General features: G+C 42.2%; 2 protein-coding genes and 1 long non-coding RNA gene across 4 annotated transcripts; 1 reads left to right on the forward strand and 2 right to left on the reverse strand.

Moving 5' to 3' along the window:
• The first annotated feature begins 5267 nt into the window (after positions 1–5267).
• HPCAL1 (hippocalcin like 1) lies at positions 5268–79984 on the forward strand. 2 transcript variants are annotated; one of them, XM_035109859.3, is made up of 5 exons: positions 5268–5467; positions 5803–6025; positions 72611–73013; positions 73537–73642; positions 78858–79984. In XM_035109859.3, the coding sequence occupies exons 3-5, from the start codon at positions 72636–72638 to the stop codon at positions 78953–78955; spliced, it is 582 nt and encodes a 193-aa protein (XP_034965750.1). In that variant the 5' UTR covers positions 5268–5467; positions 5803–6025; positions 72611–72635; the 3' UTR covers positions 78956–79984. The 2 variants fall into 2 exon arrangements, with proteins under 2 accessions (XP_034965750.1, XP_034965749.1); XM_035109858.3 differs by lacking the exon at positions 5268–5467 and having other exon boundaries at positions 5562–6025.
• On the reverse strand, positions 67368–96060 carry LOC118082391 (uncharacterized). The gene is made up of 3 exons (XR_004692258.3): positions 95820–96060; positions 92040–92112; positions 67368–67474 (listed from the first exon to the last, which is right to left on the reverse strand). It is a non-coding gene; the product is annotated as an uncharacterized LOC118082391 (long non-coding RNA).
• A 3116-nt stretch (positions 96061–99176) lies between these two features.
• ODC1 (ornithine decarboxylase 1) lies at positions 99177–109968 on the reverse strand. Its single transcript, XM_035109857.3, has 11 exons — positions 109730–109968; positions 105921–106067; positions 105362–105535; positions 105044–105216; positions 104666–104800; positions 104476–104557; positions 104147–104230; positions 102375–102537; positions 101403–101515; positions 100645–100859; positions 99177–99653 (listed from the first exon to the last, which is right to left on the reverse strand). Exons 2-11 carry the CDS (start codon positions 106020–106022, stop codon positions 99512–99514), a joined length of 1383 nt encoding a protein of 460 aa, XP_034965748.1. The 5' UTR covers positions 106023–106067; positions 109730–109968; the 3' UTR covers positions 99177–99511.
• Between the last annotated feature and the right edge of the window lie 25753 nt (positions 109969–135721).

Here is a 135721-nt window from a genome sequence, read left to right on the forward strand (position 1 = left end):
TTTTCTACACTTTCAAAAAAATAATAATCTGATGGTTACACAATAAGAAGAGAAGAAGAAGAGTTTGGATTTGATATCCTGCTTTATCACTACCCGAAGGAGTCTCAAAGCGGCTAACATTCTCCTTTCCCTTCCTCCCCCACAACAAACTCTCTGTGAGGTGAGAGGGGCTGAGAGACTTCAAAGAAGTGTGACTAGCCCAAGGTCACCCAGCAGCTGCATGTGGAGGAGCGGAGATGCGAACCCGGTTCACCAGATTACAAGGCCACCGCTCTTAACCACTACACCACACTGGCTCTCCTATATATTCATTACAGTATAATCAAACCAGGCTCCATAACCTCCATTTCCCCCCTTCCTCTGCCCTGGCTCTTGATGGTATACGGCCAAACAGTTCTCCTTTTCAAGATTAGTCTTGGCATAATTCCTCTTAGCTATAGCTACTTTTGCCAAATAATCACAATATTAGTACCGAGTGCTCTTGATTATATACAACAGTTTAGATTGCTCTAATTTTAGAAAATGAGGGATAGTGCAGATGTTTGGCTTGTGATTCTTTGATAGTCGCATGTATGCTCCACATGCCAAATTATTTTGCAAGAGGGCATTAATTTGCAAGAAGACACTTTTCAATTAAGGGTTGCATTCAGGCTAATTTTTAAGAATTGCATTAACCTTAGTCGTGCCTATTAACTTCGTTGGGTCTACTCTGAGTGCCACTAGTATAGGATTTGTAGGGGGGGAAATTTGCACAAGAAAATTTTCTGATACTGGGATTATCGAGGTGCATATAAACAACTGAAAGCAAACATCCCCTTCTGAGAAGTGGTCTTAACAAATGTCAGGTTTTAGATAAAATTTGTTTCTGACAGAAGTTTCATTAGATGATTTCATGCCTTATATTTCAAGGTGCACCCGAAGCACCGCAGACCTGTGCAAAGTCCCCTCAAGTTCTCTTTCTGTCCATACAACAGCTATAATAAATTGTAGGTTGTGGTGCTGCCAGAGAGGAGAGCCAGCAATGTGTGCAGGGTGAAGGGGCACGAATCATACCATATTTCTTTCTGAGTGCTGCTTCCTAGATAAGTATAGATAGGACTGCTACTGACCTGCCTTACAAGATGATTGCAATTCCAAAGCACAACTGAGGGCTGTGAGGCAAGGAAGTGTACAGGCCTTCACAACAAGCCTGCGTATATGATGCTGAGTTAGCTTGTAGACAACCTGTTTATTGAACATTCATCATTTGCACAAGTTTATGGGAAGGTTACCTGTTTAGTGAACATTTATTCTGATTTGTTTGTAGGGGAGCTAGCTGTATGACATTGTATCAAGCAATTGTTATCCCACACTTTCCCATCACTTTCCTTAGTGCAAAAAAGTCTGATTTTGGCCGGGGTGGGGGTCGGGGAGAGTGGGTCTGTTATACAGGCGCACCATATCCTTTTTAATTAAGCAATGTGAATTTGCTAGTACCGTAGGTAAAGCTAAAAGGTAAATGACCCTGGACGGTTGAGTCCATTCAAAGGCAACTATGGGCTTGCGGCGCTTATCTACCTATGGGACCGCCTCTCCTGGTATGCCCCGCGGAGGACCTTAAGGTCCACAAATACCAGTAACAATATTTTGGAGATCCCGAGCCATAAGGTGGCTAGATTGGCCTCAACTAGGGCTAGGGCCTTTTCAGTATTGGCCTTGACTTGGTGGAACACTCTCTCACAGGAGACCAGGGCCCTGCGGGATTTGACATCTTTCCGCAGGGCCTGCAAGACGGAGCTGTTCCGCCTGGCCTTTGGGCTGGACTCAGTCTGACCACTATGTTTTTCCTCCCTTATGGTTTTGATTTGGACCATTTTAAAACGAGGCTGCATTTTTTTAAAATAAAAATAAATTGGGATTGTATTTTAATCCGCATTCTAATCGATTGTTTTTCTTTCTTTTACATTTTGTTGTGATCTTGTTGATGTCAGCCGCCCTGAGCCCGGTTCTCGCTGTGGAGGGCGGGGTATAAATAAAAATTTATTATTATTATTATTATTATCTCGCTTTCAGGCCGAGGGAGCCGGCACTTGTCCACAGACAGCCTTCCGGGTTGTGTGGCCAGCATGACTAAACCGCTTCTGGCGCAACAGGACACCGTGACGGAAACCAAAGTGCACAGAGACACCGTGTACCTTCCTGCCAGAGCAGTACCTATTTACCGGTATCTACTTGAACTGACATGCTTTCAAACTGCTAGGTTGGCAGAAGCTGGGACGGAGATATGGGAGCTCACCCTGTTGCGGGGATTCCAACCACGAACCTTCCGATTGGCAACCCCAAGAGCAGGCATCCCCAAACTTCGGCCCTCCAGATGTTTTGGACTACAATTCCCATCTTCCCTGACCACTGGTCCTGCTAGCTAGGGATCATGGGAGTTGTAGGCCAAAACATCTGGAGGGCCGCAGTTTGGGGATGCCTGCCCAAGAGGCCCAGTGGTTTAACCCACAGCGCCACCCGTGTCTGCTAGTATGCGAGCGGGAGACAGAGGAAATGTGTCACTGTTAATTCTCCTTTACCTCTCAGCAGCTTTTGATACTATTGCCCAAGGTGTCCTTCTGGAGCAGCTGTCCAAGTTAGGGGTGGGTGGCGCCGCTTTGTGGAGGTTCCAGTCCTACTTGGATGGACATTTCAAAAGGGTGATGCTTGGGGGGGGGAGGGTGCTTTGCAGCCTAACGGCGCCTTCAATGTGGGGTTCCTCGGGGTGATAAGAGAAACATTTTTGCCTGGTGCCTAAATATATGCTGGCTCCAGTGACTGAACTGGTCAAGCAGATCTATATCTATATCTGTATATCTAAATAGTAATGTGATCCTTCAAGTAAACTAGTTCCGAGCTGTTGAGGGCTTTTATATACGGTACTAACAGTAACACCTTAAATTTGGCCCTGTAACAAAACTGTCAGCTAGTGCAGATGGCTGATTTACGCAGTCAGGCGGTAAGGTGTCTATTCTTTGATTCAGTGTTCTTGGCATTAAATTGCCAGCCTGCTTGTGCCCATAATTTAATCCAGATTTACCCTTTCCAGGAAAAATACAGTTAAGGGTGCTTCCAGGTGACCTGTTTATTCATTCTGATTTGTTTGCAGGGAGCTTAAATGCTGTGGCTATTTAATTCCTTCTGATTCGTTTGCAGGATAATGTGTCAAAGCAGGTATGACCTCACACTTTCTAGTGCAGTTATAACAAGTCTGATCTGTTGGGAAAGCGAGTTCGTTGCACGAGACCTCCCAATTGACTACAATTGCAGAACCTGACTTTGCCAGTGTATTACCAAATCCCACCCCAAAAGAGTGACAGTCTGGAAGCACCCTAAGTTGAGAAAAAGACCTGTTGCCAACCACCCATTTTCAATATCTGACCAACCCTTTTACAATATTAAGCCCCCTTCTGGAAGCCCCATAAGGGTATTTCTTAACAACTAGGGAGATCTGAGTTCTGATCCTCAGCTAAACTTAAGACAGCTTTTGGACAGGAGCTTAATATTTTAAGGGAAGTCTGGATACCACAGGCAAGTGGTTGGCCAAAGGTTTATTTATTTATGAGATTTTCCCCAGGGGAATTGTAAGTCTAGGGATTAAACTGGGTGGGCAGAAATACTGCATCTGACTGTTAATCAGAAGGTTGGTGCTTGGGAGTCCACCCAGAGATGGTTGTGGACAGGATCCCTGTTATCGCAGAGTGTTGGACTGGATGACCCTCAGGGTCCCTTCCAATTCTACAGTTCTACAATTCTAAGACTCTGCAAAAATATATAAAATAAAATGTGCATGCAGGAAGAACCCACACCCCACAATAAGCACCCTGTAAACCCCAGTGTTCCAAGACTACCTGCCATGCTAGTCTTCATTCTGATGTGTTTCCACTTCCGCAGGGTTAGGGTTGGGAACAATAAGTGCTCCACTGAATTGAAATTTCAGCCTTCACGGCATAGGAAAACAGCCAAGTAAACAGCTATTTTTGTGGAGGAGAGTCAAGATATTAATTGACATGCATGAAATTTCATATATAGCTATATAATCCCTAGTGTAGTACGATAAGACCTTTGGAGCAGGCTTTTTTTTAAAAAAAGTTTTTTTTACGAACCACCCTAGTAGGGCAGTAATTGTTCCTTGATCATTTGTCACCCACCTCCAGGATGGCACCTGGGGTGACCCCCATCCCCCCTTCCTATGCTCCTGGTTTTCTTCGGGTAGCAAAACAGGACACAGTGCCCTTGCATAACTTATCATTTCCCTTTTGTTGTTTGGCTGCTTCTTTTTTTTCAAAAAAGGAAGGTGAAACACGTGGAGCAGAGTGGGAAGTAAACATGTAAACCAGGGATGGGGAACAATCCTCATCAACTGTATGTATTATTGCCTGTGGTACCTTCCCCAACCTGGTGCCCTGGCAGCCCTGCAGATGTTGTTGGATTACTACAGCTCCCATCATTCTTGACCTTTGGCCATGGTAGCTGGATCTGATAGAGCATAGCTGCCAAGTTATCCCTTTTTTAAAGGGATTTTCCCTTATGCTGAATAGGCTTCCTCGCGAGAAAAGGGAAAACTTGGCAGCTATGTGATGGAGTGGAGAGTTAAAAACATGGAGGGAGGGGAAAGGAATGACGACAACAGATTTCCCATCCTTATAAACAACTGAGGGTGTGATGTTGCTCGTGAGCTGCAATAGAAAGGCTAACAGCTACTGCACTACAGAACCGTTTCTGTTTTAATTGCCGTGCAGAAATGTTAACTTGAAACCGTCGTCCTTACACAGAACGGGAACAGCTCAATAAAGAAGCATCATTAATCCTTCCCCATTCAAGTAGGAGAGTAACAGGGCATGGGCTGACATAGAATCATAGAACAGTAAAGCTGGAAGGGACCCTAAGGATCATCCAGTCCAACCCCTGCAATGCAGGAGTAAGCGGCTATCCCATAATACGAGATCAAACCTGCAACCTCGGCGCTATCAGCACTGTGCTCTAACAAACTGAGCTATCCAGCTGGCAACCTTAACGAGCGAGGGAGCTACAGCCGTTGCACTGGGACTCCGAGGCAACGCAGCTGCCTCTGCACGGAGTCGAAAACAGCCGGGCTAGTTCCTGGGCGCGAGCCGAGCTCACATTGTCGCCCCCTCCGCCCTTGCCCGGCCGCTTCCTTGCACATTTTTTCGCCACGCGGGCACCGGCGCACAAACTCCCCTCCACTCGAGCGGCGGCAGCGAGTCACTTTTGTTTTTCTCGGGACTTCCTCGCAACTTCCTCCCCGCCGTCGGGCAGGGCAGCGTGGTATCTGCGGGGCGTGGAGGGCGATACCAAGCGCGGCGCAGCAGCGGGAGGCGCCAACTCGCTCCAAGCCCGAGCCCGGCCGCTTGGCAGAGCCGCGCTTCCCGTTCCTGTAGGCGAGCCCACCCGCCGCCCTCCACGGCGGAGGAGACACGGAGGGCAGGTGAGGAAAAGGCGACGGGGAGCGGGCGCGTGGGAGCCGAGAGCCGCCTTGCTAAGCCGGTACCCCTCCCGGGGCGCGCGTGGTCCGCCCCCTAATCCAATATGAGCGCGGCTTCCTTTCTCCGCCGGGCGTAAACCAGCGCGGAGGCTGCGAGCGGCTCCCGGGGGCTCGGCGCGTGGTAGTGCTTGGCTGTGCGCGCTATGGGGAAGTGAGCGCTGCTGGGCGCACGGCCCTTTTTACGCGCCTGGCAACTTCTGCCTCACACACGCACTTTTCTTTCTTTCTATCTTCCTCCGCTTCCTCCTCCCCTCCCTCGGCCGCTCGTTTCCTTTCAGGCTGCATTTGCTGCCGCTGCCTCCTCGCCCTTCCCGCTCTCCCTCGCTCGGCTCCCTTCCTCGCCGACGCCGAGGCGCGGCTGCAGCTGCGAGGGAGCAGAAGCGAGCCAGCGAGAGAAAGGCGGACTCGCCCGTCGCAATCAACTCCCATCTTCCCGGTCGGTCTCGGAGCCCCACCGCGCACCGCGCCCTGCGAAGAGTGAGGAGGAAGAGCGCGAGTCCGGTAAGGGGGCTTTGGAGCGGGCTAGCGGGGTCTTCGTCATCTCTCAGCTCGGTTGTTTTCTGGACCAACCTCTCCCTCGCCAAAGCGACTCTTAGAATCGAGTGGGGAACTTTCCTTGGTTTTGCAGCCATGTCACGGGACTCGAACCGGAGGCATTGCATTTTTGCAGGTATCCTCGTGCAAAAAAGAGAGAGAGAGAGATGCCCAGACACGTAAGACGAGGCGGGGTTGACCGCTATGGAGCGAGGTGTGTGTTTTTTCACACGCCTCTGGGCCAACTTGAATAAATGTGAGTGAGCAGTTCGGGGAGAAAAGAGTTTTACACCCTTCTCAGGCTGCCTTCCAGGATTCCTGGCTGCAGCCCCGGTGTGTGCTTGGTTTCATTTCATTTTGCAACAGCGCTGTGGTGATTTTGTTTTTGGCTGCTGCTTCGAGATTCGTGGTTGTTGAGGCAAACTCTTACATTTCTCTCGTGCCTGAGAAAGAGAGAGACTTGGTTCACTGGGGAGAGAAACGGCTCTTCCAACTCCCTCCTGCACCCGGGGTAGAGGGAAACCTGTGGCCCTCCCGATGTTATTGGGATTACAACTCCCATCACTCCTGACCGTTGACCGTGCTGGCTGGAGCGAGTTGGAGAGGCATATAGGTTCCCCACTCCTTTCCCTTATAGACTCCAGGACTTGCATGCACTTCCTCTTACCTTTCTAAAAGGTGACAGTACTTTGCTTTGGGCTGTAGGAAATAGAAATGTGTGGTGTTTTTGTGACTGCGAGCATGCAAGCTGTCCAGTGCCGCAAAAGAATACTAGCATTAAAGTTATTCAGTACCCACAAGGCTTGTGTTAAGGGTAGTTAATATTTGACTTGCCAATGCACAAATGCATAAATATTAAGCTGCTACTAACTTCAAAACAAAGACTCCTAGCTGCTATTCTCCAAACTGTCCTGTCAAAACCTCTTGTTCCCTCCCTTTCTCTTAAAACACAGAATCTGACTTCTTCCAGATGTGTATATTGATAAGAGAGACAGTTATAAATCTAGGGTTTGAGAGGAAATTTCAATGAACCCTTGTAAACTGTTTCTGGTTGAATTGGCTATATAGTTTATGGAGACAACATACCTGAGCTCCTGAAAAGATCTTTGACATTTGGAGTTTCTTAGGGAATGACGTGTAAAATAATCCCCTTGTCCTTTTCAAACAACTTTCCATACAAACAGATTTAACAACAGAATAAGCAGCAAAATGTAGCCTGTCGGCATCTGAAATAACACTCTCCTCTCCTCTCCTCGTGAGTTCAGATAACAGATAGATGACTTTGCATCTCTCTTGAGGATATATCTCTAGCTTGAACTCATCTGCTTCTTATAAGTAGCACTAATTTCAGTGGAAACTGTTTGAACATATCTGTACTTAGGATCATAGCCATCAAGACTTGTTTGTTTGTTTTAAATGATTTCTATGCAGCTTTTTATTTACACACAAAAAAAAGTGCCACGGTGCTTCACATTATTTAAAAAAGAAAACAATCCATCAGTAGTTGAGTAATTTTACTCAGTAGTAAGTCCTGCTCAGGTCAGTGGAGCCTGCTGGCAAGTCTGTGTTTATAGCATTGTTATCCATAATACGTGTTCAGGAAATATTGGCAGCAGCAACAAAAAAGCTTTCAATGGGCATGTCAGGCAGCGCAAATGCTTCTTGCAATGAAAGGGACTGGGGGGAGCGCACCACTCCAGTCCTTACATTAGCAACACATTCTGCAAGTTAAGGCGCCATCTTGAGCTCGAACCTCCCAGTGTTTGAATTTAAGCTACAGTATAGTGTTGGGAGCACAGGGAATGTTCTTTAAACCATTATTGTGATAAAGCTTGCCTTGCATGGGTTCTTGCCAATGTCCCGTCAGTGCTTCCTGCTGCCACTAAAAAAGAAAAGCCGGTGGCAACAGTTAATCTGCTATGACTTTGAAGTGCCCTGCCTATTGGTCTTTGAGAACAGCTTTCTGGCTTGTATGACTGACTGACCCATGCCTGTGGCATGTGTGTGTGTGTGTGTGTGCTTTTGCAAGCTCCAGACTGTCTGGGTGCAAGCCAATCCAAAAATGGCTTTAACTGACTGAGTAGTCAACATCCTCCTTTTATCAGGGAAAATCCAACCTAGGCTTGTCCCACCTGCCCCTCAGTTGTCTGGATGTCTCTCCCCCCCTCATGGCACCTGTTCCTCATAAATTCTCAGATCTTGGTCTAGTTCTAGTCTTCATGTAGATTGTGAAGCCTTCCGGGGAAGGGTCTCTGTCGCGTGTGAGTTTTGTATAGTATAACTGGCTCTAAACAATTCTTTTGCAGGAGAGACACGAAGAGGACCCTGAGATTCTCAATTTTAGTGTGTTGATAATTCGGTCTGTCAGTTGCCTTTTGCACTTAGTGGTTGTGGTGCTTCTGTGCATCTCGTACAAGCAAATTTAAAAATGACTTGAGTCCTCTTCTATCAAGGGGGACATGATTCAGTGGAAAGGGAATGTTCTAGAAAAGTAGACCTGAGCTATAAGAAAGAAATTAGTTTGCATCACATTTTTTTTTCTGACAGAGGCAGAAATGCTAGTTAAGAAGTATTTGACTCATATTAATGTGATGCTGACAAGCATTTCCAATACTTGGAAAATTGTTTTTAACTGCAGGAAAGTAACCATTTGAGTTTAATGTGACAGAATATCTCAAAGCATTGCTTATGGATTTGTAATTTACTTGCTGAAATAAGATGATTTATCCTAAAGCAAAGTCAGTTAAAGGAGAAAATAGTTTAGTGTCAGTTCTTTCCAGCAAGGGAAACGCTTGCTGATTATAGCCCAACAAACCTGGAAAGTACCTATTTTGGGAGAGAATCAGTAGTTACATTGCCCATCCTCCCAGTAGTTACATTGCCCCCCCATTAAATACTGTTGTAATTTTCTAACTTTGGAATACTTTGAAAAACTCTTTGTAATAGTGCAGTCCTATGCATGTCCACTCAGGAATAAGACCAAATACTGTAAGTTCAATGAGACTTACTCCCAGGTGAATGTGTATTCGCTTTGTAGCCTCAAAGTGTATTTGTAAGCATGTGTGCTCGGCAGCAAGTTGCATTGAATTCAGTTCCGTTTACTCACATGCAAGTAGGGTTAGTGTCTGCTTAATGTGGTTTTTATATCCCTATGATCTTGCTTAATTTTACAAAGGCTATAAATGAAAGCCTTGCATTCTGCTCTGTTCACTTACTCCCACTGAAACAAGTTTGGGTTTCTGGTATATACGGTAACTGATTATAGAATTCCAGCTTGCAGAAAGTATTAATGCCTTAAGAAAGAAGATTTTGAATGTTCTGGGAAGTTGTGGTGTATTATGGGTGTTAATTCATAGTAATTGGAATTGTTTCTCATTACTGGATTGAAAGATAAACTATTTTGTTGTTACCCGGCAAGCTTTTAAGTTTCTGATATTTAATAATACTTTATCTTGAGTCAATATATATATATATATACCTTTAGGGCATATGAGGCAATGAGTTGCTAGGGAGCTTAACCCTCAGTGGAGTTAATTTCTGCTGGCAAGATGTCATTTATCTCTTGCTCAGGTTGACCGTATTAGTAAGGTAATGTTGGCTACCCCTGGTGGCTGAGCTATAAATTCTTTACCAATGCAAAAAGGCTTTTGCTTGCAGAAACCCATCAATTAAACTTCAATGAGTATTGCATGTTTCAAGTTAATTCTGGATTTTTCAGTATTCTGCCTGTTTGCAATCGAACAAATGTGCAAGACAACAAATAATCCGAACTCTAGCAGCTTATTGCTAATTGCAAATCTCTGTTGTCATATTGATTTTACATGTGCTTGCTTGCTTTGATTGATGTAGTCCAAAGTCTTTCTCCAGTTGTCATCTTCCATACTTCAGAGAAAAAGCGAAAGAAAAAATTGTGAAAGAATATTAATGGGGGTGGAATGCTTTCCTCCCCTCTTTCCAAGAGTAAAGAAAAAAGCAAACTCTAAAAAGTAATGGGAGGGAGAACTATTGATTGATTGCTACACATGGGACATGAAACCTTCAGGTGCCTACTAATTTTGGCTGAACGTGCTTCTTTGTGATCTCTGAATTCATTAGTGCTGTGGCATTCATGTCTGAAAACTAAGTAGCTTTTTTCATAGGGGAAGTACATTAATTCCCCCAGAGTGCACTATCTAGGGCAGGTAGTTCCAGCTAAAATATTACGTATTACTCATAATTGGAAAAATGAGGCCTGTCAGTCTTACAGGAAGCCAGACTGCCTACCACAATGTGGGATAGCACAGTCGGTAGAGCAGAAGACTTTTAATCGCAGGGTCTTGTGTCCAAGCCCCACGTTGGGCAAAAGATTCCTGCATCACGGGGGGGTTGGGCTGCTAAATGGCCCTTGTGGTCCCTTCCAACTCTACAATTCTGTGGGCTCTGATTTCTAACAAACAGAATACTTTGTTTTCTAGACAAAAACGGGCCCCTTCCCGGTCAATTCACTCATCCTCTAGAGGCAGGGTAGGAAACCTGTGGTTATTCAGATTTTGCTGGATTAAAACTCCATTCATCATGACCATTGACCGTCCTGGCTGGGGCTAATGGGAGTTGGAGCATTTGAAACTTCCTTACAAATGAATTGTACTGAGGAAAACACATTCTCCCCTACAGTGTGGTGTAGTGGTTAAGAGCGGTAGACTCGTAATCTGGTGAACCGGGTTCGCTTCCCCGCTCCTCCACATGCAGCTGCTGGGTTAACCTTGGGCTAGTCACACTTCTTTGAAGTCTCTCAGCCCCCCCTCACCTCAGAGTGTTTTTTGTGGGGGAGGAAGGGAAAGGAGAATGTTAGCTGCTTTGAGACTCCTTCGGGTAGTGATAAAGCGGGATATCAAATCCAAACCCTTCTTCTTCAAATGACTATGGTGGTGTTGGGAACCATTCTGGTTGACCAACAGACTCTCCAGTCATGGAACCACTGTCATGTGACTTTTAAACACACAAGAGTATGAGTAACCTACTTTACTTGACCACTCAGTTCTAACTGCTTCACTCCAGTTATAATAGTAGAATATACTTTATTTTAATTATAGTAGCTTTAAGAAATAATGCTAGGGTTCTGTGCACATTCCTCGGTTACTCTAGGTGGCTTTCCAAACCACTTGAGCTGTGACCCTTTTTCTCTGTCATATTGGAAATAATACATAAATAGCTCAAAAGGGAAATGTATACAAGCAACAAAAGACTTTGCAGGAATCTGAGTTCTGAATAACTCTGGTCCAAATTTTTTAAAAAAATACTGGGGGGGGGAATATTTATTTCAGAAAACCAGGGCACAAATTAAAGGCATAGTTGAAAGTTTGACACACACACACACTCCTGCAGTTTCACACTGTCCTATTTTAGACATCAAAGGCTGGAAAATAAGGCAGACAAATACACAAGTTTGCAACATTCTTCCTTGGCTCACGATAAAAAGATATGGGGTTTGCCTTTGCTTCTCAAACTTAAGGGGTTTGGAAGTACATTCATCTGATGGGTGTAAAAAAAGCAACAATATTGACCAAAGCAGGAGCTGTGCAAACCTCTGTGCTTAAAATAAGATGAGATTAAAGGGGCTGCTTTAATCTTTGTGGTCTTGCGTCCTAATTGGAGTATATCCATCCACAAGAAATTGTTTGACAAGTCTTCCTAATCACAACAAGTTACATCTTATTTAGACAAATTAGATAGGAGATTAGGTAGAAGAAGGTGCCGCCACTGTAATGGGCAGGAAGGCATACCACTGTATTTCATAAGAGGGAGGAAATCTTCCACTGTGGCTTTAAAGTGATTTCATAATCAAGATAAATATTTTTAGTAGTATAAGTGCATGCCACAATTGTTTGCTGATAAAGAATTCAAATTAAAGCCAAATGCGTTGTGTACCAAGTGCAGCATCCTTAGTTGCCAGAGCAACACCCTGTGGTGTACTTTGTGAGTTGGAAAAAATTAGAACCAATAACCCAAGAAAGTTTGGGGAGAGGCACTTTTAAAATGCCGTATCCTATCTTTGGAACATCTGGTGCTTGGTTAGCCTGGGATTTCAGCCTTCCGTGTAAATATACAGCAAGCAGGCCAGAACATGAATTGGATTTGTCTTCAAGATGGCAGTAGGTTTGCTTAATGCAGTATAATAACAATATGTTTAGATATTCAATGTGTGTGTGAAGACTTCTGGGAGTGACTGATAGGAATTTCAACAGTAAGTTGAAAAGTTGTGTGCAAAGAATAAGCTGAAATTCGCTAGAAAAGTTGAAAAATGGGAGACTTCTGTATCTAATGGTCAAAATGCACAGCAGACTCTTAAGTAATAGTGCACGCCACACATGCAACATTGAACGAACCAAACCATATGGAACACAAAATGCCTCAGACTTTAGTAGCAACCCAAACACCTAGATTTTAAGACTGTCAGTAATATTTTCTAGTACTGTATATTCCGCCGTATAAGACGACTGGGCATATAAGATGACCCCCAACTTTTCCAGTTAAAATATAGAGTTTGGGATATACTCGCCGTATAAGAAATACGACCCGGCATATAAGACGACCCCCGACTTTTGAGAAGGTTTTCCTGGGTTAAAAAGTAGTCTTATACGCAGGAATATACAGTAGTTCTCTATATCAGTGCATACACTGTTGCAAGCACATCCTTTAAAAGGGGGTGGGGGGGAAGGAGCCGTATTATGAGCAGACCTGAATAAGATTCTCTTCACACATTACGCAGAGCTGTGGGGCCATGTGGTTGCTCAGCTCCCTCTTACCCATTACATGTTGAGTAATTTCTGAACTGAGGAGCATTTTCTATTCCTGTAGGCTCGCTGTGTGATTTAGGACCCTGTTTGAGGATTCTAAACATTTCACTGATAGAAAAAGCTTCCTGCTTCAGAAGCTATCCTTCAGCCCTGGAGGGGGATATTGAGAAGGTGTGCAACCTCAGGGGCAGAACTAAATGTCCAGACTTATTGCCCCTTATAATCTGTGTTGCCCGTTCACTCAAATAACACACCAATGTGTAGACAACAGCATGGGAATGAAGAGAAAGGGAAATCTTGCTGGGAGAGAGATTACCTGTATGCTACTGTTGGGTAGAGTGAGGCAGCTGAGAATAGAGGAGAGAGACGTGCATGTTCCACGCATAGCCTGGCCTGCATCTGATGCCATGAGATGTAGTAGATGTCTCTCTCCCATTAGCTGTGCTCTCTGCATCAAGGCAAGGCCTGACCCTGACTGGGGTATTGGGACAAGGTTCCTTACTGGAGGCAAGGTAGGGCTCAGGCTGTGCTCTAGGGAAGCGAGGAACAAACTGAAACTGAACCCTGATACTGAGCGGTAGAAGTAACAGTAGCAGCAGTCACCTGTTTGTTGGCAGCATTTATGCTGTAAGCTGCTGCTCTGTATATGCGGGACCCAGCCTTCTCCTACTGCAGGTCTTCCTGGGTCGTCTTAAGGTCCTCCGTTCGAGTCCTATGATTCAGAGGATGGTGGTGCCGCATCTCCCTACCAGCGGGACACTCGCCCCACAGGTTCATCCAGGGGTCTGGAGCTGCATGCCCTCCCGGTTCCAAGGCATAGCTGCCAACCCTCCCTTTTTTTGCGGGAAACTCCCTTATTCCAAGCCACAGCTGTCAACTTTACCTTTTTTTTTTGCTGGAAATTCCCTTATTCCAGCACAGTTTCCCGCTGCTATCCTGGATTGTTAGATATACCGCGTAGACTGTCCCCGGGACAGGTGAGGCTGCTGATCCCTTATCTTCAAATCCGAAAGTGGACAGCTATGTTCCAGGGTCATGACACCATGACCAGCGTTGAAATAAGATTCACAGTGGTGCCTCGCTAGACAAATTTAATTCGTTCTACGGGTCTATTCTTATAACGAAAAATTCGTCTAGCGAATCCCATAGGAATGCATTGATTTTTTTTTGCCCATAGGAATGCATTCATTGAATTTCAATGCATTCCTATGGGAAACCGTGATTCGCTAGACGAATTTTTCATAAAATGAATTCGTCTAGCGAGGCAACCTCCGTTCGTTAAGTGAGGCACCACTGTATCTGCCAGGCTGGTCAGATTCTGCACATGGAACTGGGTGGTGGGCAGCACCATTTCACCCTTTGCCTCAGCAGGCAAAATTTATTGGGCTGTCCCTGATTAAATTTAGCACACATTACAACAGGCTTCAGTTTTCGTCTCGGCGGTGGTGCTTCCACATTTGTATTGAATATGATGGGACATACGACCAGAGGAGCTTCTTGCAGTTTCAGTACACTGCTTCAGTGTTAAACTTGAGCAATGGGAAGCAATGCCTGTGAACAGGAAGCAGTCCATGGGACGAGGTGTTGCACAACCACCTTCTGTTTGGGGTGTGACACCCATACTGCCCTGGCAGTTTTTCTGGGCTGCTATATAGACGGGGAGGTGGCATGTGTGAGTTGCATCAGATCTGCATGTCAGGTCCTGCTGAACCCTCTGCAAATGAGCTGTAATGTCTGATCTCTTCTAAGAAACAAAAAAAAACAAAAACTTTTTTGCTGCGAGCCATCTTGGCAGCTAGATTTCTATCAAAATAACAGATACTATTTTTCAGAGATCTAGGGAATGGCCAAGGTAAGGAAATGCATTTTGCCGAGGTCATTCATTTTTGGCATGTATATTGCATAAGCTTCATTTGGAGTTTTTGGTTGGGAATATGGGCAGAGGCAGGGAGGAAAGCATCTTCTTGAACCACAAATCAGCTATGTGGGTGGAAAGCAAAGTCAGCCTGGCCTTCCATGATTTTTAAGTTCATTTTGGGCATGAGCATTCATTCTGCTTTACTCCCTTTATTTCAGTTTTACATAAGTGTGTTAAATATAATTCATTTGCTTACTGTTCACATGTGTGAAAGAACCCTGGTTGGTTTCCAGCTGCTATACTGTAATATCTGCAATCAGTCTTAACTTCACTCAGCTGGCTATGTTGTTGTTATTTTGTCCCTTTAAGTAACCTTTCTGTAATAGTGTATTATTAGAATTTGCTTCTGCATCTTGTTGTTGGCATTGCATTTTATATCTCTGCACGGTAAAAAGCAGCTGTTTCCACTTGGTCTCCTTTGGAGTTCCGGTTCACTGTCTTGTGTATGCGTGAGGGATGCCCACCATTTCACCCTCTTGTTCATTGCATCTTCTCTGGCCTTCTTCTATAGCTACATTGTGGCAGCCTATCCCATCCACATAATCCCAGCTTTTCAGTTTAGTCTACCCGAAGCCTTTGTCTGTACAGCTTTCCATGCCTCCCAGGGCTCCTAAGATGTGCGCTAAATTCACCGTAGGTTACAGAATGATTTGGAATGTGAGAGCGTATAGTAGAGCAGTCTTCAACCTTTTTATACCCAGGACTCAGTTCTAATCCAAAACTGGTTTTAACCCAAACATGCGTTTGGGGGCCCCCCCCTTTCTGAATCTTTCCCCATATATCTGCATTGTCACAGTGTTCCTCTTGCAACCCACCTTTAGATCAGGCCATGGCTTAGCAGTGTATCCTGACCTACCAGTTGAAGACCAGTGAATTAATATTTTTTTAAAATTGCAATATATTAAATCTATGAATGCACACCCACTTTCCCCACTGAGGATTCCATAGCATCACAAAACCTTGCCGTGACATGGACATCACAGAATAGGAAGGGAAGTGAAAGACGGGTGGGAAATTGAGAGGAGCAGGCTCCTAGAACTCTGCTTGCACTGCAATCCCATGATATTTACTCATAAGTAAGTCTTGCTGGGTATAGTGGAGCTTACTTACAGATAAACGTGAATAGGATTATAGCCCTGATAGATAAATAGGTAACAAAATGTGACATTCACCATTTTCACCTCTCCTGTTCTAATTTTCTGCAATTGGAGCTTGTGTGTGCTTTTTTTTAAAAAAAAAAAAAGGAGGCAATGGAACACGAGCATATGTTTTCCTAAAAGCCACAAATTACAGTATTTGTAGTGTATACAGTATCTGGGTTTGTATGTAATGAAGATAATTAAGCAATAGCACCCCTTTCTGGCACCCCCTTCTCTGATGGTGATAACACTGTTAAAGAGTATGAATGGAAAGAGCACAAAAATCAACTGCCTTGCAAAACAATCCATGTTGAACTGCTGAAAATGAGTGGATTGAGAACTGTGGACTTGGTATGCTGTGACTTCAACATAATGGCCTCCTCCACATACCCACGATGTTGAACAAAACACTCTTTATAATGATCTGGGTTCTCTTTGCTACTACCTCCTAAATGTGTAGGCATGTAAAATCTTAAATGTCTACACTAGATGATTTAGTTGTTGAGACAGTATTTTCAGAGCACCGGAGCCAAGAGCTAACTGCTTGGCTGTCTTCCACATGATATTCTTGCAGAGAAGCTGGTAAAATTTGGTCTGGGTGTGGTAACTGGTAGGTGTGTTTGTAGCTTCTTCCTTTTTAACATGCAAGATGTACTTGCATGTAATCATGAGGGATGCATCCTTCTAGGCCAGTGATGGCCAAACATGGCCCTCCAGATGTTTTGGGACTACAGTTCCCATCATCCCTGACCACTGGACCTGTTAGCTAGGGATGATGGGAGTTGTAGACCCAAAACAGCTGGAGGGCCAAGTTTGGCCATCACTGTTCTAGGCGGTTCAGGCAGTTGCGACTCACATTTATGTATGTGAGTTCTTTGTCCGCACAGAAGTATTTGCTAGGGGGAAGGGACAAATCTCAGTGTGGTTTGCATGCAAAAGGTATTGCATTCAGTCACTGGCCTCTCTGGGTAGGGTTGGGAAAGACCTTTGTCTGAAATCCCGGAGAGAGCTTCCAGTCACTGTAAGCAATACTAAGCTAGAAAGTCTACTGGTCTGACTTGGCTTAAGGCAGGCACCCCTAAACTGTGGCCCTCCAGATGTTTTGGCCTACCACTCCCATGATCCCTAGCTAACAGGACCAGTGGCTGGGGAAGATGGGAATTGTAGTCCAAAACATCTGGAGGGCCGAAGTTTGAGGATGCTTGGCTTAAGAGAAAGCTTCCTGTGTTCCAAATATTGTTGGGGGGGGAATGTGGCTGATAGGCCCCTGTGTTTCCACAGCATATAATTTTTATTGTCATGTGTAAAATGGTCCCATGGTTCAGTATTAGATTCATTTTCACCCCTTGTGCTATGCAGTGTTCTGCCTAGAATTGCAATATGCTGTTTATTTCAAGCAATTTCTCCTTATTTTGGGGTCTGTTCCTTATTTAAGAGTGGCATCAGACATGTCTGTTCAAATTAAATTTGAAATCATCAATTTCATAGGGCAATCTGAATTTGGGATAGGCGACGCAGGATAGGGTTGTCCAAAGTTCTTACTGGTTAAGCTGAAAACGTAGCAATGGAAGCTGTTGAAATATTTAGTCTTATTTGTTTTAAAGTTAGTTTCGGCCTCAACCTTAAGGGTCATGCTACTTGGCATCCTGGAGCAGAAACTGTCCCAGTGGCCTGGAACATTTTACAGCAGCTGAGTTAAGTGACATGTGTAAATATTTCAGCATGTGAAAAGTTGGAAGGCTACTCCTGACCCAGTTAATGGCTGTTTTAGAAAAGTTCTTGGAATTGGCAGGCTCTTGCCGTCGATCCTATGCCTCTTAGACGCAAGCACCATGTAAAATGGGATTTGCTCCTAATTAATAGTGGTTGCTTGGGATGAAAGCATTTTTAGTGCAGAAGCCAGAAAAGAAAACGTGGCTGGAAAGGCGTATGGGAATATTTTTCCCAAAAGAAAAAAGGCAGAAGAAAGCCAGAATCATTGTTTTGGGTGTCAATATTCATTTACGGTATTAGTATCTGACTTTAAAGACAGTACAAATGCTACTATATTGCCAAGTAATAGTGAATTAAGTCAGACCTCAAGGAGGAAGAGTAACCTTTTTTTCTTGCCATGTAATAGGAAAATTGTGGTACCAGAAGGTAATGAAATGTATTTGTGCTTTAAATTAGGAACTAATTAATTCCTCCTTCCCTGGCCTTGGAGAAAAAATTGTTTTTCCTCAGAGTGATTTTAAAAAATGCCCTGGACAAGTGTGACCTGCTTATTCACCTTATTCCAGTTCAGTACATTGGGTTGCAATAGAACAGGTATGGCTAACCTGTGCCCTCCCAGGTGCTTATGGCCTACTCCTCCCATCATCCCTGACCATCAGCCATGTTGTCTGGGGCTGATGGGAGTTGGAGTTCAAGAGCACCTGTGAGGCCGCAGGTTTCCCCATCCCTTCCATAAAACTCCGTGGAGACTTTCTGGGACGGATGCAGTCCCCGCAACCCCTTTCCCCTCCTTTCTCCCTTGTTTGGGATTTACCGCACAGACAGAGAAGAGAGGACTCCAATTCTGAAGTTTTTGACGTGGGAACCCTAAGCATTGTGCTTCCACCTCTTCTTGTCCCTCTTGCCATGCTTCATAGATTATTCCCCAACTTGGGTAAAAAGTATAATCCAGGGGTCCCCAGACTTACCGGGCTTCGGGCCGGAGGGCAGGGGAGTGCGCGCGCAGCGGGCCGGAGGGCGGGGGAGTGCGCGCCCGTGCACATGCGCACACGCACACGGTCGGGGAAAAAATCGCCGAAAATCGCTTGTGCGCATGCGTATGGGCCTCCCCCGACCCGGAAGTGCACCGAAAATGACCTCTTCTGGGTCGGGAGAGGCCCATACGCATGCGCACAAAGGATTTTCGGCGATTTCCCCCCGATTTTGATGATCGCCGCCGCGCCGCGCGCCGTAAGAGCGGGCGGCGGCAGCGGGCGGCGGGGGTCATCGCGGGCCGGATTGGGAGGCCAATTGGGCCGCATCCGGCCCGGGGGCCGTAGTCTGGGGACCCCTGGTATAATCCATGTACGGAAAGCCTGCATGTTTGCTGCAGTGTAGATTTTGTATGGGAAGTGGCTTTTGCAATGCTAGTACTGACCAGCTATTGCACTCTGATTGAAAACTGTTTTGCTGCATGCCTTGTTAACAGTATATTTGGGTTTGCTTATTTCTCTTCTCTGCCTCATCCCATTTCATCTTCCATTTATCTTTCTCCTTCAACCTCCTTTCCTCACTGATGGACAAGTACCTTCCGCCGTCAAAAATATCAGTTCTGGAATTGGCTTCAGTATTTTAAAATGAAGAGCTATTATTTCAGAGCCTCTAGGGAATTTCATGGTCCTGTTTCTCCTGATTGATAGCAAGGCCTGATTGATGAAAGGACGTGGCCCCATCAACCCAGTGCTTCAGAAGGGCTGCACCGCTCTTTCCTTTCCCTTAAAACTTCCATGGCACTGAGGACAGCAGAGTCTCGCAATAAGGAGGGCTGACCCAGAGCCTCCATTATGTCATAGAATGCTGCTGCTGGTGCTGCAGCAGCATCCCAAATGTTAGGACCTCTGGGAAGTGTAATGAATTATATATTGTTTTAAATTGTGCTGTTTTCTGTAACCCTGCCCTGGGACCATTTGGTGAAGGGAGGATAGTAAGCATAACTTGTATATAAAATAAATAAAGGGCACCCTAGCTTCTTTCCCAAAGGGCAAAGGGATACACACACACACACACACACACACACACACACACACACACACACACACACAAAAGGGACAGCTGTAGATTATACCTTAAAGGCTTATATTGATGAGCTTCTCAAAACAAACAATTCACTGCTTGGATCAGCCCCAATGTGGTTGAATTTAATAGAGCCAAATAAAGCTGTTCAGCCAAATAAACTGGCCTGAAGGGTGTAGCACAAAGGGTTTTGGCTCTTACGCACTCAGGTTTGGCCAGAAGGCTGGTGCAATGTGATATTACAAATGCGGAATGAGAGTGCTACAGAAAGGTCAAGTCTTATACAGTATAGGCAGAAGCTGCGGGAACTTCCTCTCACAGAGGTAGCTGTTTCTACCGGTAGCTCTTTTCTCCTTTCTTTGGGGTTTGTTTGTTTTTTAAAGATGTGCCCATAGCAGCTGCTGAACCTGACACAGCATGCAGGGGCATGCAGCCTGCTCTTCACTGAGCAATCCTGACGATGTCTTAACCCCCCCCCTGGGTGTAATACAGTGGTACCTCGACTTACGAACGTCTCGACAACAGAATTTTTTGACTTACGAATGGGGCTAATGGCCGCGCGCTTACGAATGTCTCGACATCCGAAAGGAAACCATGACGGTTTTAGATAGGGATTTTTCAGCTTACGAATTTTTAGATAGGGTTGCTTCGACTTACGAATTTTTCCGTTTCCAATGCATTCCTGTGGGAAATCATGTTTCCAATGGCATTTTTCAACTTACGAATTTTTCGACCTACGAAGGTGCCTTTGGAACGGATTAAATTCGTAAGTCGAGGCACCACTGTAATGTTATCCATTTCTTGGCTTTTCAGACCTCCCATCATCACCCCTGTCTGCTTTTGGTTTCCACAGCAGTCTTAGAAGTTCAATTGTGAAATGCATGTTCCGACTAATTGTCGGAAGGATTTGAGAGAAATAATTCTACAGTGGAAGATTTGGGGCGCCTTTATGAACTGGTGCCCAAACAATTCCCCGAAACATTTTCTGCTTTGGAGCAGAAAAATACCAGTAGAGGCAGAGCTGCCCATTTGTACCATACACAATGTATGGTAGTGAGAGCTGGACCATAAAGAAGGCTGATCGCCAAAGAATTGATGCTTTTGAATTCTGGTGCTGGAGGAGACTCTTAAGAGTCCCATGGACTGCAAGAAGATCAAACCTATCCATTCTGAAGGAAATCAGCCCTGAGTGTTCACTGGAAGGACAGATCGTGAAGCTGAGGCTCCAATACTTTGGCCACCTCATGAGAAGAGAAGACTCCCTGGAAAAGACCCTGATGTTGGATAAGATTGAGGGCACAAGGAGAAGGGGACGACAGAGGACGAGATGGTTGGACAGTGTTCTCGAAGCTACGAACATGAGTTTGACCAAACTGCGGGAGGCAGTGCAAGACAGGAGTGCCTGGCGTGCTATGGTCCATGGGGTCACGAAGAGTCGGACACGACTAAACGACTAAACAACAACAAACAACAACAACAATCATACACAAACCCTTCCTAGACAGTAGAGCAGTGTTTCCCAAACTTGGGTCTCCAGCTGTTTTTGGACTACAGGTCCCATCATTCCTGACCGCTGGTGCTGCTAACTAGGGATGATGGGAGATGAGACCCAAGTTTGGGAAACACTGCAGTAGAGGGTCCACCTAACTGGAAGACCTGGTTAACAAATTGTCAATTTTATTACAAATACACTTTCCTCCCTAAAAATTTCACTTAACGCCACAAAACCTTTAGTAATACTGTGTCTCCTTAGTACAGCATCAGTGATACAGATATTGTGTGATAGCATTCTGCTGCTGCTTCCTCAGTCTCTTCCTTCCACGAAATGCCCCCACTAATCACACAAACCATGCTGACACCAAATTGCCCTTTTCTGCAGATTCAGCCAGGACCCTCTGACCAGTGTCCTACATGTCTGTAGTTTCCAGATCGCTGGCCTATAGCTGTGAGCCAAGGGAGTGTCCATTAAGTGGCCTATCAGCACTTGACCTTTGGAATTTTCCTGTCTAGAATGTAAGCCGATAGGTTGGACTGTAAACCAGTAAGGCCTGCAATAGCTTCCTTATAACTGTAGCAACTGATCATTAGCAGGCCACATACAAAGTAACAGCCAGGCTTCAGCTACAGGAAATGTTTTTGCCTCTCACTTTTGTCAACAATATCACATTCGTAACATTCATTGTCATGCAGCTGCTGAGATTATTCTCACCCATCTCTGCAGGTTCAGGGTTAAGAGAGTACAAGAGTTCACAGAAATAGTTGATACACTTGAAATACGCTGAACCGCACCTGCATTTCTACAGAGTTGGACGCTACTGTCTTACAGCCATACAAGTTTTGTTTAAGAAGAGAATTCCGTGATAAAATCAAGATTGTAGAGCACAGTGCCATTAATTGCACAATCATTACAGTTAGCACTGTGGAGTACTTTAATATATGTTTATAAATGCATGCGTGCTATTATACTGCAGGTGAATAACATGCCACAAACATTTTCTAAAATCATCTTCTGTTCAGCAGTTCTCATCTGAAATGTTCTCTCTGGTTATTTTTAAATCTGTTGCTTTCCAGATGTTCCAAGCTATGAAATGGCTGTCTTTTTTATGACTTACCTATTCATGTTAACAGAAATTCATTTATACATTTCAATCTAATTTTCAAATGCTATTTAATTGAGATACTACTTGGAAAATTCTCACTGGTCTTTGACTGTATTAAAGATTTATTATTATTACTTGGAAAATTTTATGGTAGCAGATTAATTTCCTCCTTTCCCTCAATTTCTCCCTCCCCACAAAGCTGTTACTACATTTTGTCTGCTGAAGAAATAACTGTGGCAGTTAGGTTCCTGGACAACTGGAAGTGCAGTTGATTGGGAAATGATAAACTTCCTGAGTAATTAATGTGCATAGATATAATTGTGTTAACTTTATTGGAAATGCTTTAACATTAAAAAATGGAAAATCAAATTAATGGGCACAGTTCTATTGTATGCTGCGTATTTACTCTCCCACTGCCCCCACCTCCCCCCTTTCTTCCTTGGTAGTTGATCTACCGTATTTAACAGAATTTGAATTTACTTTAAATAAAACCTCTGAATGGTTCACGAGGAACTACAGTATGCTGCCAACTGCCAACTAAACAAATATATTGTAGCCTTAGTAGAGAAAGAAGGAAAATAATAAATCTCATGTGTGATCTTCAAAAGTTGAAGGAAGTATTAAGTTCAGTATATTCTACTTGGTGTAGTAAGTGGCTTATACATTTATATTTTATGTAAACCTCTTACTACACCGAGTAGTAAGTGTATAGTGGCTTATACATTTATATTTTATGTAAACCTCTTAGAAGTTTTGGTGATTAAGGGTTACAGAAACATTGTTAAACGCAAAAGTGGAGGGTTACCATAAAATATATTGAATCAGTTTTCACATAGTAAAACAGGCATAGAAAGGTTCTTGGTAGTTACTGCTAAATATTTAGAGACCAACGAGAAAGGTTGGTAGGAAATGAGGTTTTTTTTTTTAGTTGGTGGTAGTATTAACATATGTTTACTCCTTCTTGAATTATGGTGCTGGAGGAGACTCTTGAGAGTCCCATGGACTGCAAGAAGATCAAACCTATCCATTCTTAAGGAAATCAGCCCTGAGTGCTCCCTGGAAGGACAGATCCTGAAGCTGAGGCTCCAATACTTTGGCCACCTCATGAGAAGAGAAGAATCCTTGGAAAAGACCCTGATGTTGGGAAAGATTGAGGGCACTAGGAGAAGGGGACGACAGAGGACAAGATGGTTGGACAGTGTTCTTGAAGCTACGAACATGAGTTTGACCAAACTGCGGGAGGCAGTGCAAGACAGGAGTGCCTGGCGTGCTATGGTCCATGGGGTCACGAAGAGTCGGACACGACTAAACGACTAAACAACAACAACTCCTTCTGTAGCTCTGCTTGACATATGAATAGATGAAGTGGGCTTACTCCAAGTCAGACAGTTGGTTGAGCAAGCCCCAGTGCTGTCTACTCTGACAGCAGCTCTCTAAAGTCTCATTCAGAGAGATCTTTCCCTGCACTGTTCCCTGAGATGCTGGGGATTGTACCTGCATTTATATATGCAGTGCTTGTGCTCTACATCATTGAGCTAAGTGCCCAAGAAGCACCTGTTTTCCCCCAATGAACATGTTTGAAGACTATGCAATCTATGTAATTCATTCCATTGGCCGAGTTTGCTAACCATGGTGGTATTGCACAATGTTTGAACCACGCCAGTTAATGTATAAGCAAGTTCAACTTACGTGGAGGGCTCCTCATTCCCAAGGAGTTTACATTCTAAACAATAGGGAAACAAGTGGGGTTGGGAGGAAGAGATAGACAAGGATAGACAAGGGCAGGAAAACGTGCAAATTCCATTACATGTAGTTGAAACATGTCCCTAAAGATTAGAAAGATAAGCTAAAAGTCACACAAAAAATGTGGTTTTGAGGAGGAATTTGAAGGAAGCGGGAGAGGTTGACAGAGCTTGATTCCTCCTGAATCTCCTGAATATTTCTTTTTTTAAAATGTATTTATTAAAGGTTTTTTTAACAAACAACAAAAACATACAAAAATACAAAGCACAAAAAGAAAATACAAAACACAAAAAATACAAAATACAAAAAATACAAAAGCAAAAGTTCTAACTTACAACCCTTATTTCTAATCTATTGACTTTCTCATTCCACCTCCTTCTGCGTTTCTTTACAGATCATCCTTAGTAAACTCTAAATCTTATATAAAGTCTAATTATTACTTTAATATTACCCTATTTCTCTATCTTTTATATCTTATCCTTTTACACTCTGTATCTTACCTCGTAATTAAATTATAATTATCTTCTAACAATACTTATTTCATACCATTATATTATCTACAACCTCTTTGTATCTCCCTCACTTCCATTAATTCTAATCTATTGAATCTCCTAAATATTTCATCTTGCTGTGATGATGAATTGAGAGCAGCACAGAATTTCATTACGTAATGCAGGGTTGAGGAACCCATGGCCCTGTAGGTGCTGGACTCAAACTCCCATCAGCGCTTGCTAGCATGACCAGGGGTCAAGGATGCTGCTGCAGCCAAGCAACATCTAGAATGCGTCAGGTTCCCTCCCCTCCTCTTGAGGGGTAAGATCAGTTCCATGGTAAACAACAAGTCAGCCTACCCTTCTGTAGCATAAGAAAACTGTATATGATGTCAGAGCATGTCTATTTAAAATGCTGCTGTGGAATGTCTGATTATACAATTCAACAGTCATGAGTTATGCAGTGACTAAAGCTTGCCTAAATCCACATGTCTGTCTTAAAGGATTTGTTGCTGTTTCTTATGGGAGTAGTTCCATAAAGCTGTGTAATCCTATGAATGCACTCTTCAAAGAGCACTCCAATAAATCCTTGGGCCATACTTCCAAATAAATGTTTCCCACAGGATTTTTGTAATTGGTAAACATTTTAATAACGTGCTCATTTAAAAATGGATGGTTTTTCCTAAGTATGAAATGTTAATTTTAGACTGGGGGCTAAATGCCCTGTACAACAAATATTTTCCCTGGGTGGCTGTAACACATTGAGCATAAAAGGGCGGTTATGTGCTAACCTTTTCTTCTTCTTAAAGCATCTGTTAGTAGTGTTGAATCAAGTTAGTAGTGTTGACTCAAGTTATCTTAGAGTAGCTTAAAGAAGCAATCCTCCCCTTGTAACTTGAAGGGCTTCCTGCCCAAGTTCATGAAGCTAAATGTGGATAAGCATCAATATGGCACTTAATTTGAGCCTGACCAATCAGGAATGTTGCTAGTACAGTGGTACCTCTACTTACAAATAACTCTACTTATGAATTTTTCTACTTACAAACGGAGCTCCGTCCGCCATCTTGGATGCAGTTTAGATAGGATTTTTTCTACTTACGAATTTTTAGATAGGGTTGCTTCGACTTACAATTTTTTTCTCCCAATGCATTCCTATGGGATTCGACTTACAAATTTTTTCGACTTACAAATGTGTGTTCGGAACACATTAAATTCGTAAGTACCCTGTTTCTCATATTTTAAGACATACCCATAAAATAAGCCATAGCAGGATTTTTAAGCATTCAAGGAATATAAGCCATACCCCGAAAATAAGACATAGTGATAGGCGCAGCAGCAATGCCGACCGTGGCAGGAGGAGGAGGAAAAAAATAAGACATCCCTTGAAAATAAGCCATAGTGGGTTTTTTTGAGGAAAAAATAAATATAAGACATGTCTTATAATATGAGAAACACGGTAGAGGTACCACTACTTCTCTTTGAAGCCATCCCTCTTTTCCTTTTAGCTGCATGTTGTATGAACTTGTCAAAGATGGGGAAGGTTCTGTGTTTTTATAGCAGTATTTAGAAGTACAATTGAAAGCCAAGGCTTGTTTCATTTTTAGCAATGTTTGGTTGACCATTGATTTACAGTATTTTAGTATTGTTAGCTAAGAAGACACCACAATGTCTTATTAGCAAAAATCGAAAGCTAAAGACAAAATAAAATTGCAAATGGCCGTGCACTAAAACAAAAAAACAGTTAAGCTCCACATTCTCAGCGTGATCACTATAAAAATAACAGTGCCAGAAAATGGCCTCAAAGTTGCAGCAATAAAATAAACAATTAAATGCCTGAGAGAAGGTATTGATGCTGGTGCTGAGATAGTGGCAAAGATGGTGCCAGGCCAGGCCTCTTTGGGAAAAACTTTCCACATCCAAGGAGCCCCCTCTTGTGTCCTCAAGTGCGGCACTTCTCTGGAGGGAACATTTTTGCAGTAAGGGTCTTAGTCTAATTATTAAACTTCCTGTGTACTATGACTAGCTTTTGATATTTTCCTAGAGCCTCTGCAACCTGGAGCATTTGCTTGCAGCCTCGAGACAGTTCATGAATCATTTTCAGAAGCTTTGGTTTAAAATTCATTAACGCTGTACTTTTGCTTTCGAAGAGCAAACAGACTTGAATGAGGTATATTAGATAGGACATTTAAAAACAAGATTTGGTGTTGCTGAAATACTGTGTGAATCATACTGTTGTCTGTCTTTAAGCATGTGCACACAGAGAGAAATATAAAATAGTCATATGCCTGATACCTTTTAGATTTCCTCTTCTACACAACTGTCAAAAACTACAGAAAAATTACTCATTGGTTATGGGAATATTGTATATTCCAAAGGTGCATTGGTGGACTCTGTACCCAAGCCTTAATAGTTGGTTTATCTTACTGGAAGCCAGTGAAATACTAACACTACCATTTTCAAGAAGTTTTGTTTTCCTCTATGGCATCTGCTCTGGAGAAATAACAAGCATGCAAATTGGTTCTGCCATCTGATGTTAACTAATAATTTTATAAGAACAAATTGTATCACTTGCATTATTTGTTGCTGTTGGGAAGACTGTGTTTTCTTGATTTTGTGTGTCCCATGATGAATTGGTTAAAATTGTATTGCACTTGTACACATGAGATATGTGTGTTGTGCCTTCATATCCCTCTGATTTCAAGAACAATATACTTAATTCATTGATATTGATATCTAAAGTAAAAGGTTTACCTTCCCACCACAGTGTTATGTATTTATCTACTTGAACTGGTATGCTTTCGAACTGCTAGGTTGGCAGAAGCTGGGAAATAGCAACGGGAGCTCACCCTGCCACATGGATTCGAACTGCCGACCTTCTGATCAGCAACCCCAAGAGGCTGAGTGGTTTAGACCAGGCATCCCCAAACTCCAGATGTTTTGGACTACAATTCCCATCTTCCCTGACCACTGGTCCTGCTAGCTAGGGATCATGGGAGTTGTAGGCCAAAACATCTGGAGGGCCGCAGTTTGGGGATGCCTGGTTTAGACTAAGGTTACCAGACTTCCTCATTTCCCAGGGACAGTCCCCGGATTTACAAATCAGTCCCCTGACAAAATCCATTGAAGTGTCCCCTGATTCATTGAAAGAAATATGGTAACCTTAGTTTAGACCACAGTGCCACCCGTGTCCCCATTGATATTTATGTCCATGGAGGTGGGTTAAAAATACCAGCATTTATTTAATTGCCTGGCAGTGAAGTGTGTTAATAGGACATACTTTTCTGTGAAGGTTGTTATTGTTCTGTTGTATTTATTCTGTGTATTTGATTTTAAATGGTTGGCATGCTGTTTGGTATTTTATATATTTGTGTTGCTTTGAGGCATGTTACGTAGAAAGCAATCACTAAATGCAATTAGTAATAATTGGGGGTGGGGTGGGGGGTCAGTGAAACTGACAAGTACACTGTTGTAATGTAACATGAATATGGCTTGTTAAATATTAGGTTATAGGAATTTAACAGCCTTACAGAGTTTTTAGCCAACTTATTTGTTTTGTTTTGTTTATGCTATTCATGTTTACACAGTCATGCCTGACAAATTGTTTTGTAGTGTCCTAGATTATTGCATTTTAAAATAATACATAATGAAGCTTTTGTGGCTAAGAGATTTCTTCCCTACATCATTTTTTGCGGGTTTTCTTTGTATAGCTGGCTGCAAACAAGAAGTGCAATTAGAGTGTGCCCTTTGGGTATTTGTAATGTGTTTCAGGGAAGCACTTTGTAGTGTCATTCATTCAGGTAGCAAGCACATAATAATGCTCAGCCATTGCAATAAGCAAGTAATGTGAAATGGTATGAGTAGATTGGAGAGAGGGGAATTTGAGGGGACCAGAACAAGCAGCATAAGGTAATGATAAAAACTGACATGGGTTTTTAAAAAGTCTACAACATCTCAGTTGTCACTGTGATGAGAAATAAGTATCAAGATGGCTTTTAAGCTGCTCTGCAGGTTTACGCTTGGCTCTTGAAATAGTTTGTATTTGAGACTACTGCCAACAAGGTAGATGAGTAGGCTGACAAGCAAAAACTAGTCAAGTATTAGAAATAATAGAAATAACTTGGAAACTTGGGATATGTGAACGAAGTTGAAGACTTGGAAAAGAGAGGAGAGTTTTTTGGGTTGTTGTTTTTCAAAAACCCTGAAGAATTTTCATACATTGGAAATCGGACTGGCCGGGTTGTAGAAAGATAAATTCATTATAATGAGAAGCAGTGTCTTACAAGTACAGTAACAAATTGTTGAAGAAACCCGAGGCCTGTTGTTTAAATGTGAGATAGAGCGTGTAATAACCTGAACTGTGTGAGATCCTCTGCATCAAAACAAGATTCTGTTTTGAACCAGGTGACTTCATCCGGGTGTAGATAGTTTAGTATGTCAGAGATAAAGTGCTTACGGTAGGTGGGCACCATGTCTGTGAAGACTGTAGAGCCCAACTTAAGTAAGGCATTGGGTGTGGGGAATGCTGCACAGGTAAGATCTGTGCTGCCTTGGAACCATGTATCTTGAGCTAGTTGTGACTCACATTGCCTAAATTTCCTATGGAATTTTATATAGCAATGGAAAGGGGGGTGTAAAGTATGATGAACCATTGCACTGTCATTTAATGAATCCTTGGAGGTTACAGGATTTCAGGTAATTTTACTAGATTTTTATACAAGAATGAGACTTGAGACTTGAGTGCTCTGTCCTACGGATAGAGATTGTAAATTCTACTTTGCATTAATAATAGTTCCCTGTTGTATCTGAACTTGAACTTAGGGAATTTAGATGGTGGTTCTAATGATGGTTAGTTTTAAAGAGACCTGGATATTAAACCAGAGGTTTGCTTGTTCAGGAACATGAATGCAAAAAATAGGAAATATAAATAGGCTTAGTTGGTCTTTAAGGTGCTGCTGGAATGATTTTTTTTATTTTGTTTCGACTACGTCAGACCAACACGGCTACCTACCTGTAGCTTTAAAAACCAGTCCACTCCATTCTTAATCTTTGTGAAGCTGTATCTGTGCGAAGTTGTACGTGTGTGTGTGTGTGTGTGTGTGTGTGTAGATGCTTGGAGAGGAGTTGGGGACATTGCCATTAATTCTCCATCACCTTTTTTTTTTACTTTTCTAGCATTGTACAGTATTAGCATTCCCAAGTGTATTTATGACTGAGTACTTATGCATTGCAAAGAACAGGATGTGATGGACAGGCTCTCCTGGTGATCCAGCAACCTATGAGATCTGGTGAGACCATCAGCCAAACGGGAGAGGGTGTGGAATTTAAGTTAGTTGCTGACGGTTTAACAGTGGGATAGGAACTTTGTTTGGGTGGGCTGACTATCTGAGTGGGATCAAATATGGACTTCCTGTCTTGAGACAGTGTAGGCAGGGGTTGTCTGTGGGTTAGCCAGGGAGCTGGGATCAGAAAGTGATTGGCTCTGTTACAGATAAGGATTGCCTGTGGGCAGGCCAAGTTTTGATTACCTGAGTGGGGTTAGCTAGGCAGGGCAACCAGGTTTTGATTCCCAGTGGAGAGGTTAAATCCTAGAAGGGGCTGGGTGGGTGTTGCTGGTTAGAACACAGATAACCCGTGAGAAAAGTCTACCTGAGACTTGGTTTGATAAAGTGCACTGTTTAAAAACTTGCCTGTTTTTAACAAAGTTACTTATGAAACCATCAAGCGTAATTAATTAAATAAATAAATAAACATACAGTTCTGTTCCAGAAGTGCCTCCTCATACTTTGAACCTCTGGCTGGGGGAGTGGATGCTGGGCATCCTTCACAGAAATTTAGAATATTTCTGCTGTGAAATCGTACTTGCTACCACAAACAGTTAAATGAACTCTGCTTTGTGAATACAGGGGAAGTTTTATCTATTAACACACCGAAAATATTGGCCAGCACCCATCTTCAGTGAGGGATGTCTGTCCCACAAGGGCTTATGTTGTAACAGGGAAGTATGGCGAGGAAAGACCATGGTTGATTGCTATTGACCATCTTTGATTGCTATTCTACAGGATGATTTCTAGCTTCAATTTTAGCTTTTTATGTTTGGGGTCCTCAAGCGCATGCATAATGGCTGTTTCATCACATTGCTGCATTAGGAACTGTGGCACAGAATAATAGAATTGCAAAGGTGGAAGGGACCCTGAGGGTCATCTCATCTAACTCCTGCTATGCAGGAATTGGCAGTTAGGGTGCTGGAATGCTACTTTTCTTTCATGTGCACTTTTTATTATTTAGCATTACCTGGCATTTTCAAAAAGGTAAAATTAAAATTCTTTGCTTTTCCAAAAGGAGTTTATAAACTCCGAAAGGAGTTTATAAATCTTGCCCAGTCACAAAAATAATAGCAGATCTGAATTTCTCACATCTAAAAACGTATTTTTAAAGACCCCTCCTCCCTGAAGAAATTTGTAAAAATTAAATTTTGCCCCCCAAATAAGGTGACTCACTGCAGCAAAGTTTGGAAGCCTGTGCTTTTTATACAACTCACCTGTCGCAATTCTTGTTTGCTGCTCTACCCGTCTGCATATCATTTATGCACAAGTTTCAGTGGTGGGTTTATGTCTGTAGAGCATTTTCATGGTTTATTATTAGTGAACACTGCTAACAGTACTTCTTAAAATAGGGCTAATATAGCAACTAAATATAGACCTCTGAAGACTTGAGAGTCTCCTTTCCACTTAACCCCAGTTACTCAAAGATAGTTGCAAAAGAAAAGATTGGACCATTCCACTTCCTAGAAATGCATGTCTGATCTTTTCCCAGGTGGAAGCAATTCCCTAACTGCAAGTTTAGAAACGTGAATATTAAAAAGGGGCTCCTGGCACATTATGGAGATGGCAGCAAGTCATAGAGTAGATAGCAGTTTCTTAAGTCCTATAGATTCTGAGCTATTCAGGGTGTCTGTAGAGCAAAACCTGCACTTTCCCCAGCATCCTTAGTCTTATGGATCTCATGCATACCATACAACACAGTGGTACCTCGGTTTAAGTACACAATTGGTTCCGGAAGTCTGTACTTAACCTGAAGCGTACTTAACCTGAAGCGAGCTTTCCCATTGAAAGTAATGGAAAGTGGATTAATCCATTCCAGACGGTCTGCAGAGTACTTAAACTGAAGCGTTCTTAACCTGAAGCAAACTTTCCCATTGGAAGTAATGGAAAGTGGATTAATCCGTTCCAGACGGGTCCACGGAGTACTCAACTTGTGTTGAGTGTACTTAACCCGAAGTATGAGTGTAATTGGTTCTGGAAGTCCGTACTTAACCTGAAGTGTACTTAACCTGAGGCAAACTTGCCCATTGAAATTAATGGAAAGTGGATTAATCCGTTCCAGACGGGTCCGCGGAGTACTTAAGCTGAAAGTACTCAAACCGAAGCGTACTTAAACCGAGGTATGACTGTAAAGGGTAGCTGACGCTCCAGTGCATTTATTATATTCAAACTTCCTGGAATCAACATTTACGACCAGTTCCATTGTGATTTTTCAGCCCCTCTGAGGTTTCAAAATAAAGGAAAGTAATATAGTGGATAAATAGAACAATTTGTACATGTTTTAATTGCAGCATCTTTTATATTGGTAGTTTTGTATTTACCCAGCTTGTTGTTTTTTTCGTGTGTGTTTAAATGTTGCATCTTTTTATAGGCAATTTTGTACTTACCCAGATTGCCAGAAAGTCCATAATTTTATTGACTTTTTCTGGTCTCCAAAGTTAATTGTGCAATAAATATATCACAAATTGCTTTGGAAAGTCTCAGAGTTTCAAAAAGCAGTTTTCCATGTGAGAGTGGGAGCTACTGTTTCAGAATGTAGCCCAAAGTTCCCTTGTAGGCACAGAAATACTTGTGGGATTCTCAGGATCATTGTCATTATAAAAACAGAGCATTTATTGTGCTCACAATGTATTTCAGGTTCTCTAATTTCTCTCCAAATTCCCCCCTTTTAAAAGGCATTATTTCATATAACTTGAACATTTCTGACACTGTAGTGTTTTTCAGGAGACGTTTACAAGCAAAGGTGACACAACTTAGGCTTTGGAATCTTTGAATCAACATATTTGTGTATATAGAAGTTTTCTAGCTATTATCCTAAAATTGTCTACTTGAAAGCAGTTCCCATTGCTCCTCGTGGGAATAGTTTAAAATAAAAATAAAGGCTGTTTAGAACATAAACTTCTGGTTGTTCACTCTTGTTATAAATGCTCTAAGTTTGGCAAAAACCAAACATATGGGATTGCCTTTTGCCATATACTGATCATTTTCAAAACTGAGCATATGAGATGGAAGAAAAGGATGAACTCTGTCTTCCTGCAGCCTTTGCTGCTGTTTCACTGCTATTACAATGCTCATCCTTTAATAGCATGGGATTACACAGTATTATCATCTTCAGATTGACTCAGGTGGCACTATTTTTATTTAATCTGTATTACGGTATCGCTGGGCATCTTTGGTCTTGCAGTGTAGTGGTAATGCGATTTGCTATTTTTATAAAAGTGAACATGGCTGAATAAATCCAGCCACTACCAAGAACTGAAAAGATTATAGGCATGAACGTAGGGCTTTCGGTTTCTTTCTGTTGGTGAGAAGTTGCACAGTCTCAGAACAGTCTAATCCCTTTATGAAACTGTGGTGCCGCATTTCCTCCTACCGGAAGTGAAAACTCCTTAAGATACCCAAACAAGTGTATATAATTTTTGAAATACATGAAAATGAAAATTTTCTTAGCATTGCATAGATATAAATGCATGGTTTTTAGGCAGTGCAAAACTGCTTAACATCCATTGCAAGTATTCATTTGTTTGCATTAAGTAAAGAGAGGTAAGTTACTTGTGCATGTCCTTGCAGCGTGACAGCCTTAACCGACCTCTTGAACTGTATCCTTTAAGTATAGGTTTGCATTGTGTTAAATGTTTTATCAGTCTTTATTTCTTGCTTAAATGAACTCTGAGCAAGAAAAAAGGATAATGTAAACCCTCTGGTTATAAGACTCCAAGGGCTTTCCTACATGGATATCTTTTTCAGTGTATTAAAGTTTAAATTGTATGTACCCAAGATTGAAATGGATCTAAATAATCCAAGAGAAATTGCTGTTGATCCACTTTATCACCTTGCTCGTGAATGAAATGTTTTGAGCCGAGCATTTAATTTCCAATATCTTACAGAAAATCCAAGGAGGGTTTCTTCAAACTGGGTTTTGTTTCTGCTTCTGCTACTGTTTATTTATAAGCCGCCTTTCCACCAAAAAGACCCCCAAGGCACAAAGGATAAACACACAATCAAATACAAATGATACAGATTTTAGAAAATTCAAGCTAAGCTTCCTTAACTGTGGGGCCACCCCTTCACTGAGCCTTCTCTTGGCTTGTTAGTACTGAATGGCTTGTACAAGGGCCTAAAACAAAGATTGTGGATTGGCAAGCTGCATCAATTGAAACTCAAGCAGTTTTAATAGAACGATGCCATTGACACCCAGTTTGATGCTACTTAATAATTATAATGAAAAAAATAATAAGAATAAAGAAAAAGCATGTTATTATTAATAAGCACAGTATCAAAGTCAGAATGGATTTTAACAATTTTATCCATGTGTCCTAAAATGGAATGGAATCTGTCTGTCTGCCCCCAGTCCTACACTAAAAATTTGTACTGAATTCTGGCCCAAACGTTTATCGTTCACAATAACTGAAACTTGATGACATAGCATCACTCATCAGGCTATGGTGAAGAGGTATTTTCTGGGACAGAAACTGTCTAGAAATTGGTGCCGGAGTTTTGATTTTGTTTGTCCTCTTTCCTCGTTCCTTTTCCCCTGTATGTTGTGGTTTTTAGATTGTAAGCCTGTGGGTAAGGAGTGGGTTGTTTTGATTTAATGTGAGCTGCTCTGAGACCCCTTTTGGCTGAAGACTGGGGTACGAATTCTGTCAGTAGGTAAATGTCTACCCTTAAGGAAGGCGTAAATATAACAATGGTTTGTTATATTTGGTTTTCCCAGTAGTGATGTATGGAAGTGAGAGCTGGACCATAAAGAAGGCTGATCGCCAAAGAATTGATGCTTTTGAATTATGGTGCTGGAGGAGACTCTTGAGAGTCCCATGGACTGCAGGAAGATCAAACCTATCCATTCTGAAGGAAATCATCCCTGAGTGCTCACTGGAAGGACAGATCCTGAAGCTGAGGCGCCAATACTTTGGCCACATCATGAGAAGAGAAGACTCCCTGGAAAAGACCCTGATGCTGGGAAAGATTGACGGCACAAGGAGAAGGGGACGACACAGGATGAGATGGTTGGACAGTGTGTTCTCGAAGCTACGAACATGAGTTTGACCAAACTGCGGGAGGCAGTGGAAGACAGGAGTGCCTGGTGTGCTCTGGTCCATGGGGTCACGAAGAGTCGGGCACGACTGAACAACTAAACAACAAATTATAACAATGCTGTTTTTCTCCCATGGTACTATTGAAAGGGTCCTGGATCTGAGTGGATCCATGCTGGAGAGATTTCAACAACCTGATGCATATTTTTAAAAGTCTCTTCGAGCTTAAGTGGAAGCAGTATTTCATTAACAATTCAAAGCATGCTTGCACATTTGTTGCTAGTTATACTGAGCTATGTTCTGCCAAGTTGTCTGCCTTTGCACCTGCCAGTTCAAGGGGTGCTCACTCCTCCTCTGGTGTATGATAGTGGGAACAGCAGTGCCAAGTGGATTGTAAGTTGCTCTCATAATCTATTCATTTTGTCTGTTAATGCTGCTCCTCACCCCAGTTAAGATTGCTTTATGTTTGTATATTAAGTAAAAATGCTGCTTTTATTCCCCTCCGCCCCCAATATTTTAAGTGCGGCAGAATAGTTAATTCACAAAGGAAACTCGGATTTGAGAATTCTAATGAGAACTGAGTTGCTTTCAACCAATCCCCTTGCAAGTGTTTGGGTTCCATTGTTTATTAACAGCATTTAAGAAATGAAATGCACACCTGGTAAAACCTGGGAATAGTTTTTTGAAGTATACCTGAGAAGGGCCCATAGTTCAGTAGAACATCTGCTTTGCATGCAGAATGTCTCTTACTCATCCTGTATACATCCAGGTAGAGCTGGGGAAAACTCCCATCTGAAACCCTGGTAAGTCATTAGCATTCAGTGTAGACAATGCTGAGCTAGATGAACCAATAACTTCACTCTATAAAGACAGCTTCCTGTGTTCCTATGCACAATGCTTTCATGTACAACGATGGCTTAGGAGTGGGTGGTAGTATGTCTCCAATCCATCTTGTATGTCCTACCATAATATGCCAGCTGAGATTCAGGCTTCATTTTGCTAGGTAATAGACAGGGAATATGGATTAGAGAAGGGGCATTGCTGAGTGTCATTGACTAGCTGGGCACTGAGGAATGGTGGGGGACACCAGCTGGGCAACCTCCAAAGGAAGAATGCCTAGAGCCTGGGAGTTAGTGCTGCGACAATGCTGAGTAGTCTGAGGGAGGAGGAGGAGCCTCAGAGGAGGAGGTGTCAGAAGCTGAAGAGGGTTTAGTGAGCAAGGAGAGTCTATGGCACAGAGAAGTCCAGAATCAGAAGCTGAAGCAGGAGAGGAGGGAGGCCAAGAGGCAGAGATGAGTCAGGCTGGTGAGGGTGTCTTCCCCTCCTGCTGTGACAAGCTCCCCTCTACTCTGGTCTCCCAGGACCAGGAGATGTATGAAGAGAGAGTAGCAGAGATTGGCATGTTGGCATAGTCTCAGATTGCTTGAGAAGGTCCCAAGGGAGAAGGAGATTTAGACAACTCTGGGAAGGCACGGATCTTCAGCCTCCATAACTGTCTCATAGGGATTTTAGAGTAGGTTATATTGAATATAGTGCAATGCTCCTGATAATTTTTGTCAGTGGTTCTTTCTCCTCTCTCCAAGTGATATATGGAAATGTACATTAGTATTGCAGCACTTGAATGAACACATGACAGGATTCATCCCAGTTGTATGCCAACAAGCATTCTTCCAGTAATACCCTATCGAAGCTTCATTTTAAGGAACTTTTAGTCAATAAGTAAAATGGCAATAGAACAATAATTTAATTCCTCTACCACCGATGATTTCCAGAAGGTACTACATTATAAGGAATGCCCCATGCGCACGTTATGCAGGAATACAAATAATCCAGCTATGGGAACTCCCTTCTGCCACTCAGCACCATTTCACAACATGCATTTGGATCATTCAAACGTTGCTCATGTGGACTTCTTGGGGTGATACTCTTGATCTGTTGATCAAGAAGAAATAATAAATATTGTAAAAAAAATAGATATAAAAATACAGTTCTCTTTCTTAGCTCAATAGACTCAGTCCTCCAGGACACCTGAATTTCACAGGAGTTGGAGCTATTGAACCTACAACTCTTGTGGGAGTTCGCTTTGAAGTGTTTGAAGTTTTGTGGCCTGGGGCCTTGAGCGTGTTTCAAAGTCTTGTAAATAGGCTGATCAAATTCATAAAGTCTTGATAATTGATAAGATTTGGTTGCGTCCTGAAACCCCTGGATGATGAAGGCAGTAATAATATATCTTACAACATTCCTCTTTCTTTCTTTTTTGCATTGATATTCTCTGTCCTCCAAAAAATGTTCCCTAGAGTATCTTACTTGGAAGAGATGAGGAAATGTGATGTCCTGTACTACTTCAAAGGGGGCGGGGAGACACCCCCCCCCAGTCACGTGCCAATCTTTCAGTTCTGCATAAAAAATCTGTAGATTTTTATATGAATTCTGTGAATTAAGAAAACCTATTTATTTAGTGAATCTGCTTTTAATTATAAGGGAGAACACTGTATTAAGTCCTGATTTCCATCTCACAATCTGAAGAAGTTCTGCTTAAACTTTGCTCTGGTTCCCATACATTTTTAAACCTGTGTCTCTGTGCAGTGACGGGGGGCTGAGATATTGTATTTTATATGCTAGATTGTCTGCCCAAAATAAAACACCATGCTTGTGCGGTACAACAGGGCAGAATGAACATGGCCATGAAAAAGACTTTCAGTGTGTTTATGCCCAGAGTTCTATGAGCTCTGACCATTGTAGAATGAATCCAGCACTAGTAGCACAATTTCAGATTGCCATGGATGCAGTATATCAGGCATGTCCAACCAATCGATTTTTTTTGGTCCATCCTCCACCCAAAAAGTGCAACAACTCTGGTCCATCCTTCCCCAAAAGAGCTAGTGGGGGGGGGGAGGTGATGCACTGAAGAATGCTCGTTCTAAAAATATTTAGAAGGGATCAAAGCATTGTCAGTCATCTTGCAGGCGTTCAGTGGGAGTTGCCCGTGGCATTCATGCAGCCGCATTCTACATAGCACTCAAAAGTACTATTCCCTCAAACAAAATATTGTGGTTTGGGTACTGGGGGAATATGATGTTGCCGCAGCAGGAATATTTTTAGGGAAGGATGTTTCAATCACCCCCTCCTTGATGAATGAGTAACTGATGCACAATTACCACACAGCAAAGTTAACAGGTATGTTTCAACAGATGGTTGATCTTTTGTGTTGAACTAGAATTTAATTTTAGCGCATCTTGGAGGTTGAGGCATGATCTGAAAAAGAATAGTCATCAATATCATTTACTGTAAATATTCTGCTCTTCTGGAGACCTTGCCCTAGACTTTTCTGTTGCCTTATTAATTTTGCCTGGAAACAACCCCACCACATTGGCTTCTAGAAATCTTCAGTGAAAATAACCTGGATGTTTGTTGATGGGCCCTGATAGCATGGATGAAGGAAACTTTTAAAAGGGAAGGTTTTTGTGTGTGGTTGTAATATGCTGTTGTTGGCATCCATCTGTCTTGGGAGACAATGGAGGAGTCTTTGGGGGTGAAGTAAAACCACTGGAGACTTACAGCGCCTGCTGTGGCTGTAGAGACCGATATGGGAGTGACATGTTTTGTTGAGCTGGGGCAGATGAAAGCATCCAGCCTTCATGTCATGTTTGCAAACATGCACCATTCAGACACCACTTCCTTTCATCACCTATTCCCACCGTCTCATATTGCCACCTTGCTGTGTGACAGAGCCTGTCTGTTTCGATCTCCAAAGACCTTAAGAAACTTATCTGATTGAAGCACCCATGGTTTTTCCAATCAAGAACAAGCTGCAAGATCTCCCTCTCTTGCTCGATGCCCTCCAATTGTTGCTGCTGTTGTTAGGTTTCAATTTCCATCTGCCCCAGTAAGCATGTCCAATAGCCAGGGGTCATGTTAGTTGTAGTTCCATATAACATGTGGAGGGCACCAGGTTGGGGAAGGCTGGCATAAATTAACAATTGCATCTAAAGACATCTTGGGGTCAGTTCCCCCTTATTATCTCCATAGCTCAGTTTGACATTGAGCATTGACTTGTTTGTGAGTGATCTAACTCAGCAAGCAGGGCTTTCAAAGCCCCCTGGGAGTTCCTCAAACACTTCATTAATTAAATTAATAAAATTTATACACCGCTTTATTGTAGTAGTAGTAGTAGTAATAATAATAATAATAATAATACATCAAAGTGCTTTACAGAAAGGTAAAATACAGAATACAGAAAAATTCACAGCCTTACCTTAAAACACGCGAAAATTAAAATGCTAAAACAAATTAAAATTACTTCAACTTTGTAAGCACCTGGGTAAACTTATCTGAACAAGAATGTTTAAGCAGGTGCCAAAAGAGTACAGTGAGGGTGCCTGCTTGATTTCAGAGGTTGGGGAATTCCAAAGCGCTAGTGCTGCCACACGAAACAATCAAATTCTTACAAATGCGGAATTGGTATGGTACCTGTAGGTAGTGCCAATTCCGCTGATCAAAGCGGTTGGTTGAGTGGGCCCATGCAGGGTGGGTAGCCACTTTCCTTGAGCCTCGGAGGGCTAAGCTTGCTGGGGAAGTCACCAGTTACCTGCCAGACCTCTGCAGTGTGGCCTGGTCAAGACTCCTGCCCCAGGCCTCAGGCAAACTCTACGTGGGCCTGGATGAAGCAATCTTATAAGTAAACTGGTCCCAAGTTGTCAAGGGCTTTACATGCTAATAGTAACACCTTGAAGCATATCGGCCACCAGTGCAGATCTCTGAGCGCAGGTGTTACCTGTTGACCAGGCCTCACTCCCGACAGTTGTGCTGCAGTATTCTGCACTAACTGCAGCTTCTGGATCAAGCACAAGGGAACCAGTTCACATGCCCACCTGCAAGTTTGCAATTGCCAAGGTGCTGAGGGATGTTCACCTGTGTGTCAGTTTCAGGTTCCAAGACCCAACTGTTCCATTGTTAGGTGTACGTGATGCATTAAAAACAAATTATGTAATGACACATCTGTTTGTAATATATGGCTTAGCGCCGCAAATAAAACAATACTAATTTGTTTACCTTCCTTCTCAGCCAAAGAAATAAGTTAATACACAACCATTAAATAGTTACTTTATAACATTTACGATTGCCAGTTCAGCTAACTTTCCAGTTGTGTGCAAGAAGTCTCCATAAATTAAGTTTCCAGTCAGCAACTGGGAAGTCAACAGGAGTTTTAAAAGAGAGATTATATGTATTTACATTTTTTTAATCAGATAGTTAAAAGTGCACCTAAATAGCTCTAAATAGCATCCTTCAGCATTGCTGTTTAAAGAAAAAAAATCCTACCTTCTATGTTAAAATACAGCCCTATTATTCCATAGGCTTGGAGGGAATTTAAATAGGATCAGATCCAATATCAAAGGAGAACCAATTCTCTCTCCAAGATGTGACCTTTATGGTATGAAATATATTTTCAGCATTTGTCAGTGTTGGAAGAACAAGTTGAGACAGCTAAGCCTATAGCATTATTACTTTCCATTGAAACTAAGATGACAAATTCTATTTCTACTAACAATATATATACTTTGAGCATGCAGCGCATTACTGAAGTGCATAGAGCATGCAGCACATTTGAAAACAGGGTGTGGCACAATAATATCTACTGGTTTAGGTTATTCTTGCTATTTTTACACTATTTGGGCTAAAATAATGTTAGAAAAAGAAATGCATTCAAAGTCTTCAGTTTTGTTTGTTTGTGGGGAGGTATGATGATGTTGCATCTAGTCTACCTATTTCATTGGTACAAATAAGAACATACTGAACAAAGGTATAATTTAAATTGAGAACTGGCAAAATTTGAAAATTTAGTAAGGAAAGGGGAAGAAAATGTTTTCTAAACTCTACAAAAGAATAACAAACAGAGGGAAAAAATAATCTGCAGAGATTACAAAAAAATTGTAATAAAGAGCATCAAACAATCAGAAGAGGTATTGGGTAATCTTTTTACTGTAGGATCCACCTTTTCTAAATCAACCAATTTTAAAGAAAACTATAAAAATGGCTTTCCAGTGCTTGCCCTGGAAGAAAAAGAGGAAGGTTGGAGATGGTTTTGTGAAGCTACAAAGAGAGTTCTTCCATTTATGGTATGGGTGAATTAAAGCAAAGTGTTTTGGAACTGTGTACAGTAGCTGAAATGATAAGAAAAAACTTGCAAATTGATCTCCTGTTAAGTCCCCTAGTCTGCTTATAAAATTTTGCAAAACGACAGTCCCAATATTTATATAAGATCCAGAATCTACATGTTTTGACTGTTGCAAGGCTGTTACATGCCAAAGCATGGCATACAACCAACAAAGCAGAATATCATCAAAAATATCTGGGAGCAGCTGAGCTTGATTAAATTGTCAGCAATTTTAAAGTATGCAGTTAATTAGCAAGAAGAATTAAATAAATGGAGTCAGCTAGCTACTTATGTAAAAAGAGAATTGGGTATTTCCTGTGTTGGAGTGGACTGCTTGATTTTATAAAAATATATAGAGCAAGGCAAGGATAGGAACAATCACAATGTTAGCATTTGAGATGTATTTGATAGTAACTTGTTGTATTATAAAAAAGATTTCCCTCTTTGTTGTATATATTTTATTTGTTAATAAAGTTTTAATTAAATGAGAGAGAAAGGATAAACGACGAATTGTGTTTCAGTGGAAGGGATTTGATGAATTGACAGGTGGGAGTCTGGTTTTCTGTATAGCTAATTTGCTTGAACTATGTTGAATTGCAGCTTGTTCACTCAAATATTTCTTTAGGAGCAAAATAGCTCCTAAGCACAGATGGATGTGTTTTAAAAAGAAAGAACCCTGTTGAGTTAAATATGCTTTGTAGCAACCATGCCAAAGATGCTTAAACCTGCAGTGTGTGGATTTAGCATATTGGTACACCAGCTAATTATGAATGGAGATAATCCTTTCATTAAAGAAAATATTCTGTTGGATCTATATAATTCATTCACAGAGCCATTCACTGGAGACCAAACTTTGCTAAAAGCATAGCTGCCAAGTTATCCCTTTTTTAAAGGGATTTTCCCTTATGCTGAATAGGCTTCCTCGCGAGAAAAGGGAAAACTTGGCAGCTATGTAAAAGTATTGTGATGTTCTTCATAAAGAACCTTATCAGGCTACAGAGCCGAAGAGGGCAGGGCAGGGAACATCTTTGCAGTACTGTACTACAATAAAAGCATGTATGCAACATGCTTAATTGTTTGAATTGTATTCTATTCTATTCTGTTCCAGCTGGTATTCTGTACCAGTTAGTTTGCTTTATAAAATAACTGGCTAATGTAGTACAACCATGTATAACTCTAGTGACAGAGGTTGCATGTCTTTCAAAGAGTTGATCAGTCATCGTAGTAGACAGAGCATGTCTGCAAATAAAACCTTTAAACCCATGTGAAGGGATTACCACTGAGAAAAGCCCCCACAATAGTTCCAGGAAGGTGGTGTGGCATACAGTTTCTCTGCATTGTGCCATTCAACTGATTAGCCTCTTAATATACGGGCAACGACCATTTTGTATGGGGTTTCTGTTCCTGGCCCCTGCGTACATCAGCGGAACACATATGTGTGCCCTGCCCTGTTATGCCCCCGTTACACCCTTTTTGTGATGTGTTGAGTGTAGGGTTGCCAGACTCAATAGAGGACAGGACTTCTGTGCCTTTAATTGCCCTGCTCTCTTTTGAGTCTGGAAACCTTAAAGAGAAACCAGCAGGCCCTTTGTTTAATTTCCAAGCAAAGGGTCTGCTGGTTTCTCTTTAAGGTTTCTAGACTCAAAAGAGAGCAGAGCAATTAAAGGCACAGAAGTCCTGTCCTCTATTGAGTCTGGCAACCCTAGTTGAGTGACTTTTTGGTCAATTCTGAGTTTAGCACCATGCGCACGTGCGCCATCAATTGTCTTTCAGACATGAGAAATATTCCCAGCCCAGAAATGGCTGTCGATTTGACACTGTAATGTTGAGTGAGTGGAAATTAGAGGAATAAAGAGTTGGTGTAATAATTCAGTTATGCAAGTATTTTATCTCTAGCATAAATTCACTCGAAGGCCTTAAGAAGCTGCAGCTAACCGTCTGCAATATGGCGATGATAATGATGTTGGCTTACTTCAGAGGGAGTGCTCTGAACTTTCTAAAGCACTATATAATTCTCAATTTATTAATTAATTAAATTGTTTTTTAATTACTCTATGTTTAGGCCATAGTTTCAGTCCACATATTGCTCAAGTTTCCCACTATTTCTCTTTATGTGAAACTGTAAGAGTAATATAAATGTTCCTGGCATGCAAGGTCCAAGGGACACTGGTTAGATTGTTTTGTTGTCTTAAGTCATGAAGAAAAGTATGCTTAATAAGAAACAAATTTTGGATCCTATTAGCCCATAGGGGAAAGAGGTTCCAGGAAAGCAATAAGGCTCAAGAGTTCCTGTTCCTTCTCTTATGTGCAAGAGCAGAGAACCTTATTGCTTCCTTGAAGCAGGCTGGAATCAAGGTGAGGCTTCTCACCATCATGCTATCCTTTACTGTTTTTTAAGGGTGCTTTATGTTTTATTGAATGCACATTGTTGTACACCACCATGATATTTTCTGACATGACAGTATATAAATACTTTTTAAAATGAACATTGAGCTTCTTGTGTCTCCTAATAGTCCCTAGTTGAAAGACTACTTAATTACTGTACCTTCTTGTCTTATTTATAAAAAAATAATACTTGTTTCGATGGGCGGTATGACTCATTGGCCTTCCTGGAGCATGAGTTCACTTAGTATACAATACAGATAATTTCATTATCAGTCAGAAAAGTGCTGCTGTGCTGAAGTGGCGTGTAAATGGCATGGCATTCTCCTGCCTCGTTTCCTTCCTTGAACAGAGGCCAACCTGAAATCTGCTGTAACTGGTTTGGGCTACCTAGCAAATCCTATTATGTCTGAAGCGTCTTTAATACAATGTGTATAAAACTTCAGTTCAGATGGGTCTATTTTTAGCCCTGGTTTAAGAGTATTGCAGACACACAGCTTCCCCTTATATACACCTACGCGGCCTAGGGCATTTGGAGTCTTGTCCTTTTAACAAGTCTGGGTTTTGGCTACCTCTAACGTGATTTGTGAACTATAATGAAGGTAGTGGATGTACTCTGCAAAAAAATCGGCGGGGGGCGGGAGCAATTGTTCTTACTAATTTTGAATGTCATAAATGTGTCCTTTGCATTTTAAAGCATGAAACATTATATTTTGCATGGGTTTTCAAAGAACACAGAGTATTTAAAAGAATGAGCTAGTATAATTAAAAGTCAAGGAGAAACTATAAATGGAAGGAGTCAATAAGCATTGATAGAACGGTAGCCACACCAGCTGAACTCAGCAAGCCTTCCCAGATAACCTCTCGCTTCTGAAGGTTGATAAAGAATATGCAAATAATTCCAACACACATGCCTCCATATCTAGTAACATTCCACTTTAATATTTCTAAGGCTGATATTTTGATGGCAGCTTTCTCTGAAATACAGTGGTACCTCGGAAGTCGAGCAGAATCCGTTTTGGAACTCCATTCAACTTCCAAAATGTTCAGAAGCCAAGGTGTGGCTTCCGATTGGCTGCAGAAAGCTCCTGCAGCCATTCGGAAGCCACGGAAGCCGTGTCAGATGTTCGGGTTCCAAATAAAGTTTGCAAACTGAAACACTCACTTCCGGGTTTGTGGTGTTCGGGAGCCAAAACGTTTTTCTCGCAGGGCGTTCGGGACCCAAGGTACGACTGTACCGCACAAGAGTCCATACTCACACAGCAGACTTAATGGACAAGGAAATCATCATATCCCTAAATGGAAAACCCTAGAAGTGATAATTGAAAACAGATATTAAGAGCCAAGTCCTTTGTCCTTCTCTTTGATATGTTGATATGAAGTACGGGGAGCTAGCATCTCTCATAGGTTGTGCATGTCCATGGAGCTGCCGTGGGGGTAACTTGGGGAAGCGGGGGGGGGGACCTCTTGCAGCCCAAGAGATGCATTCCCTTTTGTGCAACCTCCTAAGCTCCACATGCCAGCGGTGGGTGGGGCTGGACACAGAAGTGGGCAGAGCAACAAATGTGAAATTTTACCTAAACGCAATAGGCTAGTTTCCACGCACACTCACAACCCCATTGGTACCCTTTATCCGGACAAGCAAGGAAACATCCAGCCAGGCAAAAATGTGCAAGGAGGTTGCAAAGCAGGGCCAGGAATGGCTGTGACCTAGAGAGGATCTCCGGGGGGGGGGGAATACTGACACCCAGGCCTGAGGTTCACTTTCTGGGCCATCTTCCGAACTCCTCCTCTTCCACTGCTGTCACGAAGGTTAGTGCAGCAAAGCACCCGAATGATGCACCAGATGGATCATCTGCTTCAGCTGTAATAAGCTATAATAAAAAATGGTGCTAATAATGTAAATATAGTGCACAGCTTTATCAAAAGAGGATATAGAGACCAAAAGGAAACCTTTCTGAATGCCAGTGTTTAGCAGTCTTCCCACCAGCGCACACAGAGTTCAACATGGAAGCAAGATGTGTGTAAACTTCCTCCTTCCACAGAATCTGCAGCATGCAGATAGTATGTCCATTTCCTCATTCTTGTAATCTCAATTCTGAAAGTCATGCCCTTTCTTTTTTAAAAAAAAATTCAACTGTATATTGTCATCTGTGGCAGCAATTATCTTCTTCCTAAGGAGTTCACTTTTGGGTCAGTAGCATAGCAGGAGCGGCTGTGAGAAGAGAGACACTTTCTATAAATTGCTTTCTGCCTAAAAGGGTGCCTTGCGGTTTTAAAGTTTGTAGACATCTCTACAAACAATAGTTTTGTTCTTACTTTTGAAACACTACTGGAAACTTGAGGAAATTACTGCTGTGATTGAACGGGGGGGGGGCGACGACTTCTTTCTTTCCCTTCATGTTGTTTCATTGTGATAAAAGGAGGAGGGAGATTTTCTTATGGCAACCTTCTCAAACATTTGCTGAATTATCCAGAGTGTTGCACTTCATGAAGAGACTTTGTACTACTGGTGGGCATGCCTAGTCAAAGTTCTAAAGTTTTGTGGAGTCTCCCATAAAGCATCCTCCATGGGAGGTGGTGGAAGAGTAGCAGTAGCCCCATTGGGGCTGAATGTGAGGAAGACCCAGTCAGAACAGACGTGTTATTTTCTACAAATTTTGTGATTTTCGTTTTGAATTACTTCCCAGGAATTGACAGTTTAAACCCACTTTTGAGTTTTGATGGGTGTAAAGTTCTGCCTTTTCTTAGCTCTGTTAAATAATATTGGAAGTAGTGAAAAAGTTTTTTTCTGACATTGACTTGCCTGGGGCAAGTCACTTTTTCCTCTCAGTGTCAATTCCTCATCTGTACATGAGAATAATAATTTCCAGTGTGTTTTTAGGGGAGCAGCATGACCAAAATTGGAGGGAGAACAATTTGGTTGTGAAGGCATTGCTTTTATTTTGAACACTGGGTTGTATGTAACAGCGCTACATCCAATATTCTGTCAGGGCAAGGGTTTCCTCTTGTACAACAGATTGTCTTTTCATTATCCTCCCACACATCCCTCCTAAATCTGTTCTGGGGGATTCCCCCAAACCTTGGGATCAGATCTGGGAATGGCATAGGGCACACATTGGGGGAGGAGAGATGGGAAGCCTTTGGACTGGCCTGGGTGCTGCTTCTGTTTAGATAAAAACCGAGTATAATTAGGATTACAGTCATAAATATACTGATCAGAAAACCAGTCACTCTAAATTTGTTTGCACCGGGCAGTCAAAACTGGGAGTGTAGTCGGTGGTGGGGAGAGGGACTGTTTAATGCTTTCCCCCACCCATTGCCCTCCTCCAACGTTTGGGGCTGAAGAAAGGAGGACTATCCCAGGCATCCCCAAACTTCGGCCCCCCAGATGTTTTGGACTACAATTCCCATCTTCCCCGACCACTGGTCCTGTTATCTAGGGATCATGGGAGTCTTAGGCCAAAACATCTGGAGGGCCGCAGTTTGGGGGTGCCTGGACTATCCACTTGGCAACTGAGAGTTGTTAGTCTGAAAATAGAGTTGCTTTTCCTCTTTCAGCTTAAAGCAGAACGGCGAGTGGGTGTTGCCAAAAAAGCCATGTATGGATTCATCCCGTGTGGGATATATTCCTGGGGCAAAATAATTAGGATCAAGGTGTTAAGTGAATTGCTTTACTGGTGTATTTGCCAGGTCTAAATAGTTGAAAGCATTTCTACTTACACAATTTGTTTACATGGCCTTTTCACTACAAAAATGCCAAAGAGTTGTGTGAAAGTGTGTTGGGAGCTAACTGTTCTTGCTGAAGGGCATTGAGCGTGCTCAATATTAACTCTGGATCATGTCCTCTCACAAGGTTTGCCTCCTGGGTAAAGGTGCTCTTAACTGGCTATAAATATAAAAATAAAAGTTAAATAGCATTACTTCTTTGAAGAGTTGTATCACGAAGAGTCGGACACGACTAAACGACTAAACAACAACAATTAGCTCGTATAAAGTTTACTGCTATGATAGTATTATGTATTTCACTTTTTATATAAAAGATAGGTTAAAGCTTTGGGGGACATGATGGAGTTTTATAAAAAAAATTAAAAGGATAGTTTTTTATATTTTTAAAAAAACATCCTCCTTTATAAAGCTAGAAACTAAGAGTTATCCCATAAAATTGTTTGGCACTGGATTCAGGACAGATAAAAATATAGAATTGATTCACACAAGACATACTGTAATTAAATATTATGTTTCCTGACAGTATTGGTATTAGGAGCGAAGTATCTACTTGTAGCCCTGCATGATGGTAGATATGTTACAAAATAATCTGTTATAGCCAAACATGAAGCTTCATGAGGAAGCTGTTTCTTTCTTGCTTTGAACACTATTCTACACACACACACACACACACACACACACACACACACACACACACACACGAGTTTTATCTCTTCTGCATATATATCCTATGTACTTTTACCTTTTACCTATCTAATTTTCTTTCTGTAGATCTTAAAAGACTTCCTGGCAGTTCATTCTGTGGTAAAAGGGCAAATGGTTCAGGTATGAGAGGTCACAAGAACTGCCCTTCTCATGCTTAGCTGCATACCTTTTCCTAGTAAACTAGCAATGACCTTTCCTGGCAGACGACTCATCCAAAGCAGAGTATAATGTGGATTTGCAGCTGCTGGTTTCTCAAAATACACAAAATATTTCAGCCAGGTTGCTGACTTGGGGCTAGGTGTCCCAGAACATACTGCACGAATTTGCTCACTCCACACTGCCTGACAATTCGTGTCCAGGCTCAATTCAAGGTGCTGGCTTTAAGTGATAGGTCCTGAATGGTTGAGAGCTGGGTATTCAAAGGCCACTTTCTTAACATACGTTTCTCCCTGCATAATGTGTTTAGCACCTGAAGTCTTACTCCGGGTTCCACAGCTTAACAAGATACAGTGTGTACCCACCATAAGTAGGATGGTTTGGGTAGTAGCCTTACTTTAGTGGAATGCCCTCCTAATTGTTTTGCATATCTTGCCCAAACATGTGTGTACCTGAAGGCTTTTAGTTTATTGTTCTCTTGGCTTTGTTGTTCTAGTTTTGTTCCTCCATAATTCATGTTCCGTTTGGGCTTTTTTGTCATGTTTCTGGGGTATGGCTTTATGTAGTTATGTTTATGCTATAAACCTTGTTGAGTTCACTTTTGAAAAAAAGGTAGGGTATTAAGTTTTTTAAACAAGTAGCCACATGACTCATCTTTGGAAACTGATTGCTCAGTAGTCCCCATGTTATTAGTCTTTTTCAGGAGAGAGTGAGAAGGCAAGTTCAGTAATCTTGGTAAGCAGTTCAGTAATCTTTACTTTCCAGCTAATAATCTTGATTCACAGGGCTGATTCACAAACTTTTTTTATTAGTTGGCTTACTGACGCTGGCTTCCCACTCATTTGAGTGAAGACTGTTGTTATTGGACTACAACACCCACCCATCATCCATTGGCCATGCTGGCTGGGGCTGATGAGAGTTGTAATGCACCAGCATCTGGAAAACACCACATTGGCTACTTCTATATGAATCCAATAAAACAATTGGAGTCAAATATTAACATGGGGGGGCTGTCTTAAAACTTTTGCAAGTCTCCCTATGCTCCCCTTTTAAACCTTGAATATCAGGAGCTTAAAGAGGGAGCAAGGGGTGGCTTGCAAGGCTGCACAAAGGTGGGCACCCCCTAACCACCTGTCATATTCAGCCCGCAAGACTAATCTTGATAAGGATCTGGCCCTTTGAGCCAGAATAATGATGCAAGTGAAGTGGCCACTGCTTCTCCATGTTTTCCTATACTACTGTAATGGGAGACTTGAATACAGGAACCCCTTGGGCAGGACTGATCTGGTGGGACAAACTGGTGTAATTAGCCACTCCCCTTTGGTTGCTGTGTTCAGCTGTTCACCATTGTAGCACTAGATCTCAGTACAGTCATACCTCGGGTTACAGATGCTTCAGGTTGCGCGGTTTTGGGTGTGCACTGCGCCGAACCCGGAAGTGCCGGAACTGGTTACTTCCGGGTTTGGCCGCTCGTGCATGTGCAGAAGCGCCAAATCGCAACCTGCGCGTGTGCAGGCGCAGCGCTGCGGGTTGCGAACGTGCCCCCCGCACGGATCACATTCGCAACCTGAGTGTCCACTGTAAAGGAAAGTCGCTCCCATGTTGTTAGAGATAGTGTGAAATTGCTAGCCATAATGATAGTCTGTCGAGGTAGGGTAGATATGGACATTCAGATGATACCCACAAAAATACTTTGTCACTGCCCAGCACAAGCAGAGTGCACAGCTTGTGAAATTTGGTGCTTTAAGAATTATGTCCTTTTAGACTAAAGCAAGGGTTCCCAAACTGTCATCCATGGATCACAACAGCACATAACAATTGCTACAACAGACAAAAAAACATCAATAAGTGGTTCACCAAGACCCTCAATAATTTTTCAGTGGTGCATAAGTTTAAAAGTTTGGGAATCAATGGACTAAAGTGGCTGAGAGCCACAAACCACTTGTGCTAAGGCATACTGGCCCTGCTTGTCATACTAATAGTACATAAATAGTACAAAATGAAGACAAAGGACAGGGTAGGTTTGAATTTTTTTTACTATGGATGTTATTGCAAGCTAGATACCCTGTTCTGCTGTGTGTTGACTGAGCAAGGTATGAATGCTGAGGTATGAGGTAATGTTTTTTGTTTGTCATTCTGTTCGTAATATGACTCCAGTTAACATCAATATCCAAATGTAATTTACCTGATATGTGTATTTAGGATAGAATTCTGCATTTCATGCTTCAACCTCAGCCATGACCTACCCATTTTCCAAGGTGGCCAGGAAATATATTTTTAAAAACTCGCAAAGTGCAATGCCGTATTTGCCTTGAAAAATAAAATATATAAATGAAACTTCTAGCCTGTTTTTGACTCTCCATTTGAAGTTTAAACACTAGCTTGATCTCTGTACCCATGCAAATAAGCAAAGTGGTATAATAATAGGGTATCTGAAACAAAATCTGTCAAATACTGTAGTCTGTGAAGGACAGTAACCACTTCCCTTCTGTTTGCAGTGACTGATTTAGCACTGTAGTTTGCTGCTGCTGCTGCTGAATTTGGCAGCTGGCTTCCCTAAGACAGATGGGCTCTGTGTAATATGTGTCGTGTGCATAATTAACCTGACAGAGTAAAATTTAAGACAAGTTGTTAAACAGGGCCTGAATGAAAGAGGACTGAATCTATATTTTCCTCCCTCCTTCCCCTAAACAAAATCTTTATGTGAAATCTCAGTTAAAGCCAAGCTGGAAGGGAACCTTTCATAAATAAATAAATCAGGTTAACTGTTCAGACTCAAAATTTCCCTGAAAACATGGGTGTGGCGGTATATTTAGTGGCTCTAGCTCAAATGAATCATGGACGTTGGCTCCAATTTTAATGAATCATGGACACACAAAGCAAAGATCTGAAAAGGGTTGAACTGCTTTTACTTTATCCAGGTTTTGGTACTTCATCATCTTCAGGAAGCAGACAGGATGGAAACCTGTTTTCTCAAGGCTATAATCCACCATAGAGCAGTTTGTGAAGTTAAATGGCATTTGTGCCTGAAGAGTTCCTGCCCAATGCCATAGTGCTCAATGAACAGCCTTGCTTGGACAATTGTATCTTACAAGTCAAGATGCAAGCAGGCCTTGTGTCACATGAGCCAAGCCAAGAAACAGCCTTCCAAACATGGCCACATCTCTGTAGCTGCTTTATTTCTAACTGGGTAACTTTATTTCTAACTATATTTCTAACTGGTACCTGTGTGTCTTCACTTAGCAGTCTGCCAAGAAATAAAAGTACTGATGCAGATGTTAAGAGGTAGCTTTGTTTCTGGGTTTTTTGTTATGTCGTTAGGCATCACAGGCCATTGTTTTAATCTGGGTTAGTGGAATCAGGAAGATCAGGCTGCGATAGATCCTTCAGTGCACATTCCATTTGAAATCATTGGTCTTTAGTTAAAAACCAATGAGATATTGCATTATCCGAGCATAACCTTTGGTTGAAAGACTGGCTGAAGACAATAAAAGGGCAGACACAGCATCGCAGGAGCTAAAAAGCAGCCAGAAGAAGAAGCTGTGGCAGGGCTAGTGCTGAACTGTTGTTGTTGTTGTTGTTGTTTCAATTTATATACCACCCTTTCTCAGAAGATCCCAGGACGGTGTACAACATTGAAAACACATTACAGAACATCAATGGGGGGAAAAACCATAATAACAACATTTCTGTTTCTAGTGTATCTGACGAAGTGTGCATGCACACGAAAGCTCATACCAAAATATAAACTTAGTTGGTCTTTAAGGTGCTACTGAAGGAATTTTTTTATTTAACATAATAAAAAGCATATTGACAGACAGCCTAATAATAAAATAGTCGTCATAATAACAGTCCTCTCCCCCAATCTTTCACAAGCCATAGATGATTTAATAGCCATAGGCCCTGGTAAATAGGAATGTTTTTGCCTGGCACCTAAAGACATAATGATGGCACCAAGCAAGCCTCTCTGGAGAGAGCATTCCACAATCGGGGAGCCACCACACACAGAAAAGCTTCGTTTTCTTGTTGCCACCCTCCAAACCTTTCCCAGATGGCGGACAAAGAGAAAGGCCTCAGGTGACAAGCGCAGGGTCTGGGTCGGTTACAGTGGCAGCAGATGGTGGCTGTCCAATAAATAAGAAATTTGCACATCAGGGCTGAAATTGTAAAAGGCTAATGCTGAGACAGTCTAGCACAGGGGTCAGCAAACTTTTTCAGCAGGGGGGTCGGTCCATTGTCCCTCAGACCTTATGGGGGGTCGAACTATATTTTGAAAAAAAAAATGTGAACGAATTCCTATGCCCCACAAATAACCCAGAGATGCATTTTAAATAAAAGGACACATTCTACTCATGTAAAAGCACCAGGCAGGCCCCACAAATAACCCAGAGATGCATTTTAAATAAAAAGACACATTCTACTCATGTAAAAACATGCTAATGCCCGGACTGTCCGCGGGCTGGATTTAGTAGGCGATTGGGCCGCATCTGGCCCCCGGGCCTTAGTTTGGGGACCCCTGGTCTAGCAGGCATCCCCAAACTTCGGCCCTCCAGATGTTTTGGACTACAATTCCCATCTTCCCCGACCACTGGTCCTGTTAGCTAGGGATCATGGGAGTTGTAGGCCAAAACATCTGGAGGGCCGCAGTTTGGGGATGCCTGGTCTACAGGAAAGAAGGGCTCCCATGAGGCGGGAGTGTGGATGTGTTGTTTTCTGGGCTGTCCAGGACCTCCATGCACACTGTCTTGGCTTGCGCCCTGGTGAGGTCACTTTGGTGCTACAAATGCAGCAAAAACAACTTAGGAGGCAGCAGTTATGAATTTATATGTGCACTGGACATATGACTATGTTGAGACAGCATTCATGAGGTTCTGCTACAAATCCTTAATCGTTTTCTGTATGGAAGACATTGGACTTAAAATAATGAGTAAAATCCATAATAACGAATCACAGAACACACAGAAAAGCCTCTCCTACGTAACACATAGAATGAATATACAGCTACCGTGAGTGCATGCTGAGCATTTGAAAGTACACACAACAACACTATATGCTGGCGGCTCCCAATAGTTTTATGTGTGAAAAGATAAGCCAAAGCCAGTTTTTGATGCTCTGTTATTTTAAGGCATTAATGTACTATTTGTACATTTGCCAGTAACCTTATCTCGCTGCCGCACATGATAATTACAGCAAGGTCCTTACCACCAGAGACTGTGAGCTTCACTTTCAGTCTTATTTTTGCAAGACTCCTCTGGTTCCAGTAAAAGCTCTTTATGAGCTTTTCACAGCTCACACTTCAGCTGTTGTTCAGATATGTACTGTGGTGGTTCTCCTGCCCTTTCCCCCTACAGCTTCTTAGTTACATAAGCGACTTAAGCCATGCATTGCATCAGTCAGAGATATTTTGCACTTGATCTCTTTATTTCATTGTTGTTGAATCAATACTCTGTATGAGAATGAAGTTACACACTTAAGGACAGGGCCCAGGATAGGTGGGTGCAGGGAGTACACCATACCGCTGCCTGGGGTCGAAAGGGGGCCAGGGAGCTGAAGGAGGGGAGCCAGAAGTTATATATATATATATATATATATATATATATATATATATATATATATATCGGGTTTTATAACAAAAAAAAGACAAAAACACAAAATGACAAACCACATGGGGAACACTCCATGTGAGATACAACAAATATACAAAATACAAACCTACAAATAAATAACAAACAGAAATGAAAAACTACATTACAGAGAAACAAAAATTAATGTAGTCTTGTTTATATATCTAAATCCTGACATTGTTGACTTCCTCCTGTCCCCCCCAACTGCATTTCATTGTATATCATCTTTAGTAATTTCTAAATCATGGTTCAAATCTTATTCTGACTTACTTAACCTATTTAACCTTAATTTCACATTTCATAATCCATTCTAAACTTAATTAACACCTATATCTGAATCTTACTATATTTAAATGGGGGGGGGAGAAAAGAAAAAGTATAAACAAATTCTTTTCTACAACCTCTATGTGCTTCCAAATCTTAAACATTCTCAATATCTCAATATTACACTTATTTTTCAAATAAATTTTAAATTTCTTCCAATCTTCTTCCACTGACTCTTCCCTCTGGTCACGGAGTCTCCCGGTCAATTCAGCCAGTTCCATAAATTTGATCATCTTCGACTGCCACTCATAGGTAGATCTTCATTCTTCCAATTCCTAGCCAATAAAATTCTCGCTGCTGTTGTGGCATACAGAAAAAACGTAACATCTTTCTTAGGTATTTCCTCTCTAACTATCCCAAGTAAAAAAGCTTCTGGTTTCTTAATAAATGTGTTTTTCAACACTTTTTTCATTTCATTATAAATCTTTTCCCAGAAGATCTTTACCTGGGGGCACGTCCACCACATATGGAAAAAGGTTCCTTCTTGCTTCTTACATGGGAGCCAGAAGTTTTCTGGGACCTCAGAAAATGTTTACATATATTGTGTGAAGACTAGCATTTGCATTTTGTGTAAGACTATGTAAAGAGCCATGGCCCTTATTCCCCCACCCGCTTCCTCTTCTGCCAACGTGCCCTCGCTTACTTCTCCCAGGCAATCCAGAGAGGCGGCACTGAAATCCCAGGGAAAGATAAAAGCGAGTGATCAAGGGAAGAAGGTGGGCTTGCCTTGTCTTTCATGCTCCACCTACTGAGGGGACTGCCATCTGCCAGTGAAGGGCAGCAGGTGTTGGCCGCCAACAGTGGCCCAGCTTCAAGTAGAGGAGGGCAAAGCGGCCCATTGCCACCATTATCATCATAAACAGATGAAGAACTGACTACATTTTACAGACAACTCTCCTAATAATTAGGAGATTAAATTGAAATCAGGAGATGGGTGGGGTATAAGTAAATTATTATTATTATTATTATTATTATTATATTTGCATTGATTCAAGTTATATTTTTAAGGTATAATAAAAGGGGGGGAACCCACTCAAAAAAAGAAAAGAAACCCACCCAAGATATTTCATAGTGCTCTGCTTCATTAATACTATGAATAGAAGACTGGAGAATTATTCATCTCTGTGTATTTTAATTTGGACTTTCTCTGACAAAAGGAGTAGTTGATTTGGAATTATTGGTTAAATTGAGAAACAGTGTTGCTCAGATATAAAGTCTTTCTTACAGCTGAGCACAACTCAAGCTATTTCAAAGTTTGCAGGGAAGCTCTTGCTGCATTGTTGTCGTTTTGATCAAACGAGCACAGCTAGGAGCTGCAATTTTTACTTATATTTATAATATTGCTTACAAATCTGAAACTGACTGAAAGAATGGTGAAGACCGGAGAACATTTTAAAAGTTGGAACAGAGGCAGATCAGTTATAGCATGAGGTAAAGGGCAGTTTTAGATGGTCAAGATTAGGACCTCTGTGTCTAAGTCTTTACTGGGTATCTGCTGAAGGCTGGGACTTTAGCAGGAAGTGGCAGAAACTTACCTACAGGATCCAAAAACATGAAAAAGGCAAGTCACAGAGAAGGTTACCTAGTTTGATGAGTGCTAGAAAGGTGCCTGCTATCTGAGACATCTTAGAAGCATCAATCAAAACTGAAACTGAAATGGTAGAAATGTTTAAAGTGCATCATCAATATTGTACTATTCTTGGGAGAATGTGGTCTAGCATTTATTGGTTTCATCCCCTAGAATTGGAGATTCAAACAATAGCAAATTTTTAGACTCATTGAACTGCTTTCTAGGTGGGACCCCATCCTTCAGGAACACGTGCTAAGTGTAGAAGAGCCACAGAAAAGGAGCGAGCGGCTTGAAGTTCATTATCTTGTCCCCTGGCTCACAAAGTGAATTTATTGCAGAATGCTTGAATCTTGTGAAACAACACATTTTGCTTGAGAGGCAATCAGCAAACTATTTTGCAGTAATAGTATATTCCACACACCAGATTCCACCCATATTGAACAAACAACATTTCTTTTCAGATATGTACTTTTAAAAGAAATACAGTATAAGATCGAAGAAAGATTTCTCAAGTTTGCAGATTGTAGCAACAAAAGAGGGGAAGAAATTGTTTAGTTGATAACTGATACATTGGAAGATGAAGGGACGCAGGTGGCGCTGTGGGTTCAACCACAGAGCCTAGGGTTTGCTGATCAGAAGGTCGGTGGTTCGAATCCCTGCGACAAGGTGAGCACCCATTGCTGGGTCCCAGCTCCTGCCAACCTAGCAGTTCAAAAGCACGGCAAAGTGCAAGTAGATAAATAGGTACCACTACAGCGGGAAGGTAAATGGCGTTTCCGTGTGCTGCTCTGGTTCGCCACAAGCAGCTTTGTCATGCTGGCCACTTGACCTGGAAGCTGTACGCCAGCTCCCACGGCCAATAACGCGAGATGAGCACTGCAACCCCAGAGTCGGTCACAACTGGACCTAATGGTCAGGAGTACCTTTACCTTTACATTGGAAGAACATGTTGTTCCTCTCAGTGATTGTAGAGCTCAAGCCTACAATAATGGGGCAAATATGGCCAGAAAATACAATACAGCACAAGCAAGGATACAAGAACAATGCTCAACAGCATTTTTTTAACCTTGCGGTTGTCTCACATTAAACTTACAGTATGTGGAAATGCTGCTGCGGAAGACATACATGTTTTTGGAACAATTCAAATGGTTTTCCCAGTAGTAATGTATGGAAGTGAGAGCTGGACCATAAAGAAGGCTGATCACCGAAGAATTGATGCTTTTGAATTATGGTGCTGGAGGAGGCTCTTGAGAGTCCCATGGACTGCAAGAAGATCAAACCTATCCATTCAAACCTATCCTGAGTGCTCACTGGAAGGACAGATCGTGAAGCTGAGGCTCCAATACTTTGGCCACCTCATGAGAAGAGAAGAATCCTTGGAAAAGACCTTGATGTTGAGAAAGATGGAGGGCCGTAGGAGAAGGGGACGACAGAGGACGAGATGGTTGGACAGTGTTCTCGAAGCTACGAACATGAGTTTGACCAAACTGTGGGAGGCAGTGGAAGACAGGAGTGCCTGGCGTGCTATGGTCCATGGGGTCACGAAGAATCAGACACGACTAAACGACTAAACAACAACAAACCACCTGTTCAGTTCTTTTCATTGTACAGTAGTACCTCGTTCTGGAGGTCCATTCTTAACCTGAAACTGTTCTTAACCTGAGGTACCACTTTAGCTAATGGGGCCTCCTGCTGCCACCACGCGATTTCTGTTCTCATCCTGAAGCAAGTTCTTAACCTGATTTACCTTCCCGCCGGAGCAGTACCTATTTATCTACTTGCACTATGACATGCTTTCAAACTGCTAGGTTGGCAGGAGCAACCATGGGAGCTCACCCCATTGCGGGGATTAGAACCACCGACCTGATCGGCAAGCCCAAGAGACTGAGTGGTTTAGACCACAGCGCCACCCGAGTCCCTGATTTAATACTTAGCCGGGCCAAATCCACAAGATGTTCCTGAGACATCACAGACCTTAAATAATTCTTAATTAGCTTATGTTTGCTAAATGACCTCTCTCCAGAAGCTACTGTTGCTGGAATTGTTAACAGTATTCTTAAGCTAGCACAGACATTTGGAAACAGGTCGGTGAGTTCTGTACTCCGTTAACAAGTTCAGCAGATCTACCGGTAATGGCTTTAACTGTGCATTTACAAAATGTGTGTTGTGTGCTGTGGGTAAAATGTTTCATTTCTTTCCAAAATCATCTCCATTAAGGTCAGCAGGATATTGCTGTGATAGAGCTTTTCTCTTCACATTATTTACGGACATTGTGAGACATTTTCCACAAGAAATCTATTTTTTCTGTCAACTGCTTAACAGCATTGAAATGAACAGTTAATCCTGCTATAACATTGTCTATCAAAATGTCAAACACACACTTTTGGAAGCAGGCCTCTTCTGGAGTATCATCTGTTTCATTCCTTTCTTCCAAGTTAGCACCAGGTGTGCTGTCGTTATTCCACCATCACATACAGTGGTACATTGGTTCTCAAACCTAATCCATTCTGGAAGTTCATTCCAAAACCAAAGCGTTCCAAAACCAAGGCATGTTTTCCCATAGAAAGTAATGCAAAATGGATTTATCCGTTCCAGACTTTTAAAAACAACCCCTAAAACTGCAATTTAACATGAATTTTTACTATCTAACAAGACCATTGATCCATAAAATGAAAGCAATAAACATTGTACTGGAGTCACACAATCAATCAGTAGCTGAATTGGGTTCCACACGGACCTCAGCGAAACACTCAAAATGGAAGAGCGGCACTCAAATTGGAAGCGTTAACACTCAAAACGGAGCACGTTCAGCTTCCGAAAAACCTTTGCACGCCAGAACACTTACTTCTGGGTTTGCAGTGTTTGGGTTCCAAGTTGTTTGAATATCAAAGCATTTGAGAATCAAGGTACCACTGTATACAGTAAAGTTTTATTTCTTGTTTCTAAGAGATCTGTGAGAAGAGCTTCTGTGTTTGCTACTTCAACATCCAGTGTGGCATCTCTAGCTTGAATGACCTTGTTGCATCTATGCCAGCTAATATTTTTTTGGGGGGGGGTTGTGTGTTTTGTTATGCCAGCTAATATTTTGTACCGCACGGCTGACATTATCACACAGGCAAAAGATGTCACATATAATAAAACTCCATGGACTTCATATATTGTTTTGTCCATCAAATTTAGTTCTAGGAGATATTCCAGTGCTAATTTCATGCCAAGCAAGTGAGCTGCAAGAGGTTTTGCACATTCAACACAATCTGGTCAACATGTTTCAGACATACAGTATTTGTCCAATTCCTGTATACAGGGTCTACCCAAAGATGTAAAATGGCTGTTCTTTTCCAAGAGAACAGTTAGGCTGAAATGTGTTGAACATACTAATTGTAAGACATAGCCCTCTCAACCTGTTAGCATTTTTTCTATATCCAAACCGTAAACTTCTGCATCTGTTAAAAGGAATTCTCTTTTTTTCCACACCCACCCACTGACTTCTCCCCTGCCATTCTCTCTATTTGTTTAAAAACAGCCATTGTGAGATTGAGAACATTTGTCTTGGAGGCTGTGCTGTATTCCAGGTTGGTGTAACCTCAGGAAGTTGCCTGATAAAAGATGTCCTCTGTCATCTGACCCGAAGGATCTGTCAGCAGATCAGCTGGATCTCCCTGTGTTGACAAGATCACAGATGACTGAGCATGGAGATATGTAAAGAAATAGCCATGCCCTCTAGATACATCCAAGTGGGCCTCCCTTTCATAACACCATCTCTGTCATCGTCACCCAAACAAGGCACAGTGTCTATTGTGCTTTTCCATGCCCTTTTAAGTGTTCTCTCACTGCAAGTCTTTTCCAGTGATGCTCTTACTGTAGTAATCTTTATTTGCCTTCAGCCGGCTTTTAGAAATTACCTTCCTTTTAAAAAGCTAGCTGCCAGATGGTCTCTTTTATATTTTAGCTTAATTTAATCTTGAGGTCATTACTATTGGAAAATTTTCTCTTGTCAGTTTCGCCCCCTCTTCAGCAAGACAGCAGAATGATTCCACTGTCGGTACATAAACATGAATGGCAACTCACTGCGACTGCATATCCTCATCTGCTCTTCAGGACGACTTTGTGCATTAGGTTGTATATAGCTCCTGTTGGTTAATTGCGCAGGATTTTATTCTGATTGTCAGATATGCAGTAAATGATTTCTTTGTTTTATATTGCTTGCTTTGAAACTCTCTCTGCAGAACTGGGTTGTAAATCATTGCAGAAAACTATTAAATTTTGATTTATACAGATAAAAGAGGTGATGGCTTATTAACAATGGCTTTATTGTAATGTATATGCAGCTTTTTTACTCCCTTCAGCATTCTCATTTCAGTACCAAGGGATGGTAGTTTTATGCATGTGTTGGAAAAATACTTAGAATATTGGGGAGGAAACCAATATTAATATTGGAGGATGACGTATTTTGTAGCAAACGTGTGCCTGGCCTATTCCAGGTGACCTACATTTAGGAAAACAGCCTAAAGGGAGGTAAAGAGATGCACATTCATTTGTCCCTGGATTGTTGTTGTTGTTTAGTCGTTTAGTCGTGTCCGACTCTTCGTGACCCCATGGACCATAGCACGCCAGGCACTCCTGTCTTCCACTGCTTCCCGCAGTTTGGTCAGACTCATGTTGGTAGCTTCGAGAACACTGTCCAACCATCTCGTCCTCTGTCATCCCCTTCTCCCTGTACCCTCCATCTTTCCCAACATCAGGGTCTTTTCCAGGGAGTTTTCTCTTCTCATGAGGTGGCCAAAGTATTGGAGCCTCAGCTTCAGGATCTGTCCTTCCAGTGAGCACTCAGGGCTGATTTCCTTCAGAATGGATAGGTTTGATCTTCTTGCAGTCCATGGGACTCTCGAGAGTCTCCTCCAGCACCATAATTCAAAAGCATCAATTCTTCGGTGATCAGCCTTCTTCATGGTCCAGCTCTCACTTCCATACATCACGACTGGGAAAACCATAGCTTTAACTATATGGACCTTTATCGGCAAGGTGATGTCTCTGCTTTTTAAGATGCTGTCTAGGTTTGTCATTGCTTTTTTCCCAAGAAGCAGGAGTCTTTTAATTTTGTGACTGCTGTCACCATCTGCAGTGATCATAGGACCCAAGAAAGTAAAATCTCTCACTGCCTCCATTTCTTCCCCTTTTATTTGCCATGAGGTGATGGGACCAGTGGATGCATATGTGTAATTCAAGATGAAACCACATGGTTTATGTTTGTTACAATTAGTGAGGAAGGAGGGTACATAATGTAGATATTTACAATGAAACAAAACCAAAGATGTGTTTTTAACTGGCTCTTTTCATCCTATAGTATTACTTACAGGTGTAATGGGTCGAAATAAATTTAAAAATTAAAAAATTGTCCAGTAGCACCTTAGAGACCAGCTAAGTTTGTTCTGGGTATAAGCTTTCGTGTGTATGCACACTTCTTCAGATACACTGAAACAGAAGTCACCAGACCCTTATGGGAGGGTGGGAGGGTGTAATGGGTATCATTCACCATCCATAACCTTGTAGATCATGCATAGGCAAACTCGGCCCGCCAGATGTTTTGGGACTACAACTCCCATCATCCCTAGCTAACAGGACAGGGGGTCAGGGATGATGGGAGTTGTAGTCCCAAAACATCTGGAGGGCCGAGTTTGCCTATGCTTGTTGTAGATTATATTTGTTTCTTCGAATTCCTTTGTATGCTTCTGGCATAATAAAATCATGACTTTGTTCTCAGTGAGAAACTCTGGGCGTTGTGTGTGTTTGTTCTGTTAATCGTGAATGGAGTGCAGTAAAAGTAAAGATAGAAGAACCCAAAAGCCCTTGATTATGTGTGATGTATTACTGTTTTCCCTGCATAAAGTAGAAATTGTGAGAAGCTTCTTCTCCTTGCAACCCGTCAGAAAGTACCTGTATATCACATATCTTTCAAGGCAAAGCAATAGAACTACATGGTGGCATAAAGCACTCAAGATTGAGACTTATTTAAAATTCTTTATTCCATTCAAGTAACAAGGGAAGTATGAACTATTTCCTTTCAGGAGGTTTTTCTGCCCAAATTCCATTGATTCCCGCCCCCCCCCTCTGTTTTCCTGCCTCCTCCAGCCCTGCTTGGAATTTTTCCAATATCAGTCTCTACGGAAGCTCCAATGGGTAAATAGTTTGTCCTAAGATTTATGTCTTCTCTTGTCTAAAACAAAATGTTTTATAATGCCTATTGGAACATTGGGATTAGCTATTTTGAACAACAGTGTAATTTCCACCCCTATTCTCTTGCTTCTTTCTTCCCTTTTGAAATTAAGGAGCCAGCACTCGTTCGGAATTTCCCTACATTACTTTGTGTGCATTGGAGTGCTGCCATTCTTGAAGGGAAATGTGCAGCTTCCGCTGAGTCTCTATTTCTGGTTCTTTGTTTTCTTTGCATATTTTCTATAATAACAACCACCACCAAACATCAGGCCATTGAACTCATATATTGTGATAACCAGTACAGTGGACACTCAGGTTGCAAATGTGATCTGTGTGGGATACATGTTTGCAACCCGCAGCATTTGCCACCCACGTCTGCGCATGTGCAGGTTGTGATTTGGTGCTTATGCGCATGTGCAAAGCACAATTTAGCACTTCTGCGCATGCACCGAACCTGGAAGTACTTCCGGGTTTGGCGCGGAGTGCAACCCGAAAGAACGTAACCCGCAGCGGACGTAACATGAAGTATGACTGTAATAGTTTCAGGCTGGTATTAAGGCTGCCTTTTCGGAGCTCCTCGTGGAATGTTCTTGGGAACCATAGGGATAGCCACAGGTTAATTTTTTTGTCAGCAAAATGTAGCAAGAATATCTCTCATTACTTAATCTCATTGAGAAGGCAGTGGGTGCCATTATCTGCTGGTATTTTCATTTTAAAAGGAAATAATATCAAAAGAAGACTTTTTCCCCATTGCAAATGGACTCACTGCAACTTAACTTACAGGAGTCTTGTTAACTAGAATGTCAGGTCCTACACACAAGACAAGATCTCTTAGCATTTGATCTAAAATGTCCATTCTATTTGCACTGCTAAAAATTAATACAAAGACCTGTTGAATATCTGGCTACATGTGATCAACTCCTGCCCGGAAACCAATGTCCCCACTGTGGAAGGACGTGTGGATCCAGAATTGGCCTCCACAGTCATGTACGGACCCATTGTTAAAACCGTGTTTATGGAAGACAATCTTACTCTGATACGAGTGGTCGCCAAAGAAGAAGAAGACGACATGTGAACACACATATGCATGAACCCCTCTGAAAACATCTGCATGTGCATTATCATAAAATGTCTCAAGTGTTCACTTGGTTGCCCTCATTATTTTGTACTGAATTTCCCTTTTACATATTTGGATATGGATAGAGTCTGCCATTTTCAAAATGGTGTAAGTTGTAAGTTAGACCAAGTCCTCTTCTAGACCTATGTGTTGAACTAGCCTGAGGAATGAAGTGTGATTAATCTGCTTCTGATTCTAACCACCTTCGGCCATCAATTTCTCCGGATTTAATTTCTCTATTTATAACTAGCAACTTAAAGAGTTGAGATACAGTCAGACACACCACTAGTCATTTTGAACATTTCTTGGGAACCTTTTTTGGCCAGAAGGCTCAACCCCTGTCCCAACCTCTGGCAGACCAAGTTTGACAAGTGAGCAGGGCCATCCAACTGTCATCTGATGTCATGATGACATTGGATGGTACTGCACATTGAAGCCCTGTTTGTTGGGACTTCGAAGCACAAAGCACAGGGCAAGGCAGTTGCAACATCCTTTTGCAAACAGCCCCGTGTTGCCTTTTGAGTGCTGTGGTTTTGGGGAAATGACCTCAAGGGCCAATCGTTACCCTTAGCAGGCCAAGTTTGGCCCATGAACTAGATATTGTGCACCCATGGTCTACACAGTACAGTTATTCTGTGGCTGAAGTTGGTAGAGAAGGTGATACTCATTTGACATAGGGAAAGCTCATTGGAGGTTGCTACTTGGTTTGTCATGCTTTTCATAAACCCTTCTCAAGATGTTGTCACATTATGCAATGTGTTGTAGGTGGGGCTTTTTTTTAAAAATGATCTAGAAACTTCTGTTTGGGATATAGTGGCAAGACTGTTAACTGGGACTGGGTGATATAAGCACATCATGCCAGTGCTTTGCCACCTTCACTAGCTTCCAGCCGGTTTCCAACCCTAATTGAAGATTTTGCAAAGTTGTTATTAATTGTTATACATAGGGTATAGTGCAAATGTAGCCATGCTCTGATGTGATCAAGGTGGATTCACCTGTGTGACTTTATGCCAGGGGTTGTCAACCTGGTCCCTACCGCCCACTAGTGGGCGTTTCAGGATTCTAGGTGGGCGGGTAGGGGGCTCTATGGCACAAGCTGAATCCTCCTTCCATCAAGCACTGGTGGGCGGTAAGGAAATTTTATCATCAAGAAAGATGCATTAGTGGGCGGTAGGTATAAAAAGGTTGACTACCCCTGCTTTATGCAATGAAACAAATGACTGTAAACAACCCTAATTGTGTAATAATATGCAACTTGGCTCCCTCAGCTAGGAAGACTCTCTTTTAAGACAGAGGAGTTTTAAAAGGCAAGGGGAAAATGGTAACTGACGGCTGATGATAAGACTGTGTACACATGTAACAAGTAGTTCTGGGGAGGAATGTGTCATAGTTATTTTATCACAGTGAACACACTTGGAAGTGTATAAATATAAAATATGAAATGTGCCTCTTAGAACAAAGCAGGGAGGAGAACTAATGCGTTTTATATATCTTCATGCTCCATGGTACTAGATGGTGTGGCACAGCACAGAAAATCTCTTACTAATGCACAGTGTATTTTGATGTGTGTTGCTGGCAACTCATAGATACAACATACACAGTGAGCAGAGCTCTTCCACTGACCCTGTATGCAAGACTGCTAAGCCCTAAAGAGGCTTTGGTTCTGACAGTTAAAGGACATCTGGCATGGAAAGAATATGGACACTGCCGTGATCTAATGTAACTTGTATTGAACATATGTGAGAAGCAAGCAACAGAACTTTGATTCTGATTCACTTTCTTTTATTGTGCATTTAATGCTCCTTTTCATGCTCTTTTCAATAACGTCAAAGGCAAACAAAAAAGTGATAGGAGGATCAAATATTTCTGCCCACTTTGTAATGTGACCTTGTCACTTTCTTGAAATCTTTCAAACAAAATTATATACTTTTGAATGGCACTTTACAGTAAAAAAATGTTTAAATAAAAAGTGCAAAAGCTTGGGGCACATCCTTGGCGTATTTGATTCTGTCCTCAAAATATACTCAGTGGTAAGCCTGCTCCCCCAGCTAACAAGCATTTCTTTCCTTTTGAACTGTGTAGCTCACAAAATAAAACAGGAAACCTTAACCTTGTTTTTAAGCAAATGCAGTACATGAAAAATGGAAGTATTTTGCAATATTCATGTACCGGTATGTTCACTGAACACTTGTATAAATTGTACTTCAGAGCAGGGATAGGTGTGTTCTTCCAAGGGTTGCTATGGGAAAGTCAGAGAATGAGACTCTGGGAAGTGATTTGATCAAAGCCTTTTAGAGCTATTGAAGGAAATGTTAACTTGGATGCCAGCAGCAAGACTTCTTTTCTTTGTCACAATTAATGAGATTTGGGGGCATTTAATTTCGTAGGAACTATCTGAAGCACAAGTTATGCTCAAGGGCATGACATGTGCCTTAATAAATTAATTTAAATAACAGTTATGGGTTAATTTCTCTTAATAAATTGATTGTGCAACAGAAGGCTTATACTAAAGCCCATCCACTGAAAGAACCAGGGCTTTTAAAACAAAACACTGAGTACAAAAGTTAACAACTGAAACAATTCAGTTGTTAGGCATTTTCCTCACCAGGGATGGGGAACCTGTAGCTTCAGATGTTGTTGGGCTACAGTTCCCATCAGCCCCAGCCAGCGATGATGGGAGTTGGAGTCCAGCCATATCTAAATGGCCATAAGCCTCTGATCTAAACAATGAAAAGTACACTGGCTGTTATTCCTGTTTCTTTAGATTACAGAGTCTTCCTGTGACCAATCAGGCACACAGGGAGCACTTTAAATATTATGTAAGATCATTGGAAGCATACTGCTCAGGTGAGGTTGCAAGATGTTCTTAACAAGCTATGCAGAATTCTTCTTTTTTCCATTAACACAAATTGCATCTGAACTTGTGACTGCAGCTGAGTCAATATTTAAAATGGGGAGCAGCCCTTTGGTATTCAGGTAGCGGCTCTTATCTATTTTGTGAATTGAGTGAAATGATCTAGCAGGTCATTCCATGTAAGGACTGACATTATTTTTGCCAGGTAGTGAGGTTTCTGAAAATGAAGTGTTAGAAATTGCCTTCTTGAACATGTGATTTCTTTCCAAACTAAAACACGGCAGTGGGGGATGTTAGGTGTGCAACATCACACATGCACAGTGCATACTTATTGCAGGTGTTGGAATTGGATGAGTGTGCCACACAGTGCAACCATTGCAAGAGATTAAAAATGATTACAAAAGCCAACTGGGAAAGTGTGTGTATGTTTGATCTATGAGGAATATCCTAAGTTATTTTGCCTAACCCCTGTGTTGGAAAAGGGAGCGTGGGAAAAGCAGATAATATAAGACCAATGCGTTTTAACAATGTGAGGCAAAATTGGAACAAAATAAATGGGATATCCTGCAGCGGAAAAAGTCTTTCTCATAGACAGCTGCCCATTTCAGTTTCCATTGCTTCAAACAGATATCATTAAACTGGGTGAGTTTCTTCTTCCTTTCCCATTTCTGTTCCATGATTTTGGTTTCATTGGACATGTAATTAGATAGATAGATAGATGATAGATAGATAAATTTCAATGTGGTTTACAAGTTGCTAATGCACACAGTGTACATCTTTCACAGTGTTGCTCCTTGGATCTAAAGATTTGTTTGGAGGCTTGTTCCACCATACTTGTGGAAAAACAAGCATGAGTTCTAGTGCCTCTTTTGCCATTGTTTCACCCTCAATTTGCCCTCCATTGCACCCCTCATGTGGCCACACTCTTTGCCTCTGCTATGTCCCTTACAACCACACCCATATCCCTTTGAATCGCATCCACAAAGGCCTTTCCCTTCAGAAATGATGGGAGTGTAGCCAAGCAATGTCTGGAGAGCCCCAACTTCCCCACCTCTGACATGGGGCATTTTTGCTCTGATGGCCTCTGGGCCAAATCTGATCAGCCTAGTGTGGAAGTAAGTGGCATTGGTAGCAATAGATCCTGTTGGCAGGCCATTGTGAGGCGTTGCTGTTGACTGACCCAGGGTTTTATGCTGCATTAGGGAGAAAGAAAAAAAGGCAGTTTTCTTCAGAAAGTAAATTGGGTGTGTGTGGAAATACAAGATGCCAATTATTTGTCTTTTTAAAGTAGCTTCTCTGATAGTCCCATTCATACAAAGTTTGTCCATGTTTCCATAGTGAGGCTGGTAATTACAACTGCCCTTTAACATACTCGAGAATGGAAAGGGTTTGGCTTCCTTCTTTCTTCTCCCCACCCTTTTGCGCAAACAGTACATCTTATGTAGCATTCTGAAATAAGGATGGAGAGCCAAGTATTTGCCTAGATGTCAATGTGTGCAATTAGCAGGAGAGTTCCTCTGTGCTCTTTACATGGCTTATGGCTCTACCAGCTGGGAGCTCAGTTTAAACATTTCAACATTTGGGAAGCAAGCAGGGCTCCATTAGAGCAAACAGTGAATAGAAATAAAGCTAGGAGGCTGGGATGTTTATGGTTTCCTTCAATGCAGAAGTAGCTAATGATATAAACACAGGTTTCTGTTTAAATCTGATGTGTTTTATTAATGAGCAGCTGGCTGCTTTTTCTTTTTCTTTTTCTTCTTTCTGTTTCTGAGCAGGATGAAGATTTTGTATCGCCAATGCTGGGTAGAAAATGAATGGAGTATTAATAGCATATCAGAGTGTGTCGTTTCTGAGAACTCTGGTTATGTCACCATTTCTTGATAACAGTCCTGCCCCACCCCCACCCCCCACTTTTGATGCTCATATGCAACTTGGCCTGAGAAACTACAGGCGCATCGGTCTTGGGTTGCTTGTTTTGTCCGTGTTTGTGAGATTCTCAGGCCTATAGTCTGTTGCCAATCCCTCCGTTAGTCAAGAGAAACTCAGGAGGTGGTGAGGAAATCAGAAATAAAACCAGGAATGTGTTTCTGTAGAGATCCCCAAACTAGACAAGCAAATTCACACGATGTGTATGTAATCTAAAAACATTCTCTCTCTGCCCCCCACCCGCCCCAAATCCCAGTGGAGGCACAGTAGCACTGCCAAAAAGCTGCTTCCAAATGTTGGCAGCAGAAGAGCACACAGGTGCAAGCTTTCAGATGGCCAAGCCTAAGAGTCAAGCAGAAGAGCGGCTTACTGCTTGCCAGCCTGGGAACCAAATACATTAGAAGGGTGCTTCTTCCAGACCATCCTGGCCATGTCTTAAGATCTTCTACAGGAAACCCAGTTGCCTTCCCTATCCAAACTATGTTATCCAGCCACAAAAGGGGGTTGTTGTTGTTTTTCAGTGACGACACTCTGGCTTTGCTAGCCGGGTACCCACATGACAATCTCTTGGCTTCCAGGTTAAAAGACTTTATTTACCCAGTTATGTTGTTTAAGACAGGAGTGACTAACCCAGTGGCCCTCCATTCTGATTCCCATCATTCCTAGCTAGCATTGCCAGTAGTCGGGGAGAAGGCGAGTTGTAGTCCATTAAAATCCAAAGAGCCACAGATTAGCCACCCCTGGTCTAAGGTTTAGCTTACAGTTTTAATTGCTGCCTTTTCTCATATTTGTTGTGGATAAATTATGCATTATTAATTTTTGTTCTACACTGTCATAGGGTGGATCTAGACAATGGAAAACCGTGCTATAAATAAGTCAGAAATTAGATCGTTATAACAAAAGAAAGAATTCTCTATGGAAAATTGTGTTTTAAAATTTTCTGCTCTCTGGCGCCATCTGGTGCTGCATGTTTTTAGCGCATGCAAATTGCTTAAAGCTGAAGCTGCATATTGTGTTCTGTTGTGTACAGAATTGTGGTATTTTTAATAGTGTAATTTAAGCTTATGTTTTCTGTGGTGTTTATGATGAAAAGCTGTGTAGGGTGGTTTTTAGAAAAGGTGCTAAAGTAGTCTTTTAAATTGTATTAAACTGTATGTAAATAATGGTGTGGTAGTATGTGTGAGAGAGTTTGCATTCTTTTGCACTTGTGTTGCATTGATAAGCGAGTTCTAACAATATCAATAACCATGGAGTTGTTAGATTGTTAAAATCACAGCCAAATCATAAAAAATAAAGAGCACAACACTGGAGATAAAGTGTTAGGGGAAGTGATTTGTTCCATCAGAAGAAGACATGGACTGTTAAAAAAAAAGAGAGATCTCACTTCCCAACTTGCTTTTTCTGCTTTTAAGGTTTTTCTCGAGTTTCTAATTTAGGTGTATGTAATAGTTGGATTGGTCCCAGCTCCTGCCCACCTAGCAGTTCGAAAGCACATCAAAGTGTAAGTAGATAAATAGGGACCGCTCCGGCGGGAAGGTAAATGGCGTTTCCGTGCGCTGCTCTGGTTCGCCAGAAGCAGCTTTGTCATGCTGGCCACATGACCTGGAAGCTGTCTGCGGACAAACGCCGGCTCCCTCGGCCTATAGAGCGAGATGAGCACCGCAACCCCAGAGTCGGACACGACTGGACCTGATGGTCAGGGGCCCCTTTACCTTTTAATAGTTGGATGCTTTACAATCATAATGTTGCACCCAGCACAGTATGTGTTCCTTCTCGATAGCTGAATTACTTGCCCTGAAGAGTTCTTTGAAATAGTGATACATTGTTTAATGAAAAACCTTAAAAAGAGATCCAGGTTAAAAGTATGTGTTTCCAACACACTCCCCACTCCCCCCCCCCCATGGAATGGAGTATACATCAAAATTTTGACTGCAGAATTTACAGGCAGCTTGCTTTTGTTTAAAGACTCATTTCTCATGAGAGACTTTATATTTCAAATATGGTTGTGCATGTGTTCACTTGTGATATCTGAAGGAAGGTATCCTTTGTTGTTGCTTGAGGCTCAGGTGGCCCACAGTGGCAGCTTGGGCTAGTGTTCCAGCTGTGCCCCTATCTGGACAGGGAGTGCTGTTGTTTATGCTCTGGCAACCTCAAGGTTAGATTACTGCAACGCGTTATACATAGAGCTGCCTCTGAAGATGGTTCAGAAACTTCAGCTGGTGCAGAATTCGGTGCCAGGTCGCTTTGAGCCTATTCCCAGCCTGACTGCACCGGCTGCCATTATCTTATGATTCTACTTTGCAGACAAACTAGCCCATTTCTACACATCCCTTTTGAAATAAAGGGTTGCATTCAGATTGCAATGACTTGTTATTGTTTTCTTCATGCAGGCAATGTTTCCCTAACATTCAGTTTGCATATTACCTTGGCTGCTTGCTAATGCGTATGCAAACTTTATGTAATGTCTTTTTTTTCAAATCTCTGCTCTCGTGTCATTGGGAAGAACAGTTGCTTTTAGCATCCTAAAGTATTTAGCTGCTTTGACAAGACTCATGACCAGAGTCCATACAGTCCATTCCGTCATTGTTTCCAAGGATTCCAGTGTGTGGATTAAAGCTCTCTTTATTTTCTCCTCTCCAAATGTAGCTCAAGAGTACTGCACTCAGTGCTACTCCAATCTATATTTACTGGGGGGTTTAAACAAATGATTCATGTATAATGGTTTTGCCAATAACAAATCCCCTTGATGTTGCTGAATGGACTGGGTTTGGGAATGAGAGGAACATAGCAAATTTTCACAGATAAGAGAGAAAGAGGTGTTTGTATCTATTTGTAATCCTCTCTAATGATAGCGGCCTTTTCCTTTTGTAGATATGTATGAATCATGTTAACCCTTAGGAAAAATGCTTGTTCAGTATAGAAAGCTACTAAAAGTTTATTTTGCGCTCTCAGTCTGTTGTTATGACTCGTCAGATTGGCCCACTGCCACGAATACCCCCCCAAACCTGGAAGCAGGCTGAGTCTGGTTTCTCACAGATCCTTTTCAGAGAGGTTTTGATGCATGGGCTTCGCAAATTGACACTGTCATCTTGCAGTGAATGATAGTACAGAGAGTTACTGTTTCCTTTTCAAACTGTAAAGAATGCTAGTGGTCGCATTGAAGCAGGATGGATAGATCAGGTCCTGGGCTTATTATCCTGGCTTGTTAAATTCATGCTAAATCAGGTTAATCACTTTGAATGCTCACAAATGAATTTTCCTTGAGAACTTCCGTGTAATGTGATAGTGAATGTGAGAGAGATGCTCCTCTAGAGTAATCCCATTAGACATAGGGGTGGCTGTTAGCCCAGGCCTCCCAGTGAATTTATCATATTTCCTTCTGTTCCTCCTGCATCCTGCTTATTTGTTTTGGAATTCTTCAATCAACTTTCAAAACATTTCGAAAATCTTTGGCCTTCCAACTGTGTATGCTTGTTTAGCTAGAACGGAAGGTTGAGAGAAAAGAAAGCCCAGTGTTCAATGTCTAAATTATACAATATTTTTATGATGGGAGGAAGGAACTTACATGCTAAAATGGGCACCACATTGACCATATTGGTTGATACCTTTGGGTATTAGAAATACCTGTAAAATATTGTCTATTGCCACTTTGTTTATACACCTGAGGTGATAAAGATGTACATGTAGATATGAAATTGGGCTTGGATATAATCATGACAAATATGGGAAATGATTTCAGGACAGATCTGATGAACCTGCAGTAAGTGCATCTACAAAATATTGTCCTAAGAGTGTTAAAAGTAATAATAATAGGTCTCCTTTTGGAACCCAGTATTTTTTTACTTCCACTATTGACATACACAAATATTACAATTAGAAAGTGGCAAATGAGAGTACAAAATCCTCTGCTTGAAGAATAGTTTGTTATAATAGGTTTTGTAACTTGTTACACAAAAAATAAATTTGTATGGCCAACAATTGTGCTCTTCTGTTTGTGAAAAGGCTTTTGACCCATTGAAGCCTTCCACCAATGGAAGTTGTGGGAAGGTGATTTTTGCTGGTTTCCCCCTCCTTCATTTAGCCATGTGTTTCTCAAACTTGGATCTCCAGCTGTTGTTAGACTACAACTCTCATCATCCCTAGCTAGCAGTATCAGTGGCCAGGTATAATGGGAGTTGTAGTCCAACAACAGCTGGAGATCCAAGTTTGAGAAACACTCATAGCCCCCCCCAAAAAAAGAAACCAGCTCCAGGGAGTTTTGGAAACTTTCCAGAAAAGTGTAGGAGTGTGGAAAGTAGCAAAAAAGAACGTCACCTCTTGGTTAGCAGAAGCCGTCACTAAATGAAAGGAGGATTATTTGATTTTTATGGATGCAACTCACAATGGAGGGGTGGACTCAGAACTCTTTATGGTTTAGTACAAGTAAAGGTAAAGGGACCCCTGACAGTTAAGTCCCTTATCTGCTTTATTGGCCGAGGGAGCCGGCGTACTAAGCCGCTTTTGGTGAACCAGAGCAGCGCACAGAAATGCTATTTACCTTTCCGCCAGAGCGGTACCTATTTATCTACTTGCACTTTGATGTGCTTTCAAAATGCTGGGTGGGCAGGAGCTGGGACCAAGCAACGGGAGCTCACCCCATCATGGGGATTCGAACCACCAACCTTCTGATCAGCAAGCCCTAGGCTCTGTGGTTTAGCCACAGCGCCACCCACAATCAAAATGGAAGAGAAAGGAACTATTGGATAGTGATCCACATTGTGCCACTGTGGAATATGAAGGAGATACTGTCAGCAAAAGTAAACTTGGGCAAAAGTGGAAAGGATGTTCTTCTGAATTTTTTTAACAATCGTGCCCTCTCTTTGCATGAAATAATCAATTTTTTCTTAAATTCGGTATATATATATAACCCTTTCCTGCCATCCCATATGTTTAATATCTGTGTTTAAAACACAGTGTTTTGTATGTCACCAGTGGCTTTATGAATGACCGGATTTTTGTTGTTGTTGCAGCTCTTAGGCATTAACCAAGAACAGAATGGGGAAACAGAACAGTAAACTGAGACCCGAAGTGCTCCAGGACCTCCGAGAGAACACAGAATTCACAGACCATGAACTGCAAGAGTGGTACAAAGGCTTCCTAAAAGATTGCCCAACTGGCCATTTGACTGTTGAAGAGTTCAAAAAGATATATGCTAACTTCTTCCCCTACGGCGATGCCTCAAAATTTGCAGAGCATGTGTTCCGCACTTTTGATACCAATGGCGATGGGACGATTGACTTTCGGGAATTTATAATCGCACTGAGTGTCACTTCTCGGGGGAAACTTGAGCAGAAGCTGAAATGGGCATTTAGCATGTATGACCTTGATGGCAATGGCTACATCAGCCGTGCAGAAATGCTTGAGATAGTGCAGGTAAGTAAATCCATACAAGAAGGGCACACAAAGTTCATTCAGTACAGTATAATTCATTTATCTTTTGTTAACCAACATACATACTACATATTTTAACACTTAAAGGTGTGCATTATCCTGATCAGTGTGCCACATGCCTGGAGCACATTCCAGATTATATTCTTCTCATCTTGTACCAGACTACCAAACAGAAAATATTCAGGTACTTATTCTATATTTTACAAACACAAATCTTAGACCCAGTTCCAAATGTGCAGCCCTTTGCATTCATGCATCACTACTCCCAATGAGCAAACAAAACACACACACAATCTATCAAAATGATGGGCGTTTTCTAGGAAAACATAAGGGCTGTGTATGTACATAGTGAGTGTGGTTATTTTTATTTTTTGCAACAGCATAAATGACAACCAACATGTTCTGCTTTTTGTTTATCACTTATTTCCCATAACTTGCAAAATAAGCTTCCACTACTTCCTTCAAGGATGCAAAACTGACTTCCTTTATTTTGCTGTTCCTGTAGGCAATCTACAAAATGGTGTCTTCGGTAATGAAAATGCCAGAGGATGAATCCACTCCAGAGAAACGAACAGACAAAATATTCAGACAGATGGACACAAACAATGATGGTATGTTTTTTGCAGCAAGTCACTATAACACTGGTGCGTCTATGTGCATGCTCATCACTCCTTAATCTCTAGGGTCTAGAGATCTACATGGCCACAATCTGTGACACATACATTTAAAAAAAAAAACTGAAAATCTTACATTTCCATTTTTTTAAACCAAACCATGTTCTAGTCCTTTGGCTGCAGAAAAAGTAGTGTGCTGAAAGCAGCATTTGTGACGAGTGACGCCTGAGCATTAACCCCTTCTCCATGCCCTAACTCAGGGGTCCCCAAACTAGGGGCCGGATGCGGCCCAATCGCCTTCTATATCCAGACGGTCCGGGAATCAGCATGTTTTTACATGAGTAGAATGTGTCCTTTTATTCAAAATGCATCTCTGGATTATTTGTGGGGCATAGGAATTCATTCTTTTTTCCCCAAAATATAGTCCCGGCCCCCACAAGGTCTGAGGGACAGTGGACCGGCCCCCTGCTGAAAAAGTTTGCTAACCCCTGCCCTAACTTTTCCTCTTGCACAGTATGTTTTCTCCTGACCATAATACTTTTTTCCTCCAGGACCACAGTCCCTGCCAAGCAATGTTTTGCAACTGAAATAAATTTAGGGGATAAGTAGAACCGTATTTTTCCGCTCCATAGGACGCACGTGACCATAGGACACACCTCGTTTTTTAGTGGAGGAAAACAAGAAAAAAAATTTCCCTGGTTTTCCTTGCAGCAGGACTTAGGAATAGCTAAGATTTTCATTCCATGAAATGTTCTCCCTAATAGCATAAGAGAATGCATACAAATATAGTAGTTATCAAAATAGGAAGTAATATTTATAAGGTAGGAAGAACATAAACCTAACTGTGATTATATTAAATTGGGTATTAAATTGTGGGGTAAATTCCCACAAGGGTAGAAGTGTGCAAGCCTTGCAAAGATTTAACATCTCAGTTGATAACAATGGCATGAACAAAGCCCCCTTTCATGCTAGGTATTACATGACTTCCAATATAAGTAACCTCCCCCTCTGGCAAAATAAATGTGGTGGAAGTTATTATCATAATAGGAACAATCAAAACTGGGATACAAATTGCCTTAAAATGTGTTATACTTAGTGGGTTTAAAAAAAATTGTCTCCAGAGGCACCAAATGCAAATGTGCATCAATGATTCAAATTGAATATTTTAAAATAAAAGCTACCTATTAGTAAACACAGTGTTCAAACAGCTTTGGAAAAGGAAGAACCCTGCCTTATGCAGTACGTAGACATTGTTAAGAAACAGTCACATTTTGAGAAGGGGTGAGAATATTAAACTGAGGCGCTCAACCATGAAACCACCCCTGCTCAAATCACTGTGAGCTGAATTAAACCAGATACAACCTATCTCAAGCAGCCTCCCCAAGTTTTCTGCTTCATCCCAACCCTCCCAGCTCCAACCCCAGGGGTCAGCAAACTTTTTCAGCAGAGGGCCAGTCCACTGTCCCTCAGACGTTGTGGGGGGCCGAACTATATTTTGAAAAAATATATAAATGAATCCTATGCCCCACAAATAACCCAGAGATGCATTTTAAATAAAAGGACACATTCTACTTGTGTAAAAACTTGCTGATTCCCGAACCACCCACAGGCCGGATTTAGAAGGCGATTGGGCCACATCAGGCCCTTGGGCCTTAGCTTGGGGACCCCTGTCCTACTCTGTTCCCCAATGACAAAAAACACCCCAACTTCAGCTGGAAAGGGAGAACACTGTAGCAGTTATTGGAGGACTTCACCAAAATCAGGAGAGTAGTAATTATGCCTAGAATGTCTTTTCTTTTCCCTGCTAGGAAATCATGGGATGAATTACAGGCTCTATGAGTTTCCTAGCTGGCAGTTATGCTATACCTTTCATTTGCTGACACCCCCCAGTTTTCACTGAAGTCCTCTGCTGGCTGTTACTCTTAGAAGAACATTTACCCTAGGAGAGGTGGGGTAACAGTTGTTGGGTGTATTTGTACTCTTTGACTGCTCGGAGAGCTTCCTCAAGGTTTTACAAGCATTTCATTAATACTTCAGGCGCCAGTGCATTTTGGAGTAAGCACAGTGCATCTTTCTCTCTCTAGCAGCATCAAGTGGTGGGAGAAATTAATTGAAGGGCAAGTATAACAATTTTAAGTCAGAGATCCTGCTACTTTTAATTTTGACCTTCTGAAAGGCTATAAAAGAGAGAAAAATGGATGCATGTTTCCATTGTGTAACTTCTGTCCTGCTGTATCCCTGGGATTTCTAGGATGATTTGATCCAGCACAGATGGCCTCCGCAATACATGGTGTCTGTGGAGGTTATATCTGTGTTCAACCAAATCATCCAAAACCAGTTTGAAGTTCACATCATGATAAGCTTCATAATATTTGACCTGGCAATATATTGTGAACCACAATGCATGTGAGGTTTAGGTGATACCTGGTTTTCAACATCGCACTATATCCCCCAGCTAAACATTGTAATCTACCATAATGTCTGAAATAAGGATGGAACTATGCAGAGGCGAACAAGCTAATGTCCTGGCACCTCTACTGCTTAGGGGTCTAAAACAGATAAATGACAATATTATCAATCACCACACAATTTCATCAGCAGGCAAGCCAAAATGCATCCAACAGGACTTTTGGTTTGGGGCTTGGCTACCAAATGGTGGTATTCAGGACAATCCAAGGTATGGCAATGAGTCATAGTGAATGCAAATAATCTGGGACTGCCAGCAAGGGTGTCACTTTCAGAGGTTGCCCTGTGTTTCTCATAATGTGTAGTTCTGCTCTAATTTGGAATTAATGAATTAATTGAAGCACAAATATTTCCATTGATGCAGATAGCCAAGCATGCAAATAAGCTAAACTAGAGTAGTTGGTTTTTATGTCTACTTAGTTTCAAATAGATCAGGCATCCCCAAACTGCGGCCCTCCAGATGTTTTGGCCTACAACTCCCATGATCTCTAGCTAGCAGGACCAGTGGTCAGGGAAGATGGGATTGTAGTCCAAAACATCTGGAGGGCCAAAGTTTGGGGGATGCCTGAAATAGATCAACATCATTGGTTTGTATGCCATAGTCCAGGGGTCAGCAAACTTTTTCACTGTCCCACAGACCTTGTGGGGGGGCTGGAATATACAGTGGTACCTCACTAGACGAAATTAATTCGTTCCAGGACTCAATTCGTCCTACGAAAATTTCGTCTAGTGAGGCACCGTTTCCCATAGGAATGCATTAAAAGTCAATTAATGCGTTCCTATGGGCTCCGGGGGAACTGGTGGCGGCAGTAGCGCTTGTTCTCTTGGCTCGGGGAAGGCAGGCAGGCGCTTCCCCGAGCCAATAGAGCAAGCGCCGCTGCTGCCAACAACAGAGCCGGATCGGACGAAGCTTCTGAAGCTTCGTCGGATCCGACTCTGTCGGGCGGGGTGGGGGAAAGGCGAAGGAACGATCCTGCGCCTTCCCCCCACCGCTGCCAAGCCCCATGCCGGCGAGAAGCGGCGGCGGAGGAAGACCTTCTCCCGCCGCCGCGTCTTGCCTGCCTCTCCCAGCACTGAAGGCAACAGAGGTCTCCGAAGTTGCGTTCAGTGCCGGGGGAGGCAGGCAAGACGCGGCAGCGGGGAAAGACCTTCCCCCACCGCCGCGTCTTGCCGCGAAAAGCCGGCACTGAACGCAACTTCAGACGTCACCGAAGTTGCGTTCAGTGCCGGGGGATCCCGCCTGTCACACAGCGGGGATCTTGGGGGCTGGAGAAGCCCGCTACAATCCCCCGCTGCGTCGGGCGGGATGCGGGGGAAACGCAGGAAAGATCCTGCGCTTCCCCCGCATCCCGCCTGTCACACAGTGGGGCCCGAGAAGCCCCCTAGGATCCCCACTGGGTGACAGGCAGGATGTGGGGGAAGCACAGGATCTTTCCTGCGTTTTCCCCACATCCCGCCTGTCACACAGCGGGGGATCGTAGGGCGCTTGCCTTCCCCGAGAAGGCACCTGGCTTTCTCGGCGAAGGCAAGCGGGGGACACCTACCTAGCCTACCCGCTTGCCTTCGCCGAGAAAGCGCCGCCTTGGCGAAGGCAAGCGGGCGGACACCTACAGTAGTTCCTCCCCCGCTAGCTCCTCTTTGTGTTCTGCTGGTCTCTGCCGGGGCAGAGACCAGCGGAACACAAAGGGGAACCAGCTGCAGCAGGGAAAGAAGGCAAAGGAAGATCAGCTGAGAGGCGGTGACAGCTGTCAGCGCCTCTCAGCTGATCTTCCTTTGCCTTCTTCACTTGCTACAGCTGGTTCCCCTTTCGCTAGATGAATGTCCTGATTTTCTGATCGGAGGTTTTTATGGCCACGCTTCGAGAAAACCTCGTCGTATAGCGAGGCAACCTCCGATCAGAAAATCCTTTCGTTAAGCGGAATTTTCGCCTAGCAGGGCATTCGTCTAGCGAGGCACCACTGTATTTTGGAAAAAATATATGAACAAATTCCTATGCCCCACAAATAACCCAGAGATGCATTTTAAATAAAAGGACACATTCTACTCATGTAAAAACATGCTGATTCCCGGACCGTTCATGGGCCGAATTTAGAAGGCGATTGGGCCGCATCCGAGCCTTAGTTTGGGGACCCTGCCAAGTGCAAGAGCAAGGGAGATGTTCTACATTTGTTTCAAAAACATCTATGTCTGAGTGAGATTCAGCTGCTATCTGGATTTATTCAGGTTCACACCTCTGCATGGTGTCAGTTCAAGGAAGCAGTGAATCACTACTGAGATTAAACATGCTTTTCATGTCGGTTCCATTAAAAATATCTGCATTTGTCTTGAGTGTTTCGGATATGCAAATGGATGTGAAAGTCTTATCTGGTTCACACTCTGATTATTGTTCTATTGTCTACGTCATATCAAGATTTCCTTACACAGCCCATCCCAAGAACAGTCTGCTAGGATCTTTAGAATAAGGATTATTAGGAGGAACTAGAAGTATTGTTAGTACCATCATTTGGAGTGCAAAGTTCACAATCCTATCTAAATGCACCCTGAACTGGGAAATGTTAGATCTGTCGTAATAATTGCCTAGCTCATCTTTTCAAGATTTTATATTTCATCTTAAAACACATTGGCAACTAATTAGGTATATTAAAAGCCAATAATTGACAGGCTAAGTTTATAAGTTACTTTTGGCTGCCATTTATTGGCAGAGAAAATGATTTGATTTTGTATCTTTCTCTTGTTTCCCTTCAAGGTAAACTATCGCTCGAAGAGTTTATTAAAGGTGCCAAGAGTGATCCCTCTATCGTGCGGTTGTTACAATGTGATCCAAGCAGTGCAAGTCAGTTCTAATTAAACTCTGGACAGTTTGCAAAGAAAATTACTGGCTTGTTCAAGCTTTACTCGTAAATGGATGCCTTCTCAACCATTCCTCAGTGGCTAGTGGATGAGATTCCACTGCCAGATTGTCTGTGTATCCAAGTGAAAAAGAGCCTCACTCCTCTCTCACCAACATTGATGCAAATTCCTCCTTCCACTATCCCGTCCTTTGTTTCTTCCCCTTATGATTCACTCTACACATCTAACATAACTGAAGGGTATGTTTACAATGGCAGGTTAAAGAGGGGTTTATTGCACATCACTTGGTTAATATGAACAGATGACTTTCTAGTTAGCTCCTAAGAAAGAGATGCCATGTGTTCCTTTTGACCAACACAAATGGCAGACATTTTAATTTGCTTCCCAGAAAACGGATATAAAATGTGGAGTAAATTGAGTAGAATTTTCTTAAAGAGCATGATACCAGTTTCCTGCTATGAGGAAAATTGCTTGCACTTACTTAATGGTCTTTCCATTCATATATATATATATATATATATATATATATATATATATATATGGTGAAGTAATTTTTTTTATATTTAGGTCATATTTAATATATCAAGTAGAATCCATGCTTCATTTCTTTTAGTTGTCTGTGATTATTCAAATCTCTCTTTTTTTAAAGTGATATTTATGCATAGCAAGGTTGCCATTAAGGCACTGCATGAGTAGCTGTTTGTGGATAATAACACTGTTTAATTACCAATTGCAACACTTTGTTCATTTTTACTGTTGATTGTTCAAGCGTTTTACTGTGTTAATGAAATTTAAAATGAATATTTTTCCTTCTGTGTTTATCAGTGAAGTGCCACTTTACTGTGGCTGCAGCGTTTCTAAAATGGCATTTGAGTGAAGTGAGGTGATTTGACACACACTTGCTATGGCCGTCCTACCTTGTTGCGGTCCATCTCTGTTAATAGTCTTGTGCATTCCAGTGTTATTTAATATCTGCCTAATGCCAAGAAATGTTAATTGAAATAAAGACTTGATTTTCTTGTCTCTCTGTGTCATACTTCAATGTTTCAGGTTTGTGCATGGCAGGGTTTCTCTGGAAAGCAATAAAAGGGCCAGTTGTGAGGAGCTAAATGCTTGGTTTAAAATATCGTTTCCAGTTGGCTACCAGCTTAGGAAAAGTGTGTGCTCAGCAGAGACCTACATTTTAAAGCCACAACAATATTAAAAGACAAAAAAAGGCAGATTCATTTTTGCCAAGGGATCACTAGATGGAAAAAACAAACTGACAATTGGTTCCATATATGCCCCAAACTCAAAACAGACTTCATTTCCTTCTCTGAAGGGAAGCAATTCTAGGAGGCAACCTCAACTTAGATGGGAGAGGCATCTTCCTGCAATACATCCACTACACATCCCCATGGGCAACATTCCTCTGAGGAACACCCCCCCCCCAATCAAAAAATCCTATAGACTACTAAAAATGCTTTTAAAAATAGGAGACCTATATAATATATGAGGTCAAAGAACCCAGGCAACACCAGCCACACATTCCAATCTGGGCACCATGGCCAGACTGGATAGCATTTTGCTCACACCAGGTCTGATCCCCCTGGTTGAAGCAACAAACGTCAGTAACATTAAAATCACAGCCCATGCCACAGTAGAAGCTACCCTCAAAATAGGGGAGTAAATACAAACCACCCCATCATGGTTCTTTATCCCCATACTGACCACAAATCAAGTGAAAAGAGAGAGTCTCAAAGACCCTCCAAAACAATGGTGTAGCCAGCATAACAACCCCCCTGTATAAAAGGAGCCTGTATAAAAGAAAAGGCATCCCTTAAAAAACAAACAATTGTAATTAGCAAGCTAGAACAGGGCATCAGGGCCCTCTCAACATGCTACAAACAAACAGGAGCCAAAAAAACCTCATTAAACTCATAGAACAAAAAAGAAGGGAGTTTCACTCATTAGAAATTAATAAAACAATGATCAACATCCTATACTTGAAACAACACTTTTACGAATATGGAGGGGGAAACTCCAGACTATTAGCAAACAGGTGCAAGGGGGCAAATCACTCCAAGCATACATTACCATCCCTTTTGGTGATGCAATGTAACATTCTCCTCCAAGAAATAATTAATAATATCAGATTTTGCTAGATTCTACTCTAACCTATGTACCTTCCACAACCTGACCAAACAGGAAATAAAAAATTTCCTAACAGGACTGACCATCCTAACCCTAACTGCGGAGAAACAAGAATTCCTGGACAGTCCTACTACCACAAAGGAAATGGAGACTCAAAAACCAAAAGCCCCAAGCACAGATGGCTTTACAATAGAATTCTACAAGAAATTCAAAGAAATCCTGATGCTCTACATCAGGGGTGTCAAACTCAAATTCATCGGGGGCCGCATCAGCAGTTTGGTCACCCTCAAAGGGCCGGTTGTATCTGTAGGACTATGTGTCCACTCTTTATTATCATAAATTATTGTCACTGCATTCAATTATTACTGTTTTTTGTAATAATGTAAGTAATAACTAGCTCTGAAAGCAGAAACATAGTCAGAATAATGGCAAGTTGATATTCAAATGTACAATTATTGTACAATTTATTGAAAAATGATTTTTGGTAACTGCACTGGGTGGTGGAGGCTCGCTAGGGTTTCATGCAGGACCTTTGCAGAGCTACTAGTACCTGGAGATGCTGGGGTCCTTCTGCATGCAGGACAGATGTTCGGCCAGTGAGCCACCACCCTTCACCAAAGGGACCAGCTGAGGTTGACTCACTGGAGCTGCTCTCCTGGTTCCAGGGTTTAAGGGCCAGAAGTATAAAGCAGCATCCTATGTTTCTGAGGAGAGGGAGGGGAGGGAGGAAGGGAGGAAGGAAGGGAGGGAGGAAGGAAGGAAGAAAAGAGGGAGTGGGAGGGAGAGAGGAAGGAAGGAAAGAGGGGAGAGAAAGAAGAGTAGGAAATAAGGAAGGGAATAAAGAAGGAAAGAAAAAGAAAGAGAGAGAAGACTGAAAGGGAGAAAGAAGGAAGTAGAGGGAAAGAAAGAATAAGAATGAGGGAGAGGAAGAAAGATGGGAAGGACGGACGGACGGAAGGAAGGAAGGAAGGAAGGAGGGAGGGAGCAGGAGGGAGAGAGGAAGGAAAGAGGTGAGAGAAAGAAGAGTAGGAAAGAAGGAATAAAGAAGGAGATAAAAAAAAAGAGAGAAGACAGAGATAAAGAAGGAAGGAAGGAGAGGGAAAGAAAGAATAAGAACGAGAGAGAGGAAGAAAGAAAGGGAAGGGGGGGTCGCTGCCTTGATTCAGCACCAGAAACGAGCGCGAAAGGACCCAGGGGCAAAAAGCATTTCCCGTGCAGCATGAGGCAGCGGGTGTCCGTTTTAGGAGAAGTGTGTAAAGCCTCAGAGTTGCACGTTCGTGAGGCTGAGCCGCTGCTGAGCTCACGTTCATGAGGCTGAGCCGCGGCAGGAGGAGGAGGAGGTGAGGCAAGAGGAGGCGGTGGAGGCTTGCCGGGTCGGTGCTCAGCAGCGCCGTGCGGAGAGTCCCGAGCCTCTGGGACGCAGCAGTGCTCTGTAGCACTTTGAATCCTCCTCCTCCACGCGGCGCTGCTGGGTGCTTTGTCTATGCTTCAGTAGCAGCAGCAGGAGCAGCAGCAGCCGTTTCCAGGCACCGAGCCGTGGCAGGAGGAGGAGGATTCAAAGTGCTACAGAGCACTGCTGCGTCCTAGAGGCTCGGGACTCTCTGTGCAGCGCTGCCGGGCGCTGACCCGGCAAGCTGCCTCCTCCTTCTCCTGCTGTGGCTCGGGGCGCTCCACGCAGCGCTGCTCTGGCCGCCTTTCTACCCCCCCGGCCCCAGCTGTTTGTTGGCGCTATGCTTCAGCAGCAAGGTCCCGCTGCTGGGTCCCGCTGGCTGGGGCGCTCGGTGGGCCACATGACGAGGTCTGGCGGGCCGGATTTGGCCCCCGGGCCTTGTGTTTGACACCCGTGCTCTACATGATCCGCATGTTTAACATCATAAAGGGGCCCCATCCCTAAAACTTACATGTCCTCTGAAACAGTCTCTATCCCAAAGCCATTCAAAGATAGCCTCAAAGTAGAATCATACTACTGTACCCAAGCTCACCGATAAATCAAGACTATAAAATATTCACATCAATCCTGGCCAACTGTTTAAAATGCTTCCTACACAAACTTAATCCGAGACCAGCCTGGATTTGTCCCCGGTTGCAATATAACGGACCCCATTAGGAAATTAGTGGATTTGATTGAACACAGCAAAACAACCAAATCCCCACTAATGATCATGTCCCTGGGCTTCCTTAAAGTCTTTGCTTTTTTTGGAATGGAAATTGGAAATACTGTACCTAATTATTAGGTATTAACCAATATGAAATTTGGCCCCAATTTACAAATCCTTAAACAATTTTACGTTAAAGCTTCAGCAAAAATCAGGATTAAGAGAATGGACTCCAATACCATAGCAATCCAAAGAGGCACAAAACAAGAATGTCCATTATCTCCCTTCCTATTCATCCTAACCCTTGAACCATTAGCATTCTGACTCTGATCAACCCCTGACATCAAGGGAGTGGGAATAAAAGGCAAAACCCATAAACGAGGCTTCTTTGCAGATAACCTGATGGTCACAACACCAGACCCCATAAACACAGCAACTACCTTAACCAAAGAACATCTTCACAACGGTGTTGCGCTTACAAGTGAATTTCACAAAATCTGAGGCTATGTGTTTCAACACCTTCACCCGCATATCCCAAAAGAATTCACTGACACCACAAAGATAAACTGTGCTGCTCCTAATTCAATACCATTGGGTACAAATAACCAGAAACCTCATCAAATTACGGTATACCACTCCCTAGGGCTGGAATCAACAAAGACTTAAATAAATGGAACAAAACCAACCTCCCAGACAAGATAGCCATTGATCAAAATGATAATTTCCCCCAAAGTGACCTGCTTATAACAAACCCTTCCAATTTGGATTCTCCCAACCCAACTCTGTAGGTGGCAGAAAAAACTACATTTATCTTCTCACACAAAAAGCTATGAAGAAACTCCCTCAGAAGGAAGATGGGGAATTCCAAGTATAGAATTATACTACATCGCCAGCCAAGTGTACCACACAATCCCATACATTTTAGAAGACAAAATGAAACAATGGGTGCACATAGAGATCAAAATCAGAAACACCCCTTCCACAGTGTACCCATTCCTCCAAAACAAACTAAGGAAAATTTCCACAACATTAAACAGGTTCACACAGTCCATGGATGGAAAAAGTAGAGAAAATGTCCCCAAACCCTCCCCACTAATCCCCTCAGCCCACCCCCCATTATTCCATCATGAAGCCCGAGCTTCCAAATATAAACATGGCAAGCCAAAGGCTTACACAGCCTAACAGACTTCTACAAAAATGACAAACCCATGCCGACACAAGAAATACAAGACAAACTAGGGGGCATCCAAATATTCTGGCTGATACATCACCAACTATATGCCTTCTTAAATAATCCAGCAATAAAAGCAGCAGCCACCAGACTCCCAACCACCTTCGAAAAACTTCTGATACAACAGAGGGACATAGTAAGGGGTTGGCATCAACAATATACAAAATACTAGTCCAAGACCCCACAAACCCAATGGTCTAAACTCTGGTCTAAGCCAGTGTTTCAAGACAACAATCCACACTCACACTATAAAGAACTCATGAGCCACCTACTCTCAGCAGCTAAAAGTGTCCTAACTAGACACTGGAGGGACTCAAGAATGAACATTGACCACTGGTACCAAACTATATGGGAAACAGCCATACTAGAAAAGCTAACCAACCAATTGAAACTAGCACGGGGAGAAGAGGATGCCTTCACCCTAGTGTGGCTTCCTTTTATTACATATACAGTATAGCCCAGCAAGACAACAGCATAACTCCCCTGACAGTATACAGATTGGTATGGCTAATTTGACCCAAAACTCCCACCCCCTTACACAAATAAACAAAATTGGCTGCAACCAACCATGGTTCTGGGCTCCCCAATTTCCCACAGCACCAACAAAAATAAATGAATAGAGAACCTATCCACGCGACGCTGACACAAAATTCCATACATACATTATGCAAAAGACGGAAACAGAACTACCCCCTTCTCTCCCCACTTCTCACTCCGCCCCCAAACTCACAGTGCCTATAATAGCAGTATCTCACACCAAATGTAACTGACTTGTAGAAAAGACCCTATGAACTGAAAACAGAGATGCTATAAGTACCTTTGTTATCCAGGAAAATCTTTCAGTGAGTGGATTGTTCTCCATTCTTCCACAGATCTTGTTCATTCACTTGCCATAGCTTGACTATTTTATTATTCTAGTGAGGAAACAACCTATCAGGCTGAATGGTGGTCTCATTCTCCATTCGTAACTCACAAGCAAGGAAAGAACTAGACGGGAAATTCAAAGAACACCTCTTTCTACAGCCAACTGGGAGGATTTTCTACGTGGTGACTCACTGGGGCAAATGTATGGAACGAGTGCTGGTGTTGATTCTAAAGACTGGTCATATTTAGGAGGCTTTCTTCATAAAGTTGCATGGCAACTGTGCAGAGATGGTGGACAATTGTTTCTTTTCATTAGCAGCTGCATTGCAGCAGTCACAGCAAGGTACATGAATCAGTCGTTTCCTGCAGTGAATTGCAGGTTGGAGCTTCATTTTCCTGCTTCCAGCCTCCATCGCTTGGGTGGAAAAATATAAATAAGATGTTTTGACTTGGACTTAAATACAAAAAAAAAATAGCTAGAGCCAATACTGAGTCAATGGAGGGCACCACATTTTAATATCACTGATCATATGGCTAAGCCTTATTTCATGGAGTTTCTGCAATGACATCCTCAGCTGCTGTTAGCCACATTCAGTGTAGACAACTGGTTTGCATATGTAGCAGCTTCCATGTGTAGGCACAGACCAAAACTGCTCAGAAACTGCTCGTGCCAATGAAATTCCCTGTCGCAAAATGCATCTAGAACAATGGGAGTTTCGAACACTGTTTTCAGTGTATTTGTTTATAATCTGTTATAAACTGTTTGGAGATCGTTTGAACAAAAAGGTTACACAATTTTAAACAGACACTAACACCATGCCTCTGAGTGGCTTCAAATGTGCAAATAACAGCAAAGGGGTTAAAAGGAAAAAACAAAGCTCCTAGTACAGTAATGCCAGTGAACTAGGAAGACTTATTTGTTGTTTTGCCTCATCACTTGCACAGTGCAGTTGGAAATCCAAGAGATGCAACCACTGAAGTTGTATGAACAAAACTCACCACAATAAAATCTCTGCATAAATCACTGCAATTTCCCACAGGCAGAAGAGATGACAGATTTTGTAGGTAATTTCATAGTACTCTCCTCCATACTTCATATTCCAAGGTCAACCTATTCTCTCCATTCTTGAGAGTGATGCTGAGGGCAGGAATCAGCTAACTACTCCTGCTAGTGGAAGCCCACACAAAGACTTGTGCTAGGTCAATGGGACTTCCCACCTGGCACCCGACCCCAATTTCCTCAGGGGGTTTTAAGCAGAGGTTGGTGGCCATCTGTCAAGGATGCTTTAGTTGAGATTCCTGCCTAGCAAGGGGCTGGAGTAGATGACCCCTGGGGTCCCTTCCAACTCTATGATCCTATGATTCTAAGGGGTTATTTGCAACTTAGTGGTAGTTGTCATGCACCTCTGGATCCACAGTCTCTTTAAAGGCTGCAGACTTTGGGCACCACCCCATGACGTAAGGAGAGTCAACCCCGAAACCCTCCGCAACATCAACTAGTGTCAGATTATAGCCAATATTGGGAAATCCATTAAATTAAATTAAGTGCATGTCATGCAAAATCTACCAATGCTAACATTGCAAATACGCCTATAAAAGTTACCAGCTTACTAAAATGTTCTCTAGTTTTACTGCCAATGCAGACCTACTATAGTCATATATGAACTGTGGTGCTTTGGTCAGAGGTAGATTTAGAGCAGCATGACAGGTTCCCCCCGCGCTGGGCACCAAGCCAAGGGACACACCACAGGGCATCACAACTACGACATAGTGCACATACAGAGCAGAAGGCGAGAGGCGGGGACCAATACAAGTTTCTCTCTACAGATCTGTCCTATGCAATGCTGCATAGTTCACTAGTAGAATATTTGTTTTGTACATGATATTACTAAGAATAAGATGATTGGCTGAGTTAGCCAAGTCCAGCAGCCCAAAATACAGCAACCATTAACACATCACCCCCAAAAGGGAAATGCATTACCAAAAAAGGGGGGCAAAGGGGGATTTAGATTTGCATATGCTGATGTCTGTGCATAGCAGTAAACTGAAGGGGAAATACTGTAATTAAAACAGAAATATAATTCACTGCATACTGGGCAAGACAGTGACCAGCTGATCTGTAAATCTGCACAGGCTGCTGTTTAGGTGCTAACTGTGGATGGGCGACTTCTAGGCCCCTATTCCTCACTGTTTTTATAGTTCCTTATCTTTAAGACTTGGCCTGGACATCTCTTTAAGCAGATGAGCTTTTCAAATAGAGAAGTATCCCCTAGAAAGTAGGACACAAGGACAAGCTGATCATTGTAGTCAATAACCTCAACTGGATTATTGCAATGTGTTCTTTGTTGTGCTGTCCTTGGGTCTGGTCCGGAGCTTTAGCTAGTGCAGAACACTGCAACTAGACCGATGGTGGTAACAGATGGCCTCCAACACATTACATCAGGGTTAAAAGACCTTCCCATCTGCTACCAGGCTAGGTTCAAAGTTTTTGTACTAGTCCAGAATACCTTAAGCCCTATCCAGGAAGGAACACCTTACTCGTATGTCCCAGATCAATCCCTGAAATTATCAGGGAGAGGACTATGAGTGATCCCTCAAGACCAGAAACACAAGTGCCTTCAATGCAGTGGGTGCAACTCTATGGAACTTATGGGTCAACGATGCAAAAAGCTCCATGAATGATTCAGCACAGGAGCCCTGTGTGCATTCATGCATGCCCAAATGCCTGGATACTATGGATTTTTAAATATTCATTGTACACATCTATAAAATACACAATGCATAATGTATCATTTAGATGGTTTTTTCCTGAACTCTTCCAACCAAAAGTTCATTCAGTGGCCACCTTTGCTTATCATGCCACCTTCTTCTATGGGACAACATTTGAGGCCAGATAAAAGTGAAAAGGACACATGTAATCCTGGCTCCAATATAGGTCTGGGAATGGAGTTTTACATGTTCTAAGTACATAGAAGACACTTGCCAGATCAGACCAAAGGTCCTTCTAGTCCAGGCATCCCCAAACTTTGGCCCTCCAGATGTTTTGGACTACAATTCCCATCTTCCCTGACCACTGGTTCTGTTAGCAACTCTATGGAACTTATGGGTCAACGATGCAAAAAGCTCCATGAATGATCATGGGAGTTGTAGGCCAAAACATCTGGAGGGCCGCAGTTTGGGGGTGCCTGTTCTAGTCCATAACAAATTGTGGTAACCAGACTGCTATTCAACCTGATATACCTACAAATCTTAATGTAGTGCCAGCTAGCATCCTAATTATAAGAGTAAGATTTATAGTCTCTGGTTGAAATGCATATATTTAAACACTCTTGTTCCAGGTACCCTAGCCAAATACTCCAGAATATATACTTAGTTCCTTGCTATGTAGCAGTATAGTGTCATTATACACGGTTAAATAATGAATGCTTTTTGCTCCAGTGCTGATTGCATTTCACTGGTCAGTGGGCTGTATAGTGCTTGCTCAGAGTTTTACGTTTACTCGGGGCCTGTGTATGCACGCACACATGTACGCCATTTCTAGCCCTGCCAGGCAATTCAAACATTGCAACTGGGTCTCTACTCTTCTTGTTGTTCTTTCACTTTAGTAAACCACTAACTTTAACCATCTCTTCCCTGTGCCTTCAGTAAGAAGTAACTTTTTTTGGTTTTTTGCAAATGTGAACAAATAGCACATAGTCTTCTTCACTGTATTGTACCACTCTTTGCTTCCCTGGTGGCCTTCAGCTCTTTTGAACTACAGCTCCCATCAGCTCCAGCCATTACAGCTGTGTAGGCTGTGGCTGATGAGAGTTGTAGTCCAAAACACCAGGTTGCCAAAGGTAGCGCTATACAGGCGTCGGCAACATTTTCTGCCCGTGGGCCAGATGATTCCCACAGACTATCGTCCTTGGGCCGTACTGGCACAGAAGCGATTTCCAGTGCCGCACTGCCCATGTCCGGAACACTGGAAATGGCTTCTGTGCATGTCCGCAGCTGCACAGAAGCGATTTCTGGCGCTGCAGACATTTTGGAAATGGGCAGCGCAGCACAGAAATTGCTTCTGCGCATGTCCGCGGCTGTGCAGAAGCGATCTCCGGTGCTGGCTGCCTATTTCCAAAATGTCCGCAGCGCCAAAAATCGCTTCTGCAGCTGCGTAGACGCGATTTCCGGCGCCGCTCGGAGAGTCTCTGCACCGCGTTGCACCAGTTTACCGCAGTGTGTGGGGGGCTTGCCGAGCAGGTGGCTCGGTTCACCGGCGGCTCGTGGGCTGGATAAACGGCCTCCATGGGCCATATCTGGCCCATGGGCGGGAGGTTGCCGATCCCTGCGCTATACCATTCAGAGCACAGGTGGGAGGTCCTATGATTGAATGCTCACTCCTGTAAAAACGTTTTTACATATGATGTGTGTAACCCCACACCCAAAATTCCAGAGAGTAAAATGCTGGCCAGGCCTTCTTTTTGACATACTAAATATGAACACCTTGATGTACCCATGAAAAATTCTTTTTCCTGTTTCATGTGTGGAGTTAGTGAGGCAGACGGAAAGGCCCCACAAAAGAATTGAATTTTCTGCCTGGCTCAGTGTGTACCTGGACAGATTAGCAAGATTGTTAGCACATCAAGAAAGGGCAACAAAGAGGTTTAGGGATATGAGTGAGAAGTTTCAGTTTGAACCTTCTAATACTGGGGTAACCAATAGGGTGCTTTCCAGATGTTCTTGTTTTCATCAGCCATAGCCAGTATGGCCAATTGTCAGGGGTGACAACATCTGGAGGGGACCACAATAAAAATGTAACACAGAGATTTAAAAAAAGTACGTAAGATGTTTGAATATTATCCATTAGCTCTGATGCACAGCTATGGAACATGCTTTCCAGTATTTTCCTTAGGACAAAGCTAAGGCTTCTGTGTGAGGTTGTGGAACAATGGAGCATGCAACTTACCTTCTGCATTTTTTATATGCAACCACCACCCCTCAAAAAAAAAAAACCAGCAAACAGCTTTCACCTTTACCAAACACAGGGTGTTTTTTTGCATTGCATATTAATGGGATTGTTGCATCACGTGTTTTTCTGCATGAATGCAGTTTTCTTACTTTCTCACAGAATCACACTTTTACAGATGGATGGAACAGTCTCCAGACAAGCAGTTGGCAAACAACATATGAATCACTAGAAATGTTTAATGAATATATTTTCAATGCCCTAGGTTTAGGCTGGAATCTTAAAAGATTTAGAGCCTAATTGTCATCTCCCATGTGTGCACTTTATGCTACTGTTTACCACAGGGTTGGCCGATGTGGTGCCTTCCAGATGTTGCTGAACTACAACTCACCTCACCATTGGACATGCTGCCTGGGACTGATGTGAGCAGCATCTGGAGGGCACCACATTGGCTGCCCCTGGTTTACTACTGGACCTTCCATTTGAAACAGCAGCTTCCAATGAACTCTAGTAGGAGCTGGTGCTTTCTGCTGAAAGGCTTTCTGTTTTAATATTAGCATAGCTGTCGAGTTTTCCCTTTTCTCTCGAGGAAGCCTATTCAGCATAAGGGAATTTCCCTTAAAAAGGGGGGGGGGGACTTGACAGCTATGTATTAGGATTCAGCTGTACATCTAGAAATCCTACTGTGGACTCCACATTCATTCTACAGATTATCTGGGGATTTGGATAATCTTGCATTGTTTTCTAAAAGTCTGATAAACACACGACTGCTATGAACAGGCATGCTGGTGCCCTAAGGATGAGAGCCAATACATTTTATTCTTTCTCCCTCTATGCAGCTCTGAGTTATGAGAGTTCAAGTGGGCTTCTGAATGTGCCACCTGCATTCTGACATGCTGAAGTGCAAGGGGCATTGTAAGACATAAGGGACATTTGCATTTGGTTTAGGTCTCAATGGACAGCTGGAAAGTAGCATTTTACAGGGGTTTTGGGAGAAGTTATAGTTCAATGGTAGGGTGCTTTATAATGGCAAAGATCACCGGTTCAATCCCAAGCATCTCTAGGTTGGGCTGGGAAGGGCTTTTGCCTAAAATAAAGGAAACCTGCTGCTAGTCAGTTCAGACAATACTGAACTAGAAAGACCAGTGGTCTGACTTATTGTTGGACAGATTCCTAGGCTTCTGTTCATTTTATTTGTTTGGAATCAGAGTATTTTCCCATTCTGGTTTGTAGAGGTGATAAGCCAAGCTAGAAATTCAGATAATACTACACAACTCTTTCAGTGGGTCAGCTTTTACTTATGTAACACTAGTTTAATTTATAAACCATTACTGATGCAGAAAATTGGTCCCTTGAAAGTTGTCGCCTTAGCTATTTTATCTCTTCACGGTTTTCTGGGACTAATGTGGCAACAGTTTTTTTTATACAGTTACTTTGCTTATTGAATAGTTGACCAGAAAGCAGTATGCAGCTCCCTGACCTGAGAACAGGTGAAATACGCCCTGTAAACTTGCTACTGTGTTTTGCACAAATTGTAGTTAATAAAAGGTCCTTAGCAACAGTCGTAAGTACAGCACATTGTCCCAAGTGCAACACATTGTAATAATCTGAACAAGATTTACCATGGCATAGATAACGGGGACCAGGCTATCTCTATCTAGCAGTTATTGTTCTATGCAGACTACTGAAAGATATTTTATGCTACAGACAAACCCCACAAGTTTCTGTAGATAAGGCTGCAGTGAACAGGTGGTATGCAAAGACATCCAAAAACAGGTTGAACACTAGATGAACCCACAGAACCTCTACCTTATCTGGATTGAGCTTCTGTTTTCTGGTCTCCATGCTGATCACAGACAATTCAGAATTTCCACAGCTTCATCTGTATTTAATGAAAAAGAGAAAAAGAAGCAAGTGCCATTAGCATACTGATAATACCTCACACTGCAACTTCCAACATAGAGCCAATGCTCCCGTTCCACTTACACAACAGACTTTACTTCCTCCTCCTCCTCCTCCTCTGTAGCCCCATCGCCTCAAAATCACTGGAAAGTGTAGAATAACACTTGCCCTCCAGCCCTGAAGGAGCTGCTCCAGATGAAGAACTGTGAGAGGAGAGAGACTTTCTGCTGCTCATCAGGCAATGGCTTTTTCCACCTGCCTTGCCCCACCCTCCAGGCCTAGGAACCTTTCTCATGCCATTACTTTGAGAACACCAGAAACAGCTGGGAAGAGAGGAGTTCAGGGACATAAAATAATAAGTTGTGTGCCCTTGTTTCTCAATTTGATCCACTTACATGGTTTTGTACGGTTTGTGTTATTTTAGAAACTGTGTCTTGCTGTTATTTTTATTGATTATAGTTTAGTAATTCTTTATTGTCATTGATAAGGGTAAACTGTTTAATTATTTGCCGATCTTTAATTTTACTGTTTACTATTATATTCTAATGGATTATTGAATGTTGCTTTATTTGACATAAATTTAAAACTATGCCCTTTTAAAATGTTATTGGGGGGGGGCTATTGAGTTGTTTTATTTTTATTGTGTATTTTGTGGTTTTATATCTTGATTTTATTCTGTGAACCGCCCTGAGACTCCCGGGTGTATAGGGCAGTATATAAATTCAATAAATAAAATAATATAAATAAATAAATTGTTTATTTTAAAGCTACCCTTTTTTGTAATGGATCAGATTGTTATTACATGTGTGAACTTTGCTGTCTTGTTTCTTCAGCTTATAAACCACCTTGCCTATAGTAATGTAGAAAGGCGGTATATGAAATGAAATGAAATATCAGTTTATCTCCCTGCAAACCAATCAGAATGAATGCTCAATAAACAGGTTGTCTGGAGCCATCATTATTGATTTACATCCTGAAAGGATAAAATGGGACAAAATACAAAGTGGCACTTTAATGACAACAGTGTCATGTAGATGCTGCAAAAAAAAAAAGTATGTTTAAGAAAAAGCCATCTGACTTTGCAGGGAGTTGGATTAGACAACCCACAGGTAAAAGATAAAGGACTCCTGGACAATTCAAGTCCAGTCAAAGGCAACTATGGGGTTGCAACGCTCATCTCACTTTTCTATGATAAAAAACACCCATGTGGAATTACCCAAAATTGAATTTCTTCAGCTATGTTAAAGCTCTTGCCTCCTCATCTCCCATCATTGGTGAGCTTATCTGGCTCAAGATATGAACCGTGGGAAAACATGTTTGTGATTCCAAAAATGTAGCCCATAGCTACCATAAGCAAGGAGCAGACAGAAAAAAGTACTGCATGTAGCACTGCTGCCACCTAGTGGCAAATGACGTCAAAACTGCATGAGGAGCTTTTAAAGTTGTTTTATTTTAAATTAAAGGGTTCTCAATATTTTCCTGCCCTAAGACAAATTTTGTATGTTAAGTCTACTCTTCCTGGTGTTCACCCTCAGACCCAGATGTAACTCCTACACTTTTGAGTGTATCTAAAGTTTCTGGCCATGTAATAAAACCAACAGATGAAATTAAGGATTTAATGTTGGAGCCTGATATTATTTATGGTTTTGTTTCTGAAATGTATACAGTACCCCGTCCTTAAATGGCCAATTACCATTCCTAGGACAGGTCTGGCAAAAAGAAAAAGTTATAAATACAAATATTACAAAACAGCTGAAGCAACAATTTAACAACTCACTGCAACTTAAAATGGTTTTGTTTTGTTTTTTAGTCAAAGCCTCTATGAAGCACTGGGCAATAGATATAGGACACAATATAGATTTTAACCTCTGGGGGAAACTTTGGAAAAGCAATTTGAAGTTTAATCCTTAACACACAGCTCCAGAACAACGATGGCTAAACAGTTCACACTGGTGTTTTATTCAATATCCACAGTTCTTTAAACTGAGTTGAAGCCTACCTAGGCAAGACAAGTCCCTGTCTCTATTTCAGTCCCAGTCCACTTCCCCCCTTTTAGCATTCCAGTAAGGTAAAGGTAAAGGTACCCCTGACCATTAGGTCCAGTTGCGGACGACTCTGAGGTTGCGGCACTCATCTCGCTTTACTGGCCGAGGGAGCCAGCGTTTGTCCGCAGACAGCTTCTGGATCATGTGGCCAGCATGACTAAGCCGCTTCTGGCGAACCAGAGCAACACACAGAAACACCGTTTACCTTCCTGCCGGAGCAGTACCTACTGTATATTCCTGCGTATAAGACTACTTTTAAAGCCCCAAAAACCATTTCAAAATTGGGGGGGTCGTCTTATACGCCGGGTCCCCCGTGAACCGAGCTGCCCGCTCGCCTAACTCTATATTTTAAATAGAAAATGGGGGGGTCGTCTTATACGCCCAGTCGCCTTGTACGCCGGAATATACGGTATTTATCTACTTGCACTTTGACGTGCTTTCAAACTGCTAGGTGGGCAGGAGCTGGGACCGAACAACGGGAGCTCACCCCATCACGGGGATTTGAACCGCCTACCTTCTGATCGGCAAGCCCTAGGCTCTGGTTTAGACCCGCGTCCCAGTGTCCTTCAATTTCCCCCCTTAGTATGCTTCCTCCATCTCTCCTCCACTGGCTTTACTGCACCCTTTCTCTCAGGCACCTACTTTATTATTTATTGAATTTATATACCATCCTATACCCGGAGGTCTCAGGGCAGTTCACAGAAACCTTCCTCTGTTCCCTTTCCATTGCCCCATCTTTCCCTTCCTTTCCTACGCCCTCCTTCCTCCACCTTTCCTAGACTTCCATCTCCACCTGCACCCCTTTCCCTCAGGCCCTTGTTTATATTATTATTATTTTCATTTAATTTGTTTGCCTCCCTCCTCGCTTTTCTTTATCCCCATTGAGCTAACTACGGTCCACCCCAGTTTTATACATAGTGGTATTTGTGAAGAAACCCTGTTTAGCTGAAATGGTTAATGGGCATTGTCACGTGTTCTTTCATTTGTATTGTCATGTGTTTGATGGGGAAAGCCGAGGGAAATTCGGTTTAACTGCCACTGAGGAACCTCAGCTGACAACTGAGGTGGCGTTGGAGATAGAACTCTCCGTATGCAAAAGAATAGAAGGCAAGACACATTCCGGTTGGTTAAGGGCAGGTTTAGAATTTTCAGTTCCACAGCGTGATTGGCTGGGGGTAGACAATGAGAACCAGAAGACGGTAATAAAAGCCTGGGAGCAACACAGTCCGGGGTCAGTCTGTGTTGGTTGGTGCTTGATGTTTGTGGTGGGCAGCCAAAAGTAGACAGCAGCAGAGGAAGGGGAATGAGGAACACGACCTGAAAGGAAGCAATTGTGGCTTGGTGGCCAAAGACTTGCAAAAGTAGACAAATCACTTGGCTCAGAAATAATGGGAAAACCAGCCTCCAACACTAAGGGAGAAGAGAGCGAGTCTCAGTTTGGAAGGCTAGGCTTGTTGGGATCCTGAAAGCCAAGTTTGGGGCAAGAACTCTTTGGTGAGAAAACCACAACAGATATTTAACTTCGCAAAACATGCAGTAAAGAACAAAGTGTGGAAATATAGGCTGCAAAACCTTTAAAATGTGCCCTGGTACAGAGGTAGGTAGACCACCCATTTGGTAAGTCATAAAATGGTTTACTTACAAAACTCTTCCAAGGTCAGATCCATGTGTTTTTCCATACAGCTGTAAAACGTTGCTTAGTTACAAAAGGTAAAAGTTCCTAAACTATTGGCATAGAAAAAAATACTAGTTTCAAACTCCATTCTTGTCTGAAACAAAATAAGCTGGTTAAAAAACCATACAGCTGGCTGGCTTGCTGAGACCTCCTCACATGCTGAATTCCACATGTGGAGTGGGATTAAAAAAGGCTTGATTACCTATTTCCTCCCAAGGTGAGGGGAAGTGACATAGGCTAAGCCTCACAGGGCAGCTTGCTCTATGGTTTTAACCCCTTTATGCACTAATTAAGAGTCAAGCATGCTAGCTTTCTGAGACTGCTTACCCTACAAGGCTCTGGTGTCTAGTAGGAGAGCCAGAACAAAATTTCAGGATAGGATAGCAGAAGCAGACCTGTGCTTCAATAGGTCAGTAGGGGTTGAAACAGAGATTTTAACACAAGCTACAGTGTTGGTGAGGCATAACTGGGATAGGGTAAATCTGGCAAAAGAGTTTTAATAAGGTTCTTCAAATCTGTCCAGACTTAGTAAGAATAGTATAAAATAAGCTTAGGGTACAAGTGATATCAAACAGCAGCAGCAGTATGGTTTAGAAAGTTGGGTTTTGTTAATAAGTATGGAAATAACCCCATTCCCTCCAGAATAATTGTGCAGATGGAGCAAGGGAATTGGCTTGCTGCAAGGGCAGAATTCCAGTGGGCATAAGGCAGGCCTGAGTTTTCCTACACACCTGTGTACTAGCTGCTGGTTTTATGAAAAGTACTAAAGCAAGCCATGAATTAAGTTTTCCTCACTGCAGTTCATAGTAGGAAGCGGCTCTGGGCACTGGCGGAGGAACGGGAGTGCGGAGGGAGCGGATCGCCCCCGGCACCACTATTCCAGTAAGGTGCCATTGTGGCGCCCCCCCCCAGAAACGCACTGCACCCCCAATGCACCACACCCCCACAGGTGGCACGACATGCCCCCAGAACACGCGTCACGCCCCTACGGGCGATGTGTCATGCCCACAGGATGTGCACCGCACCTCGGAGGGTGCCAGCAACACCCCTGCCTGCTCTCTTGCCCCCAGTAGCAGAGCATACAGCTTCGCCACTGGCTCTGGGTGGGCCTTTCTCCCTAGTGGTCACAGATTCCCCAAAATGGCGAGAGATATCCAACAAAGTTATACTTTTATAAGGTAGGCTTGGTTTCAATAGGTCTACTCTAGAGTATGAGTTGGATATGCTGCCTCCAACATCCACATATTGGGTGAATGTAGAGTTGGCTATACTAATGGAATGGGTACTCCTGTGATTAGGACACGGAATCCTCCACAAACGTAGGTTGGTTGTTTCTTCAGACCTTTGCCCTAGATGGAAAGGCAAAGAGGCAGATGCACAACAGCCTGTTATGCCTTCTTGCGGAGCACTAATGATTGGAAGGGACTCTGTAACCCTATGGAGTGTAGCCCAAGGCACTGTCTGACCCAGCACTTGAGGAGCCTTAGAAGCTGCTATTAACATCTACAGGGTTTCCTGAAATTTAGTTGAAGAGATTCAGAGAGAGAGTGCTAAATTTTGGAAAATAAAGATACTGAGAAAGAAGAAAAAACCATTTGGGCAGCAGCAGCCCCACAGCCATAGGAGTAACAGAGATGGAGGTCTACGATTGATACTTTTAATGTCTACGTATCTATAGCAGATAACACCTATGGAAGATGGAATGCATTTTTAATTAACCTTGTCCAATACAGATGTTTGGGTAACTGCAATGCTGCATAAAGTAGGAAGCAACTGCTTTTGGCAGCTGGATATAGTTTTTGGATAATCATAGCTCACTTTGTAAGTCTAAGGAACAGAATGCACCATGCGGGACAATATGCTATTATGCTACAAGTACTAATCAAGGTGACTTTGACCCTCAATATCTCCAGTTTTAGGTTATCAGTCTACTTTTCCTGTTCCATTGTATTTTAAAACTGAAATAACCTCTTCTCATATAATTTATACTCAATTAACCAGCAAAGCTATGCATGACTCACTATTGCAGAACTCCACTGCCCTAGAAAAATCAGAATTTGAATACTAGTGCCAGCTCTAGTGGGCTCTTTCCCTGCAGGACACCCAGCTCCTCAATACTGCCTGCTCATCCTCAGGAGCACAGGTAAAGCTACTTCTCTACCAGCTTAATAGCAGTCCTGCTAAGTATGTTCTGTAAGTGCCTTTGGGCTTTAACCCATCATTCATAGCTGAAATTAAGGAAAAACTGTGTTGCAAATAGCTTGCTTTTCAAAGTATTTGATTTACAGGCTATAATTCACATCTTGGTTTTTCTAAAACATACTTTAGTAATTTTGTTTTATAGCTATTATACACCATTCAGAACACCAGGAATCATAGAATCTGACTCAAGTATTAATTTATACTTTTAAGTATTCAAGTTCCTGCTGATCAAGATGACACTTGTGCAAAGCTCCCCCCACCCCCGGCCCATTTTGTGGTGCTACCACCATGAAAGGGTGAGACATACAAGAAAAGCCAGAATCTGAAGCCACAGAAACAGTGGCAAAGGCAAAACCAGCATGTCATTTACACTTAAGCAGTCAAAACCAAAACTCACTTCTCACGAGGACTGCAAACCTGCTGTTGTGCTCCCAAGTCTTTGAAACCAGTCCCGCTGAAACAAGATGCATTTACTTTTAAGCCTATGTTTTATAGTGGAATCCAATTCTGAGCTACAGTTCATACAAATCTTCAAAAAAAATACCTGCCTTGAAGAACCAGTTCAGCAGATTCTTAAAGTGTTCTCATTAGCAATATGCTACATACGGGCCATTTTCCCACACAAATGCTTTGCAGAGAACATTTTTATTGTTCAACAGAATAAACCAAAGAAACCATACAAGTTTATGTGCCTGTGCAATTTACAAAGGTTCTGTATGCAAAGTATAGTTGACTGGCATTTCTGTAATTTGAGAGAAGCAGGCTTGTATTGGATTAAACTTTAGATAGCCAGGAACTAAAAGATACTTCGTATACTTTAAATGGGATGTTACAGGTATATACGTAATTACAACATGCAAGCCTTATCTAGAGTCCCTTCCCTTCATTTTGTGTGTGTCTTATAATAAGTAGTTTTAAAAAATCAAAGGCAAAAAACAAAAGCAGCACACAGTGAAAGCCAGCTTGAGGGGAACCACCTTAGTTGCTTTCTGGGAAGGCATAATTATGTAGAAATATAAATAATATAAATATGTTCAAGCCCAGAGCTGATGACAACGCAAGATCTTAAAATCTATTCAGCCCAGGCTTTTGTTCATATATAGACAAAAAACAGCTACCCAGTTATTTCAATAGACTTTATTGTAAAACAGTCAGGTCACAATACTACGTCCAGACCATTCTGCCAGATATGCAAGCTACAATGCTTGACAGACAGAAAGGATCAGTTTTAGTAGTATACTTGAGAAGTGAATAAAAATCCATATAAAACAATATTCAAATAGTTTCCATAGGAACACAGATAAATGTGACCTCCCCGTCTCCTAGTTGTCTATTCAGTTACTTTTACGCCACCCTAGCCATTCAAAAACATTTTAAAATTCTAGCAAGAATTAAGTTAATGGTCCCAAAAGCCCTAAAAATCCATTCCTAAACTTGCATGTTAGCCAAAACTGTATCTATACATTAATGCTAGCTGAAGCACAAGCTGCTGGATAGTGTTCAATCCCACTTTCCCAGGCACATGAGAGTGGCAAAGTGACATCTTGCTCTTCCACTTCAGCTTGAAAACCTTGCTCCTTTATCCGCTGCATTAATTGCCTAATAAGGGGGGGAAGAAAGAGAAATTATGTAACCATGGCTGTGTGTACCTTCTACTAATCTCTTGCTAGATTCTGCACCAAAAAAGATTGTGAACAGTACAAATCCGTGCTCTTCCTAGCTATGGGAAAGTGAAGAGATACGCACCACAAACCTTATTTTGAAAATGCTCTGCCTTCTGAGTTTTAGCCAAGCCCTGCACTCACACCCTTAATTTTTAAGATTATGCTGAGATTCTCAAACAGGTGAATTCTGCACTCAGTGTGAGTTTTTGCACTAGCATAGAATTGTGATGAAGTCATCATGATAAAACAAGCCTTCCAAACGGCAGCCCCCCCTAAAAAAAAAACTAGAGAAAACATGACAGCAAAATTGGCTGTCCAGTTCTCTCACAACGTTAAACTATGATTTATGCATGAGAGTTTTGCTCCTCCCCTGCTCCTGACTGCCATGTGTGGGAAGAAACAAACATATCTTGTTTGTTGTGAGATATGAACCCTGGCTTGCGTTTAATTTTCCTCTACAAACAGAAGTCAAGGTTTGTTCTTAGCTTACCCCTCATGCTGTTTGGAAGACACAAACCACAACTCCACAGTCACAACTTGTAACAAACCAAACTGGCTTGTTCCCTCCCCCCCAAGGCAGTCAAGAGTGGGGGGGGAGAGTAATAGTAATTATTATTATTATTATTACCCTGCCCATCTGGCTGGGTTTCCCCAGCCACAACTGTTAAAATGAACTATGGATTAAAACTGCATGCAAACCAGGTGACTAGCTAGTAAGGCAGGCTATTTAAGTAAGTCAACCAAAGAATCTCAATGTGTTCTGTGCACTCAGTGTGGGATTATTAGCCCCCGTCTATTTATATTGTATTTATATTTATATTGTATCCTATCATAATAATCTACATAACCTTTTTCAAACAAGAGTTTACTCACTTTACTTAAGTCAAATGTAAGAGTGTACTTTCATTAAAAGCAGAACTACTAACCATGCTGGTCTTGACATTACATAGTGTATTGTTGGCCTCTGGAATCCATTGAAAGTAGAAGCAGCTGCCACTGTGTAGGCACCCATGTTTTCAAACAACATCCAGTCCCCAACCTGCAACTCTGGCAAGCCACAGCGCTCAACAATGCGATCTAGGCCATCACAGGTTGGTCCCCATATGCTGCAGGAATAGTACCTCTCATCTGGCTTAGGTCTCTGGACAGAATTAAAAATTTAAGTGGTTATTGCATACATACTGCCACAGCAGTCAACAATACAATAGTGAATAATATGGTATTTAGAATGTGCTCCATTACTACATAATGCTGAGATCAGTTAGAATAGGACTGCTCAAACTGTGGTTTGTATCATTTGTAGATTTTCAGCTGAAGATGGGAGGTGGCACATCCATCACATTGAATTGTCATACTGATGTTTAAATTGTATTTTATTGCTTTTATTTCTTATATTGTATCTTATTGCATCACAATTTGAATTCTGTGGAATTGCAGCTGTTACAACAGGCAGAACAACAACTGAGATCCACCAAGACCCATAGCAATTTCTAAAAGGTCCTGGGGGATGTGGGGAGTCCGAGTGTCGCTGATCTGAAAGAACCCATGCCCTTTTGTTTTTCCTGTTTTAAGTATCTGGCATAGATAAATGACAAGTAACAGTTACCTACAGCACAAATGGGCTTACATTTAACAGTATACAGAAATACATTATATAATAGAATATGAAATAAACACAAAGTACCTTTTGCAAAACTGGTTTGACATGTGCATGATCATACAGGATGCAGTTAAAAGATCCATAAACCCCATCATTTACATAATACATAAGAGTTTTGTCACTTGGTTCTTCTTCATCTATTTGGGGAAGGGGGGGAGAGTATTAGAATAGAGCAATTGGCTAGATATTGAAAAGACAGTTCCCAACTTTGTCATGCTTTGCCATTACCAAGGAACAGAAAACCTGGGATAGTGCTGTGCATGGTTATTGTCATCAGGAAAAATTGCCCACCTAGCCCCTGCTGTTGAAATTCTTATGAAGAAAACAAAACACTAACTTTCACTCCAACAATGGGTGGCCCAACCCCCTCTAAGGACCTTTCCTGTTCCCACCATCAATTATGAGTATTTGCAAAACTAATGGAAAGACTTCAAGATAAAGACAATAGATTTTAAGGAGGACTGGTAACCATTTATGTTATATACAGTATACAGAATCAATGTAAAGAAATGGACTCACTTGCAGGGTTTGATTAAACACTTGCAATTTACAAAATAAATGTATAAATAGAAACAAGATGTTAAAATGATAAGTGAACAATAATAACAGGCACCCCCAAACTTCAGCCCTCCAGATCTTTTGGACTACAATCCCCATCATCCCTGACCACTGGTCCTGTTAGCTAGGGATCATGGGAGTTGTAGGCCAAAACATCTGGAGGGCCGCAGTGTGGGGATGCCTAAATAGTAAGAATTAACCAATAAGCAGAATGAGATAATATGCCAAAAAAGAGAAAAAAACAGAAAAGGAAGTTGAGGGAAGTCATGGGGGGGGGAGCAGGAGCAGAGGATTTATAATGTATTTTGTTTTTGAAATAATGATTGTGATAATGATGATGAAATTGTTAATATCAATTAAAAAAATTTTTTTAAATCAATTATGAGTATTTGGCCCGTTAACGTGGAAGGTCCAGGATGTGATTTAAGTATTACATACCATCTGATCCAGTGTGTTCTTTTATTACTACTTTCTTTGCAATGATGTTAACAGCAAGTGTAAAAGCTGATGCAACATAGTATCTGCCAGGCTCTGCAATAATTCTCACTCCAGAATCAGAAGGAAAATACTTGTCCAAGGCAGGATTAATTACGTTAGTTATCTTTTTAAAGAGAGAGAAAAAAATGGGTTTAATAGAGTTGTTAAGCAACATGGATATCCAATAAACAATTAGCTTGCACTACATTCTCAATGCAAGAGATTGATGGATTGGAATCCAGCAACAAACTATTGGCTGTTTGCTGAATAATCTACTAAAAGCTTGGATATGATTTAGAACAGAAACATAGAACTTCCACACTAGGGAAAGGAGGTTGCTTTGAATTTGATAAATCATTCACAACAGTGCTCTAAACAAAGTTATGACTTGGAAAAATCATTCCTGGTTTCCCAAGCAATCTCAACCCAATTTAAAGCCAACAGAAAGTTTTTGTGAACTTTCAGCTATGTACATTCCGGGTTGCTCCAATGAACTAGATTGTGAAGAGCTGACTTTGGCTGCAATCCAAACTCCGTTTGCACTGTTGGGGGGTGAAAATGGGACAGAGATGTCCCCTCTACCCTGAGCGACACCAGCATCACATTATGTTCACAGTAGTTTATACTGTGCCTCAATATTGGGTGTTTTGGTGGCAGGGAAGGACAGTCAGCCCCACTGTCTGCATCAGCTCCAGGCTAGCACTTCAGTGTGAACAATGGAGTTGAGAGATGTGGCAGCGGCTCTCTCCTTCCTTTTTTATCCCATCCCTCCATTCACCCTGCCCACTTCAGCTACTGTTAACTCATTCTAGAGCAGGCATCCCCAAACTGCAGCCCTCCAGATGTTTTGGCTTGCAACTCCCATGATCCCTAGCTAACAGGACCAGTGGTCGGGGAGGATGGGAACTGTAGTCCAAAACATCTGGAGGGCCGAAGTTTGGGGATGCCTGTTCTAGAGTGTGTATTCATTTATACTAGCTGTCTAATTTAAGACTGAAGGTTCAATGTTTTGCAGCGAAAAGCAGAACTGAAACAGCCATATAGGGAAGAGTTCCTGTAAACATTTTTTTCAAGCTGAACACTGGCTGTATTGCCACTTTAGCAGTATGGAGGCTATGCAACATAGCAAGTAAATTTCTGCTATGCTGTAAAATGTATCACGGTGTAGCCTAGAAATTGATGTTGCTGTATAGCAAAGTATTTCAACTTGAAAATCATGATGCAGATTTCTCTTCCAGAGAGGCAAGGTAAAAGTTATTCATGTAGGTAAAGCTATTACTTAGTACAAGTTCTTTTATACTTGTAAACTGCCTATAAGCTACGCCAATTAAGCAGTATAAGTAATGAAGTAAATATATATATATTGGAAATAATTGAACTGGTGGCTTCACTCTAAGCAATACTCTTAAATTTAGGCTGACAAACCTTTTTTGGACTCCCGGGCACATTTGCAAACTGGATAAGTTGTCATGGGCACCACACATGCTACAACCTGTTCTATTGGCTACAACACAAGGCCTCTTTCAAGTCTCATTTCAGTGGGAGAAGGAAACCTGCAGCCGCCATAGACTCATGTGCTTGTTGGTACTTCAAGAAACTTATACAAACATATTTTGCCTATAATAGTGAATCCCCTCCATGTCAATTGGAAGCAGATGCTGGGAGTTGTTTAATAAGATCTGGGGAGCAAAGTTTGAAGAATGCTCTTCACAAACAAAGCACTTGTTATGTACCTCTTCAAACTTAAGTTTCACGTCTTCGGAGCCAGGGAAACCACCACCAATATCAAGCAGGTACATGTTGAAACCAAGCTCAACCTAAAAGGCAGAAATATTGAAATGTGAATCAAATCATGTTTTTGTAGATAGTATTGATCAGTTTCACATCTGAACTAATGAAGCAAACAAGAATTTTAACTAATCTGAATTACGGTAGCATCTTAGACCAACAGCACAAAAATGCAGGTTTCCCAAGTTTAAATATTTTTTATTTCAGACACATTCTAGCAATCTCACACTACTACTAGTTAGTGCTATAGGAAATGCTCTTAAAATGTACTTACTCCCATATCAAAGACACAGCGGGCATCAGAAATAGCTTGCACAAACGTCTCAGGATCTGTACAGCCACTTCCAACATGGAAACTAGAAAAGATGGGTTGAGTTAGTGGGAGTTTTGCCCATCCTTCTTAACAAAAGCAGAATTTGTAAGTAGCAAGTGTGCAATTTCTTCCACACAACCCTGCTGCTCACCTCACTCCAATTATGTCGATATCAAGTTCTTTTGCTCGTTCAAGCAGCAACCTGCTAGTTTTTAGTGTAGCTCCAAACTTAACACTTAGGCGACAAACTGCCTTTGAATCATCTGTTGCAATGCGCAAGACCAGCCTAGAAAACATTTTAGAACATATAAGCACATGCACATGTATTTCAGAACACACATTTGTAGTTGCTCTGAGGAAAAGTAGCTTAATTGGAGGGGGGGAGCTACCTTTATTCTGTCAAAAACAGCAATGCCACCTGTTTCTTGTACAAATCTGCCTAAATGGTCAACATCTTTTATCTGGGACCTCACATTTACCTAGAGAGAACATATAGATTGTACTAAAATAAATTGTAAATGTTTCTTACTTTGCTTTTGGATGGGCTCTTGCAACTTTCATCAGCTCAACTTCACTATCAAATGTCATCATCTGCACACCATTGTTTGCAGCATGCTTAATTTGAGAGACTTGCTTGCATGGATTTGCATATATTATACGCTCTGGAGGCACACCAACACTCTGGACCAGCTGTATTTCAGTCTGGGGGAAAAATCCATTTTTTTAGTTTGCACATTAGTTACTAGAAATGATTTCTCTAGAAATAAGACAATTTAAATCAAAGGCAGACATATTTTAATTTCTAATACACAGTATTTAATCGAAACATTTAAAAGCAGTCACTTACTTTACTGGCACAATCAAATCCTGCCCCAAGAGCAGCCAGAGTTTTCACTAGAGCTATGCTATCATTACACTTGACGGCATAGAAGGGAGATACCCTAGGGAGGGCCTTGTACCACCGCAAATGTTTTTTGAGAACATCCCCAAGGTCAGCAACATAGAATGCATCTTTATCATCCTGGGAACAAAGAAAACATTCTTCTGTCAATATGCAGTTGCCTACTAGTGTATATTACAATAGCAACGAAACCTAAGAGCCAGTATGGTGTAGTGGTTAAGAGCAGTAGACTTGTAATCTGGGGAACCGGGTTCGCGTCTCCGCTCCTCCACATGCAGCTGCTGGGTGACCTTGGGCTAGTTACACTTCTCTGAAGTCTCTCAGCCCCACTCACCTCACAGAGTGTTTGTTGTGGGGGAGGAAGGGAAAGGAGAATGTTAGCTGCTTTGAGACTCCTTCGGGTAGTGATAGAGTGGGATATCAAATCCAAACTACTACTACTACTCCTTCTCCTAAATTCAGTATAAAACATTTTTATAAAATATTCAACCTATCTCATACTCACCGAGGAAGAAACTTCATTTATTTTTTGGTCTAGGATATCCTTTGCAGTAAAGCCTTCATCAAGGAAAGAAAAATTGAATTCCTCACCACTGAAGTCATTCATCTTGCTTGATGTTGTTATACCACCAAAGTGATTTTCAGTGAAAAACTGTAAAGACATAGGAAAGAGTTTATTAATTCTCTTGTCTCACCCGTCACAGTGAGACAAGGGGAATGGAAAATACAGCAATTTTAAAAGCCATCTCTCACAGTTCAAGGTGCAATTTTGAAGGCAACTACTTTTAGTTGTGCTCCAATGAAGTCTCTCTAGTAAAGCAAGATCCTGAAACAGGAAAGTAACCTTTATGCTCCCTAAGCAAATTTCATATGAGAGTTACATGAACTGTTCTGGATTATATTTTAGGCATCAACATTTATGCCAAAATGTGTCTTTTAAAGAAATTGGACCTAGGAGCTTCCTGAGTTAATCAGGACCAAAAGACAAACAAACTTTCTTGCAGTGAACTAAACATTGAGATAGAAGAGGCAAACAATAGGAAGACAGACAGGGCTTCCTGTGTTTGTTTCCGTTTTACTCATAAAAGAAGAAATCTGCCTACAGGTGCATGTAGTTGCTACAATTTAAGTGTCCATTTTCTTCCACAGCTTTCCAAAAACTCAAGTTCTCCATGGAGTTTAATTAAGCTACTACAAAAAGCCAAGTGATTTGTCACACTTGAGAATTTCATGTAGTATTGCTTTGATGCAACTAAAAGAGGGAGCCTAGAGTACGGAAAAAGCATGTGTTTGTGAGGAATCGCAAATACAACTGCCAAATACACAGTCCATGTTGGTCACTCAGAAGGAGTTTAAATATACCGTACTCCTGGCAGGAGTCCAGACAAGAGTGGGGAAAACTGGTTGGCAGAAAAATGGAGGAGAGAAGGCACTCTGCAGTAGCTGGATTGAGGGTCAAGAACTAGCAGCTGTGTGCACAAAGATCTGTATACCATGAGAGAAAACAGCCTGTTTCTTTGCTCTAATTTCACTACAGATTTAAGGTGAAATCCTTAAGAGTAAGTTCCATTAAACACAGTGCAAACATGCTGCCTATACTGTAATTCTGTTGTCACTCCAAGTGAATAACAGCACACATTTTCACAGAACTTGGTAATAAAAAGCAATAAAAAGCTGAAATATGGCATTAAACAGCTTGACCCACTCTTGTTTGCCTTGATGCCAGACTCCTGCATGAATGCCTGCAGGGCATAATGTCAAAACATTCCTGCCACCTCCAGGCCCTTAACAGTAAAACAATTGGCAGATGTAGAGATCCTAGGGGAATGAATGGCATAATTGGGAACAAGGCAGCTAATGCAACATAGAAACAATCTGCTGTTGTGCTAGCACAATCTCTGCAGTTCTGCAGTTCAACTTGCTTCAAAGACAGACAAGAAACAATTTGTGCTTGAATTCACTGGCACATTCCACCATGCCTTTTGTAAACAGCCACAGGAAACAGAGAACAGTGATGTAAAAGTTTTAGAGACTTAAATATAAAATTCACAAGATACCAATTTTTATATTTAATAAGCATTTAATATGCATTGATTTTAATTATGTAATTAATAATCTTTTATTCTTTCATTATAAGTCACTTAGGGAGGATCTATGATTCTGAAAAACAGCATTAAAATAATTTAAACAGAGCAAAATGTACAGGCCTGAAATTTAACTCAAATTTCAATTTATTATCAAGGAACAGTAAGATGGATGCCATTAAAATGACTAATTGTGTTTGAATTCCTAATTTGCTTTCAGTTCAGTCTACTTTCAATCTCTGAAATCACCATTAAAAGATTGGGAGGGAAAGAACAGATGAGAAAATGTCTGAGATGTCACTAATGTGGTACATTACAGCCTGCACAAATGATTTTAGAACACAATATTCTAAAATACACCATGCTTTTCCAGTGTTTGACCCATATTTTTAAAGTATCTTAGGAACCAAGTACTGTATATTGAAAAGCAGTAATTTCACCAAAGAAGCAAGGTAAGCATTTTTTTTAGCATGTCCCTACTGGCTCAATCTTTTTATGCCTTTTCATCTATTATACAATCTTTTATAGCCTTATGCTTATGCTCCACTAATAACGTTGAACCTTGGGCATAACTGGAAGCTATTTCACTAATACCAATGGCTTGCCAATCGTATGACAATAGAATTTGAACTCTTAAATTCTTATGGTGGGCAAACCCATAGTAAACTGAACATATCTTTTTGCTATAGATACTGCTTAAGAAATACTGTATAGTAAATCAACAGAAATTCAGGAGTGCAAGTTCACATGCCACTTCAAATTCCACAGAAGCAAACCCTGTGCATAAAATTTTCCAAATAAATCCATTCATCATTTTATGGAGAATTCTTCAAAGTACCCCATACACAATAGTATCATTTATACTTGTTCAACAGCTTTAAGTAACAGCATACACATTTTAGTTTAATCACTAACTGTTCCTAGGATTGTAGTAGTCACTATTTACCACTATCAAGATGGCAAAGAGTCCATTCTTTGGAACAGAGGAGGGCCAGCCCATAAGCTTTATTGGCTCGCATTTGAAAAATGTTTACTCTTAAGCACTAGACATAACTTAAACCCGACAGGCAATTCATATAATCCAAGCGGCTCCCCCTCCCTCTTGCCTTAAAAATATGTCTAACTGTCACAACTTTGCCACATCTCCTAGCAAATTCTGTTGAGGAAGGTCAGGCTTTGTCTTTTGTATGTGTGGCTGCCAAGAATGACTAAGTGCTACCTCTCTCCTCCTTCCCTAACTGATAAGATAACTGTGGCAGGGTGAAGCACACCAGCTCCAACATGTGAAGGGGGTGGAGCAGAGAGATCAAGAAGAATAGAGCCGCATCTGCAGTTGCCCTTTATATTGCAGGGGTTGGCGGGGAGAGAGTGAGAGAGAGAATGAGAATGGGTTGGCCCAAGTCTGGGGCTCTGTAACCCAGTTCAAACTGACTTCTTGAGACCATGCCATTATTAATGCTAGCTTTCAGGACAGAAACATGCAGCAAACCAGCTTCTCCATCCCAGACCCCACCTGAACGGCAGCTGCTCAAGCTAGCACCTACCCCCATTATTTCCATTTCCGAAGGTTTCTCCCATCCCATCCCCCTCATTATCCCCATTACCCCCTCGTACCAGTGCTGAACTATCTACCGCAGTGAGACCGAAGAGGAAAAAGCACTGCAGTATTTTTCCTGTCTCCCTCCCTACCCGGCACAAATAAGGAGTAAGAGTCCGCAGTTCCGTATACACACCGTCTCCCCACAAGGCCAACCTCGGAATGGTAGTTACCCTACGAGGAACAGTAAATCATACTCTTTACCGCAACGACAATCAAGGATATTAGGGAGATTGGGGGGGGGGGGAGACGGACGCAAAAGGGGCGCCGTTCAAAGCGGAACTTTCAATACATGACTAATCAAACGGGGGGTGCAAGTTAAAAAAAATATGCTTGGGGTGGGAGAGGAAAAAAAATACTTTAAGGCCAGCTTAGAATCTCAACGGGACGAATCTGCTAATAAAGTTAATTAGAAGACGGCCATTATGAATCATCCAAGCCCCTATTTATGGGAGCGCGGTGGGCTACGCTCGTCAAAATCCGCCACATTCACCCCTCCATTCGGCCCCACGCAGACCCCCCCTTCCTTCTCGCACCCCCGCCATCCACAGGGCGGCCCGGCCTGCTCGGCGGTTGCTCTTCCGCCCACGCCACCATCCACGTGGCCGGCTTGCCTGCTTAGGCCGGCCTTACCTCAAACTGCGGCGGCAGCGGCGGCGGGTTTCTTGTCCTTCAGCAGCAGCAGCCTCTCCTACCCTGCGCGGCAGCCGGTGGTGGGGGGACGACGACGGGCGGGTCGAGTCTACCCAGTCGCACCCTGCGGGACTTGAGGGAAGAACCGGCCGCTGTCGAGGAGAGAAGGAGCCGGAGCCCGCTGGCCCGCCGCGCAGGATAGCTGCTGCTGCTGCTGCTTCTGTGGCCGCCTCACTGACAAAGCCCCGCCAGCCCCGCCGAGCCTGTATTTATAGGCCCGGCGGTGTCGCCATGACGACGCACCAGCTCAAACCAGCTGCGTTCGGCTGCGACCGGGCCAAAGGCATTCGCCAACCGCTATTATGACGTCAGGCAAGAGGTGGCGAAGGCGAGCGTGGCATGCCAGGAGACATGCGGCCGTCATCCCCGCCCATCTTCAAAGGGAAGGAAAAAGTGTTGGCGGGGGGGGGGGCGAGGAGGGGAGCTTCACTTCCACATCGTTCATATGCGGTGCAAGAGTAGTGGGAAGATGAATATACTGTATAAGGACCAGTGTAGACATATAAATTAATGTATTAATGAAATGCTACTAATATTTTTCCACACACACACACTTTATGTTTCATTTATAGCCTACTTTTGTTACTGCAAGCAGCCCCCTGGGAGCTGTGTAAAGGAGGGCAGTCGAAATCTTTTAAATACGGTGCTGTCAATAAAATAAGGAAAGGCACTGAGTGCTTTGAAACAGTCATTTCTTGGACCCTTAAGTTCAACCAGGGTAAGTAGTGTCCAGCTGGCAACATGATTAAAGCAACACATCACTTATTTGGGATTCTACTATTTGTAAGAGAGACATAAAAACAAGCAGTTACAAAGGAAAAAGAAAACGGGGGAAAATGTGCTTGGGTAGAAAAGGGGACTTAATTAGCTAGATAATGGCAGAACAGACAGAAATTTGACTGGTACAATGCTCCCTGCTGCCATATGTCATTGGCTGGGCTGCATGTGTTGCATTTTCTGACTAACACAATACACAGCCTAGAACAGCACAGGAGTCCGCCTCCTTCCCCAAATTTAAAGCCTATATAGGTTTGGGGGGGATATATGATCCTGTTTGTGGGGTGAATAACAAAAGAATTGGCTGGGTGCCTTCTGGAGCCACCCCACTTCATTCTACCACCTGCCTCTCTCCTCCTTAGTAAAACTTCAAGCCGTTGCCAGCACCATATTTAGGGTGGTGTGGGCGGTTCCCCCACACAGGTAAAAAGGTAATGGACCCCTGGACTGTTAAGTCCAGTCAAAGGCGACTGTGGGGTGTGGCGCTCATATCTATTTCAGGCCGAGGGAGCCAGCATTTGTCCACAGACAGCTTTCCAGGTCATGTGACCAGAATGACTAAACCACTACTGGCACAAAAGGACCATGGATGAGTGCCAGAGCGCATGGAAACGCTGTTTACCTTCCCGCCGCAATGGTACCTACTAATCTGGTCGTGCTGGTATGCTTTTGAACTGCTAGGTTGGCAGAACCCTGTACAGGTCACCAAGCTGACGGGTGCAAAATTGAGAATATCCATTACTGTGGAGATCCATTTGGGGGTGCAAAATTTTTGCCTCGCACAGGATTCCATTTTACGAAAGATTACACAAGTCGATCCCTGCCGTTGCCCTTCCTATGACTTTTACATTTCTACAATCCAATAAGAATATAGTATTTCAACACAATTTTGAATGTGTTTGTGCAACAGCCTCCTTTCAGCTTCCTCAGCTACAAGGTTAGTCATGCTCCAAATGCAGGAAACAGGGTCATTGGTTTGGGCCTAAAGCAAAGCCAACCACTTCCAGCTAAAATTGGCAGGAGGAAGAGTTGATGGACTTTGAAGAATCTGCACTCTCTGTCTTTTTTAGAGTTACTTACTGTATATATAGCTTTGGCCTGAAGTCAGGCTTTGAACAATAAATCTCCAGATCATTGTGAACGATATGCTGTGTTTTATCGTCCTCACCTAAGATGCTTGGTTGATTTCTAAGAATGCAAGTTACATAGAATTCTTTTTTAAGAATAAATTTTTAAAAAATTGTCCCAGAGAAAGCATTCTGTGCAAACATTGGTGTCACATTCCACAGAGTTACAAATAATAATTTCTTCAGACAGGAAATATTTAAAGGCTTCTGTGTAACTTGAAAGTTCACAAGACTGCTGACATATTATTTGTCTAAGCGCCAAGGTTGCAGGTTTGATCCCTGTATGGGAAGTCTGCATATTCCTGAATAGATAATTCTAAGGGTCCTTTCCAATTCTACAGTTCTACAATTCAATGATTCTATAAAAGCAGCACTTTTTCTGGAGGTACTCAACGATATGCAGTACCGGCACCTCCCCCCCCCCATGTTAAAGGTGTGGCACTTACAGTAACAACTTCATGGTGAGTACCAGCACCTTTTTTCTTTTTTTTTAAAAAAAGCACTGTATAAAAGTGCATCTGAAGCACTAGACAGAAATCTGGTATTGGGCCTTGCAGTATCTCCGCCGACTTTCCAGAGGCAATGGGATCAGACAATGCAAATCTCCTCACATGCATACCCATGAAATTCAAGGCAAAAAAAGGATAAAGAAAGCATGGATCCAACATTTCATGATGCTGCTACCGTACAAAAACATAGATGGGAAACGATTTCACCGTGAAAATCAGATTCAGTGTTTCATGGTACTGTGGTGGATCAAAAAATTAAGACCTGAGGCGCAGAGCTTTATGGTTTTTATAGTCAAGCCAAACAAATCCAGTTTCTAATCATAGAACACATCAGATGTGGGCTTTCGCACCCACAGTACAGTGGGCCTCTTATTTTCACCAGGCAGTCTGGGGGCACGGATGTAAGTGATGGCTAGATGATGCATTTGAAGCATCCTATTATAAGCATGAGGATCTACAAGCGTTTCCTACTTTAAATATTATACCGGTAGCTAGGTTTACCAGCCATGGCAGGCCACAATTTAATCCATCTGTGATTCCCATGAAGCAAAAGGAACTGTGATTAGCTGGCGAGTGTCCTTAGGGTTCGTGTTCTCCTACTAGAGCTGAGTTCATGTTATCCTAGTAGAACTCAGCAAGTGGTAGGCTTGAGACAAAACTTGAATGAATTGGCTCTACCTGTCATTCACTCTGGCCCTTGCCTACTGTTGGTCTACCTGCCTTTCCGCCCTACCAGTCCCAAAGACACTAGCCACTGCAGAGCTCTCCCCCCATGAAACAATGTTTGTCGACCATTTTTCTCCCCGTGAGGCTGGGTGATCAGAAATAATCGCCATTGGTGTGGGTGGAAAAGATAAGAAAATCAGTTTGGGTGGGTGAGTGTGGACTGAACTGCCCTGCTACCCATTCTGCTTTACAATCCTGACAACAGAGGATGCCCACTTGCAGCCTGAATCAAGCCTTTTGAACTCTGTGATTGGAACCAAAACATCCTCTTTAAGGCAAGAAGCAAGTCCAACTAATGAGAAAATTGGCACGGAGATCCAAATTTGATGAAGTTAACTTTCCTGTAAATTTCTGGCTCTTAGAAGTAGTCTAAGTAACACAAAATGCACAAATGTGGCCCAGTGTGTTTAATTCCCTTTTTACCATTTGTAGTGACTGGATTTCCCAGAAGTAGAATTAAAATGGGGGGCTGAGCAGGAGAGTGGTGCAGGTTGCATGGAGTCCTGGTTATCAGTTGCCTTTTGTGTGCATTTCCAGTGCTACCTGATCCTCCCCTTCATTACAGAGGAGTTTCAGAAGACAGGCTGCTTCTTTGTTAGGCGAGACGAGAGGCAACGCAGGTGAGACACATATTACTGGCCCAGTTCCTTTGGCAAAAGTTGTGTCGAACATCCTCATGTGGGGCAGTCCGCACAGGAATTCAGTGTGTCATGTAACACTTTTGGAAAGAACTTTCTCACCAATTTATTCCTTTAGTCCATCTTTATCTGATACTATCCATCCTCTGAGAATCTCACAGCAGCATACACTGATCCTCTCTCCCCACCCCCCTGCCACTGCCTCGCTTTATCCTCACAACTCTGTGTGGTAGGTTAGGCTGAGAAATTGTACCAACTGGCCCAGGGGTACCCAGTCATGGCTGGGGGGTGAACGTGGCTCTTGTTTTAACCTCTGCACCACACAGAAACTGTTAGGTACAGAGTTGGTGTAGTGTAGGGACTAGGCATATGAAGAAGATATCTGCTTCGAATCTCACTCCGCTATTGTCGGTTATGATGGATTGGAAGAAGAATTCCCCAGATCCCTGGATCCAGACGTGGGGCATGCACTCTCCAATAAGAGAGCATGAGCAGAGGTTTAAAATCACAAAAACATGCAGCAAAGTAAAGTGTGGAAATATAGTTTGCTACTAACATGAGTTTGACCAAACTGTGGGAGGCAGTGGAAGACAATTGCCTGGAGTGCTCTGCTCCATGGGGTCACAAAGAGTCAGACATGACTAAACAACTAAACAACAACAAGTACCTTTAAAATATCCAGTTTTTAGAATTGTAGAGTGGGAAGGGACATTGAGGATCATCTAGTCCAACCCCCTGTAATGCAGGAATATGCAGCTGGCCCATGTGGGGATCAAACCCATGACCTTGGCATTATCAGCACCACACTCTAACCAACTGAACCACCTTCTTTAAAGTCTCTTTCAAAGCAACTTTAGCATAGGAAAAACTACATAGTTTGGTAAGTAAAAAAATGGTTCAAAGGTCAGATTCATGTGCTTTTTCATACAGCAGCAGAAAACACAGGCAGAAAAGGTTAGTCTTGTTTCTAAATACACAGTCTGGGCTTGGAGTGATCTTCTCTGGTCAGATTCACACAGATGCAAAAAATGTCTTTAGGTAAGAGCTCTCAACCTGAGTTCTCTCCCTCATATCTGCAATAAGTCAGTAATTCCAATCTGCTCCACAAGATTGTTGTTGCTGGGACAAAGTATGAGAAGGGCTTCAAACGAATTGCCATTGTTTGATATTTCGTTACTTCTTCTTTTTAAAGGGAAATACCTGGCTCTGTGCATATTGCAGTGAGGAATGTCAGGCAGCTGCCATTTTAAATACACTCCCTATGGAAGCATGCCCATCAAACATAGTGCGAGTTGCTTCTAACTAAACATGTATGGGGTTGCCCTTTCTATTTTAAATTGCTCAGATGCATCCAGAAACAAATATTTATTCCACTAACCTCCTCATGTGCTTTCCATAAAGTTTTGAATCCTGGTTGTTGGGTTTTTTCCATTCCCTTTGAAACAAATGCAATTTTTGGTTTCCAAAAGTCAAAGCTGCCAGAGGGTGACTGGAAGTCTGCAAGAGATCAAATAACAGAGAAATGACTGAATCTGAAGCAGAAATTTTCACTGATGGTGGAGAGGGGTGGGCGGAGAACCCAGCTGCTTCACCTTTCCCCTTTTGCTGTGTTTCCAGTCACAATTGCCTCCCAGCTTTTTTCACCCATGGGGAAAAATATATAGGTATCTATGGATGCTTCCGGAGAACTGCTGTTTTCGGATTGTATACACACCCTTTAAAGTACATTTCAAAGCACATTCTCGCCTCCAAAGTATTCTGGGCACAGTACTTTACTTCTCCAATTCCCATAAACTGTTAACAAACTATAGCAACCAGAAGTCTTTGAGGGGGAAATGTTATTTGAAGCTGTGTAGTGTGTACACAGCCACTTACTGGCAAATTAAGGTCACACAATTAAAGTTGATGTGGTGCACAAGATACTTCCTCTCTCCAAAATCAGATGTTTCATGATAAGGAAAGTCTCTCAAGAAAATGCTCTAGAAAGCCTGGGATATCAAGTATCACCTCCTTGCAAACACTTCAGAATGGATGCTCGATAAACAGTTGCCTCACCTCTCCCCAGACTTTGAGCATATGAAACAGGATGACTACTCAAGAAATAGGTCATCTGGAAGTGTCCTGTATCTTCTGAGTAAAGATGCACAGGTTTGACTTGGTATAATGAGGAGGAGGAGGAAAAAGGTAATAAACAGCTTTATGAAGTATGACATGCAACATTTTATGCAGCATCATGGGGACATGGATGTAGATGTTCACTTGTTTGTTTTTCAAAAAAACATTTTCACAGTGAGAACTCCCCTACCTTTGTCTTGTGATGTAGGAAATTGTTGTCAACTGATTTTTTGTTTTGTTTTGTTCTGATGTTATAAGGAGGAGGCATGCATCAGATGGTAGAAGACTCTCGTATAGCAAACTAGATGAGGGGGGAAATCTAGGACAGAATAAATATGACTCCCAAGCTGTCCTGAAATCATACTGAATGCTGGGCGGGGTATAAATAATAAATTGTTGTTGTTGTTGTTGTTGTTGTTGTTGTTGTTTGTTTGTTTTTTTGTTACTGTTACTACTACTACTACTACTACTACTACTAGTGTGTTGCTTGTATCATGAAGTCTTATTGGTGTACAGCAGCATTATTCTAGAGCTCAAGCAACAGGTAACCTTGTGTCTAGAAACCCCATGTGGATCCGAATTAGATTTGATCCAGAATGGAATGGAACTGGGCTTTGAGCCTTCAGGCTCCATCCTGGATTGGAAGGGGCTGAAATGCCCCGATATTTTTCCCCAGAGAGGATTTTCCCACCAGATTTCTGTAAGTTTCTCTCAATGGGTGTATCACATTTCCAGTCAGTGTGGTATTTTCCACACAGGATTTCCTTACCAGTGTCCAGTTTGTTGCTGCTTATTAAATAGAATTTTCCCTACACTCAATAATTCAATTTAACTCCACCAACCCTCCACACAAAAAATAAAATAAGAGAATTATGGTGCTGATATATACAACTACAAGTTCAGAGCACTATGAAGCCTACGAAAAGGCCTTACGCACTAGCAGACTGACTTCCCTCACAGAAAAAGCAAAAGTTGTTTTTAGGCCCATAAGGAGAATAATTGCAAAATCCACAGTTGGGCAATACTCAGACGTCTTGGGTCTTTTCACTTCCATTTCTTTAAATGAAAGTCTTAGGCATTTTTCTACTACAAAACGTGGCAAAAAAAAAAGAGTAAGAGAGAGAGATTTGTGCTGACATCTGAAGTGTGAGCACAAGTGTAAATATTTTGGCCACAGGGCCCTTGACAGTATACGTCTCATCCACCGGAACACCCAAGGTTTGTTCTTAATTTCCTTAACAGTAATTCCCAGTGCTGACATATCAAATTACTTTTACTTTAAAAAGCAGGTCAATGGTTTAGTGGTGAGAGCAGCTGAGGTGAACATTAGAGGGAAAGCAGCAGGAGCAAGTTGGCACATGGTGAGCTATTGCTCATACAACAGGCTTCTCTGGAACATACCTATGTACGTCAAAGCAAATATCAATAGTTTCAGTATAACTTGCTTCTAAGGAAAGGCTTGTCACATTACCAAAAGTCCACCATTCACACCCTAAACAGACATGTGTGTGGTGGAAGTATCAAGGAATGAGTTTTCTGGACAGTCGGTGTGCTAGATTCACTTCTGGTGATCCTGTGTAAAGGGTGATTTTTGTTCCAAGTAGATCACCCCAAATCCTATTTATTTTGTAGTCTGTGGCTGTAGGTACACTTTCAACATTATCTGGGCATGAATTCACCATTACTAGATATTTATAATATTTATCTTAAAACGAGCTCATACTGCTGAAGTTCTAAATCGTATTGCCAGGGCTCCAAATAAATTTTTATTGCATAACCAGAGTTTTAACCATATATGAATAAATCCCACCCGAAAATAGCAACTGTCTGGAATAACAACAACAACAACAACAACAACAACAACAACAATAACATTATTATTTATACCCTGCCCATATGGCTGGGTTTCCCCAGCCACTCTGGGAGGCTTACAACATATCTAAAAACATAATAAAAAAACCAATCCTTAAAAACATCCCTAAACAGGGCTGCCTTCATATGTCTTCTAAAAGTCAGATAGTTGTTTATTTCCTTGACATCTGAAGGGAGGGTGTTCCACAGGGAGGGTGCCACTACTGAGAAGGCCTGGAGCGACCATTACTTTCAAGTAAAGATTAGTTGCTTGTGCATTAAAAATGAGCTTCTTGTGGATAAAGGTAAAGTACTCCTGACCATTAGGTCCAGTCGCAGACGACTCTGGGGATGCGCACTCATCTCGCTCTATAGGCTGAGGGAGCCGGCGTTTGTCCGCAGACAGCTTCCAGGTCATGTGGCCAGCATAACTAAGCCACTTCTGGCGAACCAGAGCAGCGCACGGAAATGCCATTTACCTTCCCGCTGGAGCAGTACCTATTTATCTACTTGCACTTTGACGTGCTTTCAAACAGCTAGGTGGGCAGGAGCTGGGACCGAGCAACAGAAACTCACCCCATCGTGGGGATTCGAACCGCCGACCTTCTGATTGGCAAGCCCTAGGCTCAGTGGTTTAGACCACAGCGCCACCCGCATCCCTTCTTCTTGTGGATAGTAGATAGCAAATTAATAACTCCAAAACTGGTGGCAGTGGGTTTTTCTTTTAAACGACTTTGTTTCCAGAGCATTAATCAACAATACTCCCATCGAACAGAGGTCATGATACAACTTTGCAGTTCCTGGTCTTCCGTTATGTTGATAGCTATATATGGAGCTTTGTGCTTAATAGTTGTTCCCCATAATCCACAAGTTGTGTGCTTCAGGTTTGCATTCAAAGAGATGCACACTTTTTCCTCCTTACACCATTTGTTAACTTACATTTAGCCACTCTTTCCCCTTTTTAAAATCTCTTCCTACACTTCCACAGACATGCCCCTATTTTTAATCATGTAAAATGTGTGCGGGCACATTCTATGCAAGGGGAGCTACACCTTCCATGAAAGAGAATGAAGATGCACATGCACAGATTAAGTTCAAGGCCATTGCTGTTGGGAGAAGGGTGGTTTAATTGTGGCAATGCTGTACCAAATCCCATGTGCCTGCTATGACGGTGGACAGCAAAATGAGGGCAGGTTTCGCCCAAGACAGAAAGATCTCACCTGGCACAGAAAGGTGAAAAATATACCTTGTCAGCAAGAAGTGCCCTTCAGCATGCATACATCTGGAACTTAACACACCCAAGGTACGCATAGACCTGCTGAATGACACACACCCAAGAGCGTCAAACACAGCTTATTAACTTATTTAATGGTGCCCATAACTTTTGAAAATAGAAGACATTAACAGGCTATTAATTCATGCAAGCAAATGGTCATGAAATAAAAAGAGACTATAAATATAAAAGCCTGTCATTAAATGCAAATGAACTCATAAATAATAAAAGACAGAGATGCTGGTGAAATCTGAGCTCGGGTCAAGAGCCAACGGAGATTAGGTTTCTCTTCTCTTTAGATACCTACTTTCACTTCACAGTGCGTGCAGTACCTATACTTGAATGACATAAGGATGAAAAAAGCGCTTTGCTAGATCAGCCCAACAATCTGTCTAGCGCAGTCTCCTGTTTATAACAGTGGGCAGCCCAATTCTCTTGGGAAATCTCACAAGCAGAGCGTGAATAGCAGTTGCATAAGCTAATTTGCTAGATGTGATTGCAATCCAGCAAGGCATCCATATGTATGTGCAGGTAGGGTCTTCCCTGTTGCCTGCTATGGAAATGAAAAATGCCTGAGGACTCAAAAAGCTTTGGATGGCATAACTGCCTCTACGATCTCCATTATATGTGCAATCACTAATTTCCACCACCACCTCCGAGAGCATTCCAAATTGGAAGTGGTTATGATGTTTCCCGATCACTTCCACTCATTATTGACTTGTGAAGGATCAAAGACATGCAAGATCATCCACATCACCTGTTGCTATACATTATTTAGACGATAACTGGATTCATTCCATTGGCAGAAAACTTGCAACCTTCTCCTTCACTGGTTAAATGGGCAGAGCATTCTCAAATGATTGGCTGGCGCTGTTCAAAAAATCGTTGTCATACAATATATCCATGAGCTGAACCAAGAGAAAGCTCAGCATACTTAAGGGCCAGTTCCTAACATCTCAAATGCGGAAATAACTGCACAAGAGATAGAACGCTGGGTTTATGCATCTCTAGCAAATGTCTGACATAATGTGATATGACAGGTGGATTCCAGGTATTATCTGAAGGCAAAGGAGCCTATCACTTTGCTAAAAGCTAAGCAGGTGTGAGCTTGGTGAGTGCTTGGATGAGAGACCTCCTGGGACAGGATCCAGTCCCATGGCAGAAGAAAGAAAAATAAATAAATGTACACTATTTAGAATATCTGTAACGCCACCATCCTCTTTTGAGAGGGAAGCATTGCTAAAGAGGTCTAGTCATTTATTTGTACAAGCTTAGCCAGGCAGATTTGTTAGAAGTGGGGGATTTGGCCAGGGGTAGGCAACCTAAGGCCCGTGGGAAGGGGGCAGGCTTCCCACAGACTACCGCGCTCCCTGGCTGGAGGTGACACCTTCAAGGGTGACTTGTGGTTAAATAAATGATCCAAATAAAAAGCTACTGTAGCCACACCCCTATCCTACAGAATGACGTTTTTAAAGAATTTCTCTTCTTCTTGGCAATATTGCTAAAAATGCTGCTCCATTTTTGTGGCCCGTGAAACTGAGCTGCAAAAGTGGGGGGGCATCTTTGACTCAACACTAACTAGTTGGAACATTTCCACATTAAGGACCTGGGAACTTAGGAACAGGGCCTTTTCGGGGATGGCCCCAGCACTGTAGATACGCCTCCTTTAGGAACTGGAACCATATACTGCACTCCTGATTTTAGATGGTTGTGGTCATTTAGGAGAGTCTTCTGACATTGAATAATTTCAAGGGAGCACAGGTAATTCTGGGTGGTTTTATTGCTTCTGTTGTGTGTCATTTGAGGCTTTATAAGGGCTTGTTTTTAGTATTGTTCCTTATTCTTTTAATAAATCTTGAGACTAGGAAATGTTTTATAAATGTTTTAAACAAATAAATTAAAAAATGAAAGGCCAACAAAAAAACTCACAATAGCCACCTTTATTTTCTTGAACACATCATCTGCTAAAACGGAAATGCTTTGTTGTTTAGTTGCACAGCACTTTGGCACCTGGTGAAAGGAACTGAATTGGCTTTGACTGATCTCTTTGACGGACAGAAGACCGTAAGCAAACGCAGACTAATAATATACTGGCAGGTGTGGGTGGCTGTGTCTTCTTTTTTTAAAGAGTGAGGCTTAGTGAAACATCGATGTCCTAATTTTAAACTTTCGTAATCAACTGCAAGCTCTCCAGTAATTTTGACTATATGACTCAACACTCCTTACTAACACACATTATGTAACTCTACACAACAAACTGTACCTTGCTAATCAGTCAGTGTGTATTTAGTGGGTGCCACTGAGATCCCCACAAGACCTACAGCTGCTGGCTACTTTACTGCCTTTAGGAGTTCCAAAGGTTGTTTAAACACCAAGGCAGATACTATAAGTAAAATTGGCATTTTCAGATGCTAAGAAAACTGGTTCAGTCATGGATTCCAGAAACTGGCCCATGATCTACTGCTGCTATAAAGTTTTCCAGTCATCTTTTATCCTAGTCATCGATTGTGTCCTCTATTCATGCAGTTGCATTTCATCCATTCATACTACTGTCTTCTGAAGTTTAGCCATCTGTTTTTACAGTGTACCTACTGAATACATTTGTACACATGTATATATTTTTTACTTTGTAGTTTTGTAAACTGCCTTTCAAAAAAACAAACAAAACAAAACAAAATTCCTTACAAGGCAAGTCACCCAAAATTAACACCAATATATGAGGTGTTACAAGACACACAATAACGCTGCAGTCAATAAATAACAGCATCCAGCACAGTAAAACCATAAACACATGAAAGAATGAAGCACCACAATAACATTGGCTGCAATTCCTCATGCAACTGGGTTTCAGCTGTGATGCCATATGCTGGCTCCTGTATAGGTGTGTGTTTCTTATCTCAGCTTTCCTGTTGCAATCTTGTTGTTGTTTAGTCATTTAGTCGTGTCCGACTCTTCGTGACCCCATGGGCCAGAGCACAGCAGGCATTCCTGTCTTCCACTGCCTCCCGCAGTTTGGTCAAACTCATGTTTGTACGGTAGCTTTGAGAACACTGTCCAACCATCTCATCCTCTGTCGTCCCCTTCTCCTAGGGCCCTCCATCTTTCCCAACATCAGAGTCTTTTCCAGGGAGTCTTCTCTTCTCATGAGGTGGCCAAAGTATTGGAGCCTCAGCTTCAGGATCTGTCCTTCCAGGGAGCACTCGGGGCTGATTTCCTTCAGAATAGATAGGTTTGATCTTTGATTAATGATCACACAGAACATATTCAAAGGTAGATAAAAGCTAGAAACCGGGGGGGGGGGGCGGGGGGCGGGGAGAGGCTTGGGCAGGAATATCATTGTAACAACAGAATTTAACAGAACAAAAAAAGCTGTCACTCCCTGCTTGCTTGCCAGTCTTTCTGGCGGACAACTTCACAGTTTGGATCACAAAAGATGGTTTCTGTGTACTGTAGGCACCTCTTTGATGTACTGTAATTTGTATTAGAAAAGGGGGATCAAAAGCTTCCCAAGAAAGAAAGAAAGAAAGAAAGAAAGAAAGAAAGAAAGAAAGAAAGAAAGAAAGAAAGAAAGAAAGAGCCTTCCAAAATCCAGAGTTCTAAAATATGATGAAAATAGAAAATACCAAAAAGAAAAAGAAAAAGAAAAAAGTGGACTATCAGTGTCACAGTGTTACTACATTCAAGATCAGGCATTATTTTGGAATCAAATGCAAAATGAGAGGAAAAACCCATCCTCTGTTGTACGGACACACTCAAGCAATGGGCACAGTCCATAGGAAGTTAACTTTACTTAAGTCCTTAACATTGTTTAAGTGTTTACATACGATTGGTTTCACTGACGCTTGTCAGGATGGATGCTGGAAATTCACCAGCTCTCCAGGTGAGCTCTGAATAGTCCCTAGCTAAAAGTCTTTAGACTGAATAGTATGGATACGGTAAGCACCCACTTCTGTTGCAATGATACGCAATGATACGCAACTACAATGAAACCTAAGAGTTCCATGTGCTGACAATTGGCTGAATCACCAAATCCCATTAATACAGCATACCTTGGTTCTTGAATGCCTTGGTCCTAGTACGTTTTGGTTCCCGAAGGCCAAAAACCCGGAAGTAAGTGTTCTGGTTTTTTGACATTCTTTGGAAGCCAGACATCCAACACGGCTTACACGGCTTCAGATTGAGTGCAGGAAGCTCCTGCAGCCAATCGTAAGCTGCAGCTTGGTTGCCGAACCGTTCCGGGAGTCGAATGGACTCCCAGAATGGATTAAGTTCAACAACCAAGGCACCACAGTATTTGGGTACATGTAATCTCCCCTCCCCTATGGTGCTGGAGGAGACTCTTGAGAGTCCCATGGACTGCAAGAAGATCAAACCTATCCATTCTGAAGGAAATCAGCCCTGAGTGCTCACTGGAAGGACAGATCCTGAAGCTGAGGCTCCAATACTTTGGCACCTCATGAGAAGAGAAGACTCCCGGGAAAAGACCCTGATGTTGGGAAAGATGGAGGGCACAAGGAGAAGGGGACGACAGAGGACGAGATAGTTGGACAGTGTTCTCGAAGCTACGAACATGAGTCTGACCAAAATGTGGGAGGCAGTGGAAGACAGGAGTGCCTGGCGTGCTCTGGTCCATGGGGTCACGAAGAGTCGGACACGACTAAACAACTAAACAACAACAAACTCCCCTCTCCTCTGCAGCTGGAATTATGGGGAAATGTAATTCTCCTCCCCATCCCCTTCAAGCAGAAATGTTATCCTACAGAAAGATAGTCTGGATCCTACACAATATGTCAGTAACAATTAGGTAGCCATTGCATTAAAAAAAAAATACAGAGTATGATTCAGCCAATGGTAGGTGCTTTTAAATCCCATGGTTTTATATGGGAGGAATTTAAACAGATACAGTGGTACCTCGCGAGACGAATGCCTCACAAGACGAAAAACTTGCAAAACGAAAGCCTTTTGCGATTTCAATGGAGACTCGCAAGACGAAGTTTCCTATGGCGCGCTTTGCAAGACAATTTTTTTCGTCCCATAGGGTGCCTCGCAAGACGTCCCCCCCCCGTCTTGCGAGGCACCCTATGGGAAACTGCACTTCAATGCGTTCCTATGGGAGCCGCTTCGCAAAACGAATTTTTTGCTATACAAAGCGACTTGCGGGACAAATTAAATTCGTCTAGTGAGGAACCACTGTACTTAACTCTTCCACCAAATTTAATTGGGCTTTAAAAATGTATAACTTGGCAGCATCATGCCTACTGTCTAGGAAGGTCCCTCTTCCCATGGTTGGTACCGAAAGCAGACTCATATGATACTATGGAATAGTAGCACAGATCATGATTTTTATCTTCTTTATATTTATGGCCCTTGCAGCTACAGAACCTTCCTGAAATAAGTAATCACCTTCTTATTAAACAGTCAGTATATTCTGTATTCAGTTTGTTGCCTAACCTAGAGAGCAAGCCATTAGGAAACTGTTCTGATTCACCCATGTTAATGTTTAAATATTTTACAGCTTGCTGCTTTGCATGCATATAATAAATCAGCCATCACTCTTGCTGCTTGCTGCTTTGCATGCTTGCTGCTTTGCATGCATATAATAAATCAGCCATCACCAAAGTTAATTGGTGATGCAACCTGATTCGTTTAAAAGAGAAAGAAATGTGCTTCCCCAAACCATTGTTATTAGAGATCCTGTTTGTTTTTCCTGACTCCCTTGTGTGGTACCTGTTCCTGTCTTTAAACAAGGGAATCCTGAATGGCAAAACCACCAGTGAGTTTTGAGAGTCAGTGACTAGCACCCCACAAACAAAATCAGGCCCTGTGAAGTTAGTGTCTGCCCTGCTACACCCAGGGGTGTAGGAAGAGGGTGAACCACCCTGAGTGCCCTCACTGAGGGGGGTGACATTCAGTGTGCCACCTGCCCACTACTCCCAAGCCTACCCCGAGCCGTCGAGGTACAGGGGGAGCTGCGCCGCTTTGCCGGCAGCATTCCCCCCTTCCCCCTTCGTTTTGACAGTTTGGGGGGAGGCTTGGAAATAACGAGTGGGTTGTGCGCCGAATGTATACCATAGGCGGCTTGCCCCGCCCGCATAAGCGGCTCACTCCGCCCTTGGTTACAGGGCGTGCACGCTGCTCCGAGCACCCAAGCAGCTATTCCGTACCTGGGAGGGCACCCTCTGTGCCACACTCCCCTCGGGAGCGTGCCTCTCCTGGGCAGCGCAGGCATATGCTCCACCGCTGGCCACACCACCCCTCCATTTTCCAGAAATGTCTATTTCAGTCAGTACAAAACAGGAAAACCTGTTACAAGGACGAGCAAGGCATCTTTTTTCACAGCCCATGCCTTTTCCCTTTCCTGCTTATACATGCCTGCCTTAATCTCTCTCACACATACATAAACTAGCGAGTGACAGAGATAACAGTAAGAGTACAGGGTGAATACTGTATAATGTCATCGAGACGCAGACAGAAAGTGTGTAGGGCCATTGCTCAGCTTCACAGATCTGTGGTTGCTGGTCCTTCCAAGCCTATTACAGATGAGAAAGAGGTGTGATGAGCACTAAGGCACCGCCATATTGACACATGTGCATTGCAGCAAAATCAGCATGTGTACAATTACCACACACGTCATGTGATGGAAGTGCTTTTTATTCACGAGGACTTTCACACCTGGGATTTCTTGTGTTGCTTAGGCAAATATCTGACCAGCGTCAACGTGGAGGAGAAAGTGAAAGAGGAGCCATTTGTAAATGTGAATGGGCAGCAGTATAGCATGTGGCAGTGCAGTATTCATGACTGAAGGAAGATGAGCTTTCAGCCTAATCAGTCGTATAGAAAGATTTCCTGAAAAACACTGGACCGCTGCATTAAGTTGGCTGCCAATAAGAAAGCAGCAAATGTGGAACGTAAGATCTGCCTTTGAGAGATACTGAGACAGAAAACAATCAGATTTGATGGCTTTCCACTCCTACAAGATGCGTTATGTGAGTTTGTTGAGTCTTTCGGCTGGATCCTGAGAAAATATGCCCTTATCTTGAGCTGGCTCTATAGCATCACCCACCAAATCTAGCCTGCTTCCACAGAAAGCGCAGCTCCGGCGCTATACGTCTGCTGTGCCACTTACAAGAAATCTATTTGCACACACACACATAGATTAGATCAGGAGCCAGCTTGGAGAGATCAGGGTCATTTGTTGCGTTACTAACCCTCAGAAAATACAAGGCAGGGTCAGCAGTTGGAGCACAGCTTGGCTTTAAGAGTTACTCACATCATTAAGTATCTCTTTGCTTCAGAGAACCTCTTTCTGAACAGGCATAACAAACCCCAGGAGAGCACCCCAAAGAGCATTAATTTATAAAACCCAAGCGAACAATATTTAGAAACACAATATTGCTCTTGAAATTTGCTATGTGTGTGTGTGTGTTTTCATCATCATCATTTATTATTTATACCCCGCCCATCAGGCTGGGTTTCCCCAGCCACTATGGGCAGCTCGCAACAGATTAAAAACAGAATAAAACATCAAACATTAAAAACATCCCTAAACAGGGTTGCCTTCAGATGTCTTCTAAAAGTCAGGTAGTTGTTTATTTCCTCGACATGTGATGGGAAGGTGTTCCACAGGGCTGGTGCCATCACCGAGAAGGCCCTCTCCCTGTAACCCTGTATCCCTGTAACCTCGCATCTCGCAGTGAGGGAGTTTTCTCCATTTAATATGAATACAATCCCTGGGTCAGTGATATATTTATGAGCACTATTTCTAGGTTCTTTAAGAATCCATCCAGACTGCAGGGTTTGTTTGTTTGTTTTGCCAGTGTGTTGTCCAGCATGTCACTGATGCAATAATAGTGTAATAATAGTGGATTTATACTAGACAGTGCATACATCATTCTGATTTATTAATTCGGTGGTGCTTCCTCAATATTATTGCCATCTGAACAAGCACTCTACAGTGCAACAATCCCCAGGAACATTTGTGGTAAAAAATATTCTGGAAGCTATGGGGAATGCACTTAATGGAAACAAAGCAGCATGTCTAGCCCAAAAAGTTTTGCAGGCTCAAACAGTATTGACAGTAGGATCATGTGTTACCATCGCAATACCATCACGAGCACAAATAATCCTGAATGTGCAATGAATGTGGAGGGGCCCTAAGGTTTTCCTAAGTGATGTAGAAGTCATATCTGGAGTAGAGAGAACCTCTTCATAAAATAACTAAGTTGCTGATTTATAGTGTTCTCAACACAGCAATCCTCCACTGAAAAGTGACATGCAGATCTGATAAAAGAAATTTAAAGTGTCTAGGTAGACAACTTTCATTATTGCTGTTGTTATTCTAGTTTTTCTGGTCACCATGATGGCATAATACCAGGACATGGTTTAAACTTAGCCTACAAAATGAATTCTGCCTTTAAATCTGCACAATGAAGTGAGCATGCCATGTTAAGGTTATATAATGCAAGTTTAAGACACACATCTGGACACAATATAATACAGTGCACGTGAGCAAGTGCATAGTGCCTTTACAAAACCTTTGAACAAACACAATCAGCAGCACCGCATCTGGATTAGACAGAAGTGTTTCAGAATCAATGGGAACAACTTTCAAGCAGGGTTGAGCCCCTGTTCATCCTGATCTAGCCCTGGTTTGTATTGACTTGAATTTTAAAACTGTTTATATTAGGAGAGATTTGTACTAAAATGCTGGTGAATTTTCATGAGGACGTTGTTAAAAAAATGCAAACTGATGTGGAAATGTGGAGGACTGAACCTGAGACTGGAAAAATGAACCAAAGCTGACATATTCAATTCATCCCCACACTAAAGGAGCTCTCTAAAAGCTTCCCATGAAACATTCCGAAATCAGTACTTAGGAGAGATCCAAAGGTTCTCCAAGAAGTGGCTGACGAGCACCAGCAGACCAATGCAAAGAAGCTTCCATGGCTGCAGATTGCTTCTGTAAAGAAATCCTAATCTCTTGCTTTCATGAGCATCAAAAGGCATAAAAAGGCTCTCACCAAGTTCACCGAAAAGAAAACAGTAAATTAAAACTGAAAAGGAGAAAGAGATCCTGAGGTTTGGCTCAACTCTGTACACTGTACATGTATTAGCTTTGATGCATTATTAGAACTGAAATAACTTTCACCCGTTTCAAGGAAAAGGGTGCTTTTTTTCAGGCATGAGATCAAAGCGAAAGGGGCTAAAGGGTATTTTGGATCTCAAGCACAAGGAACTTTCAAACAAGTGAGTCATGATTGTTTATGTACCTAGAAATGTTGTGATAGAGAAAGCTCTTTTTATGGGGTGCAGTAACAACAGCGTAAATCAAGCATTAACCAGAAGTAGACAGCAAATTCTCTATATTTTTCAAAAGACCTCTACGGGAGCAGAATTTTAGGGTAGGCCCAAAGTAGTTCTGTTTTTAGTAGCATAAAGGCAGTCAGACAAGAGGCGCCACTGTATCTTTGTCCCAAAGCATAACAGTGTTTAATATAAAAGAATAACCGAAACAATACAAAGCAGCTGATCAAGCCACTTGCAGGAAACTGGCCACGAAGTACAGTAGGCTGAAGCTCACGCCTGACATTTGATTGGCTCTTCAAGTCCTTGCATAAGGAAGTGATTTGGCTAAAGAATTAACATCCATATAGTGTACCGAGCTGCATGGGACTTGTCTACAAAGCAAGTCAGAGTGCAAAATTAATGTGTTCCCGTTAGACCAACAGTTCAATTTCCAACATACCCTTTGGTGACAAAACTTGCAGACCCATGAATCTACAGCAATGTCCAGCTAAAGGTTCAGAGCCAATCAGTCTCTGACGCCCAGCCGGTTCTAAACAAAACACTGTACGCCAAATGCCTCCGCAATAAACCAATTGCCACTTTTCTTGAAAGGCCAAACTAAGTATTAATCATTTGTAAATTATCTTTTATTTTTAAGTATGCACATGTCAAACAGCCAACTAACACCAAGACCATGAGAGTGGTAAAAAATACGGGGGGCAAACTCATGACACGTGGAGGGGCTTTCTTAATTTACTGAACATGAGGAAGCTTTAGATTTTCAATTTCATTTTAAAATGAAGGACACATTGGGGGGTGGGGGTGGCAGCTATTCCTTCCATATACTGGGAGCTATTCATCATATACAGATGAAACAGAGAGGGATCATCATTATTGTCCACAAAAGCTTCCCCTCTTCTTTCTGCAATTTCCTTAACTTGTTCGCTTGATCCCATTCTATCTTCCCCTTTGTCTTCTATCATTTATTTGGTTTTAGTTTCTTTAACTCATTGGTCTCTCAGTTTCCAGGTGAATTTACTTCCATCTTTAAGCCTAAAACTCTCTCTTTATCTACCCAGTTATCACTGCATTTATTTTCCTTAATTTCCCCCCTTGCATGTGTTTTATTCCTGTTGCCTTGGATATCTTACTACTTTCTAATTGATTGTTAAAAATATTTATACACCGCTGTGTCATGAAAATATTTCAAAGTGATTTACAGCAATAAAAAACTGCAATAAAAATATATTACAAAGTTTTAAAATTTCTTTTAAAATTGCTCTTCTTCTCTCCGATCTGGATTTTATTCTCTTCAGTCTAATAATATTGCCCTTACTAAATTATCTATCACACAAAGAAAGTCAAACCCCTCTTCCTTCTCCTCTTTATTCCTCTTCCTCTTGATACTATTGACTGTTTTCTTTATAATTATCTTCTCAGCCTTCATTTCTGCTATCTTGCACAGAAAAAAGTTTTAAAATGCTAAGATCCCTCCAGACTGGTGCTTCATTGCGGGTGGATTCTGGAACTTGTCAGGTAATGATACAGTAATTGTGTGCTAATGGTGGATTTGTGCTGGACTGCCAACACATCTATCTACTTCATTAGTTGTTCTGTGATGCTTCCCCAGTGTTACTACATTATTGCTTTCTGAAAGGTCACTCCTGCACTATAGTGCAATAAAAGTGGGCCAATACCCCCACTCCCAAGCTGGAATGTTTGTGGTATTAAAAAAAAAACCACAGGATTTTGGCAGGAAGCTACAGTTCATTCACCAGCTGGAAATGAACCCTTGCTATGTTTAAAAGTGCAGTGAGATAATAGGTTTTGTGTGTGTTTTTTTTCTTGAATGGGTCAGTAAATCTTTGAAAAAACAAAAGTCAAGGATGAGACGAGCTCTCGTTAGAAAAACGAGATTGTAGGAGAAAGTAAAAAAACAAACAAAACACCATGCAATCCCAGGATAGTCCCCTTAAGGTCATTAACTCAGGTTCATGAAGTGTGGCCACAGATTTTAAAAATACAAATTGCAAAAATACATAGAACACACACAAGCAAAATATACGATGCGAGCACATACCCAAAATATAATCCGAGTGCATTCACCGCCCATGAGCTATATGTCACCCAAATCCACTACATATAAATAGGTTATAAGTGACCATGTATATTTTGGATTCAGCCGAGAGATCATAGGATGCAGCATAAGTAGAGAAAGACCTGATCTGCCATGAGATGGACCTGATGACATTAGAGATCCACTGATACAGCTGCAGAAAGCTCCTTTGGTGTAGACAGCAGTATTCCATTCCTGGTGTGGGTCAGAATGGGGCAATTTGGGGGTGGAGGTAGTTGAGGTCCTCCTCTGTGGGTCTTCTGCTGGTTCCCTCACTGCAAAAAGCAAAGTTACAGGGAACCAGAAAGAGGGCCTTCTCGGTGGTGGAACCCGCCCTGTGGAACACCCTCCCTTCAGATGTCAAGGAGATAAAGAACCACACAACTTTTAGAAGACATCTGAAGGCGGCCCTGTATCAGGAGGTTTTTAATGTTTGTCATTTTATTATGTTTTTATATATGCTGTAAGCCACCCAGAGTGGCTGGGAAAATGCAGCCAGATGGGCGGGGTATGAATAATAAAATTAGTAGTAGTAGTAGTAGCAGCAGCAGCAGCAGCAGCTTTGAATCTACAGACTCCCAAGCTCCCACATTCCCTGACATGCCCCTCCAGACAAAACATACTAGTGAGGATCTGGGAATCAGAGATTTTCAGGGGATCCCGGTTGTTGCTCCTCTTTTGTTTATTTGCATATTTATATCCTACTTGTAAAGGTGAGCATTCACAAAGCAGCTGGCAGTAACTTAATGAACACAAAGCAATAATAACCCGCTTTATTTTCACACCGCCACAGGCAGGTATGCTGATTCGGTTTCAGATGAATAAATGCTAGCAATGGTTTTAGGAAACATATGTCCTCTTGTTGGAAATCCCCGTCCTCCAATACGGAATGCAGTTATCTTCCCTGGACACTTGGTATGTGGAAACATCTTGAGAAAGGAAGCGTGATCCCAGCTGAACTGATAAACAGCTCCCTTTACCTAATTTTTTAAAATACACACGCACTCACACAATCACACCGTCATCATCCCTTTCCGATAGGATTGCCAAATTTTAAGTTTCTTCCCTGATTTGTATATCCTGCAGATGTGTCTCCTTGAATTCCCCACTCTATTAAACTTTTGGCATTATATTAAAGGAAACAAGTATTTACCTGGACCAGAAAGCTAGCCCCTTTTTTACATCAGTAAGAGCTGACCTAGTTTTTGCTGAGGAAGTAAGCCTGTATCAGGGCTGTGCCACTTCAGACTGAAGGTGTGGCCTAGATCAGAGATACACAACCACATGCACCCTGCATAGAAAAATGGTACGTCTGAGAGGAGGTTACACACTGGAACTTTCCTCCCGAATGTCTAGTTTATTATGTGCAGCAAAATGTTGCATGAAGGACAGTCCAGTGAGCCTCCGCAGGCAGTCTGAATTGGTACAACCCAGACACCTCTCTGTGAAAGCTAGGCCACAAATGGACGCATCAAACAGATGAAATGTTGCACGTGAAATGCCAGAAATGATTTTTTAGCCAAAGCTAAGCACATTTATATCACACTGCTTTCAGTAGGAGAAAGCTACACATGTGCTTAACACTTCCATTGAAATTAATGGTGCTGAAAAAGCTTAACTTGGGACAGGATCTTGTCTGCTGTACCTGCAGCACTTCAGTTAAGCCTGTTAAAAGCTGGAACAAAGCCTAAAATATACATAATGATTATTGGCCCATGGTTATTTGCAGCACAGTCCTGTGCATCCTGCTAAGTTCAATAAGAATTAAAGGTAAAGGTAAATGTGTATAGGATTGCAGTCTTCTGGTGCCTCCAAACTGCCACTGTTTTGCTCTCATCTAGTTCTTACCTTTCTTACAGGGAATGGGGAACTAAGATCATGTTACGTAAAAAGAAAAATGAAAACATTTTCCCCAGTCCCATCTTTATTTTCATCTCTCTACTTAATTCTGAATGGAGCTCCATCAATTTGTTTTGTAAATATGAAGGCAAGAAGCTTGGGGTTGCTGTTCCGCTATGTCCACAGAGTTTGGGTACCATGTGGTTTTAATTGGAATTTCTCCCCCTTACCGCCTTATCTGCAGATTGAGGAAATTCAAATAAATGTGGGGAGAACTACCGGCTGGTAATTGGATGAGGACAATGTTGTGTGGACGGCGTGAAAAAAAACACACACACGGGAACCATCGGATCCACTTTAAACTGTTGTACATATACAGTGGTACCTCTACTTATGAATAACTCTACTTACGAATGTTTCTACTTACAAACGGAGCTCCATCCGCCATCTTGGATGTGGTTTAGATAGGATTTTTTCGACTTACGAATTTTTAGATAGGGTTGCTTTGACTTACATTTTTTTTCTCCCAATGCATTCCTATGGGATTCGCCTTACAATTTTTTTCGACTTACGAACGCATTAAATTCGTAAGTAGAGGTACCACTGTACAGCCCAAGCGAGCAGGCAAGGAGCTTGCCCAGTACATGTATTCCAGCTGGTACTCTGTTTGGATAGGTGCCGCTCTGATTATGTGAGGATGATAGCATTTCTGCTGCTATATTGCAGCATTTGTCTGTGTGGGGGGTGAGCAGGTGTCAGGCAGAGAGGTGTGCAAGCAACAGTGAAGCACTGAAAGGGCATGGTTGTGTGTGCCAGGAGGTGTCCTATCCTGCACTCCTCAGATGCAGTGAAAGACACTGTCCTTTCTCTAATCTTGCAAGTAAGACTGGAATGCCAGTCACGCTGCCTTCCTTAGGTGGGATGGGCGCTTTGGGTGTCCTCTTCTCCTTCATCCCAGGCAACAAAATTTATGGGGCACATTTCCAATTTCACTGTTACATATTTTTAAAGTCTCTTTTAGGACACCAAGGCAGTCACATAAGCAGGGAGATTTTGGCAGAGTAAGGCTCGTTCCACATACCAATACATTAACACAGCATTGCCTGGAAGCAAGGGAAATTATTATTTCCCCCCAGGATTGTTTCATAGATGCCTGCTCAAGGGACTGTGATAGGGGTCTAACCATGATAACATACCACGAGGAAGGAAGCAGCTGGGGCTCAGGGCTGCTTCAGATCTTCATAAGCTCAAAATACACCCAGAACTAACAGGCAGTAAATACCAAAGACAACCATCTCAAAACAAATTTAAAGAGTTTGCATTGCACAGCAGGACCTGAAGGCAACGGACCTACTACTTGCCATGGGAAAGCAGTCAGCTGCATTATATAGCTTCTGAGAAGCAGAAGAGGAAGCAGCTACACATGACAGCCACAGGAACAGGCTAGTACTGAGTAGGACCATTGGTCCATCCATTGCCCAAACTGATTTTGAAGTGACTCACAGGGCTTTCAAGTCAGGGGGTCTTTCTCAGCTGTGCCTGGAGGTGGCAGGGATGGAAACTAGGGTTCTGTTTTTAGTAGCATGGGTCTCACTGGTGGCAGAAGGGGGCCTGTGGGTGGAGGGAAAATGAAGGGACAGAGTTTATGTTGTATGCTTTGTATGTGTTCTTTTTATAAAATTAATAAAAATTATTATATAAAAAAAATGGAAACTAGGGTCTTTTGCTGGAAAAAAGATACCACACAAAGATACCGCACAAAGGGGAAAGATAGGTGAATCCAGACAGTCTTGGAGAAGACAGCAAGCCAGCCACCCAAGATAGCTCAGGAACATGAAGAAAACTTGGGAGATGTACACTGTCACTCAAAAAGTAAGCTAAGTTTGGGATACTGGATGCATTACAACAGCCCACAACACACTAAAAAAACATGGAGGGTCGTAGCCAACTAAATTTTACTAAAAGTAGACCCAATGAAGTTAATGGATTTTGTTAATCATGCTGATTACAGTCATACCTCGGTTTAAGTACGCTTCGGTTTGAGTACTTTCAGTTTAAGTACTCCGTGGACCCATCTGGAACGGATTAATCCACTTTCCATTACTTTCAATGGGAAAGTTCGCTTCAGGTTAAGTACGCTTCAGTTTAAGTACTCCGCGGACCGTCTGGAACGGATTAATCCACTTTCCATTACTTTCAATGGGAAAGCGTGCTTCAGGTTAAGTATGCTTCAGGTTAAGTACAGACTTCTGGAACCAATTGTATACTTAAACCAAGGTACCACTGTAATTGCAATTGGTTCAGTCTGAGTGAAACTTAGTTGGATACAGTCCGGCCACTCCAGCAAGAGGTGTTTAACAGTGAGGGGAATGCCACAAGGAACGTACAGGAGGGATGATGGAGCAATCCTGTACCTGATCCTTCACTTGAGCCACTCTAAGCTTATCAATTAGTAAAGCACCTTAGTTCTATTAACTTTACTGCTTCAGAGGTACACTCAACATTCAACAAATCAGTAACATTTCAAAGGTACCGTAATAAATCTGTTGGCTAAACAGATAACTTAATACTGTTGCTAGACATTACTGTTCTGTTTAGGGACAGCTAACATGGTGCCCTCTGGCTGTTGTTGGACTCCAGCTCCCATCAGCCCCAGCCAACATGGCCAATGGTCAGGAATGATGGAAACTGGAGTCTAGCAGCATCTAGAAGGCATTACATTGACTACCCCTGCTCTGATGGCTTATATCTTTCGGCCTTTGATATTCATTTCTAGGCAGTGTCTGTTACCTAATTTTTTTTAAAGGAGCAGATAGCAGCTCAGATGGGCATGGAAAATAGAAATGAATGAGATTTCATTCCTATTTACATGGGACAAAATAAGAGACTGTTTTATTGAAGAATGGAAGCCTTTTTCGGACTATTCAAATATAATATTATGAATATGCAAGCAGGATTTGAAATATGAGCAACAGAAAGAGAATTACGGTAGAAATTATTGTATTGTGATTGTGATATAAAAGAGGGAAGATAGGGTGCAGCAAAGGGATTAAAAAAAACACCCACAGAAAATGGGATGGGACATCACTATGTATTGGAATTATACCGGTATGTGAAATCTGTGGATAGATCTGAAAAAATGAAAACAGAGTGGCACTGAGCTCCAAAGGTGGGGGGCCTTATAAAGGAGGCACCTACCCCCCTTCCCTTCCTGCAGTGACCCACAGGAGACCCATTCTGCTCCCATTTGCAAAGGGGTCCCAGGGCCTAATTTGACCTGGAACAAGGCCAAGGTTTACAGCAACCTCAAGGAAGATGCAGCTCTCTCTTTCTACAAAAGAGCTTGGCTCCTTCCACACTAAGCAGCTTACAAGAGTCATAACACTAAGGAGAGATCATGGTGCAAGGTGACAAAGTAGCTTCTTAAGTGGGGCAAGCTGGTGCCGGGTGCTCCACTGGACAGCTGCCTCACGTGGGTGCTTGTAACATCACACGGTCAACCAGCCCTGTGCTTTTCTGGGTTACGGAATGACTGTGACCAATTAATCATGACTTGGAATTAAAGCAGATAACGGGTGATAATCCACACTGAGGAAACCATTAGAAGGAGGGATAAAGAGAAGCGAAACATGGAAGGAGAAGTTTAAGCAGCAACTTGAATGAAGATGTTAAACGC

This window comes from Zootoca vivipara, chromosome 3 (assembly GCF_965207765.1).
Source record: "Zootoca vivipara chromosome 3, rZooViv2.hap1.1, whole genome shotgun sequence".
Lineage (NCBI taxonomy): Eukaryota > Metazoa > Chordata > Lepidosauria > Squamata > Lacertidae > Zootoca > Zootoca vivipara.

Excerpts from the sequence above, each read along its gene's own strand:
- HPCAL1 (XM_035109859.3), top strand. The coding sequence starts at position 72,636 with ATGGGGAAACAGAACAGTAAACTGAGACCCGAAGTGCTCCAGGACCTC. Across the intron at positions 73,014-73,536 it reads AAATGCTTGAGATAGTGCAG|GCAATCTACAAAATGGTGTC; the intron begins GTAAGTAAATCC and ends CTGTTCCTGTAG. Across the intron at positions 73,643-78,857 it reads GATGGACACAAACAATGATG|GTAAACTATCGCTCGAAGAG; the intron begins GTATGTTTTTTG and ends TTTCCCTTCAAG.
- ODC1 (XM_035109857.3), bottom strand. The coding sequence starts at position 106,022 with ATGAATGACTTCAGTGGTGAGGAATTCAATTTTTCTTTCCTTGATGAA. Across the intron at positions 100,860-101,402 it reads TCAAACCAGTTTTGCAAAAG|AGACCTAAGCCAGATGAGAG; the intron begins GTACTTTGTGTT and ends AATTCTGTCCAG. Across the intron at positions 99,654-100,644 it reads GTAATGTCAAGACCAGCATG|GCAATTAATGCAGCGGATAA; the intron begins GTTAGTAGTTCT and ends CCCCCTTATTAG.